Source organism: Mya arenaria, chromosome 8, assembly GCF_026914265.1.
Source record: "Mya arenaria isolate MELC-2E11 chromosome 8, ASM2691426v1".
In the NCBI taxonomy this organism is placed as follows: Eukaryota; Metazoa; Mollusca; class Bivalvia; order Myida; family Myidae; genus Mya; species Mya arenaria.
This window is the reverse complement of record NC_069129.1, coordinates 67912250-68046413: the sequence shown is the minus strand read 5'-3', so window position 1 is coordinate 68046413 and position 134164 is coordinate 67912250. Positions and strand designations below refer to the sequence as shown.

Here is a 134164-nt window from a genome sequence, read left to right as displayed (position 1 = left end):
ACTGTTTAGTTTACGTGTAATAAAATTCTGTTCTGTTCTGTTCTATTAAGTACACGTGCACATATTTGACCTACTTTTATAGTGTGCGACTGCTCATATTGGAATAGTTTTATTATGCGCACCTGTTCATAAAGTAAACTACTAGAACATAAAATTGCTTTGACATATCGTACCAATATTCGTTCTCACTGAAAGTTTGTCCTTTTGGAGTCTGAAAGAAGCGTGATTAAAGGTAATGTCCTGCCAAACACAAGGTCACCAGTTGGAAAAATAATTGTGAACACCATATAGACCACATTTCGTAACGAACTATCATGAAAATTGGCCAGAATGATTGGCTCGATGATATCTACCTCAAGTTTGATTTTGGATGAGGTCTGAAATAAAAAGTAGGTCAATTGTTTAAATATTTGGAAATTCACTCTAACTCTGTTGAATAAATGCCAAATTTTCAACGCAATCTTTAATTGATATGAGTGTTGGCCCTAATGAAATATAGCTCTAATTTGATTATGGTTAAATCAAGGGCCAATTTGTTTATGGATCAAAACAACGTGATACTATGTCAGATGTTCTTATAACCGTGTTAGCTCTCTATATGCCATGTTTTCTACCAAATCATCTCGCAACTTGATTTGAATGTTTTCTTTACAAGTGATGTGAAAGTTGTTTTAAACTATTGTTCTATCTAGATGGCCATCGAGCATGGTCAACATTGTAATTAAAGACCATTGATAGGCTTGATATAAAACGATAGGGTTCTTAGCTACGTGATATAGTGCCTCATGGTTATTTGATCCTTGTATGAATCTGGATTATGCTGGCGTCTCGTATTATGCTGGCGTCTCGTATTCTATCATCTATGTTCTTGTTATACGCAAACAAATAATCTCTGAAGTTTATTCATTTTTTTTTTGTTAAATTTATTTCAGACTAAGGGTAACGTAATTTTTAAATGCAGTTAGTTATGATCTGAGTTAATATGCTGTGTTAGATACTAAATTCTTCTAAATAGTATATTGATATGAATGTGATTCTTTCGACAAGCAATTCAGGTATATAAGTGGTCGTCACTAAATTTAATTAATTCAATTTGTAAAAGACTTTATTAATTATGAGGTATTTATACCTTATCTTTTTTGGAGAAAAAAAAATACGACATTTTAAAAGAATTTGATGAAATATATAATATAGTTGATGGAATGGCGCTGATGTTTGTTTAAAGAGTGAAAGATCCGGTCGTTAATGCAAGGGGGTTGGAGCTGCGCCCAGTCTGTGACATTTCCCGGGAAACATACAGTCGTATAAAAAAACCTCTCCAAGCTGTTTTTACTTGTGATGACTTGTTCACCTCGCTAATGTGCCTGTACTACGGGGTTGAAGGAATCCCCCGACTGTTAAAACAATTGTTTTGTAACATTGAAATTCAATTGTTTTGTAACATTAAAATTAATGTTTTGTAATAAAGGGTAAACGATCAAATAAAATCACTACTCTAGTTCTCGCCATGATAATGTACGAATAAGGTACGGCAACAGGGACAAGCTGTGGCTTATTAATTTATGGCGAAGTCCAAACATTAAACAAATCCTATACTCATTTCGAGTCGAACAAACAAATTATGCTAAGTGCCATCAACCGTTATGTATTGGTGGTCATGGCGATGCCTTGCATACCTCGCATCAAATATAATATCTGTGTCTGCCTCTAAGGGGTCCATCGATTTTGATAAGTTGGACAGAGCTCCTACTTACTTCATCGCTGTCTGATTGTGATATTGCAAGGTCCCTTTAAAGTTTGATATGTACAGGAATTAGACTTGTAAAGCTCTTCGTGTTAGAAAGTACAGATGAAATCAAATAGAACCATTTGGGATGAATTTAAAAAGGCTTAGCAAAGGAGTAGGGATCAGTTTTTAAATTAAGCTGCTCGAGCACGCAAGTGTATCTCTATGTGCTTATCGACCGGCGTTCGTTTTCAACATTTGGGTTGTCGACACCATCAGCAATATTTTCTACCAAACTTTAAACGGCTTTGTCAGATTGTTTTGTTATAAGATATCTTGCACATTTTATTGCAAGTCACCATGGGTAACAAACTCAATCACAAAATCAAATATTGAAAAAAAATACAACATTGTTTAGTACTCTTTAAGATATAATTAATTTACTGTGCATCTCGGGTTAATTGCACTGGTGTCACAGTAGGGGCCAATTTCCTGTGTATCTCTTTATTGACTATGGGCTATTTAGGTTTGATACTTTAAGAGTGTCTCAAAAATACATATAAAATATGCATAGTAAATGTTTTTATTAATTAAACCGATTGGAAATGAATAATAAACAAATAAGAGTAATTCGTTTTTAAGTAGTTATATAACATATATATATTTGAGTACATTTGTTATATCCAAATTGTGAAGCATCCTGGTTAAATCATATCAATTAGCTATTATGTATAATATATCTTTTATTCTTATTTTAAGTTATTGTTATGATATTATTTGAAAAACAGAACTGCTAAAAGACGAGATGATTTGTCAATTCCAATTAAAAAACATACATAACTGTATAGCATGATACTCAGATCGAAGACCTGATAGACAACACAAGGCAATAAAGTTAAAGATCAATAGATAGAAGTTGTGTACTATACACGGCTTTTTTTCGGGGGAGGGGTGGGGGCACTTATAGGAGGCTTAAACTAGGCCTTTCATTCTGACCATCTCGTCTTCAAACATAATATAAATGCCGGTATACGACAGTTTTAAACCCGAAATAGCCAACCCTTTATCAATTATTTTGTCATTGGCCTTTTCGGATATCATTGGCTTTTTTATAGTTATCTTTAACAAGGAAATTCACAGGAAATTCTATTGCCATGAATCCATAAATAAACCATAGACACATCGTCTGTCATCGATTGGGGCAGATATGATATGATTTACATATCAAGTTCAAAATTTAGGACAAATGCTAAAACGATCACAGCAATAACTTTTGTCAGAAATCGCTTTTTTCAAAATAATCTTCAAATCTTAATTTTAGCACTAATGTAGACTTTGTTTTATATGTCTTTTGTTAGCATTGTTAAAGGGACTACACACCAGATGATATTATTGCAAGAAAATATAAACTTGTCAAGAAATTACATAAAATTGATATTTTTGTGTACAGTGCATTGAATTTTACTTGCATCGCTTACGACTAATGTATCTTTCACAGCTTATTTTTCCAATGCGAAATTTACTGTTGTTTTCTACCACGTTAGTCCCGGTAAATCTAAAATTAGCGTCGTTATGTAGCTGTACTCATCACGGGACCTTCACATGTTAAATATACACATTATAAACTGGTTAACCAGTATGCGCTACTTTTAAACGGGTAAACTCAGCTGAGATAGCGATAAATATTATAAAATAATCATGTGAAAATTGTACAATCGGCCTTATACTACTAGTTTTGATACTTCTATGCTAATTTTGAGGAAATGCTGTATTTGCCGATCTTGGGATCAACTGGTGTCTAGTCCCTTTAAAGGAACTCGTTCATGGTTTGTAAATGCCCTTCTCTTAATGCGAAATAAAGTGTGGAAAATCATTAGCAGTGTTACAACTAAGATACTGACCTTTTAGCAAATGTTGATATATGCTCAAATATTGTCTTTGAAGTCCATAATTTGAAATGCATTGCACACGGGATTGAAAACAAAAGGATGTAGCGTGATTGGCTGATTGACATTAACACGCGGTGCTACCAATGTGTTCAATAAAGGTTAAACTATCCATCAGCTTAGTATAAGTCACTGTGGGAGATTGGATACTGGATCGTTTTTGGACGGTGCCCCTCAGGGCCCGTCCTAAGTAGGCACATCAGCCGATCAAGGAATGACGTCACCATTACGTCATATGTACTTCCGTTGTGTTGAAAATTCTCAATAAAAAAATGTTCTTATGATTGATAGACATGTTTTCACATGCTCAATACACTGTCAATCAAAACTATCATTATTCCTGAAACTTTTATACCTTAAGTATCTATTCTTGCTTGATTTATCACTTAGAGTAGAGATTAAAGTATAAACCGCTGCCCTATAGTTGAAAGGTCATTTTGGAAGATCTGTCATGGCGGACGGTGCAATTTTTAGAGTTTGCTTTTCAAGATTTTCTTTAAAATTGTGATATTAATGCACCAGTCAATTGTAACCACGGCCACCCCAGGTCCGGGGATATACGGGGAATAGCCGGTGAAATGGGCCGTGTTTATGCTTTTCAGGTGGCCCCGCATTGCCGGGTGAATGCGGTGGTTTTGTCTTGTTTTAAATATAGCGGGTAATTGGCCTTACCTAGAGTCCCCGGGGTGCAGGGACTTTGGTGGGGATTTTACCAACTGTTTGTCTCCGCATGGCATGGAATTTAGCCGGTGTTGGCTGTACTGAAAGTCCAAGTCCCCGCTATTCCCAAGATCTGGGGGGTGGGCGTGGTTACAATTGACTGACCAGTGCATAATTTGGTTCCCTTTATGCCATGTTGATCTGATTCATACCATAGTAAAATATTTTCTTCAACTGTAACAACACTTCAAAATTAAACACTGCATTGCAAAATAGAAACACGAACGTTTCACATAATTTATCTTGAGCCAATATCATTGTTTAATCACACAAGTGTGTATAATTACACAAGTGTTTCATTAAACACTTAAATTTCGATCAGCTTCTGTCAACATAGCATTGCCATTTTGGAACTATCTAGCTGATGCGCGTCATCTTGAAGCTCAATATACATCAAGTCGAAAATTATAGATGTGTTCACTACGTGACGTGCCATATCAAAAATGGTAAAAAATCATTTAATGTACAGTTACTCGAACTAAATAAACTTAGTGCTTGAAATGTCATTCTTGGCTAGGAGAAAAAGTTGGATGTGGACATGAAGACTCGCCAAAACAAAACTTGTCAAAGACTCTGAAGTTGCTGTTTATTTGGACTAGTCAAGTATTAAACTTTTCAACAAGATAAAGTTACTATTATAAATGTTCCTGGCATTAGGACACGGAACTAGCCTGTCTGTATTATCTGGATGGTGCTAAGCCCCTGGTGAGCCTTAAATGCCTTGATTTGAAATCTGCCACTTATTATTCTCTATCATTGACTACACATTTTTCAGGTAAGTGTAAATTACAGTGTTTTTTTGTATGTTAAAATTAACAATGGTAAAAGAAAATGCATAACTTAATTGTGCATGCTGGGGATATCAATAGTGTATACATGTATATAGCTTTACGGATATTTACAGTGTTAAAATAGCCCAAAAGGGTCTTACTCAATGAAAAAATAAAAAAAAATAAAAATACTAGAATGCAGAGAGGATTTTGACATATTTTGGCAATTAATTAAATTCAAGGGCATAGCCAGGCTGTACTAAATGTGAGAGGCTATGGGATGGGGAATCCCTGTAACCGTAGGAGGTTAAGGGGGGGGGACTGCTCCCCACGGAAAAATGGAACTAACATGTTTAGCATTGATTTGTATTTGTCGGGATTTATAAGTTCGAGGCCGACGACTGTAGTTACCAAGTGATTTTAAGGCTGTGTTAGCTATCTAGCACAAAGAAACAATGCTTTCTATAGCTGATCTTCCCTTTAAGGTTTTATTCTGATGTCAAAACATAGCGTAACCCTCGACTTTGGTGCCATGTTTGGCCATTTTTTTCATTTTTTTTTTAATTTGATGTTACGCATGTGCGTAAGTGTATAACGCTGGCTACGCACCTGAAATTGTTCTGTTGCAATTTTGGGAAAATCATTCTCATTGGTATGCCTATCAAGCATCAAACATGTATGTCTAAAAAAGATCAATAAAAACAAGCCATATTACTGAAATGTTCAAGGCCAACAGATCCCTTCAGAGAAAATCATGCATAACTCTTTTATATATATATATTCTCCCTCCAAACAGAGACCTGGTATGTTAATTTGCATATTTAATCCAGGACATCCACATACTATGAATGCACTTCCCCCTTTGGCAGAATGTTACTTTACCCTTATTCGTTATTTCAATTTATTTCAGAAGACAGCATGAACTTTTATAGAAAAGGAGTGCCAGTAATCATGTCTGACAGCTTGTGATTTTTTTTTCAATCAGAAGGAAATTTTGCAATTTTAACATGGCCATGTTTTGACATGCTTGCACAGTGTGTGCATTGTGATAAAAATTGTGCTTGGTTAATTTTGTGCTAATGCGTATATCTTGGACTTGACATATTTCTTAGTTACCGCATGGCCTAGTTACCGCATGGCCTGTTCCAAAGGGTAAATCATTTGGAAATGTCAGTTCAAACCTGACAAATATGAAATTCTTTTCCTTAATTCAATTTTGATATTTTCAAAACACCCTCTTTTTTAAAAACATGTTTTAATAGATGTTTATGGATAGGAAGACTCTTAATTTGAACATCAACTTGTTAAGACTAAGAAATAATGAGCCCTTAAAGCTGCACTCCCACAGATTGACTATTTTAACAGCTTCTTTTAATTTTTGTTTTGGAAAGAGCAAATTATTGCGTAAATATGTGCAAACCAATAATAAGATATCTGACAAAACATTAGATCTTAGATTTTCATATTTATGTTAAAAAATTGATGCTTAATGGCTTAAACTGATACTAACGGTTAAAGAGAAAATGCATAAAACAATTTTTGAACTTAAGTATAAGAATCTATGAGTATGATCTGTTTTTTGTCAGCAGTCTTATATTACTGTTTTCCATGGAGTTTCGCAAAAAAATGGCTCATTCCAAGACAAAAAATAAAGAAGTTGTCAATACTTTCAATCTGTGTGAGTGCAGCTTTAACAACAAAAATAGAATAAACCTACAATTAAGCAAATGAAATTTCAGATAGGCATAAATGAAGTGCTATCCTTAATCATTAACAATTTCATTCTTCAAGTTTGGTTTTTCCTCAGCCTACTGTCACTCACCTGATGCACAATCCCTGCATAAGATTTTACGTCGACAATGAATTAGACAATGAGGTTGTATTCTAAGTCAATTAAATGACCTAAAGTAACTAGCTTAATGATTAAGAAGGGCTCATTATCATCAATCACTCCACCCATTCTGAATAATGTTTTTTCATAAAGATTTTTTTTCATGTTTTTTTATTTACTTGTATACTTTATATCCAGTTAAATATAAAACACCACTGTTGGTCAAGGACAGGTCACGCGGTGACACTAATTTTTCCATTTTCCAAATTTAAATTACACTAAAATGGTGTCTTTATTCGGATTTGATGAATATTTCAATGAATAAATAAAACATTTAAACAGGGTAACAGGTTGTCAACGTTATACTTACATTACAGGGTTAGTAGGTGACATAGTATTGGAAATATGGGGGGCAAGAATCCATATTTAGGTTCGAGCTTCACTCCACCGCAATATGGTTTCCTTTACATTGAATATCCCATATCGCGGGTTACCTACTGACCATGGAACTTAAAGTATCCTTCCATATGTTTTTAAACAAATTCATAGATAAGAATGTTTTTTTTTTCAAATGACAATTTGTCATTTTGTATTCATTGTGATGAAAAAATGTAAAATTAAATTTCTAACCAATTCTTAAGAGGAAAATGTGATATTTATCTTATCTCCTGATAAAAACTTTCAATCATGTTGGGTACTGAATGGGGTACTATATTGGTTTAAATAGGAAATGACGTCATGAACACATAGTAATCTATGACTTCATCTTACCGGTGACCATTATGATGTCACAATTAAAAAGAGTTAAGTTTTTTGTTGTTATTCCTTTCTGCTGTACTTGATATCACCTTTATATGTATTCTTCGTACAAACATTGTGAGAATGATCGCATGATTCTTTGGTCTGAAATTTTTCCTAATACAATTTTTTTGCAATGCATGCTTGTAGTGCAGAGATTAGCATCGCTTTAATGGTATCCTGTTTTTAGCTTGACTATTCGAAGAATATGGAGAGCTATACTACTCACCCAAGCGTCGGCGTCGGCGTCACACCTTGGTTAAGGTTTTGCATGTAAGCACCTTTAAGTCATTATCTCAGCAAATACATCCTGTATTGCATTGAAACTTTAGATATGTATTCCCAACTATTTAACCTACTAAGTTAGATAACACTTATTTGAATTTAATGCAAATAATGGGCCTTTATTATTTGACTTAGAAATTATGGTTAAGATTTTGCATGTAAGCACACATAGGTTAATATCTCAGCAACTACTTAATGTATTGCATTAAGATTTTATACAATGGTACTCAACCATCCAACCTTCCTAATTAACCAAGTAAGATAACTCTAGTTTGCACTTAATGTAAATAATGACCCTTTATTATTCTACTTAAAAATTCTGGTTAAGGTTTTGCTTTATTATTTGACATATAAATTCAAATACATCATGTATTGCATTCAAACTTTATACACAGGCTCCCAACTATTCAACCTTCTTAATTAATCAGGAAAGATAACTCTATCTTTTATATTTTATCATTTTGCCCCTTTATCATGCAACTTAGAAATACTGGTTAAGGTTTTGCATGTTAGCACACATGGTTAATATCTCAGCAACTACTCATGTATTACATTGAGACTTTATACAATGGTACTCAACCATCCAACCTACTTGAATAACCAAGTTAGATAACAATATTTTGCAAATAACGGCCCATTATTATTGGACTTAAAATTTTCCATGTAACCACATTCATGTTAATATCTCAACAAATACATAATGTATTGCATTGAAATCTAATCTAATTTTACAGTGATCCATGTTTCGCCAAAACTTTTTAATTCCTTACACTGAACAGCGGCGTAATAGTCGAGCGCGCAGTCTCTGTGACAGCTCTTGTTAACTAGAGAAGTAAAACGGGTTAGTTGTTTTTGCTGTCTTTACTTAAAGAATATTTTGATAAAAAGATACTAAGACTCGTTATCATATAATAGACTGTATTATACAACACAAATATGTTAGTAAGATCGACAAAGGCTAAGTTATTTACACATTTCCTGAAGTTGTTGAATATGTTTTTTAAAGCTACATTAATGAAAACTTGACATGTGTACTGTTTTAAAAACAAACATATTTTTATATATGTCGTTCTCGGATGACCCTGACTGGGACCTTTTTGACCATATTATTTTTTAGAGCTATAGCATTTTAGACAGTTTTGAAAACAATATTTAATATTGTCTTTTGATGACCTAGATTGTGGCCTTTTGACACACATATAAATTTGAAGCTTCAGCCATGAAATTAAGACCATTTATTCGAAATCAAAAATCAAAATTGTACTTGGATAACGTTGTCCTTTCGACATACTTTCCTATTTTTAAGCTACTTCTATGAAAGTGTTTTAGTACAGTTTTCAAAACAAAAAGCAATGTTGTGCTTTGATGACATAGAATATGATTTTTTGACATACATTCTATTTCTATTCTAACAGCAAAGAAATTTAGACTATGTGTATAACTTTTAAAACGAATATCAATATTGTACTTGGATAACCTTGATAATTTCCGTTTGACCATCTTTTCTTTTCTAAGGTACTGCAACGAAAGTTCAGTAAATTTTGCAAAACAATTATCAATGTTGTCCTCAGATCTTCTTTACTGTGACCTTTTGACCCTCTTTCATATGTTTACAGATTGGACAAAATGTACTGCTTTAAGAATAATTATAAATGTTGTGTTTGGCTAACCATGATTGTGACATTTTCACTTACTTTTTTATTTTTGTGGCCTCTGCAATAAAATGTTGCTATGTTTGGAAAACAATTTATCATTGTTGTTCTCGGGTTACTTTAAAGGGACTGTACACCAGATTGGCACCATATTTTTTTTCCTGTAACGCAACTCAGGACAATTATTTAATAGAATGTGTTAAGCTTTGAATCATAATTATAGAGAAAGGACCAAAATGGACTCCAAACGGGTGGTATATTTAAGCTATATACCTTGGTAGACATACCCAGTAATATTTTTAATGGAAAAATACAAAATCACTGCTTAGCGAAATAAATTGTAAACTATGTTGTACTTCAGTTAGTAAGATTCAATATATTGTACACATTAATACCAAGTTTATGTCAGTTTTCAACAATTGTTTTTTCTTTCAAATTGATCATCTTGTGAACAGTTGCTTCAGTTAAGGCCTACGTTTTTAATTTTGAGTACACCATTGGACCATGTGTACTGTTAAAAAAATCTGTTAATGTTATGCTTCAGTTATCTTGATTGTGTCCTTTTGGCGTATTTGTTATGCAACTGGAATGAAATTTTGACCATGAAGTAGTTCTGCAAACAAACATTAACGATGATATTGCCAGGTGACCTTTTCATCAACTTTTCAAAGCTACAGCATTAAGATGAATAATTATGTTTGGAAAATAAATATCAAGCTTAGATATTTGGTTTGAAGCATTGTCCAATTGTCCTCACCTAAGAGTGTTTAAATTATGCTTCTATATTCAAGATTAGGTTCCGATGATTTTCTGTGTTTATAAGAGAAAGGTCTTAGTTCTATACTTGCAGCAGACCGAACAATGTCACCGTCCATCAGCACTTTCAGTGCTTTGATTCTATTTTTGCTTGACTGTACCAGCGTAGGTTAGCTTCCCACTTCAACACATCTGCTAACGCACCAGAATTCTGGCAGCTACACATGTTAAAACTTTTTTTGCAAATGCACATACTGGATCTACTTAAAAAGTTCAGTTGGACACATTTAAACTACATGTACTTAGCTGCAAATATTATAACTTATTTTATCAAATGCGAATGCACCTATTTTAACTACTTTAATACTGGCCAGTCGGACATTTAATAACCCTTTTTCACCGTTTGCTGAGCTTTAACAATGTTGCAATATTTAAAAGGCTCATAAATCCAGATCACCCGCCGTTTGTCATAAATGTTTCCACTCTTTTAATTTTCAGTTAAGGCCACAACAAATTGATCATTTGTTCTACGGATTTTGCCAAAAATAAGTAGGAGCGAGCGAGCGAAAAAAAAAACAAAAAACTTTTTTTTCAATTTAAGGCATTTCAGAGGCGAGCGCAAAGCGAAAAATTAAAAAGAAATAAAACAAAAGTTTATTTCTTACCAAATTTATCATACAATTATGTCAAGAAATGCTTTTTAATTGCAAACATAGGTTCTCAGTTATAAATGAAAAGGTTTTGACTGTATCACATGAAAATCTGTCTCAATATTTAACAAATGGCAATAAGATCCAGTGCTTAACTATTAAGTTCAATTTAAACGTGGATATATTGTAAAAACAACATTCCTCATAGTAACGTGCAATTATTCGAAGACAAAACTTTTTGTATTCATTCCGTAACTTACTATCACAAAAAAACATTTTAGACTTGCCAGAGTAATTCAACATTTGAGCATTTCCAAATATTAGGTCAGGTCTAAATTTGAACCTCTTAAAGCACATGATAAGGTTGCAGTGACTTTGACATTGCAGAAGATCGAAAATGTAAATAACACAGAGATCATTTTTTAAAAAAAAGAGACATTGTGGATTAAATTGCGTGACCTTATAATTAAAGCAGCACCAAACAAATCTGCAAATGTTGCACCGGTCATTATATAAGAGCAGGTGGTGGATTTTCCTTTCAAGACCTCGCCTTTGCCATGAACCTGCAGGGTAAAGGTCCGTGCCTTGAAAAAGAATACCATGACGGCCTCCATAGCTTTAATGCCCGTAAGAAACAGGCAACTTCAATCACAGGCCACTTTACTGGACTTTCAGTCCAGCAAACCCCTGGTCATCCAACGCATTCACCCGGATAACCCTGGTATACACCCGGACCCTGGACGGGGGAGGGGAATATTTTTAAAACATTTACAAGTCCTACTATTTTATCTGTTTGTAACAATTATGAGTATATGAAAACTGAGAAATGCATTTTAGAATTTAAAAAATACTCACGAAAACATGTTCAATTGTTGTAAGTCGTGTGTCCGTGCAAAAGTTTTGCACTCAAAATCCGATTAAGTTATTGTTTAACACTAAATTTTGAGTACAAAACAATGAATTACTAAAACACACATACATAATTATTGCCTTCGGCGCTGTGAAACTGTTGTTGTTTACTGAAGACTATGATCCATTGACTATGACACTGATTTTCATTAAAAACTTGATTTTACATTACGAAAACTGAAAGTAACCTGTACTGTATACCTAACCTGTATAATACCGGAAATAAATAACAACGGTGCGTCCTGCAAAACATTCCCGACAAAAAAGACTGTCAACAAATATCGGCTGTTTTGCGGTTACCCGGACCTGATTTTGTCCTGACACGAGGAAATTTTGCTCGCAAAGAATGTAAAGAATGGAAATACCTTCAAAAAAAGGCGAAGTCGACGTTGCAGGTTTAAATTCTATGTAAAAGAACTTCAGAAAGAAGAGGAAATTTAGAAGTAAACAAAAAATAATATGCGCGGCCAAAAAGTATGTGCGGGCGCAAAAACAAGTTTATTTTTTATTTTATTTTTCGTTTTTCGAATTTTAGGTGCGGCAAATCCGACGAACAAATGATCAATTTGTTGTGGCCTAATGGAAATTTGAAATGATGCTAGGTGCGGAATTAAAATAATTTGAATAAAATTGAATGAATTAAAAGTTTTATTCAATATGATAAACAATTTTTAAAATCCCATTATTTTGATTATGGGATGCAAGGTTTAAGATATCTTTTTTTGAGTTCGAAGTTATAAAAAACCCAATAAATGCGAATGTCTTAAGAGCATGTAAATTGTTTCTAAATAAAAATATGATTAATGTGTTCCATATGCATGCGTTCCTCTTAATATTCCATTGATTTATAACAACTCCAACCTCTACGTACAAAACTTATACGCGCATTACAAGTTGTTTATACCTCAAGTCTGTCCAAAACAAGGAGGGAATGAAAGCAGAGACAAAACAGTTAAATCATGAGTTTTATAGCAAAGGCCTTGAATATTTGCAAGTTTTACCATATACATGGATATTTCTTTTAACAAAAGAGGTTGCGTTTTTCGAGTCATACAACCAGAGTGTGTGACGTATACGATGACGTCTTTTTCCCTGCTAATTTAGCGTCACACCTTTAAAATGAATAAACTAACATTCGTTCAAACTCCGCGCAGTGTTACTTCCCTTGCAGTACAGTAATCACTGCCACCACAAGATTTTCATCCAAAATTGGATGAAAACTTTTAATGGCATTTTTTTAAATCATATATATTTATTCTTATATCCTTTCTTAAATAATTACTTTACGCCAGTTGATAGGCATAATATGTTTTATAAAAAAATAACAATTAAATAAAACATTCGGAAATGTTCGGTCTTTTTTCAAATTGAAAGTAGGATTTACAAATTACAATATCAACATGGATGTGTTGTTAGCTATTCAGACATGTATCGAACGTTTTGCATTTTTTCCTTTTATGGAATAAAATCGTTTATTTTCTAAACAAATGAAACATGTTGCTGGAATTTCTTTTAAAGGTGTTCCGTCCATTTTGTAAATTGCAATCACGTGCCGTTTCTATCATCACGTGATATTTGTGAAGGCAGTGATTACTGTACTGCAAGGGAAGTAACACTGCGCGGAGTTTGACATTCGTTGACAATTAATTCATTTTTATGAAAGACTGTACATGTAGAGAAAGGGGGAAGGGTCGATAAAGGGAAGTGAAGGGAGGAATGAAGATAGGGAGCGGTGGGGCTGTGAAAGGGAAATGCAAGGGAGGATTGAAGATAGGGAGCGGGGGGACTGTGACAGGGAAAGGAAAGAACGGAGTAAAGAAAGGGAGCGGGGTGACTGTGAAAGGGAAATGAAAGGGAGGAGTGAAGATAGGGAGCGGAGGGACTGTGAAAGGGAAATGAAAGGGAGGAGTAGAAAGGGGGGGGAAGGGACTGTGAAAGGGAAATGAAAGGCAGGAGTAGAAAGGGAGGGGGAAAAGGGAATGAAAAAAAAAGAATAAAACAGGGGGGGGGGCTGTGAAAGGGAAATGAAAGGGAGGGGTAGAAAGGGAGGGGGTGGGGGCTGTGAAAGGGAAATGAAAGGAATGAGTAGAAAGGGAGGGGGCTTTGAAAGGGAATGGGAAGGAAGGAGTAAAGAAAGGTAGAGGGGGGCTGTGAAAGGAAAGGAAATGGACGAGTAAAGATAAGGAGGGGGTATGTGAAAGGGAAATGAAAGGGAGGAGTAAACAAAGAAGACGGAGAGGGAAAGGCCAGATGAAAAAAGGGAGGGGTACTGTGAAAGGAAAAGGTAAAATAAGAATCATTGGGACGACATTGTAATGGGTTAAGAAAAGGGGCCTTGCAGTAAGCGGGGGGAAGTAGAAATCAGAAAAATTCCCGAGAATGCTTAAGACCGAAATAAAAACTGTCAGAGATAAGTCAAGAAGTGAGATATAAGTCAATAGGTACATGTAAGGCCGATGTGAATAAGTCAGCTGGAAATAGAAAGAATTGATGGTACATACTCTTACATTCAAACACAGACCGAGCTATAAAATGAACAAATATTTTTTTAGGATCTTTCAGACCGGCTAATAGAGAGACTACGGTACGATAACGGTAGCACAGCTTCACATACTTACCTGTCTGCCAGTTTCAGGAAGTTCCATACCGACATGCATACGAGTCTCATTCTGGTTTTCGCATCATAGGCAAGGGCGTGCATGTAGAAAGCTGTGCAGTGAATGGAATACAGTGTTTTGTCAGGAAAATAATGGAATGAATAATTCAAATGTGTGATCTATTTGCTATAGATAATCAACGCATGTCAATTGACGTTAGGCAAAATAAATATTGTTTTTGTTTCGACATAAGTGGTGTGCACAGAAAAGTTTTATCAGTTTGTTAAGTGTTTCTTTTTCTGGACGGAGTTTTGTAATAAAACAAAAGTATTTTTTGTTTACCAAGAAAGCATCGTAAATCGCTATAATATCAACACAGGAAATTCAAGTTCGACTAATTATTTGCCTCTGCTTGGATATTTTTGGAGGATTTTTATGCGAAGTCCACAGGTTTTTATGGGATATCACTAGGAGTTATGTCTTAGAAAACCAGCAGTGAACGGCTTCGGAGATTTCCCAAGAAAAAAAGATAGTTTATACAGTGGAACACGAAGTTATTTGCGATAACTGTTTGTGTGATTATCTCACAAGGGAGCAAGGACGTTCCGCGCTGCCTGAAATCTCTGATTAACAAATAAATCTCGTTTCTAGACAAGTTTCTTCGTTTCTTGAAGTGAGGTTTTTATGTTTATTTTAATAATGTGATTGGTTTCTTTCAAATATTTCGGAATTAAATCCAATTTAATATGTAAGTGAAACTATGACTCTTGTACATACAACGGTGGACTTTAATCAGGGTAATATGGATAGCCGAAGAAACGGGAAGCGCAAGCCCTACCAAGCACACCACCCCCAGGCGCACCATCACCGGCGCATGCGCCCGCAGCAGGAAGAGGTGCCACCGGAACCGGAAATACAAATCGAGGACTGCCTGAGTGCGGAACCCGTAGGCAATCCTAATGACCCGTTTGAGCAACATTTCCTGAAGGCCGCTCTGGCAGCGCCGCCGGAGAAACACGGTCACGAACATGAATATGGACAGAGGCACGCTAAGATCAAATCGTCTTCCTTTAGGAACGACAGACCTAAACCAGTGGTGGAAAGGCGCGAAAACGCTGAGTTATCTTCCTCTGGAAACTATTCAAGTTCGCCGAACCTTCTATTCCCAAAAGAGGAGAATCCTCACCACAGGACCCCAAGTCCACATGGCCCGCGAGGCGAGGACGCGCCTCTTCGCCGAGTACGGTCGTTCAAAACGACGTCCAAAGGAGGTGTTATCAATAGAGGTGATTCTTTTCGTAAAAAAAACAGCTCGCGTAATCTTACGTCAGGCTCGCTAAACGATTCACCGCATCTTGCCAATGCACAGACCCGCCACTCCCAAGCAGAAGTGGATAATATGCGGGTCGACGAGCCGCTGTCCTCATACTTCCGGGTGCAGCTTGTCGGAGCGCCCGGCTGCGGAAAGACGTCCATTACCAACCAGTTCATGTCCTCTGACTATGCGAACGCCTACGACAGCATGAATGGTAAGCCAAACAAGTCTCTTTTTTATTAGTACATTTTTTAATGTTTAAATGTCGTTGCTGGGCAATGTTGTGAAACATGTGTTGTAAATCCAACAAACTCATTGACAAAGTACAATTTTACTATTATATTACTTCTTTGAGAGATATGTTATTTATAAGTATCATAATTAATAGTTTCGTAAGTTCACATGATGTATATTATATTTTAAAAACACAATAAATAGTCGTCAAGAAGGACTAGTGCTGCAGTACTAGCGACAATTTTAAAGGAACATCTATTGGGATGGTCATATATTTTCTAAATTAACGTTGTTTCCTGAATTTGTATTGTGTGTGGTGTCATTGTCAGAAGCGAGTGACAACTTGCCGGTAAATGACGCATATTGGCATCATCAAACTAAATCTGTTTTGTGGCGAGTATCAGACTGTCATCGGAATGATTCATTATCCGGGCATGTGAAAGACACTTTGTGTTGACCGGACAGATCAATCACTCTATGACAATTACCTAAAACGCACGATATTCTCCTAGTTTCTCTGTGCCTCTACTGTGGACGTTGAATAAACGCGGTGTGTCCGTAGAGACTGTATTGTACTGAAACCGCTTACTCGTCAAAACTTTTATATATTGTGGTTATATCCTGCTTTCAGTACAGGAGCTGCGAGAAGCAATCCATATTTCTTACTTACATATCTGTAAGAGGGAACTATATTCAATGCATGTAATACATATTACATATTATGAAATGCTTTATGAGTATGACACGGCATAAATTCAAAAATAATTGTTGCAAAAAATCCCAAAAGGCTTCCGTAGTTTCTTGTTTCAACATTCATCATTTTATTTCTGGTGAATTATTTATAACAAATCGCTACACATGGGATGTTTTCATTTGAAAACTGCAGTTTTGTCTGGCACATACATCAAAGAATAACAGTTGTAATTTTAGAAAGGTGATATTAATTGAAAATGCTCTGCAGATCAATTCTCTAAATCAAAACTAGCGCGGGGAATTCTACCTATGTACCAGCTGTTGGATAAAACAACAATAATATTTACAGAGATGGCCGATACGATGATTTGGTATGCATATTGTTTGCAGCGCGAAGCTGAAGCTATTGGCATAACGAGAGTGATCACTTATCGCATTAAATGAACCGTATTTACCCAGCACGAGCCCTCGTGTATTGATACGAATCGAGCTTCCGGCATTCCTCGTTACCTCCACTTCTTCTGCCACATATCTCAATGTTCAGAGCTTAAGTTGCGTTGGTAGCCATTTGTTAATTATCAATGTTTTCTCAGAGTATGTTACTTACCAGAGACTTAATTACCAACCTTTCAAAAGTTTAACAGCTCGATGTATTGTAAGCGTATTTGATACGGACATAAACAACACATGCTAAAATGAAGAATCGTCATAATGAGTAAATGTTCTGTATTATTGGTATGCTACAAAAGTCAGTTTGATATCACAGTTCCTGGTGAGAAAACATTTAAATCACATACGATACACGAGATCGCTCCATTGTAACTCCATACTGGATTCCCCATGAACAGAAAAACTCCCTTTGGGAGATGGCCGTTCAAATGCTGTTTAAATCTAATAATGTTGCATTGATTATTTCATTGTTATACAATGTACGCAGTGACATATGATTATATTTTAACAGAAACCCCGCGATATACGCGATGTTTGAGGCTCTGACACATATGTTCCCAAGAACATTTCTAGAGTATTATACCGCCGCCTTTGGTACAGTGAACTAGAACATTGCAAACAACTCCAGGAAATATACTCCATGTTGATTTTACACTAAGAAATGGCATCTCTCCTGACTAGTATGAGGTGGACCATACCATGTAACAGGAAATTCCTTTCCTAACTTAAAAACTTTCATATAACCCCTACTGTACAAGATAGGATATTTTTCTTGAAGAAATATTTGCTCTGAAATGTAAACTGTTTTAACGTTCATATACTAGAAGTATCGGTCTGTACACACTTCGTCTTGCCAGAACACCGGGGCAGATTCAACATGAGCGGCGCCAAAGCTCATTATGATTAATTGTAAAACAACACTAATTACAACTGAAAATAGATTGTTCTAACTGTTATCAACCGTTTGTTATCTTTCCGTTTTATTTTTTGTTTGTAAAGCCAAAGCATTTGATTTCTTTATCTGATCACACACTAATATACGTGTCATGAATGAAGCTCCGTTTATATCAGCCATTTCTTGATAATTGTGTTTTAATTGTTTGATTAAATCGACCGTTCACTTTATTGAGGACGCTCCTACAATTTGATTGCTTTCTTTATTGGCCAGTGGTTATGCGATCCACTATTTTCAAAAAAGAATAACATCAGTTTCTTTGAAGTAGTTTGGTTTATGCAGATGAAGGCTATGTTAGAAAAGATGCTTAGGGTATAATTAATAAGTCTGTATTTCGGACCATCCAAAAGGCAAAGCATTTAAAGGGACAATCGTATTTAAATTCTATACATACAAACATAAATTTTGAGTGATAAACCTTTAACTACTTACTAAATAATGCATTAATGGGAAATAATAATTACTGTAGTGATAATGTTCAAGATTGTAAATGTGTATTAAATAGCTGAACACGCATAAATATTTAATGACTGGTGGGGGTTAAAGCACATTTTAAAGATGCACTCTCACTCCACAATAAGATATACCAGAATTAATACAATCGTTTCAATTTGCCGAAAAGGCTGAATAAGTATAGAAGGTTCTTATAAACATTTCCGTGTTTAATTTGAAAGAAATGTGCAGAAACACGGTATTTCTACCTTACGATCACTGTGCGTCGTACGTGTACCATTATTTATCATCCAAGTATCGGGAGGACATCTACCTTCCTTTGCTAAATATCTGCAGCAGTTTTCCCCACTTGAATATACCGTTTAATTGGTTTCAAGATTTGACGCAAATTGTTATTTTATTTAAACATAATGGGTCTCTCGTTTTGATTTTAATTATTGTGGGATGATGTCGGGTAGACTGGCGCCATTGACTTCTGTGTATTGTGGCAAGTGTTTCTTGGCAACATGGTGTGTTAAATGCACAGGTAATGTACAATATAAATTCCTCCCCCGTCATTTTGTCTCTAGACTCGTACGGCTGTAAGCAATCTGGTAGAGTAATGTGTATTACATGTCTGCTGCTATCGTGCTGTTACATACTAACTAACAAGCTGATCAAAAGTTATGGCCGGTTGCTCAATTTTTCTAATAAACCAAGATAATAGGATTGAAAAGACTTATACCTACTGTTAGTCATTTGTGTATAAACCGAGATCGGATAAGAAACAGCCGAGCAACTGGCCTTGAGTGTTATATAATTAAAGAGAAAACAATCACACACAGTGTCTTGATATTACCTTTATATCTCTAAATCGTTAATACAAATGCACATATCTAACAACAACGATAACTATATTCTGATTTGATCTGTGGAATGTTTAGCATTACCTAGTCAAATCTGGTCCTAGATTAAATCAGCGATATGGTCCGTCTTTACTGAGGTATCAAGTCTTTGTTTCAGACTCAGACACAGAAAACTGAATTCTTAAATGTTTTAAGATTGTTATAGTACAATCATGATTGAAGAACAGATCAATTGAAATGCATACATTTCTCTTTTACCGTCTTTGTTCCTACTATTGTATTTTTAAGAAAATTATACTTTAGTAACTGTGTTTTTCTGAGAATGAATTTCAAAGAAAGTGCGTTAGTGAAACCACTTCGTACTGTCTTGGCTGTGGAGGCAGTCAATATACACAGAGTAACATTATATAAGTATGTACTTGTTTTTGTTTGTTTGGCATCACCGCCAAATGTTCACATGTTATTGATCATGAGCATTTTTGTCACATTTACTCTGTTCTGGCGTGTTTATGTGTATGTTCCTGTCCACATAGACTGTATTATGGCGTACCAGGTGTATTCATGTGCACGTGTACACTTGGTGTACCAAGTGTGTTCATGGCCACACGTACTCTGTCATGGCGTAGCAAGTGTGTTCATGGTCACACAAACTTTGTTATGGCGTACCAAGTGTGTTCATGTCAACAGTGTGTTCATGTCCACACGTAATCTTTTATGGCGTACCAGGTGTGTTCATGTCCACACGTACTCTTTTATGGCGTACCAGGTGTGTTCATGTGCACGTATACACGTTGGCGTACGAAGTGTTTTCATGTCCACACTTACTCTTTTATGGCGTACCGTGTGTTTATGTCCACACATACTCTGTTATGGCGTATCGAGAGTGTTCATGGCCACGCGTACTCCGTCAAGGCGAACCAAGTGAGTTCATGGCCACACGTACTCTGTCATGGCGTAGCAAGTGTGTTCATGGTCACACAAACTCTGTTATGGCGTACCAAGTGTGTTCATGTCCACAGTGTGTTCATGGCCACGCTCTGTTTTAGCGTACAGAGTGTGTTCATAGCCACGTGTACTCTGTAATAATGTACGAAGTGTGTTCATGTCCACGTGTACTCTGTTATGGCGTATCGAGTGTGTTCATGGCCACGTGTACTCTGTAATGGCGTATCGAGTGTGTTCATGGCCACATGTACTCTGTTATGGCGTATCGAATGTGTTCATGGCCACACGTACTCTGTTATGGCATACCGAGAGTGTTCATGGCCACATGTACTCTGTTATGGTGTATCAAGTGAGTTCATGACCACACTTACTCTGTCATTGCGTACCGAGTGTGTTCATGGCCACACGTACTCTGTTATAGCATATCCAGTGTGTTCATGGCCACATGTACTCTGTTATGGCATACCAAGTGTGTTCATTTCTACAGTGTGTTCATGGCCACGTGTACTTTGTTATAGCGTACCGAGAGTGTTCATGGCCACGTGTACTCTGTAATAACGTACGAAGTGTGTTCATATCCACGTGGTCACTGTTATGGAGTACCGAGTGTGTTCATGGCCACGTGTACTTTGTTATGGCATACCGAGTATGGTCATGGCCACGTGTACTCTGTAATGGCGTACCGAGTGTGTTCATGGCCACGTGTACTGTGTAATGGTGTACTGAGTATGTTCATGGCCACTTGTTCTCTGTTTTGGCGTTCCGAGCGAGTGTGTTCATGTCCACGTGTACTCTGTTAAGGCGTACCGAGTGTGTTCATGTCCACATGTACTCTGTTACAGCATACCGAGTGTGTTCATGTCCACATGTACTCTGTTTTGGTGTACCAAGTGTTAATGGCCATTTGTAGTCTGTTAAGGCGTACTGAGTGTGTTCATGTCCACGTGTACTCTGTTATGGCGTACCGAGTGTGTTCATGGCCACATCGGTTATGTTATGGCGTCCCAAGTGTGTTCATGGCCACATGTACTCTGTTATGGCGTACCAAGTGTTTTCATGGCCACAGATACTCTGTTATGGCGTACCGGGTGTGTTCATGTCCACGTGTACTCTGTTATGGCGTACCAAGTGTGTTCATGTCCACGTGTACTCTGTTATGGCGTACCAAGTGTGTTCATGTCCACGTGTACTCTGTACTGGCGTACCGAGTTGCTTAAAGGTGAACTATTGACATTAGTTAGAAGGAACATAAATGTACAACTTATCATTTATAGCCAAGTTGTTTATAGTTGTGTTTGAAAATACAGTTTCAGCTGTATATTTATCGTTGTAGTTGTAAAAACTATAAAAATACACCAACAGTCATGAGTTACTGATGTAGCTATATTGAAGGCTGTAGCTTTAGATAAAATAAAACAACAATACTAAATTATGTATATATAGCTACACGCATGGATGTGGCTATAAAATATCTTGTACTTAGTGATGTTAATACTGATTGTTGGCATGTTCCATAATGCTCCTCTGGGACATCAGAACTTTAAAATCAATATGGTAAATACACTATTAAGATAAAGCGAATGGAACCGTTTGAAGGTCAACACCTAAAGGTAACGTCATTACTTACAATCTTGATCAGATAAAGTCACGGACATCTGAAACAAATTAGATCTTACGGGAAGAAAAGAAGCAACTGAAACTGATAGAAAATCTAACCTTTTATTTTTAGTGGCTACAGTTTATCATCTGAGATATCAGAAAGCTATATCCAGAAACTAACGAAGTTAATTATTGCAAATAAAACGATGAAATTTCTCAGTTATTTTTATTTATATATGCGTCAAGAAAGAAACATCAGATCATAACTCGGTTGAATTTAGATAAAATCGATTAATATATATATTCCCAGTATATTAAAATGATAAAATAATTTAATGACCTAGACATATGTCATCGGGACAACAAGATTAAGCAGTTTGATAGGTGATATGAAATGTCCTTGGAGAAATTATTCGAACCTAAGACCTCTTGTGTGAGAGGTTTTCAAGTGGATACCTATAATACCACTAAAGCTGTAAAAGTTATGAATAGATGAATGATAACATCCCGATGTGTGTCGTCTAATGTGGCGATTTCGTTTTATTTTTTTAAATAATCCTATTACTTAAGTTAGTAATTTAAAAAAAATAAGCTAGAACACAGCCATAGTTGACCCTTAAGTGAGTACACAGCCTTGGTTGACCCTTAAATGAGAATACATCCATGGCTGACCCTTGATTGAGAACACAACGTTGGTTGACCCTTAAGTGAAAACACAGCGTTGGTTTACCCTTAAGTGAGAACACAGCCTTGGTTGACCCTTAAGTGAGTGCACGGCCATGGTTGACCCTTAAGTTAGAACACAGCCTTGGTTGACCCTTAAGTGAGTGTACAACCTTGGCTGACCCTTAAGTGAGTACACATCCATGGTTGACCCTTAAGTGAGTACACAGCCATGGTTGACCCTTAAGTGAGTACACATCCATGGTTGACCCTTAAGTGAGTACACAGCCATGGTTGACCCTTAAGTGAGTACACAGCCATGGTTGACCCTTAAGTGAGTACTCATCCATGGTTGACCCTTAAGTAAGAACACAGCCTTGGTTGACCCCTAAGCGACTTTTCGATTTTTTGACTATTTGTCCTCTATCGCTATTAACTTCAGGATTGAAATTTAATAATGGTTAAATTGAAATCCGAAGTAGCCTAGTACTGAAAAGTATACATCTTGTAATGAGTGTGATTCAGAGACAATGTAGACATGAACTTTGTGTGACATGGTTTCTTTCACATGTATTGGGATCTCCTCGGTGAATTTTTGGCTATTTTGACATAACCTTCAAACGATGCTAGACGATTCACACTGGAAAACAGAATTGCCATTCTTCTTTTTACTACATTATAATTTTACGAAGAAGATAAGTTAAAGCCAGGTGAACATATTTAATTGAAAATAAAATAAAATTGATTACGTACATCAGTTTCCAAATACCAAAAGTTAATCAATGACGTATTATCCATGCACACCTGGGCATGCGGGAACCTGCTGGGTGTGTATTTACTTTTAATTATCCTCTCAGACAGAGACGTCTACCAATGTGTTCGCACTTAGTTATGATACTCTAAGAGACGATGAATCCCTTTTTACAGCGCTTATTCACGCGAGACACATCAGGACACTGCCAAAATGCTCATTTCTGTAATTCGTAAAATCTATTGAACAAGGTAGAGGAGAAATGGCTAGACGCATATTAATGTCATACTGCATTGGAAACCAGGGGGACAGGCTCTGTTATACGGTCTAGAAGACTAACTATTGGTCTTGTTTAACGTCACGCGGATTAAATACACTTACTATAAAGTAAGTAAGGACATAAGTAGTGGAATCTTTCGACAAGAGCTGAACGAGGACTATTGCTCTCTCAACCATGGTTCAAGTGTACATTACAACCGCCATTTCCTGTTTGAACCGAATTTTTATACCAGAAATGGCCATCGATACACTAAGATCCGGGTACTAGTTAAAGTTCATGTTCGCATTTTTTGTTGTAATCGGTTTTAATATAATTGAAAGAGTTTAATAATAATAATAATAATAATAATAATAATAATAATAATAATGATAATGATAATGATAATAATAATAATAATAATAATAATAATAATAATAATAATAATAATAATAATAATTAATAATAATAATAATAATAGTGATAATAATAATAATAATAATAAGAATAATAATAATAATAATAATAATAATAATAATAATAATAATAATAATAATAATTAATAAAAATAATAATAATAATAGTGATAATAATAATAATAATAATAATAATAATAATAATAATAATAATAATAATAATAATAATTAATAATAATAATAATAATAATAGTGATAATAATAATAATAATAATAATAATAATAATAATAATAGATGTGATTTGTGATTGGAGTTGGCGGCACGATTCTCATTACAAAGTTACATCAGGTTACACGTGTATTGACACAATCTGCCGTTGCGGATCCTGTCCAGTAACAGTTAATTAAAAGTAATACTCAAACGTCGGTCTTATTTATAGGATAATGTTTTTATCTATTCTCGTGACAAGGGCTAATTAAAGTTTCCATCTATTTCTATGACCACTAAAGCACCGGTACATCGTGTTTGACAGAATCAAACTTATCTTGGAGAGACAGGTTGAAATATGTCGTACTTCTCCTGTAATTGGAAAACCGATTAATCTTTCCAATGTCGGGACTTTTTTTGGATAAAGTAGTATTTTATTGGAGTGATACTCCACGTGAAGCGTTGGTCTTGGAATATTCGGAACCGTAAGCTCGGCAAACCATCGTAGAAAAGATTTAACTGCTGTCCAAACAAGAACATATTCTCAACAGAAGTTTTGCACTGTTGAAAATCTCTCATGAAGACGATAAATATCCTCGGATTCTTGACGATCATTAATGATTATTAGATTCGCATTTTAAATTGGACGAAGTCTGCTATCGCGAATCTTTTACAGTAACATTAATACTAAGAAAATTGGAAGTAAATACCTAACAATCAATCCACAATACTGCGTTATATTGTTTTTATACAAGTGATAAGGCTTCGATCAACATAATGACCACCAAATCACCGATATATATATTTAGAAAACAAATCTACATAAACTCTAACGTTTGAAGAGCTCTTCAAATACTAAAAAACAACTATTCAATTTAAAAGAGATCAAATCGACATAATGATAGCATCAATTATTTGGTAAGTTCTACGATTCAATTGATGCTATCTCTTCAAATAAACAAAAACGGACTCAATGTCAATTAGAGACCGGTGTCATTAAATTGGAGATATCTCTAAATCAGTAGATATAGTGTGTTATGTTTAGCCGAATTTATGCTCTCAGCATTTGTAATAAAGAGCTTATCAATAGAATCTTCAAATTAATTATTGATAAGATAGAATTGGGGCCATCTACAAAGCATTTTTTGCCCTTATTAATTGAATTATAGCTCCCTTCAATTGATTTAAAGATGTCTCTAAGGCAATCAATGAAAACAAACAGTTGAATTGTTGCTAGCAATAATTAAGTACTGATAGCAACACATAATTAGAGATAATTTAAAAAAACAATAGAGACAGCAAATGATTTAAAGATGTCTCTTATAGAAAGCAGAGGTCTCTAATAATTTGGAGAGCTCTTCATTATTTGAGTTTATGTAGATGCGGCGTTCCATAGATGTGAGGTCATTGCAAGGCCGATCGCACAGTGTGTTAACATATTTACCGTTATTCGAAGAATATGTTGTAAGTATGCTGTAGTTAAAAATCGATGTATCTTTGTCTAAATTAGCTTCTTTCATAAGCAGCATCTTGAAGAATATCAGAAAGCTACATTTGGTCTGAGAAGAATTGCATAGATACCATTTGTTATAAGAAATTAGGCTTGAAATACGAGGAATGTTCCAGAATAACATTTTGAATAAAATCAATATTTTTATATCAACGGTATAGTAATATACTTTATTGTGAATCGTTGTCTTTTTACAAAAGATGTACATGATTCTGAGGATAAAATGATAAAAATGGACTAAGAGGTGGAAGTTTAAATCAGCTCAGTGACGCATACCCAGCGCAATCAAATTGTATGGTAAATAAAATGCTTGAACATATTGGAGAACATTTGGATAATTGAAATAGAAATGTTCCATGTTTGTGCAAAAGCACTAACGACCGTGACCGCTTCATTATAATAGTCTACATACTGTTTTAAAATTGTTTCATCAAATGTTGATGAAGTAGATTTTGTTTACTTTTATTTGTTTTATAATCCAGTAAATAAACTCTAAAACAATAAAAGTCGGTTACAGTCCGAGACCAGGTAAACAGGCTGTACAGTAATTACAGCTTTACAAGATAACAGATGCTTTATGATAAACAGAAAAAGAAAACATAAGTGCCCCATCGAGTAAACGCTTGCCTGAGGCTACCAAACAATTCCTATTATTCCTCCGTAGGCTTCAATATTGTTGAAAACGCAACAATAATCTATTGCTATTAATGTTTATAATCGACTAAGTATATGTGGCAACGTTCTTTCCGACAGACGCTCGCTTGAGGCTACCAAACATTTCCTATGTTACCTCTCAGACTTTAATATTGTTAACAACGCAAGAATAATCTACTATTATTAATGTAAGTTTTCGATTAAATACACGTGACAACGTTCTTTATCGTCTTTAAATAACATATACTTTGTATCTAGTCCTGTACGAATTGTTGTAATCAACACAAATGCATGTTAGCTTGATCATGCAAAATCTCAACCCGATCAATGATGCATTTAATATTTGTGTCTCGACTGATGTAATAAAATAAATATTGCATGAACAAATTTAATTTCTTGTTTTATTGAAATAACTAGGCCTACACTATCTGGTAATGCATTGGAATACCATAAACATGAACATTTAAAAGAAGATCTCGTCCAGATTCCGTCTGTTCAGGGCCGGCTTGCTTCTTCTATACAGAGGGAGAAAAAAACATGTTTACATATACGGAAAGGCGGAGTATTATTTCCTACCGTTGATTTGACCGAATAAACATTATCACAAAATCATTTCAGCTTGAATTTTCAAACTTTAGGGTGTCCAATTAACATCAAAAATATATTGTACGAAAACTGATTAAATCTTATTATGCCCTTATTAAAGGCTCCTATGGCGATAAAATTTCGTACCCGGCCTTACTGCACGGTTTGTAGTAACATGTAACGTACGGTATTTTCGCAAACAGAAGAAAGAAACATGTTAAATTGATAGCGTTTCTTGAAATATAGGGCTGCGTTTAACATACACCTTGTGGAAGGTTTGTTCGAGACAGGGGTGAAGAGAAGAAGACCCTTCCTCTACCACGAGTGGAATACGTATGCATATAAAGGAATGTGCAGTGTATTTGTTTATCTCAAACATTCATTTTATTGGCATTCACCAATGCAAAGACTGTAAACAACGCCGGTATTGCGTAATTGCTTACCGCTGTACACTATCGTAAATCATTGAATGAGGCTATAAACAGAAACAAAGGCAGTTATTGGGCGGCCGGTATGCTAGTCGTTAATAATATTTTACAAGGATTTCAAACTCGTGTAAAGTATATGTACTGTTTTAAAAGAATGTCTTATTGGGCTAGTAATGTACAAATATTGCCAGCACAACATTCGATTTTAAATGTCCAATGTCCAATGTCGTGCCAGCACATCATTCGATTTTGAATGTCCAATGTCCAATGTCGTGCCAGCACATCATTCGATTTTAAATGCCCAATGTCCAATGTCGTGCCAGCACCTCATTCGATTTTGAGTGTCCAATGTCCAATGTCGTGCCAGCACAACATTCGATTTTGAATGTCCAATGTCCAATGTCGTGCCAGCACAACATTCGATTTTGAATTTCCAATGTCCAATGTCGTATGTTTACCTTACTTCACACAGCTATTTCTTTTTAGTTTTTACAGAACGACTTACTGATCAGTTAAAATAATCTTGGTACAAGTCGATAAGTTACAGTAGCAATTTCTAATTCCTGACTTATATACACTTTCAAATTCCTCCTTCACCTTTTCGCTTTCCTAAATATCATAACATTTGTCTTTTGTGAATTTACACTTAACTTCCATCTGTCTCAATATCCTTCTTCTTATAATAACAGAACTACGTGTGGACCAGCCTCTGACTGTGAAAACAAAATAATATCATCAGCATACAATACCATAAATAGTTTAAGCACGTCTAAGTCTATACCCTGGTCCCGATTTCTCGAAACTTCTTAAGCTTAACAGGCTTAAGTAGCTTATTTCAATTAGCTAAAATAGATACTTAAATTGAACTTTTATTAAAGGAAAATAGATTATTGAGATAATCATTAATTTAATTCCTATCTAAAGTATAAAAGTTCTTAAAGAAGTTAATATTACGCAAATTATTGAAAAACATAAATTGCGAGCTTAGCTTAATCCTGTTTCACGGGACTTAAAAAAGTTTTTAGAAATTGGGCCGCGGTGATTGTAATCCATGAAATACTCTTCTATATCAATACAAGGAAAATAGAAATATGGATAAGAATTCTCCTTGGCGGACACCTTACAAACATGTAAAACTTTCACTTAATACTCTTCATATTTAACTCTAGACTTAACATTCATGTACATTGAAAGTATAAGGTCTTACATTTTACCTCTTACACCAAGTTTAATAAGTTTATACCATATACTTCCCCGTACAACATTATCAAACGCCTTGGTAAAGCCACAACTGCAGTAAATTACTGTTATTTGTGAAATATTATTAACTGTGCAAACATTATCATTAGTGCCATATTTTTGCTTAAGACAACCTGAGCTTCAATATAGCAATGCCAATTTAAAGCCCTATCTGTAAGTCTTTCATTCAAAAACGTTAAGTAAATAACTTTAGAGTACTCAACAATGCATTACCTGTATAATTGCTACATATCTTTTATTGAAATATAATGTCTTTATTAGGCTGGGAAAAACACTGAATCACGATCATTTAAGGATTTGAAATATTTTACAAACATCAAATTGAATAATTTTCTTTATTTCGCTCATAAAGTCTCCCATTCTAGTTGGCTACCCCTTTTTCAGGAGCAATACATAAACGGAATTAAAAAGTTGTCCTTAAGAGACTCCGCAGTTAAGTGGCAAAAACTTTTTTATGTTTATCCCATTTCTTACAATGTTTTTCGAAAGGGTTAGGTATCCTTTGATACATGTCTGCTGGTTGATATTCGAGTAATGGATTAGTTGTCGTTTGAAGTACATGTCAGCTGGTTGATATTCGAGTAATGGATTAGTTGTCGTTTGAAGTACATGTCTGCTGGTTGATATTCGAGTAATGGATTAGTTGTCGTTTGAAGTACACGTCTGCTGGTTGATATTCGAGGAATGAATTAGTTGTCGTTTGAAGTACATGTCTGCTGGTTGATATTCGAGGAATGAATTAATTGTCGTTTGAAGTACATGTCTGCTGGTTGATATCGAGAAATGAATTAGTTGTCGTTTGAAGTACATGTCTGCTGGTTGATATTCGAGGAATGAATTAGTTGTCGTTTGAAGTACATGTCTGCTGGTTGATATTAGAGTAATGGTGTTCATATTTGAGATCGGTTGTCGTTTGAAGTACATGTCTGCTGGTTGACATTAGAGTAATGGTGATCATATTTGAGATGGGTTGTCGTTTGAAGTACATGACTGCTGGTTGATATTCGAGAAATGGTGTTCATATTTGAGATGGGTTGTCGTTTGAAGTACATGACTGCTGGTTGATATTCGAGAAATGGTATTCATATTTGAGATCGGTTGTCGTTTGAAGAACATGTCTGCTGGTCGATATTCGAGTAATGGTGTTCATATTTATGATGTTTTGTCGTTTGAAGTACATGTCTGCTGGTCGATATTCGAGTAATGGTGTTCATATTTGAGATGGGTTGTCGTTTGAAGTACATGCCTGCTGGTTGATATTCGAGTAATGGTGTTCATATTTGAGATGTTTTGTCGTTTGAAGTACATGTCTGCTGGTTGATATTCGAGTAATGATGTTCATATTTGAGATGGGTTGTCGTTTGAAGTACATGTCTGCTGGTCGATATTCGAGAAATGGTGTTCATATTTGAGATGGGTTGTCGTTTGAAGTACATGTCTGCTGGTCGATATTCGAGTAATGGTGTTCATATTTGAGATGGGTTGTCGTTTGAAGTACATGTCTGCTGGATGATATTCGAGTAATGGTGTTCATATTTTTGGAGTTTTGTCGTTTGAAGTACATGTCTGCTGGTCGATATTCGAGTAATTAAAGTCATATTTGAGATTGGTTGTCGTTTGAAGTACATGACTGCTGGTTGATATTCGAGTAATTAAGGTCCTATTTGAGATGAGTTGTCGTTTGAAGTACATGTGTGCTGGTTGATATTCGAGTAATTAAGGTCATATACGAGATCGGTTGTCGTTTGAAGTACATGTCTGCTGGATGATATTCGAGTAATGGTGTTCATATTTATGATTGGTTGTCGTTTGAAGTACATGTCTGCTGGTTGATATTCGAGTAATTAAGGTCATATTTGAGATGAGTTGTCGTTTGAAGTACATGTCTGCTGGTCGATATTCGAGGAATGATGTTCATATTTGAGATGTGTTGTCGTTTGAAGTACATGTCTGCTGGTCGATATTCGAGGAATGATGTTCATATTTTTGATGTTTTGTCGTTTGAAGTACATGTCTGCTGGTCGATATTCGAGGAATGATGTTCATATTTTTGATGTTTTGTCGTTTGAAGTACATGTGTGCTGGTTGGTATTCGAGTAATGAATTAGTTGTCGTTTGAAGTACATGTCTGCTGGTCGATATTCGAGGAATGATGTTCATATTTTTGATGTTTTGTCGTTTGAAGTACATGTGTGCTGGTTGATATTCGAGTAATGAATTAGTTGTCGTTTGAAGTACATGTCTGCTGGTCGATATTCGAGTAATGATGTTCATATTTGAGATGTTTTGTCGTTTGAAGTACATGTCTGCTGGTCGATATTCGAGTAATGGTGTTCATATTCAAGATGTTTTGTCGTTTGAAGTACATGTCTGCTGGTTGATACTCGAGTAATTAAGGTCATATTTGAGATGTGTTGTCGTTTGAAGTACATATCTGCTGGTCGATATTCGAGTAATGGTGTTCATATTTTTGATGTTTTGTTGTTTGAAGTACATGTCTGCTGGTTGATATTCGAGTAATTAAGGTCATATTTGAAATGTGTTGTCGTTTGAAGTACATGCTTGCTGTTTAATATTTGAATAATAATGGTCATATTTATGATGTTTGTCGTTTGAAGTACATGTCTGCTGTCAGATGTTCAAGTAATTAAGGTCATATTTGAGATGGGTGTCGTTTGAAGAACATTTCTGCTTGTTGATATTAGAGTAATGGTGTTCATATTTGAGATGGTTTGTCGTTTGAAGTACATGTCTGCTGGTCGATATTCGAGTAATGGTGTTCATATTTGAGATCGGTTGTCGTTTGAAGAACATGTCTGCTGGTTGACATTAGAGTAATGGTGATCATATTTGAGATGGGTTGTCGTTTGAAGTACATGACTGCTGGTTGATATTCGAGAAATGGTATTCATATTTGAGATGGGTTGTCGTTTAAAGTACATGTCTGCTGGTTGATATTCGAGTAATGGTGTTCATATTTGAGATGGGTTGTCGTTTGAAGTGAATGTCTGCTGGTCGATATTCGAGTAATGGTGTTCATATTTGAGATGGGTTGTCGTTTGAAGTACATGTCTGCTGGTTGATATTCGAGTAATGGTGTTATTATTTATGATGGGTTGTCGTTTGAAGTACATGTCTGCTGGTTGATATTCGAGTAATTAAGGTCATATTTGAGAGTTGTTGTCGTTTGAAGTACATGTCTGCTGGTCGATATTCGAGGAATGATGTTCATATTTGATATGTGTTGTCGTTTGAAGTACATGTCTGCTGGTCGATATTCAAGGAATGATGTTCATATTTTTGATGTTTTGTCGTTTGAAGTACATGTCTGCTGGTCGATATTCGAGTAATGATGTTCATATTTTTGATGTTTTGTCGTTTGAAGTACATGTCTGCTGGTCGATATTCGAGTAATGATGTTCATATTTTTGATGTTTTGTCGTTTGAAGTACATGTGTGCTGGTCGATATTCGAGTAATGAATTAGTTTTCGTTTGAATAAATGTGTGCTGGTCGATATTCGAGGAATAATGTTCATATTTTTAATGTTTTGTCGTTTGAAGTACATGTGTGCTGGTTGGTATTCGAGTAATGAATTAGTTGTCGTTTGAAGTACATGTCTGCTGGTCGATATTCGAGTAATGATGTTCATATTTGAGATGTTTTGTCGTTTGAAGTACATGTCTGCTGGTCGATATTCGTGTAATGGTGTTCATATTTATGATGTTTTGTCGTTTGAAGTACATGTCTGCTGGTTGATATTCGAGTAATTAAGGTCATATTGGAGATGGGTTGTCGTTTGAAGTACATATCTGCTGGTCGATATTCGAGTAATGGTGTTCATATTTTTGATGTTTTGTTGTTTGAAGTACATGTCTGCTGGTCGATATTCGAGTAATGGTGTTCATATTCAAGATGTTTTGTCGTTTGAAGTACATGTCTGCTGGTTGATACTCGAGTAATTAAGGATATATTTGAGATGTGTTGTCGTTTGAAGTACACGTTTGCTGTTTAATATTTGAATAATAATGGTCATATTTGAGATGGATGTCGTTTGAAGCACATGTCTGCTGTTTGATATTCGAGTAATTAAGGTCATATTTGAGATGGGTTGTCGTTTGAAGTTCATGTTTGCTGGTTGATATTTGAGTAATGGTGTTCATATTTATGATGTTTTGCGTTTGAAGTTCATGTCTGCTGTTAGATATTCAAGTAATTGAGGTCATATTTGAGATGGGTGTCGTTTGAAGTACCTGTCGGCGGATTGATTTTCGGGTATTAGTGTTCATATTTGAGATGGGTTGTCGTTTGAAATACATGTCTGCTGGTTGATTTTTGAATGATGGTGTTCATATTTGAAATGGGTTGTCGTTTGAAGTACATATCTGCTGGTCGATATTTGAGTAATTAAGGTCATATTTGAGATGGGTTGTCGTTTGAAGTACATGTCTGCTGGTTGATTTTCGAGTAATGGTGTTCATATTTGAGATGTTTTGTCGTTTGAAGTACATGTCTGCTGGTTGATATTCGAGTAATGGTGTTCATATTTATGATGGGTTGTCGTTTGAAGTACATGTCTGCTGGTTGATATTCGAGTAATGGTGTTCATATTTATGATGGGTTGTCGTTTGAAGTACATGTCTGCTGGTTGATATTCGAGTAATGGTGTTTATATTTAAGATGGGTTGTCGTTTGAAGTACATGTCTGCTGGTTGATATTCGAGTAATGGTGTTCATATTTATGATGGGTTGTCGTTTGAAGTACATGTCTGCTGGTTGATATTCGAGGAATGATGTTCATATTTGAGATGTGTTGTCGTTTGAAGTACATGTCTGTTAGTCGATATTCGAGGAATGATGTTCATATTTTTGATGTTTTGTCGTTTGAAGTATATGTGTGCTGGTCGATATTCGAGTAATGAATTAGTTGTCGTTTGAAGTACATGTGTGCTGGTCGATATTCGAGGAATAATGTTCATATATTTAATGTTTTGTCGTTTAAAGTACATGTGTGCTGGTTGATATTCCAATAATGAGTTAGTTGTCGTTTGAAGTATATGTCTGCTGGTCGATATTCGAGTAATAATGTTTATATTTGAGATGTTTTGTCGTTTGAAGTACATGTCTGCTGGTCGATATTCGTGTTATGGTGGTCATATTTATGATGTTTTGTCGTTTGAAGTACATGTCTGCTGGTTGATATTCGAGTAATTAAGGTCATATTGGAGATGGGTTGTCGTTTGAAGTACATTTCTGCTGGTCGATATTCGATTAATGGTGTTCATATTTTTGATGTTTTGTTGTTTGAAGTACGATTTTGTGTATATTGAAAATGATTTTTCTTCTGCTTTTTGAACGATTAGTAATTAACAACGCACCTATGCTGTCATAGAAGAAACGTTTAAAAAACACTAAAAAATATTTCGGTTAGGCTGTAACCGGTAAAACGGAAATGGCAAGATGCCGTATTTATGAAGTTTCCCTATAAGTCATTTCCTACTTTAAGTCGATTCTTTAAATTTTCGTAGTCAAATAAAAAAAAATGTATTTTTAACATTAAATTATGTTGTTGTTTTTTTAAAAAAAAAAGATCAACCTAAAATGATGTATTTTATATGTTTTCATATGATATGAAGAAAGAGATACTAAAATTAGGAAAGTGAACGTTTGTTAGGAAATGACTTAAGAAGATTTATGACTATTCCTGACTTTCCGGGCATACAACTTATCTGAATACACAAGTCTTCTCCGGCTCCCCCACCGCCACCGCCGTCGTTAATGCCAGTGTGGTATGTTTCGTATTTTTTCCTTGCCAGGGTTTTACGAGTTAAAAACACTTCGAGAACGCTCTCGCCGAATGGTCTATGACCGATAATTTACATTCAGTATTTCGATTTGATAGACTAAAGGGCGCTTGGTTTTCGATCAGTGCAAGGTTATGCTTGTTTAAGCTGGTGCGGTAAATTCTAAGTGCATTGTTATCATTATGGCGAGCGATTAAAGATGAAGCTCGATTCATATGCAGGTGATTTACAGTTTATATTCATTCCCCGTATGTTTGGCTTTGGAGTCAAGAGACTGTTTGCACAATAGTAAAACTGTACATCTACATACTACATGAACTCAATAGTTATAGATATACATGTGCATCCGATAAATATCTAACGAATACAAACAATTAAATGACAAATGTAGACAAGTTTGTGTTTAACATCATAGCTAATTATCTTAATAAGAACTATTGTTCTGATGCAGGACATAGTCGATACCCACGGTTCACATTTCGACTGCACGTTCAAGTACATTGGCATAGGACGCTGACTATGCTCATTTAACGAATGAATACATTTCAATACCTGGAATTTATAAACAAAAATGTTTTCGTAAAGCTGATGAAGACGTTTTCTTCGGAGATAATGAGACAAGCACGTCGATTTATTTAGATCTTTCTTTTCAGTACACGAAAACTTACAGTTCCATTTATCTAAAATATACCAGATTATCAGTTGATTGCTTTTTATCCTTGTCTTTAAAAAAATATATGTTCATTTCACCTTGATGTAAAAAAGTTAACATATGTTATTTTCGATGACGTTATGAATCCGAGAAAATACTGCTAACTACACGAAGCAACTTTACCTATAAGTTTAGTATTATTTGTTATATTGTTAAGTTTCCTCAAGTTAATGCATACTTTGATAAGATTTACCTTTTGCGTTTTTTCTTTATTTATGATTGTTGGGATAGGAGTGAGGTTTGTGCACTTAAACTGGTTTAACCCCCCCCCCCCAGTAAATTAACATTTTACTGACCGTTCCAAGGTGGTACCTAAAAATCCTTGATGAACACACCCAGTTTTTTATATATATAGTATGAATGCACTGTGCTGTTTGTGGAGTTTTGTGCTGTTCTTCCATGTTTCTTGTTTGTGATCTTATGTTCTATGTCTTTGGCGTTTACCCAGTGCCATAAAACCGGGTTTATGTTTAAACTTTTTGCTGCTGAGCTTGTTTCTGTAGCTTTTCGCATAACATATTTACCTCATCACATTAGTAACACTATGTATAGCAATGCTCTTGAATGGATTTGGTAATAGGTTTTGGACACAGGGTAAAAACAATATTCGTTGACTTGCTTTGAGATCAGTTTAGAATACGATGGTATTGTCCCTTTATGTTTTCAATAAGTTTATCAATATGTAGCTAATGCAATCTCCTGGATATCCATTCTCCAACAAGGAAAGTCGCGTTTGCAATATTGGTACATTCGGATATCACGTGTCTTGTCTGTTTGTTTGTCACTTCTTGTGGCTGATCCTAAACATGATGTTAGATGCCGAACGTTTTTTTCAAATCATTTTAAAGAGGTATAAATATTTTGTAATCTTAAATATATTATATTGTGTTTTAATTCACGTGACAAGGTTTAATTAAGCAAACTTTCCGACTTTATTGTATAATGATCACTAAAGCTGCAATATGTGGGCATTTACACAAAGGCCGCAGAGTGTGCTTGACGAATGAGTTTGGGAAGACCGGTCGAGAAATACGTCGTATTTATCCTATAGTTTGAAAACCGATTTATTATGGTGACAGTTAGCTTCATTCCAATACTGGAACTTCTTTAAAGAACATAAAAAGAAAGATCTTGTCTGAGTAATATTCCATGCGTAGTATGGTAATAGGAAAATGGGTTTCGGTACAGTATCCAAGAACCAGGCAAAACGTTCTAGAACAGATAATGCTATACAACATAACAGATTCACGTTTATATAAACATAAAAAGATGAATGATTACATCATTGAGCAGATGAACTCTCTTGATGCTACAAAGCAATGCATGTGTTACAATCCAGGCTTTGATATTTTTGAAAACAGAAATATACTGTTATATGTATGTTATTGAATGACTGGCAACGTTCTTTATTATATTCCAATGACACACGACATGATATGTATAGATACTCTTATATCCAGCCGTGCAGGATATGTGTTCTCCCCAGTTAGTTATCCTTTTTTATGCTCTCTGTATGTTGGTTTGTTGTTGTTGTTTTTAATGTGATTGTTTCTATTTAATTTTTGTTGTTGTTTGTTTTTCTTGTTGTTTTTTTTTTTTGGGGGGGGGGGGGGTAGGGGGCGGGGATGGGGGTGGGTGGGGTATGTGTGATTTCTTAGATGCAAGAATATAAGCAATGTCGGTAATGCATTATTACATCGTTTTTATTCCTTAGAGATGCTTCACTCCAGTCCAGAGCGGTTGGGTTGGCTTGTGAAATACTTGATAATGAATGATGCTTGTTTTCGTTTTGGGGCTGTGATGTTATGCGTTTTGTTTTTGTCCTAGATTTCAGATTTGTTTACATAAGATCAAGGTCATGGACACAAATACAATTAAAGTTTGATTTTGATTAATCTCGAAGCTGTCGACTTAATGACATACGATACATCATTGAAGCGTTTGTGCGCTTAGTTAAATAGTATTTTAAGCCTCCGCTTGCCTGAAGCTGATTTAATTGCGTTGCCGCTACTAAAACGTTTTGACTTTGAGAGGGCATTAGTGTTTTACCGGTAGCACTTTGAGTGAATAGATTATGCACGCAATCCAGTACTATGTGGGCGGTTGAATTATGCAGATGCATCATCATATCGTCCTGTAACCCAAAATGATCGTAATATTTTGATATATACAGAAGGTCTTACATCAAAATACCTGGAAACATAGCTTATTCTCCTGAGCATGATTGCATCGGTTTGTTATCATTGTATTGTTTCATGGAACACATTTTTCTTCTTTAGAAATACGTTTTGGTGATTAAGCAACAGAATAATAGTGAAAAATAGTGTTCAAGCAAATCATTTTTTGAAAATATATACGTCGTTACACAATTGCACCTACCATCGGTATTTTAAACAAAGATCTACACTATGTAACAACCTGTATTTACCTTTGAGTAGTCGATTAGTAATCAGGCTATTTGCATTTATTGTATTTATAAACACACATAGCTTGATTTCTAAAGCGATGTAATCCATGATATAGAGCAGTGATGTAATTAAGAAGCAAATAGCTTTGTAATCAAGAGGTTGTTGTCACCGTAATGCACTTTATTTATTTAATCATTATTATACAAAATGTACATATGTTATATTTATGAATAGTTAAGAAATCAAAATAATGTATTAAGTAATAGTTTTGATCTGAAATCAATTTTGATAACGTTAATAAGAAATAGGGTCTGATGCAGGACCGTCTACACTCATGGTACACATTCCGGTAACACAGCACAAGTTCCGTGGGCTAGTCAACTGGCAAAGCTTCGTGTTTGTGTAAATGATGTTTTACAAATGTTGTTTTGGTGAGACAAGACGAAACAAGGTTAAGCATGTCTGTCTCAATAGTTTTCATGTTCATGTGAAGTAAATTTGCTATGGCAGTTGACATGAGCCGATGAGAGCTTCAATACCTTTTTTCTGGGCCTAATTCCAGATAGTGTCAGAATGATCGGACAAGCTCATATCTACAATAATATTTCGATAAAACAAACATCGATCTGAACATGCATGCGACGTATACAGTTGTTTTATTGTTTTATTCTTGTAGATCTCAGCTCGTTTCCATACATATGTCTCGATCTAAAATCTGCTAACTTTCATGACTTACCAAGTAACTGTGGGTGAGAAAGGTTTTCAGGTAACATACTGGACATGTTTGTTTACAAAGAAACATTCATATTTTGTCATGTTCGGTGTTTTGAAATAGGAAATCTTTATTTAATTAAAACGTCCGAATGTTACAGAATTCTGCCGTGTTAAAATGATTAGTTCTTTTAAAAGATTATGCACTTTCCCGTAAGAAGAACGTGCGATTTAATAAAAACTGTCAGAACAACATTAACGCATGCTGCTGACGTCTCTATACTTCTTTCTTTTTGTATTATTGTATTAGCTGATTACTTTATATCACAATCTCTCAATAATACTATCGGTTCAACCACCTCGATGTAAATGCTGATGATAATTCCATGAGACTAATATAGGCTAATCGATACACATATCCAGAAAGTTTGTAATAAGTTAGACTTAAAAATGTTTGGCTGCCACTTTACCTCACCGGGTCCAGTGTATCCTTGTTTGGTTGACCGTTATAATGATGTGTTATTTTGTGACGATGTGTGCCTCTCGTTTAGAATCTGGCCTTGTCCTTGTAATTTCCATTGTATTATTGACATTCTTACCCGCATTCTGGATCCGAGATCTTTCGGAAAGTTATATTATATGTAATATAATATTAATTATAAACAGAACAGTGCGGTCTTATATACTGCATAATCTAAAGAATGGCCACCAATTAAGACATCTATGTCATTAATGAAACAAATAAAGAACGCAAATGAACAAACATGAAGACATCGTATAGCATGTTGGATAACTTACAAAACTCCCGAACATCTCAAACAAATTAGACCAAATGTCGAGAATAAATGCAACATTAGCTAACAACTTAATCATCCATCTTATTTGCAGCAGCATAATCATTGCATATTTTAGAAAGGTAGTGGATAATGTGATAAGGTAATCATGAACAGAAACATGAGTAGTTAATTATTACACACTAAACGATGACAAATCTCAATCACATTGAAAACACAGCAAAAGCCTAGTTTCCCTTAATCGTGTACTAAGAGTTAACATTACGAAACACATTAAGCTTTTTTCCCCTTGTACTCTAACATATATTAACTTTCTATGAGAATATTTGCTATAGAGGTAACGGTACTTGCATACATACCAGATATGATTGCGATTTTTGGATACACAGGGCAGAATGTATTTGTCTATATGTCGGTTTTAATCTTTGATATAACAAACTATCCATTAGAAAAGATCATTATAAAGTGTTGGCCATAAGTATTATATATTTATAGTTTAGAGTGCGATACAAATACAGCCTAAGATATCACCAAGATTGGCAGCTATGTCTGCGATATCAAGAGATTTACATGAACATTGGTGATCGGATGAATACATACTAGCATACATTAAGGCCTAATCGTCTATACGAAAGCCATAACAAATACGCAGACTTTCTTTATAACTTATATAAGATTTTGACACTTTGTCATAATATTTGGTTGGCATATAAACAAAGGTAGAATAATAAAACAGAAATGCCAGACCACGATACAAAATGCATTTACTTTTTTTGTATTTTGAGGATTGTTTTTGCAATAAGATGCTACCACGGATTATTTATACTTTGTAATATTTTAGATTTTGAATTCTTTGGCTGCCACTATACGTCTATATGGTAACAAATGGGTCGTATGTAAATCAATATGGGTTTAACATAAATGCATGCGTATTATTCTACCAAACTTAAAGACTTACTGCACTTAATGTGTTAATTCTAAAATGCAAGAATATTCAACATATTTGAACAAAACTTCCTGAAAATCAGGCCTTTATTTTCGAAGTGAATGATAATAACAAATGAGGTCGAAATATTGAACACAATTTGTATTTACATTTCTGTAGACCGTTGACATATAAGTATTGATATTTACAGTACAGTGGAAGCTGTAATAAGTCACCCCGCAATGTTGTCATTATTTCCAGTTTTACAGAGACTGAAAACGGTAGTCTTTAGTTTACATAATTTTAGCCTTGTTGGTACTATGTCTTTGACGTTCACCATATGCCATTAAACTTTTGGCTACTGACTTTGTTTCTGTAGTAACATCACTTCTAAAAAATAAAGAAATTTTAAGTTTTAAGGTGAACTATGGTATAATTGTACATTCGAAAACAACGTCGTTTGACGTTAGTGTGGTGCGGAGCGGTCATGGGTCCGTATACATAAAGCATTTTAAGAAACTTCTAAAATTACCTCGATTTCTTAGAAAGTCAAATTAAAAGACATGGATACGTGTTATACATTAAATAATGCTTTTTTAAATACGGTCAGTGAAAATAATGTATTTTAGAAATTCTCTAATTCTTATATGATTTAACCAGAGATACTGAAAATAGGAAAGTGACAGAAGTTAGGAAATGGCTTCAGAAGTGTTATGAATATCGACTTTGCCCTCTTTCATATGTTTTGAAATATATATGTATATTGAATGTTAAGACGAAACCCGATATTTTTCTCGCCCAACTCGGAAACAATTGCTGTTTACAGTGTATGTATCTTCTTTTAATTTAAACAAGAAAATATCGTTTGAATAGTACGGTGTATAATGGTGGGATAGGTCCTGAATTTCTGTATTAATAATATTTTTGGTCGTAATTCTGAAATGCACATCGCATTAATTCTGATAACGCTAATCTGAAAGTGAAGTATTATGAAGAACGCCGTACCTTTTCACACATGCGGTTAAAAAGGAAGTGAATGATTAAGTCCAACTCTTCGACAAGGGAATAAAAGGACTGCTCCTGTCTCTGGTACACGTATAAAAACTGACATTTCCAATTATAGCATCCTCTGCATAATTACATTGGCCATCAATGTACTGAGATCCCAATCAATTTATCGCCCATACTTATAATAAAAGGAACCATGCCACGCCGAGTTCACAGTTGTTCCAGGTAAATGATAAAAGCAAGGTATGAGATCAAATGAAATAGCTGAAAATCAACAAAATGGATTTCATTGAACATATTACACATGTTCTTGTGAATGCTTAAATTGGGCACGATACAAATATGTTAAATATATTATGTGCATTTTACCATTGCGACAAAATATTTCTAGTACAGAAGTTTCAGGATCTAGCCCAATACTACACAGTACTATTAAAAAAATGTGCTTGTTTAAATTGATTGTATGGGTCAACTGTTTCCGGTTTCGATGAGGACAATAAAGGGCTACGTCTTCAGATAGGCAATCATTAAGTACTTGGCTGAAAAATTTCAACTTTCTGGGATGTTTAAGGTCCTTCTACTGCCACTCATTTGATACACACTCCTTGCGTCAAATTGATAAAGTTTGACATTCAAACATTGTCTGAGATATGCTTACTTTCCCGTTTCAATTTAGTATTTAAATATTTTGATTTATTGTGAAGTTTGCGGAAGCTTTATTAAAACCTCAACTTCAACGAAGGAACTGTAATCGAATTTGTATTTGGTATATATTAATCAGCAAGAAGTGTTTTTCTGGGTCTAATTACAACGATTTATTTTTTATGTACACACATGACCTACTATTCGCCTTTAGTTTTTCCATAAATCCTTATGGCTGTAGAAAACACATAGTCGCACCAGGATTCATTTATTTTTTATCTACAGGCGTGAGACCACAGTTATTTTTACTATATGTTTCATATAGACACTAACCTGGCTTTTGACTTTATACACACCCCAATTGAAAAACAAGGACATGGCATCTCTAGAACAATTCAAGACACAAAATATAATCACAAGAAAACACCATGTTAACCATTGACCCGACTGTCAAAATTGAGTTCAAATACATAACCCTTCCGCCAGGGAGTCAATCGGCTACAAACAACTAATTTTCAGACTTCCACAAGCTATGATTTTTCCAATATTTACATTGAAAACTATCAATTTCTGCAATAGAGTGTCAACTTCAGTCAAGTTCTCTGCAAAAAGAACATTTTTTGCTTCTTTTTCATTCAATTTTAATAAAATATTGATACTTGAACACAAGCACTCTTTGTTTCTGTATTCACATCCGGATCTTGGTCAACGGGGGGCAGATAACTGTGGTCTTGAGCCTATTTAAGCAACATTTTTTCAGAAACAGACTTCAAATCTCCTATAGTTCAGCTTCAGGCTATATGCAACACATACTGAAAGTTTGGCAATGATATATCAAACACTAAATGAATGAGACAAGTATTAGCACCTGTGGTATTTTCATAAAAAGCAGAAACAGCCATTTCCCTCAAATGTTAAGCCGCAAACCTTTGAAGAGTCCATTATTTCCTTATGCATTGGAATAATTTGACCAAGTAAAGTTTTCCTTGTAGCTTTTAATGGTGTCTATAGAACAGCACCACAAAACTGGCCTGCCTACTCTTTTAAGATTTTTTCTAAGCAAAATAAGGTTTTTCCACTTCATCGGCTTAGTGTTTTATATAAAAAATGACATAGAGCCCAACTGAAATGCCTCAACTTGTCAAAATTTTGCTTTTCTGGTCCACTTATATACAAAGGTAACAGAACTGTTCAGTTTAACACAAGAAATTTAGTGATAATGTGTTAATAGACAGTCTAAACAACACTATATGCCAAATTGTTGGCTTCCGGGACAAATGGCGCAACAAAGGAAATGGCAAAAAACACACCAAAACTTAAAGATTCATGACAACTGCTAGTGTTTTCATGTATGAGGTGGCTACATGATGTAGAAAATGCAGAGATAGCATTATTATGCCCATTTTTAAAAAAAATTTACTTTAAGAATCTGTTTTGAAGGCTAGATTTGGCATTAAATTCAGAGTACAGCACTTCACTATTGTCTATAAGATGCTTATTTACACCTGATTTGCTATAAATCTCACTCATTGGAATCATTTACACACAAACAAGCACTACAGAGTTGACTAACATCTTCATTCTTCTGAAATATTGGATTCAGAGCTGCATCTCCTGGATTCAGATTGCAGGACTACCGCCTGGGGAAAAGGCCGCAGCTAACTGGAGCTTATTGGCACATCATGATCTGCAAGCAAGACACAAAAGCAATGTTTTACACAAATAAAACTATCTGCCACTACTGTTAAAGTTTGAAAAAGGCCTGTAAACACTCATTTGAGGCATACACAACCTTTAATATAGTCATAAATGTGATAAATATGCAGAAAAGTTCATGAATTCAAAGATTTTCAGGACAAATTTAATAGAATATATAGTCTTTTGGACATTTTGCAATCAGTTTTTAACAACTCAAAGGTAAACCTCATCTTATTGAGTACCCAGATACATTTTGCAAGCATTCAAACCAGACATGCTTAGAATTTCTTCTTACTTGGAGATGGTATTCCTTTCTTGAAAATCCTTGCCGAGAGCCGGTATGGAAAACCACAGAGACCACAGTTTTACCAGCACTGGTTCTTGTCCTTGAAAATTCCTCTGTGGCTACAGCAACCAGGCTGGCTATTAAAATAAGCAATAAATTAGGGTTTTTAAAACATTTATACTGTATTAAGGTTGTGTTTTTTAATGCATTAAGGGAAAAGGCTCTATTCTTTATGAAAGCTGCTCACTTTTTATTTATTTTGCCTTGAGAAATGTCAAGTTTTTCAATGAATAAATTGAATAAATGAATGAATTAATGAATATATATGAATGATTGATAGAATGAATTAATGAATTAATGAAAGGTGGCATTATTTCTTTAAAATTGGGATCTCATTGTGTTGCTGTGATTGTTAAAGTATATGTTTTCTTGTCCATAAGCTGAAAATCATATGCACACTAAATAAAACATCATTCTGCATCCTATGTGCAGTAAGTTTTGTTTAATTGCTTATAGAATTTGCAATTATTGTAATGTTTGCTTAAAAGAGCAAACAAAATGTGTGAATAGATGCACAATACAGACCAAAGACTGATACAAGTCAGCAGTTTCATTAGAAAATAATATTATTATTAAAGCCACACCAGAAATGATTGACAACATGAAAGAAATTCATTTAGGAATGGAACAAACAGTCTCAATGGGCTTTTATGACCAAACTGTCTCACTTTGTACTTCAGTTTGGATACCATTTTCTAATATATTATATTGAAGTACTTACAAATTACAGCATGTTGGCAAACACCAAGTACAGCTTGGCCTCTGGTGGGCAGCTTGGTGGGGGGGGGGGGGTCTTCAACAGACAGTTCCTCCTGGGTCTGCTTCCTATGTTAAAAAAATCCCTCCATTTATACTTTGGAATTGAAAGTGAGGCTTTCATTCATTAGTTACCATCATTTGGAACTATTTCCAAACATTAAATTGAAAGTGAAAGTAGTTTTTTTTAAAAATGTCAAAAATATATAAGAAAATTATATATTATTAATTTATATTATGTAATATAAGATTTTCACATTTCATACTCAAACACCAATATTCTATGGCTAAGCACTGTCGACTGGCCAAATTTCAACCAGATAGCTGTATAAATTAAGAATTTATAACAATTTAAAATAGGCCACCCCTCCAAAAGCTTCCTCTATATCAGGCGTGAGACCACAGTTATTTTTACTATATGTTTCATATAGACACTAACCTGGCTTTTGACTTTATACACACCCCAATTGAAAAACAAGGACATGGCATCTCTAGAACAATTCAAGACACAAAATATAATCACAAGAAAACACCATGTTAACCATTGACCCGACTGTCAAAATTGAGTTCAAATACATAACCCTTCCGCCAGGGAGTCAATCGGCTACAAACAACTAATTTTCAGACTTCCACAAGCTATGATTTTTCCAATATTTACATTGAAAACTATCAATTTCTGCAATAGAGTGTCAACTTCAGTCAAGTTCTCTGCAAAAAGAACATTTTTTGCTTCTTTTTCATTCAATTTTAATAAAATATTGATACTTGAACACAAGCACTCTTTGTTTCTGTATTCACATCCGGATCTTGGTCAACGGGGGGCAGATAACTGTGGTCTTGAGCCTACAGGATAAATTTCTTGTCTCGACCAGTGTAATCGGTATCACATTCAAACGGGCCGTGAGACCATTCTTTAACTGGCTTTATAGTGGTGCTTTGGTGGCCATTATAAATGAGATAGAAATACAGTCGAGATAAGGCCACGACCAATGACTACATAATATAATTGAACCTTTCAGTATTGACTATATGGCGGAACCCCAAATTATGTAAAAGATTGCACGTAAAATGTATTGTTCTTTTGCCATTTGTCGTAATTGATTGTGAAATCTCCGTTTTAGATCATGTGATCAAAAACATAGAATATAAATCTCCGAAAACTGGTTAAATCCCAAATTGAACTGATAATTAATTGACCCTTGAATTGAGACCTTGTGAGTGCATGATGCTTCCTTGTGGCTGTATTACCTTCATGGTTGTGTATTTTCCAATTAATGGCTTCTCTTTACTATGCTAGGTTAATACAAATTATGGGGCATCGATGATCAATGGTGATATGGAGACAATGGCATCATACGAGGTAGCAGTTCCAAATGTTTTGCACGTTGTTTAATGTCTACTATCAATTTTGCTGTATATCAAGAGCATCTTTCGGCTCATTGCCGATATGTTATTATACTGTTATTAATACCTTTATCTAATAAAAAACAAGATAGCGATATTAATCACGCCTCTGTCTGAGGGATAATTGAAAGTAAATACACAATCTGCAGATGTCCGCCTTGTCAGATGCGAAGGGAAATTCCTCGCTGATTACCTGTTTGGAATATGCTGTCTGCAATACGTATCTATTTATTTCAAACGTATTTTCTTGATGTATTTAAATAGGGATGCAAACGAATGGCAAAATTGATATTCGAATATTCGGTAATTCTTTCGATCGAATATTCGATTACCGAAATACATATTTAAGAAGATATAGCAAACTATTATTATTATTATTCGCTAAAGTAATAGCCGATGCATTATAACACCACTTTGTCGTAGCCAGTACACGGTGCGGACCATGATTTCACAAAATGAGCTTTTGAAACTCTCAATTTTCAGGAAGACAAAAGCAATACATTATCAACAGACAAACAACAAAATCGAATTATTCAAAATTCCGCTGCCTTTATATTTGTAAACAATTTGAAATTAGATGGATTCCTAGTCAAATAGCGTTTTGCGCCAATGGAGGGTCTGTCCTCAAGAGATTGACTTCTAAATTGACTAAATATACCAGAAACGGGAACTAGTAAAATAATAAAACGAAAACATATGTGGATTTGATTCATGCACTGTACAACAATAGAGGAAATATATATTATAAAACGCTTTACTATACATCTACAATTTAAAGCACGAATATTGTATCGAAACATGGAAAACAGTTTTAAGCACATATATGTAACAACATAATTATAGCACATGGCATTCATATCATCACGGTGATTTACATAGCACAGTTTAATTTGCAACTTAGCCAACACATATGTGTTAAAGCCGATTCCAAGCCAGTTATTTTAAAGTAGGGGAACTTTTTATAGCACCCGGCGATATGTCCCTGATATATGACGAGTGTAAAGTGTATTATCATCAAATTCACACCTCTGGCATTTGGGGAAGTAAAAACAAGACAAACGAACTTTATAAACAACAGTGTAGGCAAAAGTTTTTTATTCTCTTTATTGTTTTTTTTTCGAATATCCGAATACCGATTTTGACCTTCGAATACCAAATATTTGATCGAATATTCGATTATTCGTTTGCATCCCTAATTTTAAATATCATTTAAATTTCAAGTATGTTCATATGATTTTTGAATAAGACGCTAACAATGTTATATATACGTATGGTCTTAGGTTTAATAACACGAGACTCACTAAACAAAAAATCCTAGTTGTGGATACAAGATTTCAATGACCATTCCAATAAGGTATTCCCATATTAAATCGTTATTTGAATGAGTGAGTGGTTTGTTTGTATCTGTTAATGTGGTGTTTATACGTTTGAGTCTCTAATTAATTGACTTGTCCCTGTATTTGTAAATGTATAATCATAATGGCAACTAAAAACCAACAGTCTAACCATGAACGATGAACTTGCTAAGAGGCATAAAAGCCTAACAGAGAGACACACAACATCACAATATGATAAAGGGATATCACAAATACATTAAAACATCATATCAGTATATTTTTGGGTAGCCCATATGAACGATCAGCGATACAGAAGCTCACTTGGGGTTAAAGTAGTTAATTATTACTTAACTATGACTGTCTCCTTAGAAGTTTGGGTTAAACATTCAGGAGATATCCTAAACTTAGCATACTGTATGGTTATTATGCATTTGAATCTATAAAAGAACAATGCCAGCGACAGAAACGAAGTATGATTGTATTTATTGATATAAAATTAATAAAGTAAGCCGAGCAAAAGATAAGTTTAGTTCCTTCGCAGTGTGTCACAAACAATATTAAAGTTGATGTTCGTATTTACCATTAGTAGAACGAATTTTCATGTAACGTTATTTTCTTGTAAAACTCCATACAGTATGTACCAAATAGGCAACAATTCACAAAGTTTAATCGTTGTATGAAATTTGGAAATGTACCACTGAATACTATTGGAGGAGATATAACGAGTTAACCTTGCTATATTAGGGAATGACTGCTTGCAGTTTGAACAAAATGTAGGACTGAAAACCACGTCCAGTATCAGGTCGACTAATAACATTTCAGGTTAAGCACTCTAAGCAATATCTCATCATGCAATAGAAATGCCTTTGTACATTCAGCTCATCCATAATAAACAATAACAAAAAAATCCAAAAAAAACCATTCACTTGTTTCCGATGCCGATGCCGATGATGCACCACTTTGACCAAAAGGAGGACTCGTAATATGCAGAAAAGAAAATTGACAAGTTACAAGCATGTGTTCCTGGATGGTTTAGTGCCGCAGATGAACGATTAGTTTTCAAAGGCAAACATCACTTGTTTTAAAGGCGATGATGAACGACATTGAAAGGAGAACATGTAATATACCGATTACAAATGGAGAAGTTCAACAGCATATGTGTGCATCATATGACTGCTTAGATAATTAGCGAAGAAATTGTTTTTAAATCGTTACAAAACATTTCACCTTAACATACGAAAGGCGAGCATGATATAAAAATAAGTAATTAGGCAACACAGGTTTTAACTTATTATCTTTAAAATAAATGAAGTTATGACATACCAAAAACCATTTTGACAATTGTTATACATGTTTGTAAGTCGAATGTTTTGAATAGAAAGATGATAAAACTTGACTGTGTACTTTTAATACTTGAAGCAGATTCAATTTTCCCTACAAAAAATAAAACGATAGCTTTTAACAATTACGTCATAGGGTCGAGTTTATCCTTAACCATAGAATTTGTTTTCAGTATTTGCGGAAACGTTCTTCGTATCTATGCACTTCGAGGTAATATGTGGCTAGTAAATTTCTTGAACACTGAAGGTTAGTTGAACACGTGGTGAAAACGATATAAAATGCATTATTGTCATATCTATATATACCTGAATATGTTCTTTTATTATCACGATTAATTTAATTGTCGATACGGTCGATGTTAATACGTACATTACGAACGTGAAACAAAGTTTTTGGCATGAATGCACTTTATCATTTAACTTTTCAGTTTTATGGAGGCATCATAAGTTGCCAATGATTGATAAACAACAATCCATTATGTCTGAATAAGATACCAATTAACGGATGTTTACATGTTTTCGGGGCCAGTCGAGGACCTAAAGTTAAGAACATACTCAAACATTTACATGTAGGGTCATTTCCTGGCGCCAAACAAAACAAGAAACACAAACTGACATTATGGTGGTGGTTGGGGAGGCGGTGTTTGATAAATCAGGTTTGATTGACCCCGATTATATATATGGCTAATTATTTTTAAATATTATTGGATACCACCGCGGAAATTCGAACTAGTCATTAAGCGTTTGAATACTTTATGCCGAAAAAAACATTTCCTGTCTTTTTGTTCGATCACTTACATTCTAGCAACAAACAGCCTCGTGGAAACAGGTTTTCTAGAAGTTCGTAATATCGTGAAATGAAAATAATCATACAGTTGTCGTTTTATTCAGAAGATTAGACTAAAATGGCATAAAATTTGAAAAACATAGGTCTGATGTTCAGCTCATGTCCTTAATTAGTAAAAAGAAACTAGGGCAACTGCAGGCACACGTTGCCGTTTTTATTTTCTTTCTATTACCTAAATCCTCAACTGCTCTTTATGTTCAATCACAGATATTCTTAGGGGTTAAATGAAATTAATGTATATTAATATAATAGACATCCTCACACATGATATGTTTATGGTATTGATTAAGCGTATGAGGTTTTATCTTTGGAGGAGAAATATGTAAAACCTTTACCTCAAACAAAACATGTACCAATTCATATAAATAGACAGTGCAAAACAACAGGATGTAAAATGATGTAATATTGTTCAAGTGCACTAGATATATAGAGGATATTTTTGGATAGAAAAAACGGCCCATCCTATCAAAGTCAAAAGTCGTAGTATTTTCGATATCGCAAGTGGTAAATAACTTAGCCAGAAGCATCCTTCGCCATAGTAACTGTGCTTAAATCGTTGCCAAATCATCAACAGTAAAAGACAACAACGCACAGGCCTTAAAGAACCAAGCTCAGCAGAAGTTAGCTACCATAAAAGGCCCATACATAGCATAAGTATTGTGACCATAAGCAAGAATAAAATCAAACCGGATTTGCACGTTGTAAACACTGCTGATGTATCCGAAGTATAGTGATATTGTTCTCTATGATATAAGAGCATATCTTTCATACTAAAATAACTCTAAGTATGCACATGCCTTTAAACGTCGAAAAGCTCTTGAAAATTTTAGAATAATAACATTTAAGATTAATTTACCTTTTATTCTAAAATCATTTCAAAGTATGCACATGCCTTCAAACGTCAATACACTCATGGAAATCTAAGAAGAAGAATTGCATTTTAAGGTATATATACCATTGTAGTCTTAATCTAAGATAATGTTACATTGCAAAATTCATATGTCAATTTATGAACGTCAACCATAACATCTTCTGTAGAATACAATGTATTGCCTTTTTTTAAATGGTAATTTTGTTACGTTTTTCTGGTTGAGACAATAAAACGCCACTTAACAAAGGTTGCACGTGTGATGTAACTTTCAAAGTGTTTCTGACATCACATCCTCATTGGTTAGATGTTTATTAGAATTATGGCCATTTTATATGTCATTCTCAAAATACACAACAAAAACTCCAAAACTTAATAAGAGGATATCTAGGGCCCTAACTACAAACTGCAACAATTGCAATGTTGGGTGCGGTTGTAGTGCAGAAACTTGGAGATAATAATTCCAGATCGGTCAAAGTATTTGATATTCTTTAATCGGTTCCAAGTTCCAGAATTATTGTCATTTCTTGTTTAAGGGTGCGTTATTTCTGGCAACGACATGAGCTTTATTAGATATCAATACACATATTATTTTTGGTTATGTTTTTTGAGTTACAGCGGACCTCATCAAGAGCACTATGACGATTCAGAAAGGATATGCTTATCATGATAGTTTTAGGTTTTTGTACATTGTTTCCTTTATCTAATTTTGATGTTTACAGCGGCTGCCATTGAAGCCGACGACACCAAACGCTCATAGCTTTGTTTCTATTTACAGTCGATGAAGAACAGACGGAGACGATCCAGCCAGACGAGAAAAGTCACAATTTGTGGGTTCTCCCAAACATATCTATATCTATTGGTAAATAACAATTTTCTTTCAAGTATACACTCAACCTGCGTACTTGCATGCAAAGAAATGAGCACAATTTTATATTTATATTTTCCCCGTTTTACAGCCAAGGAGATCGAAAGGGCGGTGACGATTGATCTGGAGGTGGAAGAGTTCTCAATGTAATTAATTGATGTCCTGCGAACATACACACCAATATGTATACGTCTGTGTTTTACTTTAAAAATATTTCTCTTGTGTTACAGCTGATGATATCGAGCGAACGGTGACAATCCAGCTGGATGGGGAGGAGTTTACCATGGAATTTTTAGACGCCTTGCCCTGGGACGTACGTATTCACTTATTATACTTACTGGTCACACATGATATCCAAGCTAAGCAAAGATGATTAGTTCTTAAATTGGCGTTTCATTACATATAGAAACATTGGCCAGTTCAGTTACTAAATAATTAATGTTGTGATTATGTGATACGTTTTTCCGTTGCCGAAATAAAACCTATGTAATAAGATATAATCTAGTCCTCTAGTCAGCCAATTGTAAAAAATAAAACTGGTTAAGTTTTTAGTTTGGCCAAAGTAAGGCGAAATGTTCATTGATTGGTCAATTCTTAGCAAAAAACGACTGTTGACCAATTAGCATTTGCAAACTTATTAAAAGATAACCTGCGGATGAGCCATCCAGCTTTTAAAAAATGGAACCAAATAGACAGGCCGACAGACAGAAAGATAGACGTATTGGTTAATGTGACCTGTACAATGTACATCGTCAACAAATATTAACGAATATTAATTTTCGTCTAGTACGTAACCAAAGGTGCTATCAACTGTGTACTTTCAGGACGAGGTCGATCACGACATTGACGTAACAGCGGACGCGTACGTTGTGGTATACTCAGTTATTGATCGAGTGACGTTTGACGCGGCGGTACAGAGCCTCTACAAGCTCCGTCACGGCCTCGGCACTGACCGACCCATCATCCTCGTCGGTAACAAGATTGACCTTGTCCGGAAACGCAAGGTTAAAAAAGAAGGTAATATTGTTTTCCAATGTTCTTTTATTTGTATTTGTTCGTAGAATTACTTTCTTGTGTAGAAAGTGTTTCAAAAAAATGACCCGTCTAGGAAAAAGAGTAGATGACGGTTTGCCCAACTATTAGTTTGCCTTTCTCCGCCTCGTTGTCCTACCCGACATGTTACCATAGAAATTCAAACTGAATACGAAAATGGTCCGGAATAAATAAACAACAACATTGATAGATAGATAAGCAAATCATTTTATTTTGCATCTTAAATTTGATCTTTTGAAGTAAAAACAACAACTCATTGTTGCCTTCCATTGTCACAAGTCTAAATGAGTACGCAAATATAATAGTATTCATGATGAAAACCGGTTGTTCCAACGTCATATAGGTGTTTGCTGTCTTGTTTAACCAACATAAATTGACAGTTAAAACATTAATATGGTAGTTATGTTAAATAAAAATATAATTGGAAACACACTTATCTCTTTAACCATTTCTCGGAATGAACTTCATTTGAACGTCAATTAATCAATACCTATTTTCAAACAAACACTTTCTGTTTTTCATCGTAGGTAAATTGTACAGGTGTGTTACTACTATGTGAAGACGCAATCAATTATACACGTATAAGAACATGCAGTTTTCTATTGGAGCTTCTGTTTTCAATGAATAGTAACCCAAGTCATAGTGGCCAACGTGGTCAAATTGAAATGACTACTATTTTTTTCACTGCAGCATCTATCACCGGCAGAGAATCATTATACTTCGAAATAAACAACTAAATCAAAATATCACAATCCACAACCTCTTTTTTGGAAATACCAATACAAACCGATTATGTTCACAGATTCAAATCCATCACAAAGAGATTTGTTTTTTGCGAAGCCTAGTTTGAATTCCCTTGATACCGAGAAAGGACGAGTACTACCATTGATAACTAATATTATTTTTATTTCGTCGTTCATACCAACTAAGATGGTCTTAAGATTTATTCTCGTTTCCTACTTATCTATTTAACAATATCGAAACCGAGGCAATTACCTTTTCTAATGTATCATTATAAACATAAGCTTAAATATTTACAATAAGAATGACACTAAATTATTAGATTTCTGCAATGCCATTTTCAATTTTGTTAAAATTAAAATTTTACTTTAACGATATGTACTGCATCATTTTAGAAAAGGAGAGAGGTAATACGATTTTCAGTCAGCTTACCCACCAACTAAACGATTTTGTTTCAATGTATTGTTATGAAATAAATAGTGCATAAACTAATGGCAAATAAAAATATAAATGCAATCCTTTGTTTCAGACGTGAACTCCATCTCCAGGACGTACGACTGTCTCCAGTTGGAGACGTCGGCCGCCCTCAACCACCACGTGGACGAACTGCTGGTCGCCATAGTTAAGCAGATCCGCCACAAGCTCAACCCGGACGTTCACCCGTCCCCCGAGGGGTACACCGAGCCTGAGATGCGAAAACGCGACTCAAAGGGCGCCACGGGCTTCTTTGTCAGGCTTTATCGGCGATTAAGCCGGAAGGGCCGGCCGAAGGGAAAATGAGGTGGATCTGTTATCAAACGGAGTTGATTAAATGTGATGTAGAATTAATATTTACTTGTGAACTGTGCCCTTTCTGATGGAATATCCATTATGTGATCGTTTAAGTTCAATCAATATAACTGTGCTTACTATATTCATACATTTTCGTGTCGCCATTACCATGTTTGTGATCTGTGAGACGTCTGTGCTGGAAGTGTATACAAGGCCTGTTGTGGAATTGTCCAATATTCAACAAAAAGTGCGCTCATCAGCGTCACGTGTTCCCGTCCGCTGCTTATGATCGCCCATATATGTTTATTACTATGATTATATAATATGCGTTTTTTTTTGTGTTAAGGACTGTAAAGCGACTTGAAACAAAACCTGTGCTCTGCCGTTTATGGCGACGATAGTACGAAAGGAACAAAATTTACAACACTATGGACGTGTTTTAACCTTCAATCAGATCTAATACTTCAAAACCAGTACTTGTAAAGTGTAAAAAATAATTCGTTTATCGTAATTATTCGTTTATCGTTTCGTAAGCCTATAATAGATACTTCCCATAACGACACAATAATGTTAATGCAGGTGCTTCCATTTGAAGATAATGAATAAATAAAGAACATCGATGAACTTTGTCTCCCTACATGTATGATCATTGTACAAATTAATATATATTATGGTCATCTTTTAACGCTTGCCAAACTCGATCTGACCTCATATGAATTGCACAAATATTTGCATTTAAATGCTGGAAGAAAAGGTGACGCTCATTTTGGCCTCGTCAGCAGTGTGTTAATTGTTGACAGTTTACTGGATCTTATTGTTGAAGTATAACATCGGACTTATGCACAATTATTGTACCAGGTGATACACGTATAGAAAAGAGTTATATAATAACAGTTTCCTTTATATAATGACAGGTGTGGGTCCCGAACCTCTGACTGGCGGATTACTTATAATACGTGCTTTTTATTGTAATATCATATGGATATGTTAATCTTAAACAAACTACAATCTTGCCATTTACAAAAATGACACCGAAAGAAGCATTATTCACTTATATTTACGGCGAGCGGTTCCCGATTAAAAATGCAGTTCTACGCAAAGCTTGTTTCATGAACAGGTGATGCCCAATTTATATTCGTTTCTCGTTTTGCCTTGGAATGAAGGAACTTCTTGTACCGAAATGCACTGAATACCTGCATTTGCACTCAACACTTGATAAACATGCGCATTTTTAATAGTTAAGTGCATGTAACCTTCTCTTTTATAATTACATCTTTGTAAATGATCTTTACTGATGCAGGCTATAGTCGAAACCCGTGATACACACTCTGTTAACACTGCACAGGTATCGGGGGTAATCGACCGGCAAGGCTTTGTTAAAAGTATGAATGTTCGTCAGTAAATAAGGTTTATCCAATTCTGGCAGTTTTGGCGAGACTCCCCTGTTGTGGATATATTCATGACTGTTAAAAAATTGTCGCTACGGCGTAAATTGAGTTATTTTTCTGAACCTAAATACGAGCTGAGGAAATATCATTATTCAATGTATTAGCTGAAATACAGTATCCTTCAGATTTTCAGCTGATTACATTATATCCCAATATCTTTCTTACATACTCAGTTTACCTTGATGTAAATGGATATAATTATCCAAGGAGTTTCCGTCCACAGCAAATTAACACGTTAGCCGCTGCACAATATCAATTAGGAACTAACTATGGAGTGATTCTACAGAACTCTCCTTTCCTATAGTAAATGTTCTGTTTGTGTAATCGCCTGAGTCATTATTATATTGATGCCTTATCGTCAGCATTGTATACATGTTCTATGGCTGCTTTATATAACTGTTGAATCTTAAATGTTGTACTGGCTCAAAGTATTGCCGTCAATATCCATCCGTTTTACCTTTTCTTGCATTCTGTATAGTATTTAATACATCTATCTGTCCGTTGTCTGTTTTGTTGGTTTGGTCGTACAACCGACGTGCAATTGGCCATCGCCATCGTGCCACTATGACAAAAGCTTCAATCGGACGAGTTTTGCGTCAACTACAGGAATGTTTGAAATGGATATATGTATTTCTAGAATGTTATGATTTATATACAATGTCAGACCATTATTTATTAAACATTTAAACAAATTACTTAGCCTATTACAAATCTGACCTTAAGAGTCAAACAAACCGTACTACGCTATGATACCAATTGTACTTGGAAAAGTAAAGAGACAAAAAAATCGTTCTGGAAATTTGGCCGGTACTATGCAATTGTTTTGCCAACCATTATTTGTCAACATACCCATCTTTGTTTTAAATTAAAAATGTTGACATATTTCAATTCGTACAACGGAATTGGCCATATCATGATTTTTGTTTGCATGTGTACGAACTTTGATGTGATGGCTGTTACCTCCAATTTTAATTTATCGGGAAGGTTAAATACGTATTTACAGATATAAACTCAGTAGCAAAACTTTTAAACACAAACACGGTTTAATGGCACTGGGTAAACGCCAAAGACATAGAACACAAAAATAAAAAAATCACAAACAAGAAACATGGAAGAGCAGCACACAACTCCACAAACAGCACAGTGCATACAGTTTTTAATAACCTTTGCATGTATTTATATGTAAACAAAATAGTTTGACTGTTAATGGAATGCGATTCATCATACCGAGCATTGCAGCAATTAATCAGCGAAAAGCTCTCTAAACAACAAAATGCATCCATAACTTACAACACAACACGAAGGACAACGCGTTATATCACATTTAATAGTCAATGATATCATAGCCTAGAAGTTTCTTGTATTTATAAAATTATTTATCTCCTTCTTTTTTAAACAATTAGTAATTAAAACGTTGAAAAAATCACTCAAAAATGTTTTGGCTAATCTGAAACCGAAGAAAGAATGGCAAGGTGCCGTTAAATAGTTTCTTAAGTAATTTCCTACTTTAAGTCGATTCTAAAAATTGTCATAGTCAAATTAAAAGCAATGCATCAGTGTTCTTATATTAAACTATGTTGTTTTTTTCCAATAAGATCAGCTTAAAATAATATTTTTATTTTGCAAATCATATGAAGAAAGATATACTAAAATTAGGAAAGTGAGCGTTAGCTAGGAAATGACTTAAAAAGAATTACAAAAACCGACCTAAGACTATTCCTGACTTTACGGGTCATCCACCTTGTATATCCTAGTGTCCGTAATATAACTTCTAGTATCTCAATACACAAGTCTACTAATGGTCCCCACCGCCACCACCATCGTTAATGTCAGTGTGGAATGTTTCGTATTTATTTCTTCGCACGGTGCCAGGGTTTTATTTTGATAAAAAAACTTTGAGAACGTTCTCGTCGAAAGATCTATGACCGATCATTTACATTCTGTAATTTGATTTATTTAGACATAATGGACGCTTGTTTTTCAAACAGTGCAAGGTTATGCTTGATTTGAGCTGGTGTAGTACATTATATGTACATTATTATCATTATGACATGCAATTCAAGGTAAAGCTCGATTCATACGCAGGTGATTTACAGTTCATATTCCTTCCCCGTATGTTTTGTTTTTGAGTCAAGAGACTGTTTGCACCATAGAAAAGCTGTACATCTACATTATTATGCACTCAATAATTATGGATATACATGTGCTTCTGATACAGCTATAACGATTAAAGACAATATAATAAATGTAGACATAAGTGTGATTATAACATCATTGCTAATTATCTTAATAAGAACTATTGTTCTGATGCAGGACATAGTCGATACCCAAGGTTTACATTCCGACTACATGTTCAAGGCATGGGAATGAATACATTTTAATACAAGGAATTTATAAAAAAATGTTTTTGTGAAGCTGATGAAGACGTTTCGATCGGATATAATGAGACAAGCACGTCGATTTATTTAGATCTTTCTTTTCAGAACACGAGTGCCAGTTCCATTTATCAGATTATCAGTTGATTACTTTTTATCCCTGCCTTTTTTTATAATATGCTAATTTCACATTGATGTAAAAAATTAACATATATAATTTTCAATGACGTTATGAATGCGAGAAAATACTTCTAACTGAATAGCATAAAAAACCAAAGTTTTGAACATCGGAATGAAATTAGGCGAAGCATTTTTAGCTTAGTACATTAGTAACATTTTTATGTAATCAATACATTGTATGGATTTGATAATAAATTTTGGACACAGGGTGAGAATAATATTCGTTGACCCTCGTCTACTGGACTTGTTTCTGTAGATATTCATATGAATATGGCTTTGAGATCACTTAAGATTACGATGGTATTGTCCCATTATGTTCTCAATAAGTTTATCAATATGTAACTAATGCAATCCCCTGGAGTTCCATTCTCCACCTAGGACAGTCACGTTTGCAATACTGAGACATTCGGATATCACGTGTACGTCTTCTCTATCTGTTTGTCACTCTTGTGGCTGATCCTAAACTTGATGTTAGATGCCGAACGTATTTTTCACATCATTTTAAAGAGGTATCAATATTTTGCAATCTTAAATAATTAATATTGTGTTTAATTCAACTGACAAGTTTTAATTAAGCAAAGTTTCCGACTATATTGTATAATTACCACTAAACCTCCGATATGTGGGCAGTTAAACGAAGGCTTCAGAGTTTGTTTGACGAATGAGTATGGAAAGACCGGTCGAGAAATACGTCGTATTTATTCTATGGTTAGAAAAACGATTTATCATGGTGACAGTTAGCTTCGTTCCAATACTGGAACTTCTTCGTAGAATATAAATTGTAAGATCTTGTCTGAGTATAATTCCATGCGTAGTATGGTAATAAGATAATGGGTTTTGGTACAGTAAAGAACCAGGCAAAACGTTCTAGAACAGATAATATTATACAACATAACAGATTCATGTTAATATAAACAGAAACTGATAAATGATAACATCATTGAACGTATGAACTCTCTTAATGCTACAAAGCAAGCCTGTGTTACCATCCAGACTTTGATATTTTTGAAAAAAGAAATATACTGTTATATGTTTGTAATTGATTGACAGGCAACGTTATTTATGATCTTCCAATGACGCACGATATATATACATACTCTTAAATCTAGCCGTTCAGGATAGGTGTTCTCTCCAGTTAGTTAGCCTTTTGATGTTGTCTGTGTATTGTTTTGTTGTTGTGCTTTATTGTTTTGTTCTTTTTGTATTTTTTTGTATTTTTGTGTGTTTTTTAGGGCTTTCATAGATGCAAAAATATAAGAAATGTCGGTAATGCATTATTACATCATTCTTATTCCTTAGAGATGTTTTTGTCCTAGATTTCAGATTTGTTTACATAAGATCAAGGTCATGACACAAATACAATTAAAGTTTGATTTTGATTGATCTCGAAGTTGTCGATTAATGACGTACGATACATCATTGAACCGTTTGAGCGTTTAGTTATATAGTATTTTAGGTCTCCGCTTGCCTGAAGTTGATTTTATTGTGATGCCGCAATTTAAACTTTTTGACTTTGAGATGGCATTAGTGTTTTACCGGTAGCAATGGGAGGGAATAGATTATGCACGCAATCCAGTACTGTGTGGGCGGTTGAATTATGCAGATGCATCATCATATCGCCCTGTAACCCAAAATGATCGCAATATTTTGATATATACAGAAGTTCTTACATCAAAAAACGTAGATACATACCTTATTCTCCTGAGCATGATTGCATCGGTTTGTTAACATTGTATTGTTTCATGGAACATATATTCCTTCTTTAGAAATTCCTTTTGGTGATAATTCAACATATTTAAAGAATAGTGAAAAACACTGTTAAAATAGGGTTCAAACAAATCATTTTATGAATATATATAGTCGTTGTTGCACACATGCATCTACTATCATTTACTATCGGTATTTAAAATAAAGATCTACACTATGTAACAATCTGTATTTACCTTTAAGTAGTCGATTAGTAATCAGGCTATAGCCTTATTTCTAAAGCAATGCAATCCATTATATGAAGTAGTGATGTAATTAAAAAGCAAATAGCTTTGTAATCAAGAGGTTGTTGTCAACGTAATGTACTTTATTTATTATGTATATGAAATATAATTAAACTTGTACATGTGTACTATAGTAAATACAACAAGATAATGAAGATTTTTGTTATTTAATCCTAAATCGTTTTTGACAATCGTATTAGGAAATAGTGTCTGATGCAGGACCGTCGGCACTCATGATACACATTCCGGTAACACTGCACAAGTTCTTTGGGCTAGTCAACTGGCAAAGTGTCGTTATTGTGTGCATGCTATTTGTTTTGGTGAGTTTAAGCATGTGAAACGCAAATGAACAAAAATGTAGACATCGTATAGCATGTTGGATAACTTACAAACTCCCGAACATCTCAAACAAATTAGTAAAATGACGAGAATAGATGCAACTTAATCCTCCATCTTAATTGCAGCAGCATAATCATTGCATTTTTAGAAAGGAAGTGGATAATGTGATTAGGTAATAATTAACAGAAACATATGTAGTTAGATATTACACACTAAACGATGACAAATCTCAATTATTTTGAGAACACAGCAAAAGCCTAGTTTCCGTTTATCGTGTATTAAGAGTTTACATTACGAAACACAAAATGCTTATCTTCCCTTTGTACTCTAACATATATTAACTTTCTATGAGAAGATCTGTGTTAGTGGTAACGGTATTTGCATACATTGGCAAACACCAGGTAGGATTGTGATTTTTGGATACACGTTTTTTTTTTATCTTTGATCTATCAAAATATCCATTAGGGAAGATCATTATAAAGTTTTGGCCACAAGAGTGATCTATTTATAGTAGAGTGCGATACAATCACAGCCTCTGATATCTCCAAGATTGGCAGCTACGTCTGCGATATCAAGAGATTCACATTGGTGATTAAATGAAGACATTCTAGCATACATTATGGCCTAATTGTCTATACGAAAGCCATAACAATTACGCAGACTTTCTTTATAACTTCTATGAGAATTTGACAACTTGTCGGAATATTTGGTTGGCATATAAACAAAGGTAGAATAATAAAAAAAACTGCAAGGTTAGGGTCACTATACAAAATACATTTACTTTTTTGGTATTTTGATGATTGGTTTTACAAAAAGATGCTACCACGGATTATTTATACTTTGTAATATTACAGATTTTGAAAACTTTTGCCTGCTATATGGTATAAAATGGGTCGCATGTAAATCTTTAAGTTGTTTAACATAAATTCATGCGTATTATGCTTCCAAACTTATAGACTTAATGCACTAATGTGTTATGACTGAAATGCAAAAATGATAAACAAATCTGAACAAAACTTTCTGAAAATCAATCAGTGAGTGAGTGATTTTAACAAATGACGTCGAAATATTGAACATAAGTTGTATTCACATTTCTGTAGACCTTCAAAACTGCCAAAAATAATAATTGCAAACAGATGCTGCAGAAATAACACCTATATATTGTTGTTTTGTTCAAACTTGATGCTATCATGAACAATAATAAATACTATTTTACATCAGCAAAACAACACGCCCAACTGCAAATTGAAAAAAAACACATAAAATATAACGTTATAAAAGTGTCCTGTGCTTAATATGCTAACATGTTAAACGGAACTGTACTTTTGATGTACTTTCCAACGGTTATGTATTAAACCCGATACTTTTCTCGCCCAACCCGGAAAAAATTGCCCCTTACAGTGTATCTATCTTCTTTTAATTTAAAGAAGAAAATATCATTAGAATAGTACGGTGTAGTATGGTGGGATAGATCCTGAATTTCTGTATCTATACTATTTTTTGGTCTTTAGTCTGAAATGCACATTGCATTAATTCCGATAACGCTTATCCGAAAGTGAAGGATTAAGAAGAACGTCCTACGTTTTCACACATGCGGTTAAAAAGGAAGTGAATGATTTTAAGTCCAACTCTTCGACAAGGTAAGAACAAGGACTACTCATGTCTCTTGTACACTAATAAAAACTGACATTTCCAATTACAGCACCCTCTCCACATCAACATTTGCCATCAATGTACTGAGATCTCAATCAATTTATCGCCCATACTTATAATAAAAGGAACCATGCCACACAGAGTTCACAGTTGTTCCAGGTAAATAATAAAAGCAAGTTTTGAGATAAAATGAAATAGCTGAAAATCAACAAAATGGATTTCAATGAGCATATTATACATGTTCTTGTCGATGTATATAATGTGCATTTCACAGCTGCGATAAAATATTTCTAGTACAGAAGTTTCTAGATCTAGCCCACCAAACTACACGGAACTATTTAATAAATGTGCTTGTTTAGATTAATTGTATGGGTCAACTGTTTCCGGTTTGGATGAGAAAAATATAGGCTTCGTCGTAATAGTTGTTAGAATCCAATCTACAATTTCAGCCAATGGAATTTTAGATAGGCAATCATCAGAAGTTAACTTAATAATTTTAACTTTCGTGGATGTTTAAAGGTCCGTCTACTGTCACTAATCCGATACACACTCCTTGCGTCAAATTGATAAAGTTTGACATTCAAAGATTGTCTGAGATATGCTTACTTTCCCGTATTAGTTAACTAGTTCTATGTCATGAGCGTTGGCATATTTGAAGTGACATTTGTTGTTTCTATAAAACGTGCAATGAATATCAAGAAATTTAATGTGAACATAAAAACACTGCAAGTTTTAGTAGATATATCTTTGTCATTCCATTTAAATTTTAAATATTATGATTTAATTGGAAGGTTGTGGAAGCTTCAAGAAAACATTCATTTCAACGAAGAAATTGTATCTTCAGTTGATATTGGTACTTGCAGAGTTTATATATTTTGTATATAATAATCTGCAAGAAGTGTTTTCATTGGTCTAATAACAACGGTTTCTTTTTTTTATATACACACATGACCTACTTACTATTCGCCTTCAGTTTATCCACAAAGCCTTATGGCTGTAGAAAAACACATAGTCGCACCAGGAGTCATTTATATCCTATCTACAGGATAAATTTCTTGTCTCGACCAGTGTCATCAAGATACCGGTATCACTGTCAAACAGAACGTGAGACCATTCTTTAACTGTGTTTATAGTGGTGCTTTGGTGGCCATTATTAAATGGAGATTGAAATACAGTCGAGATGAGGCCATGATCTATCACTACATAACATGATATTAACCTTTCAGTATTGACTATATGGCGGAATCCATATATATATGTAAAATATACCATGTAAAATGTATTGTCTCCCTTGTGTCTATATTACCTTCATGGTTGTGTATGTATACAGATAATGGGGCATCGATGATCAATGGTGATATTGAGACAATGGCATCATGGGAAATAGCAGTTCCTAATGCCTTGCACGTTGTATTATGTCTACTATCAATTTTATTGTATATTAAGAGCATCTCTCGGCTCATTGCCGATATGTTATTATACTGTTATTAATACCTTTATCTGATGAAAAACAAGATAGCGATATTAATCACACCTCTGTCTGATGGATAATTGAAAGTAAATACACATCCTGAAGATGTCCGCCTTTTCAGGTTCGAAGGGAAATTCCTCGCGGATTACCTGTTTGGCATATGCTGTCTACAATACGTATCTATTTATTTCAAACGTATTTTCTTGATGTATTTTAAATCTCATTAAATTTCAAGTGTGTTCATATGATCTATGAATAAGACGCTAACAATGGTATATATACGTACCGTCTTAGGTAAGATAACACGGGGCTCATGAAACAAGAAATCCTAGTGGATACAAGACTTCAATGACCGTTCCAATTAGGTATTCCCACAATATATCGTTATTTAAATGATTGAGTGGTTTGTTTGTATCTGTGAATGTGGTGTTTATACGTCTGAGTCTCTAGTTAATTGACTTGTCCATGTGTTTTAAGTGTATTATTATAATGGCAACTAAAAACCAACAGTCTAACAATGAACGATGAACTCAACCAGACACACAGCATCACAATATGATAGAAGACATACACATTAAAACATCATGTCAGTATATTTTTGGATACTGCATATTAACGGTCAGCGATACATGATCTCACTTGGGGTTGAAGTAGTTATTATTACTTAACTATGACTGTCTACTTGGTAGTTCCGGGCATATCCACAATGTAGCAAACTCTATTGTTATAATATGAACAATGCCAGTGCTAAACGAAGTATGATTGTCTTTAATGATATCAAATGAATAAAGTAAGCCGAACAAAAGGTAAGTTTAGTTCCTTCTCAAACAATAGTAAAGTGTTTGTTCGTATTTACCATAAGTAGAAATAACTTTCATGTAACGTTAATTTCTTGTAAAATTATATACATTCTATACCAAATAGGCAACAATTCACGAAGTTTAATCGCGGGACGTGATGAAATTTGGAAATGTACCACTACATTCTATTTGAGGAGTTACAACGAGTTAACCTTGTTGTATAAGGAAAGAACTGCTTGCAGTTTTAATAAAATGTATGACTGTAAACCACGTCCAGTATCAGGTCGATTAGTAACATTTAAGGTTAAGCACTCTAAGCAATATTTAATCATGCAATATAAATGCTTTTGTACGTTCCGCTCATCCAAAAAACAACAACAATAACAAAAAAAAAACACAAAAAAAACATTCACTTGTTTCCGATGCCGATTATGCACCACTTTGACAAAAAAATGTACACGTTATATGTAGAAAAGAAAATTGACAAGTTCCAAGCTTGTGTTCCTGGATGGTTTTGTGCCGCAGATAAACGCTTAGTTTTCAAAGGCAAACGTCATTTGTTTTAAAGGCGATGATGAACGACATTGAAAAGAGAACATATATAATACCGATTACATATGGAGAAGTTGAACAGCATGTGTGTGCCTCATATGACGGCTTTGATTATTAGCGAAGAACACTTTTTTAATCGTTACAAAACATTTCACCTTAACATACGAAAAGGCGAGCATGATATAAAATAAGTATTTAGGCAACAAAGGTATTAACTTATTATCTTTAAAATAAATGTTATGACATACGAAAAAAACATTTTGACAGTTGTTATACATGTTTTTAAGTCGAATGTTCTGATAAGAAAGATGATAATACCTGACTGTGTGATTTTAATACTTGAAGCAGATTTAATTTGCCTTACGAAAAATAAAACGATTACGTCGTAGGGTCGAGTTTTATCCTTAACTATATAAAAAAAAAATAGTATTTGCGAAAACGTTTTTTTGTATTTATGCACTTCGAGGTAATATGTGGCTATTAAATTTCTTGAGCACTAAAGGTTAATTGTCATATCTATATATACCTGAAAATGTGTTGTTTTTATAACGATTAACTTAAGTGTCGATACGGTCGATGTTAATATGTACATCACGAATAAAAGTTTTTGCCAGGAATGCATTTCATCATTTAACTCTTCAGATTTATGGAGGCATCACGAGTTCCAACGATTAATAAACAACAGCCCATTATGTCTGAATAAGATACCAATTAACGGATGTCTACATGTTTTCGGGGCCAGAACATACTCAAACATTTACATGTTAGGTCATTGCCTGGAGCCAAACAAAACTAGAAACACAAACTGACATTATGGTGGTGGTTGGGGAGCGGTGTTGAATAAATCAGGTTTGATTGACCCCGGTTATATATATATGGCTAATTATTTTTATTTCTTATTGGATACCACCGCGGAAATTCGAACTAGTCATTAAGTGGTTAGATACTTTTTGCCAAAAAGATATTTTCTGTCTTTTTTCCGATCACTAACAATCTAGCATGACAAACAGCCTCGTGGAAATAGGTTTTCATAATATTATGAAATGAATATATCATGTAGTTGTCTTTTTATTCAGAAGATAAGATTAGTATCAAGATGCATTTGCAAAGAATGTACTTAATTTATGGCATCAAATCCGAATAACAAAGGTCTGATGTGCAGCTCATGTCCCTAATTAGTAAAAAGAAACCAAGGCAGCTGCATGATCACATTGCCGTTAGCATTTCTTTCTGTTACCTTAATCCTCAACTGCTCTTTATGTTCAATCACAGATATTCTTAGGGCTTAAATGAGATTAATGTATTTTAATACAATAGACATCCTCACACATGGTATATTCATGGTGTTGATTCAGCGTATGAGGTTTTATTTTTGAAAGAGCAATATGTATTACCTTAACCTCCAACAAAAAAAACCCTTATCAATTCATATAAATAGGCAATGTGAAACAATATGATGTTAATAAATGATGCAATATTGTTTAAGTGGACTAGATACATAGAGGCATTTTGCATAGAAACCTCTGGATACCGAGCTGTTTGTGTTAACAAACCTCTTCGTATAATGTCAGTGCATCTGAACTATTCAACTGTATCAATTCCAATCAGATGGTGTAAAACGCCCATAACCATATCAAAGTCAAAACGTAGAATTTTCTATAGCGCAAGTGGTAATATAAGCAATAAGCCCCCTTCGCCATAGTTACTGAGCTTAAATCGTAGCCAAGTCATACACAGTAAAGGAAAAAAACACACAAGCCTTAAAAAACAAGCAAAAGTTAGATACCATTAACGACCCATATATAGCAAAATTATTGTGACCATAAGCAAGAATTATAACAAATCGGATTTACAAGTTATAAAGACAGCGATATTGTTCTCTTCGATATAAAAGCAAATCGTTTATACTTAATATGACTCTTAAGTATACACATTTCTTCAAACGTCAAAAAGCTCTTGAAAATCGTAGAATAATAACATTCAAGTTCATTTTACCTTTTATTCTAAAATCACTCCAAAGAATGCACATGCGCCTTAAATCGCCAATACACTCATGAAAATCTAAGAAGAAGAATCTTAAAGTTAATTTTACCTTCAATTAACTGCATTTCAAGGTATATATACAATTGCAGTCTTTATTAAACAAACCCTGTTAGTTGATAATCTAGAATACATTGCAATATTGATATGTCAATCCATCAAAGTCAACCATAACTTCGTCTTTAGAATAGAATGTATTGTCTTTTTTTTAAAAATGGCAACTTAGTTACGCTTTTGTTGTTGAGACAATAAAATGCCACTAAAGAAAGGTTTCACGTATGATGTAACTTAAAAAGTGTTCTGACATCACATCCTCATTGGCTAGAGATTAGAATTATGGCCATTTTATATAAGTCACAACAAAAACTCAATCAAAAAGAGGCTATCTAGGGTCCTGACTACAAACTGCAACAATTGTAATGTTGGGTGCGGTTGTAGTGCAGCAAACTTGGAGATTATAATTCCAGATCGGTCGATTTTTTTAATTCGGTTCGAAGTGCCATCGAGATTTTCATTCTCGTTTAAGGGTGCCGTGCTTCTGACAACGACATTAACTTTATTAGATATCAATAATATATTATGTTTGTTTATATTTGTTGTGTTACAGCAGACCTCATCAAGAGCACTGTAACGATTCAGAAAGGCTGATGATAGTTTAAGTGTTTTTGAACATTGTTTTCCTTTATATTATTTTGATTTTTACAGCGGCTGCCAATGAAGCTGACGACACCAAACGCTCATGGCTTTGTTTCTATTTACAGTTGATGAAGAACAGGCGGGGATGATCCAGCCAGACGAGAAAAGTCACAATTTGTGGGTTCTCCCAAACATACCTTTATCCATTGGTAAATAACAATTGTTTTTCAAGTATACACTCATCCTGCGTACTTGCATGCAAAGAAATAAGCATAATTTTATATTTATATTTCTCAGCTAACGAGATCGAGAGGCGGTGACGATTGATCTGGATGTAGAGGAGTTTACAATGTAATTAATTGACGTCCTTCGTACATACACACCAATATGCATACTTTTGTATTTTACTTTAAACATACATCTCTTGTGTTACAGCTGACGACATCGAGCGAATGGTGACTATCCAGCTGGATTGGGAGGAGTTAACCATGGAATTTTTAGATGCCTTGCCCTGGGACGTACGTATTCACCAATTACACTCACTGGTCACACATCGTATTCAAGCTAAACAAAGATGACTAGTTCTTAAATTAGCGTTTCATTACATGAAGGCACATTGGCCAGTTCAGTCCCTAAATAATTAGTGTTGTGAATTATGTGATACGTTTTTCCGTTGCTGAAATAAAACCTATATAAAAGATATAATGCAGTCTTTTGCAGCTAATTATAAAGATCCGGTTAAGCCTTTTGTTTGGTCAAATATAGGCGAAACCTTCATTGATTGGTCAATTCTTAGCAAAAAATGTCTGTTGACCAATTAGCATTTGCAAACTTATGAAAAGAGAACCTGCGGATGAGCCATCCAGCTTTTAAATGGACCTCAATAGACAGGCCGACAGACAGAAAGATCGACGTGTTGGTTTTATGTACAATATACATCGTCAACAACACAATTCTTATAACATATGAACATGTAAAACAACGGTGTTCCTCAACGGAAATAATCGACTTCAATCTACTCATAATTGGAGTGATTTATTAATAACATGTTCCAATTAAATTCATTATATAATATTTTTGTCTAGAATGTATCTCAACTGCGTACTTTAAGGACGAGGTCGATCACGACAATGACGTAACAGCGGACGCGTATGTTGTGGTGTACTCGGTTATAGATCGGGTGACGTTTGACGCGGCGGTACAGAGCCTCTACAAGCTCCGTCACGGCCTCGGCACTGACCGACCCATCATCCTCGTCGGTAACAAGATTGACCTTGTCCGGAAACGCAAGGTGAAGAAAGAAGGTAATATGTTTTTAAATGTTCTTAAATTTGTATTTGTTCGTAATATTAAGTTATATCCCCAAAATGCTCCGTCTAGGAAAAAGAGTAGATGGCGGTATGCACATACACTTATATGCCTTTCTCCGCCTCGTTGAACTACCAGACATGTTGCCCTACCATAGAAATTCAAACTGAATACGAGAATGATCCGGAATAAAACAAATCATTGTTAAAGAGATAGATAAGTAAATAATTTTATTTTGCGTTTTAAATTTGATCTTTTGAAGAAAAACAACAACTCATTGTAGCCTTCCATTGTCACAAGTCTAAATGATTCCGCAAATAGAATAATATTCATAATGAAAACCGGTTGTTCCAACGTAATATAGGTTTTGCTGTCTTGATTAACCAAAACTAAATTGACAGTTAAAACTTTAATATGGTTGTTATCTTAAATAAAAGTATAATTGCAAACACACTCATCTCTTTAACCATTTCTCGGAATGAACTTCATTTGAACGTCAATTAATCAATACCTAGTTTCAAACAAACACTTTCTTTATTTCATCGTAGGTAAATTGTACAGGTGTGTTACTATTATGTGAAGACGCAATCAATTATACACGTATAAGAACAGATTGTATTTTTCTATTGGAGCTTCCGTTTTCAATGAATAGTAACCCAAGTCATAGTGGCCAACGTGGTCAAATTGAAATATCACAATCCACAACCGCTTTTTTGGAAATACCAATACAAACCGATCTTGTTCACAGATTCAAATTCATCACAAGGAGATTTGTTTTTTGCGAAGCCTAATTTACATTCCCTTGATACCGAGAAAGGACGAGTTCACTCATTGATAACTTATATTATTTTTCTTTCGTCGTTCATACCAACTAAGATGTTCTTAAAATGTATTCTCGTTTCCTACCTGTCTACTAAACAATATCGAAATCGAGGCAATTACCTTTTCTAATGTATCATTATAAACATAAGCTTAAATATTTACAAAAAGAATGACACTGAATTATTTGATTTCTGCAATGCCATTTTCAATTTGTTGAAATTATATTTTTATGTAAAACGCTATGTACTGTATCATTTTAGAAAAGGAGAGAGGTAATTCGATTATCATTCAGCTAACCCACCAACTAAACGATGTTGTTTCAATGTATTGTTATGAAAAAGATGCATAAACTAATTAAACTATTCTTTGTTTTGAACATTTGGTGCAATTTATGCTTCTTGGAAAGTATAAAACTATATAATGCTTGGTCAAGTGTCATTTAGTGTGTTGGCTCTGTTGAAGGAACATTTGTTCTCAATTGTCAGTAACTTAGGGTTTTGAAATTTGTTAGGAACAAATGAACCACACTCTCGCTAACAATTTCAAGGTTAAAATCCAAGCATTTATAAGTAAACATGTTTAAATGCATGCGTGGACTGGCTGCGTTGTTTGTGATGGTGTGTCTCTCGTTAAGTGTCAGTAAAGCCTTTACAATGTGCTTTTAAACAGGGTCTTCGTTTACATTGCTGGCTACTTGGGCAGTCCCTGTAGATTCTAATTTATTTGAAGCACACAACCAAGAAGTAAAGAGTATGATACGAGCGGTGTAATCCCATATTAAAGGTCACTAATTGCCAGCAACTAAGAAATATATGACATGAATGTAATCAATAAATAACAGAATTAAACAAGTTTGATGAACAGCATGTAGCAAGTGCGGATACACTTCTTAACTTCCAAATATCTGAAACAAAATAGGTGAAATGGGAGAAAACGATGCAACATTAGCTCGTTATTTCCACCTCCATTTTGCTTGCAGCAGCATACATATCGTAATTATTGGAAATATATTGGATAGGGTGAGTATTTCATAAAAAACCTGGAACGTTTCTAGTAAATATTTGGACATAACACGATGAAAATATTTTTTTTATTAAAACACAGTAAATGTCAAATTGTCAAAGACTTTGGAGGGCAGTTTAAACATAACGAAACATATGAAATATTGTCCACGATCATCAACAAAATATTGGCGTTTTATTAGAATTATTACAATTAGAATAAATAAAAAAATCACATATTTTTAATATAATGAGACAACATGCAATATCGACGTACACAAATACCTAGTTTTTTTTAAATGGTCTTTTGATAAATGCCTTCCATTTGATATTCGAGTTAGATGTTTATATTTTTGATAGGTCACATATGACTTCATATTCTGTTTTAAAGCCGCAGTGTGCCAGTGGTTGATGTTTTTGTGTTGCTGCAAGTGTTATGTTCTGGCTTTGAGAAGGCGTGAGTTTTTACCCGGATAACGCTTGATACGATTACACTCTGCCAGAATTCACGTACGGTTTTGCAGATGCATCATCATATCATCCTTTTGCGCCAATTGTTCGTTATAAATTGCTATGTATCAAGGTCGTGTCATGTAAGAACGCCTGTTAATCTAGTTCTCTTGGGCAATTGCATAATATTTGAAAAGTGCATTGTTTTCATGAACACTATGGTTTTCCCTATAAACAGCTGGACTTACCATATCTTGCAGGTGGAAGGAAACGAAAGGTTGCAAAACTCTCAATTAACTTAAATTAACATGACTCTAGGCGTCATTTAACAATTGAGTGATGTTACAAAGGAGTTATATTTTTCAATAAATGATAACACAAGGTTGCATATACAACTATTTAAGTGTTGTTTACCAGTGACTAGGATGAGTGAGGTCCGTACACGCGACATATCTGTTAACACTTATCACAACACAGAAATGAAGACATTGCGTTATTGGCATTGCCATTGGTAGATCATATTTATATCATAGTTAAAGAAACACCATAGAAATATTTTTAAGAAAAGAGATGATAAATAAAAACCTTATATGAACTTAATTGTGTATGTCATTGTTTTTGCAATATTGCATCAACTTTTGTTATTCAACGCAAAGCTAACGTATGTATGTAACTATTTCCAGCATTTTTTAAAAATCTTTGCTTGTAATTATATGTAAACAAAATAGTCTGACTGTTAATGGAATGTGATTCATCATATCGAGCATTGCAGTAATTAATCAGCAAAAAGCTCTGTTAACAACAAAATGCATACGTAACTTAAAACACAACACCAAGGACCACGCGTTAATTTACATTTGATAGCCAATGCTATGATCGCATGGAATTAGAACATTTTGTGTATGTTGAAAACTATTTTTCTTCTCTTTTTTGAACGATTAGTAATTAACAGCGCAATAATACTCTCATAGAACAAACGTTTAAAAAACACTAGCAATAGTTCGGCTCGGCTGAAACCGAAAAAATGAAATGGGAAGATGCCGTATTTATGAAGTTTCCTTAGTCATTTCCTAACTTAAGACGATTCTTTAAATTTTCGTTGTCAAATAAAAGAATGTACAAGTGTTTTTAACATTAATGTATGTTGTTTTTTAAAAAAAGATCAACTTAAAATGATGTATTTTATTAGTTTGCATCTCAAATGAAGAAAGAGATACTTAAATTAGGAAAGTGAACGTTTCTTATGAAATGACTTAAAATTTATGAATATCACTCCAGGCTAGGCCGAACTTTCCGGGCATACAACTTGCACATCCTAGTTTCCGTAATAGAACTGATTTAACTTCTAGAACCTGAATACACAAGTCTTCTCCGGCTCCCCCACCACCGCCACCACCATCGTTAATGCCTGTGTAGTATGTTTTGTAATTATATTCCTTGCACAGTGCCAGGGTTTACGAGATACACAAACTTGGAGAACATTCTCGTCGAAAGATCTATGACCGATCATTTATATTCAGTATTTCGATTTATTTACACTGAAGGGCGCTTGTTTTTCCATCAGCGCAAGGTTATGCTTGATTTAAGCTGGTGCGGTAAATTCTAAGTGCATTATTATCATTATGACAAGCGAATCAAGGTGAAGCTCGATTCATTCGCAGATGATTTACAATTTATATTAATTCCCCGTATGTTTGGTTTTGGAGTCAAGAGACTGTTTGCACAATAGTAAAACTGTACATCTACATAATTATGAACTTTATAATTATAGATATACATGTGCATCTGATGAAGCAATAACGATTAAAGAAAATATAATAAAAAAATGTAGACATAAGTTTGTTTATAACATAATTGCTAATTATATTAAGAATTATTGTTCTGATGCAGGTCATAGTCAATATCCACGGTTTACATTCCGACTGCACCTTCAATAACATTGGCATAGGACGCTGACTATGCTCGTTTAAAGAATGAAAACGTTTCAATACCTGGAATTTAATAAACAATGTTTTCGTGAAACTGATGAAGACGTTTCCATCGGAGATAATAAGACAAGCACGGCGATTTATTTAGTTCTTTCTTTTCAGAACACGAAAACTTACAGTTCCATTGATCAACAATATATCAGATTATCAGTTGATTTTTTTTTATCCCAGTCTTTTTTTTTAAATGTGCTCATTTCACATTGATGTATATGGTTAACATATATAATTTTCAATGACGTTATAAATATTGAATTTAGATCACATAAGATAACGATGGTATTGTCCCTTTATAGTTTCAATAAGTTTATCAATATGTAACAAAAATGCAATCCTCTGGAATTCCATTCCCCGACAAGGACAGTCACGTTTTCAATATTGAGACATTAGGATATCACGTGTACGTCTTGTCTGTTTTTTTGGCTGATCCTTAACTTGATGTTAGATGCAGAACGTATTTTTCACATCATTTTAAAGAGGTTTCAATATTTTGAATTAAGTAATATATAATATTATGTTTTAGTTCACGTGACAAGGTTTAATTAACAAAATGTCCGACTATATTGTATAATGACCAATAAAACTCCGCTATGTGGGCATTTACACGAAGGCCGCCGAGTTTGTTTGGCAAATGAGTATGGAAAGACCGGTCGAGAAATACGTCGTATTTATCCTATAGTTAGTAAAAGAGTTTATCTTGGTGACAGTTAGCTTCGTTCCAATACTGGAACTTCTATATTGAAGAATATAAAAAGTAAGATCTTGTCTGAGTAATATTCCATGCGTAGTATGGTTATAAGAGAATGGGTTTTGGTACAGTATCCAAGAACCAGGCAAAACGTTCTAGAACAGATAATGCTATACAATATAACAGATTCATGTTAATATAAATAGAAAAGGATAAATGATTACATCATTGAGCAGATGAACTCTCTTGATGCTACAAAGCAAGCCTGTGTTACTATCCAGGCTTTGATATTTTTGAAAACAGAAATATACTGTTATATGTTTGTAATTGATTGACTGGCACCGTTCTTTATTATCTTCCAATGACGCACGATATATATACATATTCTTATACCCAGCCGTGCAGGATATGTTTTCTCTCCAGTTAGTAATTCTTTTGTTTTGTTGATTGTGTGTTGTTTTGTTGTTGTTTTTTATTGTTTGTTTTTTCGTACTTTTTTTTGGGGGGGGCATTTCAAAGATGCAGAATATAAGCAATGTCGATAATGCATAATTGCATCGTTTTTATTCCTTCGAGTTGCTTCACTCCAGTTAAGAGCAGTTTGGTTGGCTTGTGAATTACATGTTTACTGAATAATGAATGATGATTGTTTTCGTTTTTGAGCTGTGATGTTATGCATATGTTTTGTTGTTGTCCTAGATTTCAGATTTGTTTACATAACATCAAGGTCATGGACACAAAAACAATTAAAGTTTGAATTTGATTAATCTCGAAGTTGTCGATTTAATGACATACGATAATCATTGAAGCGTGTGTACGATTAGTTAAATAGTATTTCAAGCCTCCGCTGGCCTGAAGCTGATTTAATTGCGATGACGCAACTAAAACATTTTGACTCAAAGAGGGCATTAGTGTTTTACCGGTAGCACTTTGAGTGAATAGATTATGCACGCAATCAAGTACTATGTGGGCGGTTGAATTATGCAGATGGATCATCATATCGTCCTGTAACCCAAAATGATCGTAATATTTTGATATATACAGAAGGTCTTACATAAAAAAAAACGTAGATACATACCTTATTCTCCTGAGCATGATTGCATCGGTTTGTTAACATTGTATTGTTTCATGGAACACATGTTCCTTCTTTATAAATAAGTTTTGGTGATAAAGGAAGATGTTTAAAAAATAGTGAAAGAAACTGATAAAATAGTGTTCAAACAAATCATTTTTGAAAATATTTATACATGCATTTACTATCATCTACTATCGGTATTTAAAGCAAAGATCTACACTATGTAACAATTTGTATTAACCTTTAAGTAGTCGATTAGTATTCAAGCTATGTGTTTATAAATACAATGTAAATACATATAAATACACACATAGCTTGATTTCTACAGCGATGCAATCCATCATACAGAGTTGTGATGTAATTAAGAAGTAAATACCTTTGTAATCAAGAGGCTGTTGTCATCGTAATGCACTTTAATTTTAATTATTTAATCATTATTATACAAAATGTACATGTGTTAAACGTTTATATATTTATGAATAGTTAAAATTTTTTTAATGAATTAAGTTATAGTTTTGATCTAAAATCATTTTTGATAACCTTAATAGGAAATAGTGTCTGATTCAGGACCGTCTACACTCATGGTACACATTCCTGTTAAACAGCAGTTCCGTGGGCTAGTCAACTGGCAAAGCTTCGTTTTGTGTAAATGGTATCTTAAAAATGTTGTTTTGGTGAGACAAAAGGAAACAAGGTTAAGCATGTCTCATTAGTTTTCATGTTCGTGTTAAGTAAATTTGCTATGGCAGTTGACATGAGCCGCTGAGTGCTTCAAGATTTTTCTTCAGGGCAAGTGCCTTATTTCGGATACTGCCGGAATGATCGGACACCGGATTAAGAAATAACACAGCAACATTTATAACGAAATAACTTTTCAACAGAAGCCATTGTTAGAAATGACAAACTGTATCAAACTTTGTTCAGCTAGATTTAAGAAGGGCATTCCTATGTCAAGTGACATAAAGAAATTATGAAATAAGTAACAACGATCGTTTGGATTCATGCTTGTTAGTTTAACATGAACGCTCGTAGGTATTCTTTTAAAAGATTAGGCACTTGTCCAGTAACAAGAACGTGCGATTTATTAAAAACTGCCAGAACAACCTTAACGCATGCTGCTGAAATCTCTTTACTTCATGTTTTGTATAATGGTATTAGTTGATTACTTTATATCATAATCTCTTAATAATACGATCGGTTCAACCACCTCGATGTAAATAAGGATGATAATTCAATGAGGCTAATAAAGGCTAATCGATAAACATGTACAAAATGTTTGTAATAAGTTAGACTTAAAATGTTTAGCTGCCACTTTACCTCACCGGGTCCAGTTTACCCTTGTTTGGTAATGATGTGTTATTTTGTGACAATGTGTGCCTCTCCTTTAGAATCTTGGCTTGTCCATGTAGTTTCCATTATATCATTGACATTCTTACCTACATTCTGTGCCCGATATCCTTAGGAAAGTTATATTAATTATAAACAGAACAGTGCGGTCTTATATACTGCTTATTCTAAAGAATGGCCAACAATTAAGACATCTATGTCATTAATAAAATAAATTAAGAACACAAATGAACATTAATGAAGACATCTTAATGCATGTTGGACAACTTACAAAACTCCCGAACATCTGAAACAAAAAAGACCAAATGACGAGAATAGATGCAACATTAGCTCGTACAACTTAATCCGCCATCTTATTTGCAGCAGCATAATCATTGCATATTTTGAAAGGAAGAGGATAATGTGATTAGGTAATTATTAACAGAAACATATGTAGTTAATTATTACACACTAAACGATGATAAATCTCAATCATTTTGAATACACAGCAAAAGCCTAGTTTCCCTTGATCGTGTATTAAGAGTTAACATTACGAAACACATTATGCTTTTTGCCCTTGTAATGTAACATGTATTACCTTTATTAATATTTGTTATAGTGGTTACGGTTATTGCATACATACCAGGTATGATTGCGATTTTTGAATACACAGGGAAGAATGTGTTTGTCTATATGTCGGTTTTTATCTTTGATATATCAAAATATCCATTAGGGAAGATCATTATAAAGTGTTGGCCACAAGTATTATCTTATTATAGTTTAGAGAGCCTCTGATATCACCAAGATTGGCAGTTACGTCTGAGATATCAAGAGATTCACATGAACATTGTTAATCGAATGAAGACCTACTAGCATAATTTATGGCATAATCTTCTATACGAAAGCCATAACAAATACGCAGACTTTCTTTACAAATTATACAAGATTTTGACAACTTGTCATAATATTTGGCTGGCATATAAACAAAGGTAGAATAACAAAACAAAACTGCAAGAACACGATACAAAATGCATTTACTTTTTGGTATTTTGATGATTGTTTTTGCATTAAGATGCTACCAAGGATTATTTATACTTTGTAAGATTTTAGATTTTGAATTTTTTGGCTGCCACTATACGTCTACATGGTATAAAATGTGTCGTATGTAAATGTTTTAGTGGTTTAACATAAATGGATGCGTATTATTCTACCAAACTTAAAAACTTAATGCACTTAATGTGCTAATTCTAAAATGCAAGAATATTCAACAAATCTGAACAAAACTTCCTGAGAATCAGGCCGTTATTTTTGAAGTGAGTTATATTAACAAATGACGTCGTAACATTGAACACAATTTGTTTTTACATTTCTGTAGATCGTTGACTTCAAAACTGCATTTAAATTACAAGCAGATGCAGAAATAATACTTATATATTGGTTTTATGTTAAAATTTGAAGCTATTATAAACAATTACAATTAATATTTTACATCAGTGAAGCAACACGCCCAACTGCAAATTGAAAAACGTAAAATATCGACGTTATGTCAGCTTGCTGTGCTTAATATGCAAACATGTTAAACGGAACTTTACTTTTGGTGTACTTTTGCAACGGTTATGTTCTTATGGCTACTGAACTTGTTTCTGTAGTTTTTGGACTAGGGCACTTGTGGCCTAGTTCATAGCCGTAAACGCCGCATCTGAGGGTTCACTGACGTAATGTATTCATACGCTGTATTTTGATTGGATTACCGTTAGCGAATTTGAATAATCAAAGTAGTACCAGAACTGATTACAATGAAAACATCCAATAAAAATAGTTCTCCTAACATTTCAAGCTAACTGTATGTTCTTTTAATGAAGCACAAGAAATGCATGTACGTAGCGAGTGAGTTAATCGGGTTAACTACATGAATGTTCTTGCATCGGTCAGATTATATGCAATAAGAATATGAACATATTGGAAAAGTACGCATCGAAATTTTTCCGTTCAATGCTCTGTATTGATAGACTGGTACCCTCTTTCTCTTTTATCCGAAAAGAAACCAGTATCAGCTAACCGCGGTGCCCGTCGCGCATTCAAATGTCTTGTGAATTCATACGTATTAAAAGCGAATAAAGCGTGCGGTCTAAGTAGAAAACAACCAGGAAAAGTGGTTTAAAAAATAGTGTTATCCTTTGTATACAACGTTGGTATTCCGAAGTCGGTCCCTGATCTTTTTTTCGACATAATTTGCATGTTTCCGTGATATTTTCTTTTCGATACAAAGTTTTTTTAACTAATCATCGCATGGCACTTAGCACTTTTTTTTTAAATACAACATGAATTTTGGTATTTATTGTTCAAATACTATTAATGTTAACTAAAAACCATATGCCCCGTACTTGTATAACTTTATATTTTTGAGGAAAAGTAAATCAGGGTACCAATCTACTTATTGACCTCAAAATTTACTCTGATCAGAGCGGCCGAATGATTCAGACATGTATGTTATCACTACTTCCGGATGCTGATGATGTGAATTTCATAGTGTTTTATTGAGGAAATTTATCAATAAAGCCGCCATTGAATGATAACCACCATCAAACGGATTTATTTTCATCTTAACGTGGGTAGCATTTTTGATTTGACACGTTAATTTTCAAAAAAACATTCATTTGAAAAAATCATGTGATTTCAATTTTGCAAAATGGAGATAAAAAAATATCAAATATGCGCATACTTATTTATGAAGTTTCATTCTAAATGAAGCCAAATGTATGAATATGTGCACAGCATCTGTCGGTTAGATGACTGTTTACCTATTCGCATAGAAATATCTTGGAGCCACTCTCAGTGTAAGTACATGACATTGTGATAAACCATCGCCATTGATAAAACAATCTTGCGTGCTCAATTTTGATTTCCTCTTTTATATAATGCACCAGTCAATTGTTACCACGGCCCCCTCTCGGGAATATACCAGGGAAAAGGGCTGTGTTTTTACCTTCCAGGTGTCCTCGTAGCTAAAGAACTTCAGCGAACACATTATATATTACGTTTTTGGACGTGTTGTAAACATCAAAAAAATTAATATCAACATTACAGTTATGGAAGCCAGAACTAGTGTCCTCGCAATGCCGGGTGATTGTGGTGGTTTTGTCTTTCCTCAAAATATATCAGGAAATTGCTCTTACCTTAGATCCCCGGGGTGTGGGGCTATACACGGGATTTTACCACCAGTTCGTTTTCGCAGGGCAGGGATTTTACCGGGGATTGGCTGGATGGAAATCCGTGGGGGGCATGATCACAAGTGACTGGTGCATATTTTACAAGATCTTTTTCTGAAGACGCTTTGTGCTCACTTTTAGTTATCTAGCCAAGAATGAAATCCAAAAATCAGTCAGAGATACAGTATGGTGATGCATTGTTGTTGATACATCAATATAAATTTGTGAAATATTTGAGGGAAAGGTATTTGGTTAAATAATTTACAAGTGTAACTTTTGAGTTTTATTTAACAATGCAGTGCCGAAAATTGTGGAGATAGAATTGAATTTGTATTAATTAATCTGTTGACTTGTGGCGTTTAGGGAACAAAATCAAAATATTCAATAAAGATCCCTTATCATCCAATGTTGTGGAATAGTAAAGTAATGAAGATTTAATCTCACAACAGTCTTTCTCAAATCCTGTCAAGGCTTCTTTATGCTTTAAAATATTTAACCTCGCCATGTCAGACCAGAAATCATCTTGGCATGAGATTGGATCACTATGTATCATTATGCACCAGTCAATTGTAACCACGGCTCCCACATCCGGGGGTATACCGGGGATAGCCGGCGAAATGGGCCATGTTTTTTACCTTTCAGATGGCCCCGCAGTGCCAGGTCTTCCCGGAAAATACAGTGTGGATCCGATGGCTTAACCTGTCCCTTGAGTGCGGGGCATTTGGTGGGGACTTTACCATCAGATTATCTCCGCAGGTCGGGGATTTTACCTGGGGTTGGCTGGACCGAAAGTAAAAGTCCCCGCTATTCCGGGACTGGGGGGCGGGGGGCATGGTTACAATTGACTGATTAGCTTGTGTATTTAGATAAAGTTAGGAATATATATTTATTTATATAAGCTATACTTTGTAATCTAAATAAAAAAATTGAAAATGGTATACTTTATCAATAAATGCAAGTATACATAAATGACTGTACAAATCTTTATGTATCATCCAGATATGAGTACCTTGCGGGGTGAATGTTATTTGTAAAAATTATACTAAGTGAGTTTTCAAGATTACCTTTCCAATCGCATACACAATGCAGTTTGAAACCTGACTAATTAAAACAAATCTTGGTTGCTATTAAATATTTGATAAGTCACAGACATTATAAGGTACAGTTTAAAGGGGCTGTACTCAGTTAATGATGAAAAAGCAAAAATTAAAGAAAATTGTAGAAAATTGACATAAACTTGGTATCGATGTGTACAATTAATGCATTGAAACTTACTAACTAACTGATGATCCCCATAGTTTACAAATGATTTATTTATAGCAGTTATTTCATGTTTTTCCATTAAAAAAGATTACTAGGTATTGTCGTTCCAAAACAAAAAATAAAAAAGTTGTCAAAATGAGAGTGCAGCTTTAAACTCATAATAAAATGTCAATGCACTTCATTTGACATAATTTTAAACAGATGGAAAATGTTATTTTTAAAAAGCACAATATATCCTTTATGTAACCTTACATTATAATGAATTTATTCAGATCAGTGACTTTTCTTGCACTTAAATGTGAACAAGAAAGCTTGGGATTGAACACTAAATGAAACAAGAATGAAATTAAATGAATCACAAAATATCATCAAAATTATACACACAAATGTTCTTTGATATACCAAAATATGAAACCTTTTAGACTTTCAAAAATTTAACATTTACTAAATACGGTTATATAAAATGATGAATACATTTGTAGGATTTGATATCCTACTAGATGTAACTCGGCTTCGTTCATTTTCTAAACTTTCCCTCAGTGATGAGGAATAAATTTTATTCACTGCAATTGTTTTCTAAGTTTATGAAAATAAGAACAAATGAAACAATTCATTAACTACTGTTGATCAGTGCAGATTGTGGGAGGTGATGGTTGATTTCAATGAACCACCAATAAGCCCTGCCAAAATTGGATAATGATTGGTCAGTCAGGTGCTTTTGGTAGGCATGATTAGCATGAATGTTAATTTTAACCATCATTTATGAATGTTTACACAATCATTGAATATTGAAATAACAAGCGAAATGTTAGTTTGAATGATGAAAGCCATGAAATATGTGAAGTATTCAAAAAGAGACCATTTTTTCAGCTTGTGTAAAAAATGAAAAAAAATGTTAAGTAAAATTATTTATTGTTTATCAGGAAAATGTTGAAATCTCATGTTTAGACCTATAGTGATCATACTTGATTGCTATGTTATTGGCACTTATTGCAATATGTTTTATTCATTGCAATATTTATGTAAAACATTAATTATTATGTTGACTTAAGTTTGTAGATAAGTGCTAATGGTATAGGTGATGTGAGAATGATCTCATAAGTCTTTAAAACCCCTTTTGGTATTGTGAGTTTTTTTGCTCAAGTCTTGTTCAGTTTAGCTTTTGAAGATTTTCAAAGTAACTGCAAAACAAGTCCAGCTGTCTAGAAAGACTATGTCAAACACTGACCAGATATAATTTCTTGTCTTTTCAAATTACCAACTTGGCAATGGTTTTATCATAACATAGAATATTGGTTTGAACATGTTAGTGTTTTTTTTATGTGGAATGAAATATCATAAATGGCACTAAATTGAACATAATTTATAGTTCTCATTGATATTACACATAGCCCCAAGTACATGTTGATCTAAGATTTAAGGCTTGGATGGAGTCAGGGCAAGAAAAATGCATGTTAATACATTGTACTTTCCAACACAAGAACTGTTTGTTTATTCAAGTAAATAAAGCAATCCCAACACCAAAGAACTGCAGTATTGCATAACCAGCTTAATTGACATTATGAGTTGGAGTTCAAATTGCTGCAATTAAAGGCACATCTAGTTTTCAGAATTATTAAAACTCTGATTTAGCAACCTTAATTTAGTTATATGAACTACTTTTGCGAAATGAAAGCTTTTTTAGATTTACAAGGACAGGTGAAAAGTATTTGCCAAATGTACTGCAAGACCTGATACCTGTTGCCTAGGAATCCAACAAATTCTTGGCACTCCAAATGTTACAGTACTATTCAATTTGGAGTGCCTGAAAAGAAAGCTTCTTGATTCTACATTCAACATCTTCTTTCTGTATGACATATTGGACCAGGAGAATAATGAACCTACAACCTTTTGCATCTATTGAGATAGGACAGTGACAGAGGACAATATAAGAATGGCCAACTGCTACATTTATTGAGTTATCTAATGCATACAAATTAAGACGGAGAAAATAATTCTAATTTTTTCAAAACTTCTTCCTTAAGCATATTGTACATGTATGTAGTTGTCTTTTACAATGATTGTTCAAAGTTACAATGGCCCTGTGGGTTAAAGATGCTCTGTCCACGGGGTAACAGGTTTTGTACATAATAGGGGTATAAGTACTGCGTTTTGATCCAGGAGGTTGTATTCGACTCAAGTAGAAATTTGTAGATTCGGACACCACAAGGCACAAGCCGAGTAAAATCAAAATCTACAAAAAACTACCAGAATCAAATATGACAATCCGCCATATCCAGATCAAAACGCAGTACTAATAACCCTTTTATTATATACATTACTGATTAGATGACATAGAAGCCACAGCTTTGCATAATAAAGTTCATTTTAAGGATGCACTCATTGGTTTAATGACGTCAAATTAATATTGCGCAACATACTTGTTATGGCGTTACGTCACAAGAGTGGTATATGGCCGTATTGAACTGGAGCGGAATATGGGTTAAAGTATTTTGTGATATGTATTGCATGTGGATTGATGATGGGTATAAAATAAAGAATAAAATTATGTTTGGTATTTCATTCTCACTAGCAGTGTGATGAACTGCTGACACCATGTTATGAAATTTGATGGTCAAAGTATTTAAAAGACATTTCAATATTTCATACTTAAAAACGATATTCATCTCATCTTAGTCTACTCAACTTGCTTTGCTATGTACAAAAGTCTGCAGCAATTATATGAATAGCATTAGACAGAAGGCAGTGCCTAATATTTATCAACAGCACTAAGTTATCATGGTAACATGTTATATGAATTGAATACCAAGCACAAATTAAGAGGGAGAAAATAATTCTTCACTTTTTTTAAATAAAAACTACTTCCTTATAGCATTGTGTATGCAGTCTGACATAGGTGTACAATGTAGATGTCTTTTACAAAGATTTTTCAAAGTAATTGGCCCTGTGGTTTAAAGCTCCCCTGAAAAAGAGGTGACAGGTTTTCTACATAGTATATAATTACATCATTGAAAATCTTCTTTGAAACTGCAAATAGCAGTCCTTTGATATAAAAGGAATTGATCAAATTAAAGAAGTATGTGTGCCAACCACGTAAATTAATTTGAACAAATCTGATTTAACGACTTTGAGAAATACAAAAGAACTATGACTTCATCTGATTTAACGCTTTAGCCCCTCCCAACCCCTCTCACTATACACACACTTAACTAGATTTTTCAAATTTCCTTTGCAGCTTGCAAGCAGTTTACGTCTAAAGTTTAGGCTAGCCCATTAAACAGTGACCCCTTGTGATGTGAGCCGTTTTTTTCAATGCTTAGAACATGGTTGTCAACATTCCCCTGAATGAAGCCCTAGTCCATCAGTGCTTTCAGCACTTTGATTCATATAAGTAAGGTGAATTATAATATAATTGTACATTCGAAAACAACGTCGTTTGACGTCATTGTGTTGCGGTCATAGATCCGTATACATAAAGCATTTAAAGTAACTTCCCAAGTTACGTAAATTTCTTAAAAAGTCAAATCAAAAGACAGGGATACGTGTTTTAACATTAAATAATGCTTTGTTTAAAAACAGTCATTGAAATTAATGTATTTTAGAAACTCTCTAATTCTTTTATGATATAACCAAAGAGATACTTAAATCAGGTGACTGAAGTTTGGAAATAATTTAAGAGGTTTCATTAAAAACACCTCTGCTCTGTTTCACCTGTTTTGAAATATGTATATAAGAACATCAATCAGTGTATAATAAAGGATAATATAAAAATAAAATGTAATTAAATATAAAATTAAATTATTACACTATTTATTTATATGATTCATCTCATTGGAGTTTTGGTATAAATCGTACACGTGGGATTTATCGATACACATGGACTGTGTGTAGTGAGATTTATTTACTTTACACGAAACATGGTTATATATACCTTTATGCGTACGCCTAAGATGATAAAAACAAGGTAGAGTTTAACGAAGTCACTTGAAAATAGATGGTTGAAATAAATGAAATAAGTTATGTATATCAAATGTTAAGACGAAACCCGATATTTTCCTCCTCCAACCCGGAAACAAATACCCTTAACAATGTATGTATCTTCTTTTAATTTAAACAAGAAAATATCATTTCAAAAGTACGGTGTAGTTTCGTAAGATAGCTCCTGAAATTCTGTATTCATAACATAGTTTGGTCGCAAGGCAGAAATGCACATCGCATTAATTATGATTACGCTAATCTGGAAGTGAAGGATCAAGAAGAGGGCCGTACGTTTTCACATATGCGGTGAAGAAGTAAGGGAATGATTAAGTCCAACTCTTTGACAAGGGAATAACAAGGACTACTCATATCTCCGGTACACTAATATAAACTGACATTTCCAATTACAGCACTCTCTCCGTATCAACATTGGCCATCAATGTACCGAGATCCCAAAGAATTTATCGCACATACTAATAAAAGGAACCATGCCACTCAGAGTTCACAGTTGTTCCAGGTAATAAATAAAAGCAATTTTTGAGATAAAATAAAATAGCTGAAAATCAACAAAATGGATTTCATTTAACATATTCCATATGTGCATATGAATGCTTAGTTTGGGCACAATACAAATATGTTTTATATATAATGTGCATTTCAGCGACAAAATACTCCAAATACAGAAGTTGCATGATCTATCCCACCAAACTACACCGAACTATTAAATGTGCTTGTTTAAATTGATTGTATGGGTCAACTGTTTCCGGTTTGAATGAGGAAAATATAGGGCAACTATATTAAATGTTATTATTTAAATGGAAGTTTGCGGAAGCTTTACGAAAATATTCATTTCAACGAAGGAACTATATATTCAGTTTATATTGGTACTTACTTACTTATTTTATATCTGGTCTAATGTTCTACTCCAAGAAGTGTTTTCTGGGGTAATTATGACGGTTTCTATTTTATATACCCACATGCCCTACTATTCGCCTTCAATTTTTTCATAAAGCTTTATGGTTGTAGGAAAACATATAATCGCACCAGGATTCATTTATTTTCTATCTACAGGATAAATTTCTTGTCTCGGCCAGTGTCATCAAGATAACGGTATCACTGTCAAACACACCGTGAGACCATTCTTTAACTGGCTTTATAGTGGTGCTTTGGTGGCCATTATTTAATGGAGATAGAAATACAGTCGAGATAAGGCCATGATCTATCACTACATAACATGATATTAACCTTTTAGTATTGACTATATGGCGGAACCCCTTTTTATGTAAAAGATAGGATGTAAAATTTATTGTTCTGTTGTCATTTGTCGTAATTGCTTGTGAAATCTCCGTTTTAAATCATGTGATCTGAAACACAGAAAATAGATCCCCGATAAATGGTGATATCCCAAATTGTACTCGTGTTTAATTGACCCTTGAATTAAGACCTTGTATGCGCTTCCTTGTGTCTATATTACCTTCATGGTTGTGTTTTTTTCCATTTAATAGCTTCTCTTTGATATGTTATTATTTTGTTATTAATACTTTTATCTAATGGAAAACAAGATAGTCATATTAATCACGCCTCTGAGGGATAATTGAAAGTAAATACACAATCTGCAGATGTCTGCCTTGTCAGGTGCGAAGGGAAATTCCTCGCTGATTACCTTTTTGGCATATGCTGTCTGCAATACGTATCTATTAATTTCAAACGTATTTTCTTGATGTATTTTAAATCTCGTTACATTTCAATTGTGTTCATATGATCTATGAATAAGACGCTGACAATGTTATATATACGTACGGTCTCACATACTAAAACAAGAGCTGTCACAGTATGTGACGAATGCCCCCGAATGTGACATTGACCTATAAACAAGGTCAGTGACATGAAAAGTTGATCTTGCCTTTATATGTCAAATACATATGGCAGGTCATTTTAAATTGCCCCTGAACATAAAAAATACCACCCATATTTGACAACCTACACTCTTATGACCTTATATTCAGCATTCCATTGTGAATAAACACCAAGTGTATCTTTCACCTTAGAGGTAGGGACATGGGTCTTGCACGCGACACGTCGTCTTGGTATGTTGAACACATGTGGCAAGTTATTTTAAAATATGTCCATACAAGAAAAAGTAACAGCCCGGACAAGACAACCTATACTCTATGTGCTTATATGCAGCATTGTGAATAAACACCTTAGTGTGACCTTGACCTTAGAGGTAAGAACACGGGTCTTGCATGCGACACGTCGTCTTGGTATGTGGAACACATGTGGCAAGTTATTTTAAAATATGTCCATACAAGAAAAAGTTACAGCCCGTACAAGACAACCTATACTCTATGTGCTTATATGCAGCATTGTGAATAAACACCTTAGTGTGACCTTGACCTTAGAGGTAAGAACACGGGTCTTGCATGCGACACGTCGTCTTGGTATGTGGAACACATGTGGCAATCATTTTAAAATCTGTCCATACAAGGGAAAGTAACAGCCCAGACACGACAACCTATACTCTATGTCCTTATATATGCAGCATTCCATTGTGAATAACACAAAGTGTGACCTTAGAGATAAGGACACGGGACTTACACGCGACACGTCCTCTTGATATGTTGAACACATATTTTAAAATATGTCCATACAAGAGAACGTTACAGCCCAGATCAGACAACCTATACTCTATGTCCATATACCCAGCATTTCATTGTAAATAAACACCTAAGTGTGACCTTGACCTTAGAGGGAGGGACACGGGTCTTGCACACGACACGTCATCTTGGTATGTCAAACACATGTGGTAAGTTATTTTAGAATATGTCCATACAAGAGAAAGTTACAGCCCGGACACGACAATCTATACTCTATGTCTATATACCCAGCATTTCATTGTGAATAAACACCTAAGTGTGAGCTTTACCTTAGAGGGAGGGACACGGGTCTTGCACGCAACACGTGGTCTTGGTATGTGGAACACATGTGGCAAGTTATTTTAAAATCTGTCAATACAAGAGAAAGTTACAGCCCGGACGCGACAACTTATACTCCATATCCTTATATACATCAGTCCATTGTGAATAAACAGCTAAGTGTGACCTTGACCTTAGAGGTGGGAACATTGGTCTTTCACGTGACACGTCGTCTTGGTATGTGGGACACATGTGGCAAGTTATTTTAAAATATGTCCATACAAGGGAAAGTTACAGCCCGGACACGACAACCTATACTCTATGTGCTTATATGCAGCATTGTGAATAAACACCTTAGTGTGACCTTGACCTTAGAGATAAGGACACGGGTCTTTCATGCGACACATCGTCTTGGTATGTGGAACACATGTGGCAAGTTATTTTAAAATCTGTCCATACAAGGGAAAGTTACAGCCCGGACACGACAACCTATGAACTATGTCCTTATATGCAGCACTCCATTGTGAATAAACACTAAGTGTGACCTTGACCTTAGAGGTAGGAACACGGGTCTTGCACACGACACGTCGTCTTGGTATGTGGAACACATGTGGCAAGGTATTTTAAAATATGTCCATACAAGGGGAAGTTACCGCCCGGACACGACAACCTATCCTCAATTGTGAATATACACTAAGTGTGACCTTGACCTTAGGGGTATGAACACGGGTCTTGCACGCGACACGTCGTCTTGGTATGTGGAACACATGTTGCAAGGTATTTTAAAATCTGTCCATACAAGGGAAAGTTACAGCCCGGACACGAGTTATTTAGCCGGACACACGGACGGACGGACGGACAAACGGACGGACGGTGCGATTTTAATATGCCCACCTTCGGGGGCATAAAAACTGTACATTAAGAACAAATGAAACGTCAGGGACATTTCAGTGAAAGCCATGGGCCAAACCTCAATGTTATTCTCTTTAATTGCACAATCTAGCCCCGCGACGAACAATTAATACGGCCCTTCTTAATTTAACAAAAAAGCCAAGCTGCAAAACCCCCTGCGGTCCAAACACAAGGATAAGTCATGCGGCAAAAACGCATTGCGGTCCAACCACAAGGACAAGGCTAGTGACCAAAAATCATTGCGGTTCAACCACAAGAACAAGTACAGCGGCCAACTCTCCCTGCGGTTCAACCACAATTAAAAGCCATTGGCTAAACCTCACTGCGGTCCAACAACAAGAACAAGTACAGCGGCCAACACTCCCTGCGGTTCAACCAAAAGTACAAGTCCAGCGGCTAAACCTCACTGCGGTCCAACCACAAGTACAAGTACAGCGGCCAACACTCCCTGCGGTTCAACCACAAGTACAAGTCCAGCGGCTAAACCTCACTGCTGTCCAACAACAAGAACAAGTACAGCGGCCAACACTCCCTGCGGTTCAACCACAAGTACAAGTCCAGCGGCTAAACCTCACTGCGGTCCAACCACAAGTACAAGTACAGCGGCCAACACTCCCTGCGGTTCAACCACAAGTACAAGTCCAGCGGCTAAACCTCACTGCGGTCAAACCACAAGTACAAGTCCAGCGGCCAACACTCCCTGCGGTTCAACCAAAAGTACAAGTCCAGCGGTTAAATCTCACTGCGGTCCAACCACAAGAACAAGTACAGCAGCCAACAATCCCTGCGGTTCAACCAAAAGTACAAGTCCAGCGGTTAAACCTCACTGCGGTCCAACCACAAGTACAAGTCCAGCGGCAAAACCTCACTGCGGTTTTAACACAAATTCAAGCCGCCCAGCGGATATAACTCACTGCGGTTCAAACACAATGACAAGCCTTGCGGCCCAAAATTCTGCGGTTCTGTTGAATTATACAATGATCACAGGCAAAAACCATACATAAACTTAACAAGAAAAACACACGACAATAGGTAGATATAAATATTAAATATTGCTTTCTGGGAGTATATAGCCGATAACAAAGTTATATAATTGCACAAAAAGACGACTTTCAGATAATATTTATAAAACAAAGAATAATATTAACGACAAACAAACGAACATAACTACTACGTTTTAATCTAATTAACTACCTACAATTTAAAATGAAGTTACAAAATCTCACAGCCAAAAGAATCGAAACTCCCAGGATTCCTCAAACTCGATAATCGGCACTACAACAGTAATTTAGTTTAACAAACATGTAGCGAATCTCAGTGATGTGTTGGTGCCTGATTTTGTGCAACAGTAACTTTTTTACGAATTGAAACTCCTGTAATTTATATTTTCTTTCTGTTTTAAAATATAACTATCCATGAAGTTGAACCAAATACTATAAAAAATAGTAATCAGAGCCTGGTGAACTGTATTTAAGATAAATTGGGCTAAAAAAATAAGAGTAAATTCTACACAGTTTATACTAAATAGGCAACAATTCACAAAGTGTAATCGCTTGACCTGATACAATTTGAAAATGTACTACTGTATACTATCGCGGAAGTTATCAGGAGATAATCTTGTTGTATTAGGGAAGAACTGTTTACACTTTAAAAAATGTTAGACTGTAGACCAGTATCATGTCAACTAATAACATTTCTGGTTAAGCACTCTAAGCAGTTTTCAATCATGGACTAGGATTGTTACTGTCCTTTTCGATCAGCAAAAACATCACAACAACAAAAAAAAAACATATACACACTTCTATGCCTTTCGCCGCCTCGTTGTCCTACCCGACCTTTTGCTCAACCATAGAAATTCAAACTGAATTTGAGAATGATCCGGAAATCATTGTGAAAGAGATAGATAAGCAAACTCATTTTTTTTTTTAATTCGATCTTTTGAAGAAAAAAAATGTAGCCTCCATTGTCACTATTCTAAAAGAGTACGCAAATAGAATAGTATTCATAATGAAAACGGTTGTTCCAACGTAATATGGTCTTATTGTCTTCTTTAACAAAAATAAATTGACAGTTAAAACATAAATATGGCAGTTATCTTAAATAAAAAAAATAAAATTACAAACACACTCATCCGTTTAACCATTTCTCGTTGGAATGAACTTCATTTGAATGTTAATGAATCTGTACATATTTTCAAACAAAAACATTCTTCTTTTCATCGTAGCTAAATTGTACAGGTTTATTACTACTATGTGAAGACGCAATCAATCATACACGTATAAGAACAGATTGTAGTTTCCTACTGGGACAACTGCTTTTAATGAATTGTTATCCAAGTCAATGTGGTCAACGTGGTCAAATTGAAATGACCACTATTTCTTACACTGCAGCATCTATCACCGGCAGAGACGCATCATTTTTCGAATTAAACAACTAATCAAGATATCACAATCCACAACCTATTATACAAATACAAATACAAACCGAACATGTTCACAGATTTAAATCCTTCACAAAGAGATCCTTTTTTTGCGAAGCCTAGTTTGAATTCCCTTGATATGGAGAAAGGACGAGTTCACACATTATTAACTTCTAATATTTTTCTTTCGTCATTTATACCAACTAAGATTGTCTTAAAATGTCTTCTCTTTTCATACCTATCTACTAAACAACATCGAAGCCGAGGCAATTACCCTTTCTGATGTATCATTATAACCATAAGCTTAAATATTCACAATAAGAATGAAACTAAATTATTTGATTTCTGCAATGCCATTTTCTATTTGTTAAAATTATAATTTTACTTTAAACACTATGTACTGCATCACTTAGAAATGGAGAGAGGTAATATGATTTCCAGTCAGCCTACCCATCAACTAAACGGTATGGTTTCAATGTATTTTAATGAAATAAATAGTGTTTAAACTAAAAGCAAATAAAATAATAAATGCAATCCTTTGTTTCAGACGTGAACTCCATCTCCAGGACGTACGACTGCCTCCAGTTGGAGACGTCCGCCGCCCTCAACCACCACGTGGACGAACTACTGGTCGCCATAGTTAAACAGATCCGCCACAAGCTCAACCCGGACGTTCACCCGTCCCCCGAGGGGTACACCGAGCCCGAGATGCGGAAACGCGACTAAAAGGGCGCCACGGGCTTCTTTGTCAGGCTTTACCGGCGATTAAGCCGGAAGGGCCGGCCGAAGGGAAAATGAGGTGGATTTGTTATCAAACGGAGTTGATTAAATGTGATGTAGAATTTATATTTACTTGTGAACTGTGCCCTTTCTGATGGAATATCCATTTTGTGATCGTTTAAGTTCAATCAATATAACTGTGCTTACTATATTCATACATTTTCGTGTCGCCTTTACCATGTTTGTGATCTGTGAGACGTCTGTGGTGGAAGTGTATACAAGGCCTGTTGTGGAATTGTCCAATATTCAACAAGAAGTGCGCTCATCAGCGTCACGTGTTCCCGTCCGCTGCTTATGATCGCCCATATATGTTTATTACTATGATTATATAATATGCGTTGTTTTTTGTGTAAAGGACTGTAAAGCGACTTGATACAAAACCTGTGCGCTGCCGTTTATGTCGACGATAGCGCGAAAGCAACACAATTTACAACACTCTGGACGTGTTTTAACCTTCAATCAGATCTAATATTTAAAACCAGTACTTGTTAAGTGTAACAAATTAATCGTTTATCATTTCGCTAGCCTAAAATAGATACTTCCCATAACGACACAATTATGTTAATGCAGGTGCTTCCATTTGAAGATAATGAATAAATAAAGAACATCGATGAACTTTGTCTCCCTACATGTATGACCATTGCACAAATTAATATATATTACGTGTCATCTTATAACGCTTGCGAAACTCACTCTAACCTCATATGCATTGCACACATATTTGCATTTAAATGCTAGAAGAAAAAGTGACGTTCATTTTGGCCTCGTCAGCAGTGTGTTAATTGTTGACAGTTTACTGGATCTTATTGTTGAAGTATAACATCGGACTTATGCACAATTATTGTACCAGATGATACACGTATAGAAATTAGTTATGTAATAACAGTTTCCTTTATATAATGACAGGTGTGGGTCCCGAACCTCTGACTGGCGGATCACTTATAATACGCGCTTTTTATTGTAATATAATATGGATATGTTAATCTTAAACAAACTACAATCTTGCCATTTAAAAAATGACACCGAAAGAATGATTATTTACTTATATTTACGGCGAGCGGCTGCCGATTAAAAATGCAGTTCTACGCAAAGCTTGTTTCATGAACAGGTGATGCCCAATTTATATTCGTTCCTCGTTTTGCCTTGGAATGAAGGAACTTCTTGTACCGAAATGCACTGAATACCTGCATTTGCACTCAACACTTGATAAACATGCGCATATGAAATAGTTAAGTGCATGTAACCTTCACGTTTATAATTACATCATTGTAAATGATCTTTACTGTTACTGATGCAGGCTATAGTCGAAACCCGTGATACACACTCTGTTAACACTGCACAGGTATCGGGGGTAATCGACCGGCAAGGCTTTGTTAAAAGTATGAATGTTCGTCAGTAAATAAGGTTTTACCAATTCTGGCAGTTTTGGGGAGACTCCCCTGTTGTGGATATAGTCATGACTGTTAAAAAATTGTCCTTACGGCGTAAATTGAGTTATTTTTCTGAACGTAAATACGAGCTGAGGAAATATCATTCAATGTACTAGCTGAAATACAGTATCCTTTAGATTTTCAGCTGATTACATTATATCCCAATATCTTTCTAACATGCTCAGTTTACCTTGATGTAAATGGATATAATTATCCAAGTAGTTTCCGTCCACAGCAAATTAACACGTTAGGCGCTGCACAATATCAATTAGGAACATACTATGGAGTGATGCTATTTAATACATCTATCTGTCCGTTGTCTGTTTTGTTGGTTGGTCGTACAACCAACGTGCAATTGCACATCGCAATCTTGCCACTATGACAAAAGCTTCAATCAGACGAGTTCTTGCGTCAACTTCAGGAATGTTTGAAATGGATATATGTATTTTTAGAATGTTATGATTTATATACAATGTCAGACCATTATATTTATTACACATTTATACAAATTACTTAGCCTATTACAAATCTTACCGTAAAAGTCAAACAAACCCTATTACGCTATGATACCAATTGTACTTGGAAAAGCAAAGAGACAAAAAAAGTCGTTCTGGAAATTTGGCCGGTACTATGCGATTGTTTTGCCTACCATTATTTGTCAGCGTACCCATCTTTGTTTTAAATAAGAATGATGGCATATTTCAATTCGTACAACGGAATTGGCCATATGATGATTTTTGTTTGCATTTGTACGAACTTTGATGTGATGGTTGTTACCTCTTATCTTGATTTGTCGGGTAAAGTAAAAATACATAACTACAGAAATAAGCTCGGTAGCAAAACACGCGGTTTAGTGGCACTGGGTAAACTCCAAAGACATAGAACACAAAAACAAAAAATCACAAACAAGAAACATGGAAGAACAGCACACAACTCCACAAACAGCACAGTGCATACCTACTATATATATTTGAAAACTAGGTATGTTTATCAAGGATTCTTAAGTACCGCCTTGAAACGGTCACTTAAATGTAAATTACTCGGGTTTTAAACCAGTTTACGTGCACAAACCTCACTCTTATCCCAACAATACTAAATAAAGAAAAAATGTAAATGGTAAATCTTATCAAAGTATGCATTAATTTGATGAAACTTAATAATAAAACAAATAATAATAAACTTATAGGCAAATCCCAGGTACTTCTATGTACTAAAACCGAACTATTGCTAATAGAAAAACGATTATTATCTGATATTTCATGTGTTTACTGCCAAGTATTCGCTTTGCTTTATTTTACATGTTATGATGTATTTGGTGCATTTTATGCTTCTTGGGAAGTATAAAACTATATAATGCTTGGTCAAGTGTCATTTAGTTTGTTGGCTCTGTTGAAGGAACATTTGTTCTCAATTGCCAGTAACTTAGGGTTTTGGAATTTGTTTGAAACAAATAAACCACACTCTCGCTAACAATATCAAGGTTAAAAAACCAGCATTTATAAGTAAACATGTTTGAATGCATACGTGGACTGGCTGCGTTGTTTGTGATGGTGTGTCTCTCGTTAAGTGTCAGTAAAGCCTTGACAATGTGCCTTTAAACAGGGTCTTCGTTTACATTGCTGGCTACTTGGGCAGTCCCTGTAGATTCTAATTGATTTGAAGCACACAAACCAAGAAGTAAAGAGTATGATACGAGCGGTGTTATCCCATATTAAAGGTCACCAATTGCCAGCAATTAAGAAATATATGACATGAATGTAATCAATAAATAACAGAAATAAACAAGTTTGATGAACAGCACGTGGCAAGGTCGGATACACTTCTTAACTTCCAAACATCTGAAACAAATTAGGTGAAATGGGAGAAAACGATGCAGCATTAGCTCGTTATTTCCACTTTCATTTTGCGTGCAGCAGCATACATATCGTAATTATTGGAAAGATATAATAGCTTGATTATTTCATCAAAAACCAGGAACGTTTCTAGTAAATATTTGAGACATAACAGGATGAAAGTATTTTTTTTTATGAAAACACAGTAAATGTCAAATTGAAAAAGACATTGGAGGGCAGTTTAAACATAACGAAACATATGAAATATAGTGCACGATCTTCAACAACATAATGGCGTTTTATTAGAATTATTATGTATATCCTTGTTGTTGCAATATTATATCCTTGTTGTTATGGGATGCGATTCATCATACCGAGCATTGCAGTAATTGACCAGCAAAAAGCTCTCTTAACATCCAAATCCATACATAACTTTCAACACAACACCAAGGACCACAAGTTAATTCACATTTGATAGCCAATGCTATGATCGCATAGAATTAGAACATTTTGTGTATGTTGAAAATGATTTTTCTCCTGCTTTTTGAACGATTAGTAAATAACAACGCACCAATGCTATCATAGAAGGAACGTTTAAAAAACACTAATACAAAAATCGGCTAGGCTGTAACCGGGTAAACGGAAATGCCAAGATGCCGTATTTATGAAGTTTCCTTAGTCATTTCCTACCTTAAGTCGATTCTTTAAATTTTCGTAGTAAAATATAAATAAATGTATAAGTATTTTTAACATTAAAATATGTTTTTTCCAAAAAGATCAACTTAAAATGATGTATTTTATTAGTTTGCAAATCATATGAAGAAAGAGATACTAAAATTAGGAAAGTGAACGTTTGTTAGGAAATGACTTAAGAAGATTTATGAATATCACTCCAGGACTATTCCTGACTTTCCGAGCATACAACTTGCACATCCTAGTGTCCGTAATAGAACTGATCTGACTTCTAGAACCTGAATACACAAGTCTTCTCCGGCTCCCCCACCACCGCCACCACCATCGTTAATGCCTGTGTAGTATGTTTTGTAATTATATTCCTTGCACAGTGCCAGGGTTTACGAGATACACAAACTTGGAGAACGTTCTCGCCGAAAGGTCTATGACCGATCATTTATATTCAGTATTTCGATTTATTTAGTCTTAAGGGCGCTTGTTTTTCCATCAGCGCAAGGTTATGCTTGATTTAAGCTGATGCGGTAAATTCTAAGTGCATTTTTATCATTATGACGAGCGATTCAAGATGAAGCTCGATTAATACGCAGGTTTTTGACAATTATATTCTTTCCCCATATGTTTGCACAATAGTAATACTGTACATCTACAAAAATATGAACTTGATAATTATACTTATACACATGCATTTGATAAAGCAATAACGAATAAAGGCAATAAAAAACCCAAATGTAGACATCAGTTTGATTTTAACATCATTGCTAATTAGTGTTCTAATGCAGGACATTGTCGATACCCACGGTTCACATTCCGACTGCACGTTCAAGCTCATTGGCATAGGACACTGACTATGCTGTTTTAAAAAATGAATACATTTCAATACCTGTAATTTATAAAAAAAAATGTTTTCTTAAAGCTGATGAAGACGTTTCCATCGGAGATAATGAGACAAGCACGTCGATTTGGATCTTTCTTTTCAGAACACGAGATCCATTTATCTAAAATATACCAGATGATCAGTTGATTGCTTTTTATCCCTGTCTGTTTAAAAAAAAGAGTTAACATATGTTATTTTAAATGACGTTATGAATACGAGAAAATACTGCTTACTACACGAAGCAACTTTACCTATAAGTTTATTATTATTTGTTTTATTGTTAAGTTTCCTCAAGTTAATACATACTTTGATAAGATTTACCTTTTGCGGTTTTTCTTTATTTAGGATTGTTGGGAAACGAGTGAGGTTTGTGCACTTATACTGGTTTAACCCCCAGTAAAATTATATTTTACTGACCGTTCCAAGGTGGTACCTAACAATCCTTGATAAACATACCCAGTTTTTTATATATAGTATGAATGCATTGTGCTGTTTGTGGAGTTTTGTGCTGTTCTTCCATGTTTCTTGTTTGTGATCTTATGTTCTATGTCTTTGGCGTTTACCCAGTGCCATTAAACCGGTTTTATGTTTAAACGTTTTGCGGCTGAGCTTGTTTCTGTAGCTTTTCGCATAAATATTTAGCTCATTACATTAGTAACACTATGTATAGCAATGCAATGAATGGATTTGGTAATAATTTTTAGACACAGGGTAAAAACAATATTTGTTGACTTGCTTTGAGATCAGTTTAGAATACGATGGTATTGTCCTTTAAAGTTTATGATTTCAATAAGTTTATCAATATGAAGCTATTGCAATCTGCTGGAATTCGATTCTCCAACGAAAACAGTCACGTTTGCAATATTGGTACATTCGGATATCACGTGTCTTGTCTGTCTGTTTGTCACTTCTTGTGGCTGATCCTAAACATGATGTTAGATGCCGAACGTATTTTTCAAATCATTTTAAAGAGGTATAAATATTTTGCAATCTTAAATACATAATATTGTGTTTTAATTCACGTGACAAGGTTTAATTAAACAAACTTTCCGACTATATTGTATAATGACCACTAAAGCTGCGATATGTTGGCATTTACACGAAGGCTTCAGAGTGTGCTTGACGAATGAGTTTGGGAAGACCGGTCGAGAAATACGTCGTATTTATCCTATAGTTTGAAAACCGATTTATTATGGTGACAGTTAGCTTCGTTCCAATACTGGAACTGCTTTTAAGAACATAAAAAGAAAGATCTTGTTTGGGTAATATTCCATGCGTAGTATGGTAATAAGAGAATGGGTTTCGGTACAGTATCCAAGAACCAGGCAAAACGTTCTAGAACAGATAATGCTATACATCATAACAGATTCATGTTTATATAAACAGAAAAAGATAAATGATTACATCATTGAACAGATGACCTCTCCTTATGCTACTAAGCAATGCCTGTGTTACCATTCAGGCTTTGATATTTTTGAAAACAGAAATATACTGTTATATGTATGTAATTGATTGACTGGCAACGTTCTTTATTATATTCCAATGAAGCACGATATGATATGTATACATACTCTTATATCCAGCCGTGCAGGATATGTGTTCTCCCCAGTTAGTTATCCTATTTTATGCTGTCTGTATTTTGTTTTGTTGTTGTTGTTTTTATTGTGATTGTTTTTATTTGTTGTTTTTTTGTTGTTTTTTTTTCTTCTTTTTTTGGGATACATCATTGAAGCGTGTGTGCGCTTAGTTAAATAGTATTGTAAACCTCCGCTTTCCTGAAGCTGATTTAATTGCGATGCCGCAACTATAACCTTTTGACTTTGAGCGGGAATTAGTGTTTTACCGGTAGCACTTGGAGTGAATAGATTATGCACGCAATCAAGTACTGTGTGGGCGGTTGAATTATGCAGATGCATCATCATATCGTCCTGTAACCCAAAATGATCGTAATATTTTGATATATACAGAAGGTCTAACATCAAAATTTATACCTGGAAAATAGCTTATTCTCCTGAGCATGATTGCATCGGTTTGACAACATTGTATTGTTTCATGGAACACATTTTCCTTCTAAATAAATACGTTTTGGTGATAAAGCAACAGAATAATAGTAAAAAAACTGATAAAAATAGTTTTCAAGCAAATCATTTTTTGAAAATATATACGTTGTTGCACACATGCACCTACTATCATCTACTATCGGTATTTAAAACAAAGATCTACACTATGTAACAATCTGTATTAACCTTTGAGTAGTCGATTAGTAATCAGGCTATTTGCGTTTACAAAAACATTGTAGTTAAAAACACACATAGCTTGATTTCTTAAGCGATGCAATTCATTATACGGAGCAGTGATGTAATTAAGAAGCAAATAGCTTTGTAATTAAGAGGTTGTTGTCACCGTAATGCACTTTATTTATTTAATCATTATTATACAAAATGTACATGTGTTATATTTATGAATGGTTAATAAAACAAGATAATGTATTAAGTAATAGTTTTGATCTGAAATCAATTTTGATAACCTTAATAGGAAATAGGGTCTAATGCAGGACCGTATACACTCATGGTACACATTCCAGTAACACAGCAGAAGTTTCTTGGGCTAGTTCACTAACAAAGCTTCGATTTAGTGTAAACGATATTTTACAAATGATGTTTTGACAAAACAAGGTTAAGCATGGCTGTCTCGATAGTTTTCATGTTCCTGTGAAGTAAATTTGGTATGGCAGTTGACATGAGCCGCAGAGTGCTTCAAGACCTTTTTCTGGGCAAGTGTCTAATTCCGAATAGTGTCAGAATAATCGAACACCGGAAAAAGGAATAATACAGCAACATTTATTACGAAATAACGTTAAAACAGAAGCCATCATTAGCAATGACAAACTGTATCAAACTATCTTTATCTAGATTCAAGAAGGGTATTCGTATGACAAGTGACAATGGGGGAATTTGAAGTTGTTTGACATAAAGCAGATTGTTCGTTAAAGCGATGACTAGGTGAGACAGGTTTTCGGGTAACATACTGGACATGTTTGTTTACAAAAAAAACATTTATGTTTTGTCATGTTCGGTGTTTTAAAATAGGAAATCTTTACTTGATTAAAACGTCCGAATGTTACAGAATTCTGCCGTATTAAAATGATTAGTTTTTTTTAAAAGATTAGGCACTTTCCCAGTAAGAAGAACGTGCGATTTATTAAAAACTGTGAGAACAACCTTAACGCATGATGCTGACATATCTTTACTTCATGTTTTTGTATAATTGTATTATATGATTACTTTATATCATATACTCTTAATAATACGATCGGTGCAACAACCTCGATGCAAATGAGGATGGTAATTCAATTAGGCTCATATAGGCTAATCGATACACATGTACAGAAAGTTTGTAATAAGTTAGACTTAAAATGTTTGGCTTCCACTCTACCTCACCCAGTCTAGTGTACCCTTGTTTGGTTGACCGTTTTAATGATGTGTTATTTTGTAACAACGTGTGCCTCTCGTTTAGAATCTGGGCTTGTCCCTGTAGTTTCCATTGTATTATTAACATTCTTACCTACCACTGGGCCCGAGATCCTTCGGAAAGTTATATTAATTATACAGAACAGTGCAGTCTTATATACTGCTTAATCTAAAGAATGGCCACCAATTAAGACATCTATGTCAGTAATGAAATTAATAAAGAACACAAATGAACAAACATGAAGACATCGTAAAGCGTGTTGGATAACTTACAAAACTCCCGAACATCCCAAACAAAATAGACCAAATGACGAGAATAGATGCAACATTAGCTCGTACAACTTAATCCTCCATCTTATTTGCAGCAGCATAATCATTGCATATTTTGATAGGAAGTGGATAATGTGATTAGGTAATTATTAACAGAAACATATCTAGTTAATTATTACACACTAAACGATGACAACTCTCAATCATTTTGAAAACACAGCAAAAGCCTAGTTTTCCTTGATCGTGTATTAAGAATTAACATTACGAAACACATTATGCTTTTTTCCCCTTGTAATCTAACATGTATTAACATTCTATGAGAATATTTGATATAGTGGTAACAGTACTTGCATGCATACCAGGTATGATTGCGATTTTTGAATACACAGGGAAGAATGTGTTTGTCTATATGTCGATTTTTATCTTTGATATACCAAAATATCCATAAGGGAAGATCATTAAAAAGTGTTGGCCACAAGTATTATCTATTTATAGTTTAGAAAGTCTCTGATATCACCAAGATTGGCAGCTACGTCTGCGATATCAAGAGATTCACATGAACATTGTTAATCGAATGAATACCTACTAGCATAATTTATGGCATAATCCTTATACGAAAGCCATAACAAATACGCAGACTTTCTTTACAAATTATACAAGATTTTGACAACTTGTCATAATATTTGGTTGGCATATAAACAAAGGTAGAATAACAAAAGAAAACTGCAAGAACACGATACAAAATGTATTTACTTTTTGGTATTTTGAAGATTGTTTTTGCAATAAGATGCTACCACGGATTATTTATACGTTGTAATATTTTAGATTTTGAATTCTTTGGCTGCCACTATACGTCTACATGGTATAAAATGTGTCGTATGCAAATGTTTTAGTGATTTAACATAAATGCATGCGTATTATTCTACCAAACTTAAAGACTTAATGCACTAATTCTTAAGTGCAAGAATATTCAACAAATCTGAACAAAACATCCTGAAAATCAGGCCGTTATTTTCGAAGTGAGTTATATTAACAAATGACGTCGAAATATTGAACACAATTGGTATTTACATTTCTGTAGATCGTTGACTTCAAAACTGCATTTAAATTACAAGCAGATGCAGAAATAACACTTATATATTGGTTTTATGTTAAAATTTGAAGCTATTATAAACAATTACAATTAATATTTTACATCAGTAAAGCAACACGCCCAACTGCAAATTGAAAAACATAAAATATCGACGTTATGTCAGCGTGCTGTGCTTAATATGCAAAGATGTTAAACGGAACTTTACTTTTGGTGTACTTTTGCAACGGTTATGTTTTTATGGCTACTGAACTTGTTTCTCTAGTTTTTCATATAAGTTTTGATATTTACAGCAGTTTTGTAGCACCGTGTGGAAGCTGAAATAAGTCGCCCCGCAATGTTCTCAGAATTTCCAGTTTTACAGAGACTGAGAACGGTATTCTTTAATTAACATAATCTTAGCCTTGTTGGTTCTAAGTCTTTGACGTTCACCCTGTCTCATTAAACGGGGTTTATGTTTAAACATTCGGCTACTGAGCTTGTTTCTGTAGTTTTTGGACGGTGCCCGCTGAGGGCAGCGTTCATAGTAGGGGCAATCGGCTGAAAAGTTACAAACCGATTTACCGCCTGTCTCTGTCGAAGAAAGAGTGCGTTTTTTCAATGCTTAAAACACCAGTAATATTCAATAGCTTACAAGAACATTAATAATTATGCAATAAATCTATAATTCTAAAGCATAAAGGATATTTTTAAAATACATTACTAAAGAATGCATTATTTATTTATGTTGATTTTTTCCTGCGCGAGCTGACCGTTACATTTAATGACATTGGACTTTTTTTTCTTTTTTTGGCACCAACCAAATTACTTGCTAAAAAAATAAATCCGGACTCAAAGCTTTACTAGAATAAGGGCCAGTTTTATTAAACTTCGTACGAAGTCTGTTTGGCGTATGAACTTCGTACGATATGTATCTCAGGCTGTTTAACCATTTTATTAAGATTTTTCGTATGAACAAGCACCTGTTTCTTCGTAGATCTACGAAAATTTCTACGAAAGCTCTTAGGGTGGCGTACGAACTTCGTAGACTAAAAAATGGCCGCCACAACAACAGAAATATTCTATATTGGCGATCTTTCATTTATTATGGCGTATTTTAACAAAACCAGCTGCCAAATTTCAAGACAGAAGACGACTCGGTGGAATCTGCAACCCGGTGAGTAAATTAACAAATCGTTACGACGCCGTTTTGACTAAATTTTCAGGGGACGCATCCTCGCGCCAACTGTCAAAATGTTTTGAAAAACAAAATGCTCTTATTTAGATGCATTTCAAGAGTTTTGTTGTGATAAAAACACTGGAATATATACTGAAATACTATCCAACCATTAGACTCTTGGTATATGAATTTTACGGTGTTTTGAGTAAAACAAACAAGCTAAAAACAGACTTATTATGTCTCTAATAGTGTTCAGAAATTCTAAATCAACATTGAAGCTTATAAATTTAATAGTTGCCTGGGGGTCAGTGGTCGAAATTAGCCCAAGCCCGCAAGCCCTTCACTGGTAAAATGTCTTCCGGGCTTGCTCAAATTCTGAATTTTATATAGCAGGGCTTGTTAAAAAATATGATTCCATGCAATAGTATGATATTTTGGGCTTGTTCTTCCGAAAGTCTAATTTCGATGCCGGTGGTTGGGGATGCGGGGGGGGGGGCGTTGGGCAAAAAGTTAGTCCACCTAAATGGCCGTCAACGAGTCTTTTGACGATGTTGTTTTACTATGGCAGATTCATGACGTCCACCATCCCAACATAAAGTACCGAACGGTCTTTGCGCAGAGAATCTTCGCGACCACAATTTTAGAATTATCTCCGTTATAAATTCAAATTTCTACGAAAATATTATTGCCTACTTTTAAACACATATTTATTTATGTCACTATGCCAAAAAACATGTTCAGGTATACTGTACATGTGTCGATTTTTTTATCAAGTGTCCCGATATCTATAAATCTGGGGCAAATCTGACAGGTTGTGTACATGTATAACAGTATTCGTGACCAAGAATTTATTTATGTGAAAATAACGACTTTAATGACAAATTAGATTCAGTTTAGATCACTGTCGGGTATGTATTGAACAACTTTGTCATTATTATTCAACATTGATGCATAATATAAATATTTATTCTTTCGCTCAGTGTTAAATGGTAGAGAGTTGTAACGTTACAGGGATACATAAGAAATGTCAAAATAATAAAAAAAAGTATCGTTGATTGCTCATTATTGTAGCTAGTCAAAAAGTATTTTTAAAATATCCAAAGTAGCCAGAAGGTAAGCATAAGCTCTGATGGTCACAGTTGGGAGACTTGTTTGTCCCAAACTACATTTTTTTCCAATTTTCTTGCGGTTCTGAAAACAGTGCAGCTAGTAATTGGACTTGGACAGGGGACTCCCTGTTTGCAAGTTTGTGCTCTATCAACTTGGCTCAAAGGCCCTTAGAACTTAAAATAACTTAAAGCTTGCAGTTGAATTGTTCAACCAGCTCTACAAACTGTTCCTGATAACTTAATTTGCAAACAATCTGATCTGTGTAGGTTAGTACTGGGACACACTCATGAACCGTATAATATTAGTACATTAAACCTGGGTGCAAAAGTGGGACAGGTTCAGATCTTGAACCCCACGACTGATGAATAGTTGAGCTCAAGCAATGGCTTAATTAAAACAGAAACCACCTTGCATTTAAAGAAAAATGTCAACCATATTTTAAGCTTCAGAAAGAAAACAGCCTGTTTATAATTAGTAGATTATTCATTTTTTATTTCAGATCTTGACATGGATCCAAGATGCTGGTAACTAGGCGGGACGGATTGTTTCACAGAACTGCAGGTTTCTGGATGGGTAACTAAATTTCCATATTTCCGGCTTACTTGTGTTATTTATAATCAAGATAAAAGTTAATACACCACAAGAGCAAATCAAGTGAAAATCGTGCATTATGTATGTATTTACAGTCAGTTTGTAGCATTTGTTTTACCAAATCTCAATTTAATACAAACTTTTAAGCTTATCATGCATATAAATTGATGCACATTCTATAATTTTTCAAAAACATTAATTTGCGACAGAAATATGAAAAACTGCGATATAATCCTTTGTCAGCATTCTTGTATCGCTGGTTTTCAGATGTTTACACAAAATTGGCTCATTCCAGGACAAAAGATAAAATATTATCAAAACTGTTAATCTGTAAGAGTGCAGCCTTAAAGAAAACAAAAGAAATAAAAAGGGTTTTAATGATTTCTAGCAGATAAGTCTGTTGTCAAAGAACAAACCTCAAGGTATCATTATAGCTGTCCGTCATGTCAGAGACAATACACTAATGTTATTGTATTATATTTGTATAATGATGTATAGGTCCTAATTATTAGGTCTATAAATCCGGCTTTAAGAGATTTTGAGTTGTGCCCTTTATCTAACTGAGAAAACAACAGATGTTTTATTATACATATTTTACAAGTGGCTCTGTGAAATATTCTGTGACTGTTAAAAGGTGAAAATTTAAAATATCTTGTATATGTACTCAATTTTTTTTTATCATTGTTTTTTTTTTGCTCTTAAATAATTTTTCGTTTCAGAGACTCAGCGCCATGTCACAAATACTTCTGAACCTAGAATGAAAGTTACCGAAAGAGCAATAGACTTTCAAATCTCTACAAAATTCATCTTAACTGTTCTTCAAGGTGATACTTGAGACTACCAAAGACTTTTCAAGGACAGAATTCACAAAACAGTTTATGCCACCATCTCATATCAAAAGATTGTGCTTGAGTTGAACAGCCTTCAAACAGAAACTGTTTCAACACCTTCAATGGATTCATTCTGATTCAGTTTACTCTTGCTGTGATCTGAGCAACTATTTACATCAGTTCAACATTGTAAATTGTTTAAACTTGAAAATTCTGTCTTCTTGCAACTCACTTGAATCTATTTACTGTGGACTTTGATGTTGACTCTATACAGAAAGAAGAGACCATCTTTATACATGCTGGCATATCATTTAAAAAGGAAACAAATTTTATCACCAACATACTGCACTGTTATGTCATCCAAGGACTCAGCTACTGATTCAATTTATAAATACTTCAAAGGAAAAAATGTATCTGTCAATGTAATTGCTGTTGTGCATAATAAGACATTTTTTATTATGCCCCCTTCGAAGAAGAGGGGTATATTACTTTGCACATGTCGGTCGGTCGGTCGGTACCGTCTAACGTCTGTAGACCAAAGCTTGTCCGAGTGATAACTCAACAATGCCTAGACCTATGGTCATCAAACTTGATATGGAAGTTGGGCCTCACCAGTAGATGACCCTATTGTTTTTTTGGGATCATCGAACCAAAGATCAAGGTCACAGTGACCTTGAATGGTAAGAGGTTGTCCAAGTGATAAATCAACAATGCATGCGCCCACGGCCCTCAAACTTGACTCGGAGTTTGGGCCTTACCAGTAGATGACCCCTATTGATGTTAGGGGTCAAAGGTCAAGGTCACAGTGATCTTGAAAGCAAACTCGACAATTCCTGGACCAATGGTCATCAAACTTGACATAAAGGTTGGGCCTGACCAGTAGATGACCCCTCTTAACTTTGAGGGTCATCGAGCCATGGTCAAGGTCACAATAACATTTAATGCAAAAAAGATAACAAATCTTCTCCCAGTGATATCTCAACAATGCCTGAACCTATGATCATCAAACTTGACATGGAAGTTGGGCCTGACAAGGAGATGACGCTTATTGATTTTAGGAGTCATTGGGTCAAAGGTCAAGTTCACAGTGACCTTGAATGCGAAAATGTTTCGAGTGATAACTTGACAATGCCTGTACCCATGGCCCTCAAACCTGACTTGGAGTTGTGTCTGATCTGTAGAGGACCCCTTACCATTTTGGGGGTCATCGGGTCAAACGTCAAGGTCACAGTGACATTGATTGAAAAAAGCTTGTCTGTGTGATAACTTGTCAATGCCTGAACACATGTCCCTCAAACTTGACATTTAGATTTTTGTAGACCAGCTGATGACTCATATGGATTTTGAGGTTATAGAGTCAAAGGTCATGGTCATAACACACTCTATCCTCACACTTTGAATGGTCATAATCTTAAAACTGCCTCAACGGCATCCAATGTCAGTGACTAATCAGCTGTCATTTCGGTCCATGCTTATTTCATTCAATTGTTCATATAATCCTGACAACATGGCGCTCAGGCGGGGGCATAATGTTTGACAAACATCTCTTGTTGATACTTGGCTCATTTCTTACATGTAGCTGTAACATTTTGGGCAACTTCTCAATTATTTTGTTTAAGACATTTCTCATCCAGCTCATCTTAGCCTAAGTTAGTGTTCATGTTAACTTTTATGACTGCCTGTTTATTGTACTTTTTATAAATTATTTTCAATGACTTTTTCTCAAGAACCATTTGGCTAAGTATGTCTCCTCCTGAAATAGACTAATTCTTTTAGCTCGAGTTGTCTGTCTGTCCCTCTGTAACAAATTGTGTCTGCTCCATGTCTCTTTAACCTTTTGAAGGATTTGATATAACTTCCCACAAATGTACACCATATTGAGAGGAAGGGTTTATTATTATAACTGTTGAGCAGTTTCTGAACTTGACTGTATTATATCTTGCATTTACCTCAAGCTGTTAAGTGAACAATATCACATTGACCAATACAAGGAACTAAACCTTCAAGGTCACCATTTTGGAATAAAGTAATACTTAAAGCTCATAGTTCCATAAGAATCTGCTCATATACAGTTTAAATAGCTTATACACGTATATCATTTCAACATAACATCAGATCCTCCACTGTTTTATGTTTGCAACATTTTTGTTTTAAACTCTGATTTATATATCATGACTTTTATGAACAAATACCAAACAGCAACTCACAGATCTATGCTCATTTGGGCAGAATTTTGTAAATCCAAGCATTGTCATTTGATATTCAATGGTTTTTGGCAATTGATGCATTTTCTGTCACATTAAAATCAATATTAACAATAAATCTCCAACTTCAATATTCTTTTATTTTTGTGCCCATTTCTTTGCCAATTATTTGTTTGTCTATTGGTATACATGTTTATTCATACTGTTTGTCAAAATAACGAATAAATAAAATGTTTGAAATATTTTATTTGTTCATAACTTATTTAATATGACAAAAAGATGACTGCATTTTGTTTTATTTCACATCATGATCACTCATAGAGCGAGACTTGAAGAAGTATAGTGATATAGCCACAGGTGTTTGTCTGACTTTCTCCTACCCAAGAGGGCATGTGTTTGAATCCCAAGTTGGAAAACACAGTTGAAAGGTCAGTTGATGTATCCTGATTGCAGGCAAAGAGAAACACTCTATGATGGGCACCTGTAAAATAGAAGATACATAAGTCTTTACTATTATCCATGAAACGTGAAAGTTGTTAGTAAAATAAAAAAGAAATGGTCTACCATTTTTTTCAAATACAATTCTTGATAATATTTCTTGTAAAAGTACACATTTATCTTAAGAGATAAAAAACAACACTACAGTACAAATTTGTTTTGTAAAAGCCATTTCTCAAATTCAAATGAAATGCCTGCCTTGACAGAGATATTTTGTATTATGATTACATATATTGGTAAAAAATCGATATTTTGCAAGAAGCAGTAGCAAGTATTTTCTTATTTTATACTATGTTTTAATGGCAATTGCATCTGTTTTTGAAAGACTGGGTCTAATAACAATAAAAAATCTAATAATAATTCTACTCCCCGATTACTGTTTGCATAGTTTTTGCAATAGTTGGTTTAATCATACGCTAAGATATACAGTCATACCCAATGCTTTTCAGTGATGCAACACTGCATCTCAGATGACTGAGCTTTTCTTTCAAAAGATTGCAATCAACAACACACAAAGAGGATACTGTAATTGACAATAGGTATACCTTTTTGTAATGACAAATGTCATTTGTATACTGGTTAGTATATAGAATTGTATATTAAAACATATTTGAGTGTGTAAACTTACATACCTTAAGACAGTTCAAATAATATTCGCTAACTAAACTCTTTCTTAAATTTGTACTTCCGGGGTTTTCAATCGAATAGAACAAAGAATTAACGAACGTAATAGTACATTTACCTTTTGGGATGTGATTATTTAACATGTTAACGCCATAACAATTATTATACACAGTACAAGCGATAAGAAATGAATATAGTTGGTATCGAAATATGTCATAACCTGAAAACATTGCAATGTGACACAGAAACAGCTGTTTAAACGGGTCAAACCTTGCCGTAGAAACCGTAGCCGACAAAAGGTTACCACCCACTATATTTATTATAATAAATAGTAAATATCTATTTTGATTATTCGAAAAGCGAAGCAGATCAAATCACTATTTGCGAAATATTTTTGGTATACTCACATCTACGGTTTGTTTACATTTTTAGTCCGATTCTTCCCCCTTTTGAAGAGTAATTACGTACGAAAGTGTTAATAAAACGGTCGCAGAAATCATCGTACGCAACTTCGTACGAAGTGATCGCTTGCTTAACATGCATTGATAAAAAATAGTTATGCATGACGAAAGTTGGCTCTTGAAATAACCAAACTGTCAATAGTTGATAACAACGACGATTTTGAAACCAGGCAGCTCTCACTGTATATTTTTCTGCACATACACCAGAGGCACCGTCCCTCAGCACTTTCAGTGTTTTGATTCACATAAGTAATGTAATTTTCAGTAGTAACATCACTTCTTAAGATAAGAAATTTTAAATATGATACAGATTTAAAGTGAATTATGGTATAATTGTACATTCGTGTGACGTCATTGTGCTGCGGTCATGGATCCGTATACATAAAGCATTTAAAGTAACTTCCCAAGTTACGTAAATTTCTTAAAAAGTCAAATCAAAAGACAGGGATACGTGTTTTAACATTAAATAATGCTTTGTTTAAAAACAGTCATTGAAATTAATGTATTTTAGAAACTCTCTAATTCTTTTATGATATAACCAAAGGGATACTTAAATTAGGTGACTGAAGTTTGGAAATAATTTAAGAGGTTTCATTAATACCGCCTCTGCCCTGTTTCACCTGTTTTGAAATATGAATATAAGTACATCAATCAGAGTATAATAAAGGATAATATATATATATACAATTTAATTAAATATAACATTAAATTATTACACTATTTATTTATAAGATTTATCGCATTGGAGTTTTGCTATAAATCGTACACGTGGGATTTATCGATACACATGGACTGTGTGTAGTGAGATTTATTTACTTTACACGAAACATGGTTATATATACCTTTATGCGTACGCCTAAGATGATAAAAACAAGGTAGAGTTTAACGAAGTCACATGAAAAGAGATGGTTGAAATAAATTAAATAAGTTATGTACATTGAATGTTAAGACGAAACCCGATATTTTCCTCCTCCAACCCGGAAACAAATACCCTTTACAATATATGTATCTTCTTTTAATTTAAACAAGAAAATATCATTTCAAAAGTACGGTGTAGTTTGGTAAGATAGCTCCTGAAATTCTGTATTCATAACATAGTTTGGTCGCAAGGTAGAAATGCACATCGCATTAATTATGATTACGCTAATCCGGAAGTGAAGGATCAAGAAGAGGGCCGTACGTTTTCACATATGCGGTTAAAATGGAAGGGAAAGATTAAGTCTAACTCTTCGACAAGGGAATATCAAGGACTACTCATATCTCCGGTACACCAATATAAACTGACATTTCCAATTACAGCACTCTCTCCGTATCAACATTGGCCATCAATGTACCGAGATCCCAAACAATTTATCGCACATACTAATAAAAGGAACCATGCCACTCAGAGTTCACAGTTATTCCAGGTAATAAATCAAGCAATTTTTGAGATAAAATAGCTGAAAAACAAGAAAATGGATTTCATTTAACATATTCCATACGTGCATATATAATGTGCATTTCAGCGACAAAATACTCCAAATACAGAAGTTGCATGATCCATCCCACCAAACTACACCGAACTATTAAAAGAATGTGCTTGTTTAAATTGATTGTATGGGTCAACTGTTTCCGGTTTGAATGAGGAAAATATAGGGCAACGTCTAAATAGCTTTTAGAATACAATCTACAATTAAAGCCAATGCAATTTCAGATAGTCAATCATTAAGTACTTGGCTTAATAATTTCAACTTTCGTTGATGTTTTAAGGTCCGTCTACTTTCATTCATCCGATACACACTGCCTGCGTCAAATTCATAAAATGTGACATTCAAATATTGTCGGAGATATGCTTACTCCCGTATTTAGTGAACTAAATCTACGTCATGAGCGTTGGAATATTTGAAATGACATTTTTTGCTTCCATAAAACGTGCATGGAATATCAAGAAGTTTTTAGTAGATATATCTTTGTAATTCCATTTAACTTTTAAATGTTATTATTTAAATGGAAGTTTGCGGAAGCTTTGCGAAAACATTCATTTCAACGAAGGAACTATATATATTTAGTTTATATTGGTATTTACTTACTTATTTTATATTTGGTCTAATAATCTACTCCAAGAAGTGTTTTCTGGGGTAATTATAACGGTTTCTATTTTATATACCCACATGGCCTACTATTCGCCTTTAGTTTTTTCATAAAGCTTTAAGGTTGTTGGAAAACATATAGTCACACCAGGATTCATTTATTTTCTATCTACAGGGTAAATTTCCTGTCTCGACCAGTGTCATCAAGATAACGGTATCACTGTCAAACACACCGTGAGACCATTGTTTAACTGGCTTTATAGTGGTGCTTTGGTGGCCATTATTTAAGAGATAGAAATACAGTCGAGATAAGGCCATGATCTATGACTACATAACATGATATTAACCTTTCAGTATTGACTTTATGGCGGAACCCCTTTTTATGTAAAAGATAGGATGTAAAATTTATTGTTCTGTTGTCATTTGTCGTAATTGCTTGTGAAATCTCCGTTTTAAATCATGTGATCTGAAACACAGAAAATAGATCCCCGATAAATGGTGATATCCCAAATTGTACTCGTGTTTAATTGACCCTTGAATTGAGACCTTGTATGTGCTTCCTTGTGTCTATATTACCTTTTATGGTTGTGTATTTTCCATTTAATAGTTTCTCTTTACTATGCTAGGTTAACACAGATTAAGGGGCATCGATGATCAATGGTGATATGGCGACAATGGCATCATGCGAAATGACAGTTCGAAATGCTTTGCACGTTGTATAATGTCTACTATAAAATTAACTGTATATTAAGCATCTCTCGGCTCATTGCCGATATGTTATTATTTTGTTATAAATACTTTTATCTTATGAAACACAAGATAGCCATATTAATCACGCCTCTGTCTGAGGAATAATTAAAAGTAAATACACAATCTGCAGATGTCTGCATTGTCAGGTGCGAAGGGAAATTCCTCGCCGATGACCTTTTTGGCATATGCTGTCTGCAATACGTATCTATTTATTTCAAACGTATGTTCTTGATGTATTTTAAATCTCGTTAAATTTCAAGTGTGTTCATATGATCTATGAATAAGACGCTAACAATGGTATATATACGTACCGTCGTAGGTAAGATAACACGGGGAATGTGGTGTTTATACGTCTGAGTTTCTAGTTAATTGACTTGTCCATGGGTTTTAAGTGTATTATTATAATGGCAACTAAAAACCAGCAGTCTAACAATGAACGATGAACTCAACCAGACAAACACCATCACAATATGATAACATATCACAAGTACAATCAAACATCATGTCAGACTATTTTTTAGTATATTAACGGTCAGCGATACAGGATCTTACTTGGGGTTAAACTAGTTTATTATTACTTAACTATGACCAACTTGGTAGTTTGGGTAAAATATTCAGGAGATATCCCAAACGTAGCAAACTGAATGGTTACGATGCATTTGAATCTATTAAAGGACAATGCCAGCGACAGAAACGAAGTACGATTGTATTTAATGATATCAAATGACTAAAGTAAGTCGAGCAAAAGATAAGTATAGTTACTTCTCAGTGTGTCCTATACAATATGGTAGTGTTTGTTTGTTATTACCTTTAGTAGAAATATTTTTCATGCAACGTTAATTTCATGTTGAAGTACTAAATTGATACATGAACGTCCCATTTTTTTCTCGTCATTTTTGGATTCATCTGGCTTTATTAGCTAAGACTGATCCTTTCATAATTTATTTGTATTGTATGTTATCGGACGAGATCTTAAGTTACTGTTTATTTCCTCATTCCAGGACATTTCTTTTAGATGCATATATACGACAAGAGGCTCCTTCATTTATCAAGTATATATTATAAGTGTCTGACGAAAGTTTATTTTGTTCGAATGTGCAATACATAAATGTCAACATCAACGGTAACCACATACTAAAAAAACTGTACATAAAGAGCAAATGAAACCTCAGGGACATTACATTGAAAGCCATTGGCCAAACCTCAATGTTGTTCTCTTTTATTGCACAATCTGGCCCCGCGACGAACAATTAATACGGCCCTTTTTAATTTAACAAAAAAGCCAAGCTGCAAACCCCCCTGCGGTCCACACACAAGGATAAGCCATGCGGCCAAAACGCACTGCGTTCCAACCACAAGGACAAGGCTAGTGGCCAACATTCCCTGCGGTCCAACCACAAGAACAAGTACAGCGGCCAACTTTCCCTGCGGTTCAACCACAATTACAGGTCCAGTGGCTAAACCCACACTGCGGTTTAACCACAAGTACAAGTACAGCAGCAAAAACTCCTTGCGGTTTAACCACAAGTACAAGTCCAGTGGCAAAATCTCACTGCGGTTTTAACACAAGTACAAGTCCAGCGGAAAAAACTCACTGCGGTTTAACCACAAGTACAAGGCCAGCGGCAAAAACTCATTGCGGTTTAACCACAAGTACAAGTCCAGCGGCAAAAACTCACTCCGGTTTAACACAAATTGAAGCCGCCCAGCGGATATAACTCACTGCGGTTCAAACACAATGACAAGCCTTGCGGCCTAAACTTTTCTGCGGTTCTGTTAAATTATCCAATGATTACAGGCAAAAACCATACAGAAATTAAACAAGAAAAACACACGAAAATAGGTAGATATGAATATTAAATATTGCTTTCTGGGAGTATATATCCGATAACAAAGTTATAAAATTGCACAAAAAGACGTTTTTCAGATAATATTTATAAAACAAAGAATAATATTAACGACTAACAAACGAACATAATTAATACGTTTTAATCTAATTAACTACCTACAATTTAAAATGAAGTTACAAAATCTCACAGCCAAAAGAATCGAAACTCCCAGGATTCCTCAAACTCGATAATCGTCACTACAACAGTAATTTAGTTTAACAAATATGTAGCGAATCTCAGCGATGTGTTGGTGCCTGAATTTGTGCAACAGTTACTTTTCTACGAATTGAATATCCTTTGATTTATATTTTCTTCTTTCTGTTTTAAAATATAACTATTTGCATCAAGTTGAACCAAATACTATAAAAAATAGTACTCAGAGCCTGGTGAACTGTATTTAAGATAAATTGGGCTAAAAAAAGAAGATTAAAATTCTACACAGTTTATACTAAATAGGCAACAATTCACAAAGTGTAATCGCTTGACCTGATACAATTTGAAAATGTACCACTGCATACTATCGCGGAAGTTATAAGGAAATAATCTTGTTGTATTAGGGAAGGACTGTTTGCACTTGTTAGACTGTAGACCAGTATCATGTCGACTAATAAGATTTCTGGTTAAGCACTCTAAGCAGTTTTCAATCATGGACTAGGATTGTTTCTGTCCTTTTCGGTCAGCAAAAACAACACAGCAAGAACAGCAACAAAACCATTCAATTGTTTCAGATGCCTATGACCACCTTGACTTAAAGGAGAGCACGTAATATATAGAAAAGAAAAGGAAATGGAAAAAGGTTCTATAGTATGAGTCCCTGGATGATTTTGTGCCGCAGATGAAGGCTTAGTGTTCAACGACAAAACGTCACTTGTTTTTAATGGCGATGATGCACGACATTGGAAGGCGAACATGCAATTTACCGATTACAAATGGAGAAGTTCTAAAGCATGTGTGTGCATCAGATGAAGTTTTTTAGCGAAGAAAACTTTTTTAAATGATCATCATTATTTTAACAGAACTTTCAAAGATACAATAAGGCGAACACGATATCAAAATAAATAATTAGTATTAACTTGTTATCTTTAAAATAAAGGAGATACGAAACTACGTTTTGATATTTTTTATACATGATTTAAAGGCGAATGTTCTGATAAGAAAGATGATAAAACATGACTGTAATTTTAATGCTTGAAGAAGATTTAATTTGTTCCAGGAAAAATAAAACGATAGCTTTTAGAAATTACGTTTTAGTGTCTTGCCTTAACCATGTAATTCGTTTTCGGTATTTGCGAAAACGTGTATCTAAGCACTTCGTCGAGGTAAATTTCTTGAACACAACAGTGTAATTGAACACGCAGTGAAAACGATTTTGGATACATTATTGTCATATCTTTATATACCAGAAAACGTGTTTTTTTTATCACGATTGATTTAAGTGTCGATACGGTCGATGTTAATATGTACATCACGAACGTGAAAAAAGTTTCATATAAATATACAATACGAAACAATTGGATGTTTACAAATGATGCAATATTGTTCAAGTGCACTAGATACATAGAGGCATGTTGGGTAGAAACCTCTTGATACCGAGCTATTTGTGTTAACGGAACTCTTCGTATAATGTCAGTGCATCTGCATTATTCAACTTCAACTGTATCAATTTCAATCAGATGGTGTAAAACCTCCCACCCTATCAAAGGCAAAATGTAGTATTTTTCAATATCACAATTGGTAAAATTAGCATGAAGCCTCTTTCGCCATAGTTACTTAGCTTAAATCTTAGCCAAGTCATAAACATTAAACGACAAAAACGCACAGACCTTAAAGAACAGCAAAAGTTAGATACCATAAACGGCCCATAAATAACTTAATTATTGTGACCATAAGCAAGTCTCAGAGCAAACCGGATTTACACGTTGTAAGCACTGCCGGTGTATTCAAACTATAGTGATATGGTTCTCTACCATAAAAGAGCATATATCTTATACTAAACGAACTCTGCCTTCAAACGTCAAAACGCTCTTCAGAAATCTTACAATAATAACATTTAAGTTCATTTTACCTTTATTCTAAAATCATTCAAAAGTATGCACATGCCTTCAAACGTCAATAAACTCATGAAAATCTAAGAAGAATAACCAAAAAGTTAATTTTACCTTTAATTAACTGCATTTCAAGAATTATATACAATGGTAGTCTTAACTTTACAAACCCTGTTATTTGATAATCTAGAATAAAGTTACATTGCAATATTCATATGTCAATTCATCAAAGTCAACCATAACATCTTCTGTAGAATACAATGTATTGGCTTTTATTTAAAATGGTAATTTTGTTATTGTTTTGTTGTTGAGACAATAGAACACAGTTAAGCAAACGCTGCACGTATGATGTAACTTTCAAAAGTGTTTCTGACATGTTCGATGCTAGAATTATGGCCATTTTATAGAAGTCATAAGCGCTGTCTTAGTGCAGCAAATTTGGAGATTATTATTCCAGATCGGTTGAAGTATTCTATATTCTTAATTCATTTCCAAGTGCCAGAGTGATTTTCTCGTTAAAGGGTGCCGTATTTCTGGCGACGTCATGAAATTTATTAGATATCAATATATATATATTATGTTTGTTTTTGTTTATTTGTGTTACAGCACATATCTTCAAGAGCACTGTGACGATTCAGAAGGGCTGTGCTAATCATGATAGTTTTTTGTACATTGTTTCCTTTATCTAATTTTGATTTTCACAGCGGCTGCCAATGAAGCTGGCGACACCAAACGCTCATAGCTTTGTTTCTATTCGCAGTCGATGAAGAACAGACGGGGACGATCCAGCCAGACGAGAAAAGTCACAATTTGTGGGTTGATCTGGAGGTGGAGGAGTTCTCAATATAATTAATTGACGTCCTGCGAACATACACACCAACATGCATCCTTCAGTGTTTTACTTTAAGCATATATTTCTTGTGTTACAGCTGAATATATCGAGCGAACGGTGACAATCCAGCTGGATGGGGAGGAGTTTACCATGGAATTTTTAGACGCCTTGCCCTGGGACGCACGTATTCACCCATTACACTCACTGGTCACACATCGTATTCAAGCTTAACAAAGATGATTAGTTCTTAAAGTCGTTTCATTACATGTAGGCAAATTGGCAGGTTCAATCACTAAATAATTAGTGATGTGAATAATGTGGTACGTTTTTCCGTTGCTAAAATAAAACCTATGTAAAAAGATATAATGAAGTCCTCTGCAACTAATTGTAAAAATTAAAAATCCGGTTAAGCCTTTTGTTCGGTCAAAGATAGGGGAAACGTTTATTGATTGGTCAAAAAAATGTCTGTTGACCAATTAGCAATTGCAAACTTATGAAAAGAGGACCTGCGGATGAGCCATCCAGTTTTAAGAAAACAATGGACCCAAATAGACAGGCCGACGGACAGAAAGATAGACGTATTGGTCTTATGTGACCTGTACAATAAACATCGTCAACAACACAATTCTTATTATGAACATCTCAAACAACGGTGTTCCTCAACGGAAATAATCGACTTCAATCTACTCATTATGGGAATGATTTGTTGAAAAGATGTTCCAATTAAATTCATTATATACTAATTTTCGTCTAGTATGTAACCATTGCTTTAATCAACTTTGTACTTTTAGGATGTGTTCGATCACAACATTGAAGCGGACGCGTATGTTGTGGTGTTCTCGGTTATAGATCGGGTGACGTTTGACGCGGCGGTACAGAGCCTTTACAAGCTCCGGCACGGTCTCAGCACTGACCGACCAATCATCCTAGTTAGTAACAAGATTGACCTTGGCCGGAAACGCAAGGTGAAGAAAGCAGGTAATATGTTTTTAAATGTTCTTTAATTTGCATTTTTTCGTAAAATTACTTACTTGCGTAGAAGTTATATCCCCAAAATACCCCGTCTAAGAAAATGAGTAGATGACGGTTTGCTTAAACACTTCTATGCCTTTCGCCGCCTTGTTGTCCTACCCGACATGTTGCTCAACCATAGAAATTCAAACTGAATCGAGAATGATCCGGAATAAAACAAATCATTGTGATAGAGATAGATAAGCAAAATCTTTTTTTTTTCATTTTCAATTCGATCTTTTGAAGAAAAAAAAATTGTAGCCTTCCATTGTCACTATTCTAAAAGAGTACGTAAATAGAATAGTATTCATAATGAAAATGGTTGTTCCAACGTCATATAATTGCAAACATTCTCATCCGTTTAACCATTTCTCGTTGGAATGAGCTTCATTTAAATGTTAATGAATCTGTACATATTTTCAAACAAAGACTTTCTTCATTTCATCGTAGGTAAATTGTACATGTGTATTTCTACTATGTGAAGACGCAATCAATCATACACGTATAAGAACAGATTGAAGGTTCCTACTGGGACACCTGCTTTTAATGAAGCAAATGTGGTCAACGTGGTCAAATTAAAATGACCACTATTTCTTACACTGCAGCATCTATCACCGGCAGAGACGCATCATTTTTCGAATTAAACAACTAATCAAGATATCACAATCCACAACCTATTATACAAATACAAATACAAACCGAACAAGTTCACAGATTTAAATCCTTTACAAAGAGAACCTTTTTTTGCGAAGCCTAGTTTGAATTCCCTTGATATGGAGAAAGGACGAGTTCACACATTATTAACTACTATTAATTTTCTTTCGTCATTCATACCAACTAAGATTGTCTTAAAATTTCTTCTCTTTTCATACCTTTCAACTAAACAACATCGAAACCGAGGCAATTACCCTTTCTGATGTATCATAATAACCATAAGCTTAAATATTCACAATAAGAATGAAACTAAATTATTTGATTTCTGCAATGCCATTTTTTATTTGTTAAAGTTATAATTTTACTTTTAACACTATGTACTGCATCACTTAGAAATGGAGAGAGGTAACATGATTTCCAGTCAGCCTACCCATCAACTAAACCGTATGGTTTCAATGTATTTTAATGAAATAAATAGTGCTTAAACTTAAAGCAAATAAAATAATAAATGCAATCCTTTGTTTCAGACGTGAATTCCATCTCTAGGACGTACGACTGCCTCCAGTTGGAGACGTCCGCCGCCCTCAATCACCACGTGGACGAACTACTGGTCGCCATAGTTAAGCACAGATCCGCCACAAGCTCAACCCGGACGTTCACCCGTCCCCCGAGGGGTACACCGAGCCCGAGATGCGGAAACGCGACTCAAAGGGCGCCACGGGCTTCTTTTTCAGGCTTTACCGGTGATTAAGCCGGAAGGGCCGGCCGAAGGCAAAATGAGGTGGATCTGATATCAAACCGAGTTGATTAAATGTGATGTAGAATTTATATTTACTTGTGAACTGTGCCCTTTCTGATGGAATTTCCATTATGTAATTGTTTAAGTTTAAACAATATAACTGTGCTTACTATATTGTCACGTAACGCCACCGCTCACTTAACTTTCGTGATAGTTCGTTCAGTAACCAACCAACAACTGTTCAAGTGTTCTAAGTCTTTATTGTTCCACGTTCTTTCTAAGTATAATAATCAGTATATAATACAGCATGGCATTTAAGGTAATCCCGCATCCTAACTGCCGTCCATTAAGGACCCAAGGCCGGTCTCCTTCCGTGCCTAACAAACTCTCCTAAGCCAACTCTGTTTTCACATCCCAAGTCATCTCTTTTATACTAATTTGTTGTCTACATATGACAGCTTTACAACCACAGGAATACACGTTTTTGTAATTAACATGACCATTTTGTACATTTGTACCAGGTCGGCTGTCAACCATTTTCATATTCAAATGTCAATCAAATATGCCCTACATTACTAAACATACAGTATGTAGACACATATCCATTTAATTAAATCTTAATTATATCTTAAATATAACGTATTACGTCACATTCTATTCTGTTACGTGACATTCGTCCTTTTTTTATCAAGATTTTTAAGAAAATCTTTGCGTCAACCCCAAACAATGGTTATAATTGAATAGATAAATAAAATCGTAAGTAAATATGTTTCTCAACCCCAAACAGGTAAATAATAGAAAAATAAAAAAGTAATTCCGACAAAAAAAAGATACGCCAAATAAAAATAAAAAAGTAATTCCGACAAAAAAAAGATACGCAAAAGAAAATCTGTGCCTAAATCCCAAACAATGATGATCAAGTTGTATTTCCGACAAAAAATACGCAAAAGAAAATCTGTGCCTAAATCCCAAACAATGATATCAAATTGTATAGATACGTATAGATACCGTCCCTTTTTAATGCAAGATTTTCTTTTCGTAAGCAATAGAAAGTAAACTGACACGTTATTTGTCAAAATGTCTGACATAATATAGACTAATTGGTAATTAGCCCTCAGGTAATTAATAAACATAGTTAACAATTAGAAAATAACACTGCAAATTGAGTACAAGTAATTATCACTGACAGTACTGTTGTCAAATTTGGTATTTAGTCAATGTTTTATGTAGCGCTGCTTTTCATGTTATCATTCTGAAGACAGGGAATCATCGTTGTTGTTGTTGCTGCTGCCGTGTTGTTGTAGCTGTAGAGTTTATAGCCAAGGGGTTGTTTGATTGTAGACTGTCCCCACCGACTCGAAATGTTCTGCCATTATACGACTGCTAATTCTTGAAGTGTACTTAGATAGATGTGTGCAAGTGTTCATGTTATTGAAGATGCTAACGATCTCAAGTTGGTGTTGTCCATCACACAGGAATCATCACGGTCCTAAAGACTTGATCATGTGACGTCAAGCCGAGCACAGGTCATACGAGAATGTGTGCTTAGCTCCTCTGGATATTCCGAAGTGTAACCAATTGGTTAGCACATCACATACGCAATACCAGAATATAGTTCGATCCTTTATGAAACACCGATGACCACTTAACACAATATCGCCACTAGGTATATTATCTCGATATCCGCTGAAGAATAATGTTGATATTGACTGTTCGTATCACGTGACATATTACCTGTACTTTTACCTTTCATTGACATAGGTGTTGCTATTACCATGAAATTTTGTGTTGATATTTTCAAGCAGGCTTATATTTTGAAAGTGGCCCCATTTATAATTAATTACTGTATCTGTGCGTAAGTATTCGTATGTTTGATTTTAATGAATGTTTGACCTAAGTTTTTTTTTTGTGAAACGTTTTGTTTTTATGAACAGCATTTTATTTTATTAAGAACCTTTTTATGCAATATTTTACAAAGCTTATATGTTAGCTCATAAGTAGTCCATTATTTTAAGAAAACTAATACATAAGTGATTCAATTAATTTATTAAATAACTCACACCCTAATGTGACTTCACAGGAGTCCAACAATTTTGTTGAAATTCAATATCTTGAACGTATCATCTCCAATCACTTTTAAGAAACCTGGTCTTTCTTGACCACTATCTTTGTTTATCTTTGTACAACTTTGTACATCTTCACAGTTATAAGAAAGCTAAACTCTAGCTTAACATGTTACCATCATGCTTATCATCGGATAACTTACAACTTTATAATTGATTCATTAGTTTTACCAAACTAATCTGTGAGTTACTTAAATAATTTAATTAGATTACTTACTACCTAACAAACAATTTTATTAGTGATTTCGAAATTGAAAATTACTTGCCGTATTCAGGCGATACACTTATATAATGACATCTAAGAAATTACTTTTCGTTTTGCACGCTTTCTCTCTCAGACCTTACTATGATCCAAACAATGATTTATTTATATGATTTTTACAACTTTAAAACCATCACCAATTTACTCAAAATTATATAAAATGATATATTGACAAAATACTACAATTATTTACAAGACTATAAACTTACTTAATTTTAATGATTTCATATCATTAATGTCAAGTTAATGACAGGTAACATTGCACTCATTTACCTATCTGATGTGTTTGACAATTATTTACAGTTACATGACAACTGAAGTAATAAAACCTGCCATTTTTCTCTTTCTTTGACATAAAAACATCACATATTTTAGTATCTTCAGTGTTTGCACTAAACCCTGAGTATAAGTCATTATTTTTTTTTGTATTTATGCAACTTTCATTAATGTTAGACCTGCTAAATAAGTTTACTCAAATTCTTTTAATTACATTTCTTTCCATGTTAATTATTCAATTAATGTCCTTAAATGACTTAGTTTTCTTTTTCATCTAGTTATTCAATAATGTACTTAAATGATTCTTCGTTTGCATTTAACAACGTTTTTTTCACACCTGTTTTACTTTTTTTATCGAATTTCTCAATATTTTTATCTTTGTTACCTTAAATACTCATTCTTTAGTTTATTCTTATTTAAATCAAATGGTTTTATTGTACTTAATAATGTGGAACGTTGTTACGTCAGAAATTAGATTACTTAGGGGTTCTTTCAAAAAAACAGCTTTGCTCTGATTGCATTTATTATCCAAAACTTTAAAATTTTGCCCCGTTAAATATCCCAAAATTATAGCAACACATGTCATATCTAGGCAAGAAATACAAAGTAATAAAACGTCACTAACTTTTGTCCCGTGGCCTGTTCGCGCTGCAATGTCCATAGTCGCTCGAACCGCAGTTGTCATCATGTACCTTTTTCTTTTACGTTTCAAATGTGATCCAATTGTTGTAAGTACTTCGCCGTTGTGTTCCACGTCAACCCTGTTCTTGAATATCTTCGGTCAGCAGGCGCCAAACTTTTACGTGTCACGTAACGCCACCGCTCACTTAACTTTCGTGATAGTTCGTTCAGTAACCAACCAACAACTGTTCAAGTGTTCTAAGTCTTTATTGTTCCACGTTCTTTCTAAGTATAATAATCAGTATATAATACAGCATGGCATTTAAGGTAATCCCGCATCCTAACTGCCGTCCATTAAGGACCCAAGGCCGGTCTCCTTCCGTGCCTAACAAACTCTCCTAAGCCAACTCTGTTTTCACATCCCAAGTCATCTCTTTTATACTAATTTGTTGTCTACATATGACAGCTTTACAACCACAGGAATACACGTTTTTGTAATTAACATGACCATTTTGTACATTTGTACCAGGTCGGCTGTCAACCATTTTCATATTCAAATGTCAATCAAATATGCCCTACATTACTAAACATACAGTATGTAGACACATATCCATTTAATTAAATCTTAATTATATCTTAAATATAACGTATTACGTCACATTCTATTCTGTTACGTGACAATATTCATACATTTTCGTGTCGCCATTACCATGTTTGTGATCTGTAAGACGTCTGTGCTGGAAGTGTATACACGACCTGTTGTGGAATTGTCCATTATTCAACAAGAAGTCAGCTCATTATCGTCACGTGTTCCCGTCCGCTGCTTATGATCGCCCATATATGTTTATAACTATGATTATATAATATGTGTTGTTTTTATGTAAAGGACGGTAAAGCGACTTGATTGTAACAATCCTTGATAAATATACCTAGTTTTTTATATATAATATGTATACACTGTGCTGCTTGTGGAGTTTTGTGCTGTTCTTCCATGTTTCTTGTTTGTGATTTTATGTTCTATGTCTTCGGCGTTTACCCATTGCCATTAAACCAGGTTTATGTTTAAACTTTTTTTAAACGCCTCATCGTAAGCATTGTATACATGGTCTATGGCTACTTAAGAAGAACTGTTGAATCTATAATGTTGCACTGGCTCAAAGTATTGCCGTCAACATCCATCCGTTGTGTGCCTTTGTCCGTCGTACATTTGACCTACAATGTTCCATCAAAATCTGCATTCGCCATCCTGCCAATATGACAAAAACATTGATTAGACGTGTTCTTACGTACCTGACGATACAAATCAAACTGTGACACTAATTGCACTTGGAAAAGCAGAGACATATTTCTTTTTTTAAAAAGGTCGTTTTGGAAATTTGTCAACGTCCATTTTTCTTCCGCTTTGCGGTAACAGATTTCGGTCTCACATGAGCATTGCTTGGCACCGTGCACTAAATTCAGTCTAATGAAATAAACAAAAGTATTTCAACTAGATAACCAATATGATTTGTATGTATAATAACTATTTGAATATTTTTGATTTCAATAATTTTTAAACATGCAACCTCTAGTGTGACAAAGAGTTACGGTGTAATATAACAATTGATGGCTTGCTCCCTGGGTAAATAGAAACTTAATCATTATGCGATATGTTTGCCAACCATTATTTGTCAGTTTAGCCAGCTTTGTTCAAAATAAAAGTGTACACATATTTTAATTCGTGCAACAGATTTGTCTATATCATGTTTTGTTGTTTGCAATTGTACGAACGTTGGTGTAATGACAGTTACACCCAATCTTTATTGACCGGGTCATGTCGGTTACGGAACTATTGCTATTAGACAAACGATTATAATTTAACATTACTTGTGTTTAGCGTCAATAATTTGCTTAGCTTTATTTCACATGTTATGATTTATTTTCTTCGCACCATTAAACAACACTTGGTTTTAAAAATTGGGTGTATTGTATGCTTCTTGGGTACTACCATGTTTGGTCAAGTGTCATTTAGTTTGTAGTTTGTTGGCTCTGTTGATGAAAGATTTGTATTCAATCGCCAGTAACTTGGGTGTTTGAAAACTGTCTGAAACTAGTGAAGTAAACCCTTGTCCAGCTGACAGTTTCAAGGTGGAAATGCCGGCATTTTTTAATAAAGATGTTTTGATGTACATGTAATCTGGCTGCGCTGTCAGAAATTTAAGTCTTAAATAAAGCGTTCCTAAACAGGGTCTTCGTTTAATACCTGGCTTGTCCCTGTATTTTCCATTTTATTTGAAACACACATAACAAGAAGAAATAAAGTATGATGTGAACGGTGTAATCCCCTATTCAACTTCTGTGAAAGCTCAACAATTGCCAGAAATTAAGAAATGTATGACATGAATGTAATCAATAAAGAATAGAAATAAACAGGTTTGATGAACAGCACGTAGCAAGGTCGGATACCCTACAAAACTCCCGAACATCTGAAACAAATTAGGTGAAATGGGAGAAAACGATGCAACTTAAGCTCGTTATTTCAGCCTCGATTTACGTGCAGCAGCATAAGCATCGCAATTATTGGTCAGTTATTGATTAGCGTGATTAATTCATCATTACAAGGAATGTCTCTAGTAAATTGTTGAAAACATAAAGATGAAAGTCCAAAAATATTGAAAACACAGTAAATGACCTTTGAGGCAATCGAAACATTTTGTGAAATATTGACCACGTTCTTCAAAAAGATATTGGTATTTTAAAACAATTAGAATAAAAAAAAGTTTTTCGCATTGGTGATTTAATGTTATGAGATGAGATGCAAGATCGACTTAATAAATTCGCGTACCTGGCATTTATCGCTACATGACTGGTGTTCTTTGTGTAGCGAGTTTAATGTATTTAAGACGTTACATGTTTATATTTCTATTTCTATTTTGTTGTCTTCGCTTCAGATGATAGCAACAAAGTAGAAATTAACGAAGTAGATAATTTGAAGGCAATTGAAAAGAGGTTAAAATGATGTATATCAAATGCCAAGATGAATTCGTGCAATCATAATTAAATTGGCACATGCACTGCGTGTTTCCTCTAATTATTATTTAAAACGGCTACAAAAATGAATGCGCTTTTGACGACAATGCCTCCTTTTAATTTTGCTGCGCAGTCTGGTGAAGTTAATCCCGAGGCGGCATACTTCATCGCGCATGTGGAAAGAAGGGTAAGCGAATGAAGGAGGCCATATTTTCAAGAAAGGCAGAACTAGAACTATTCGTATTGCTTGATCTCTCCTTCATGTTTCAAGTAAACAAGAACTGACATTTTCAATAAGTACATCCTTTTAATATCAACATTTGCCATAAATGCACCAACTGAACAATTTATCGCCTTTCCTAGGATTAAAAGAAAACATGCCACACACTTATTTTTTCAGGTGGATTTGTTTTTCAAATAGCTGTATATTATGGACAATGCTTCATATTCAGCTGAAATCAACAAAATGTTGATATCAAATTCATAAATTGAGCATAATGAAAAGCTATGCTGTTTATTTTTTGTTCATACAATGAACGAACATTAAAATGCCGCTAAATATGTTTCTCAATGAAGTTGCTTTTAAATATCTATTTATAAACATATATCCCTGAAGGGAAGCATGCTTGGAGCGATATTGGCTACGTTGCATATCAAGAGATGTTATTTGTGATTAATATTTATGGTGTGATTTCTTTACCCAGTTTTAAACATAAGGTTAAAACGTTCAAGTGGTGATATATGATTGATGATAATACTCCACAGGGATCACGTAACAATTCTGAAAAGAATTGTGAGAGTAAATACACTGAAGCAAATCTTATATCCAGCATATCCATCATTATCTTTATGTGACAGGGCTTATTTAAATAACGTTTCAAAGTCAGTGTCGATATTCGTAAAACATGTTCTGTCAGTAAAGCTTTGAGCAATTGTTGATTTATGTATTTAAAATTGATACTGCATGAATTAAATAGAGGATTTTTGTTTATTTCAGTGTAAGATCGTATTTTATTTCACGAGTGTCATAGAAAAACATATTTTCAAGAGTGGCGAAGTGATTACTTTCGGAGTTTTATTAGTATTTTAAGTTATTTTCCCAATAACCCCCTTTTTTAGAAAGAGTGTTATTTACGCCGCTACCCGTGAGACGCCCCTTTCGCAAAATTATAGCTGATGACGTAGCTGTCAATTTCCTATTCCTGGTTTCTTGAGAAAAAGTTTTCTGATAATTGGTTTTATTGTTTATTATTCGCTCGTTTTTTAGTGCAAAGATTTTATAAACATTCATCAATGAAGTTTAATTAGTGCATTTATGTTCCAAAAAATAACGAAAGCAATTTAATATTAAACGGGGCATGAATACATGACCAAATTACTACGCCGCCATTTATTGAATGAACATTTGAAAGGTCGAACGTGTTAGCAAAACAATTGAGGGTACTCATTGGATTTAAAACATTTTTCTTAGATTTAGAGTGTGTTTCATAATACATGGGTATTCAGTAATCTCACTGTCAGAGACCAGTTTGTTTCGCTTAAAAACAGGTCGTTATCTTGGTAAATAATGAAGAATGAGCTAGGTTGTTTACACAATTTGAGGCGTGGGTGGGGTAAAAGTATCATCCGTTATTGAGTTAATCTGTAAATTGTTGTGTGAATTTTCCGGGAGGTTCGTTTTACGTATTACAACGACAAACAGGTCAAAATACATTTGAAAGATGAAATAACATTCTATTTATGTTCGAGCACTTGTTTTCGTCTGGAATAAGTTGTTTGTTATTAAAGCATATGTTCGAACAATCAGCTTCAAATATCAAGCGAACGGATGGAAAACGGATTGCCATTTTTTCAATAAACGGTTAGTTAGTTTATTTCCAAATATATCTGTATTTAAATTAAAGTAACATTTTCTTTACATTTCAAATATTGTTTTGGCAACAGTTTCTGTTTTAAAGTCGAGTGTTTTGTTTTTATGATGGGGAAATAGCTAAAAAGGTTTTAAAAAGGTTTTGTCCGGATGGAAAACACATTAAATATTAACAGAGGATACACCTTTGTGTACATAGGGCTGTGCATAACATAAACGTTTGAGCTAAACTGCGAGTTGGAGAGATTGGGGTCTGTTGGGACAATGTGGTCGCGTGGCAGATAACATGAAAAAGACAACAAGAAACTTCCTCTAGCACATACGGAAAAGGCAGGAATGTGTGACATATTTGTGTGAAATATTTGTTTTTAGTTCCATTATTCTTTCCCTGATGAACACTGTTAATGTTCAACGTCCTTATTGCCTTATTGTTTTTTTTTCGATGCAACCGTCTCCCTCCGGAGTTCGTTACTTTCAGATAGCGATTATCATATGTTTGGCTAGATGCAACGTTGCGTTGGTTTTTTTTTAAAACGGCTGTGTTGTCTTGTGAATAACATGCCTGGTGGTTGATGTTCGAGTGATCGTGCCAATATTTTAGATATTGCGCCATGTGTTTTGTGAAGGTCTTTCCTTCAAGATAACATTTTTATTTACATAACTTTAAGAAAGCTTGCCGAAGGTAGAACAAACAATGAAGTGAAACAAATTCGTACAAACAAATCTTAATCGTGTGCTTTATAATGTTGTAAACTCAGTTTAACTTCCTAGTCGTCGACTTAATGAAATGCGTCGTAAAATATTTGTAGCGTGCGTGCGTCTGTTCTATATTATGTTTCAGGTCTCCAGTTGACCTAGGTAATGCTAGGTTGCCGCAAATAAATGATTAATAAATAAATAAAACGATAGTTTTGTAATAGTTGCGACACGAAGTAAAATCTAAATACTTAAGAATTGTCGGAATGAACGAAGCGAACGAGCCTTAGTTATTTCGATATAACTTTATGTCATCTTACTGACTTAGAATACAATTTTATTGGCTGACACATTGTCTACGCAAAATCACAGTGAGTGTGTATCGAGTATTGACATTCCGTACTGTGTGGGTAGGTGAATTATACAGATGCAACGTTATGTCGTCCCATAATCCTATAGTCCTTGGTATTTCGCTGGTGATGTGAGAATATTCGAGTTAAAACAATACCGGTAGGTCTTTAAGGGCTTCTCATTTTATAAGGCATCTATGATCTTTCATCAAAACATTTTATAGGTTGCTAAAATAGATACATGGCAACAATAAAAACTTAAAAGCTTAAGGCAATATGGCCTTGACGGACACTTTCTTTGTCGGACTATTATCAACATCTTAATTTGTTTGGCTAGCATCAACATCTCAAAAAATAGACTTGCAAATCTCAAATAACAGATATATAAATACGTAATATATCAAGAATCTGTAAAAAAATAAACGCTGAAATGATAAAACTGGTATCAATAAAATATAAACTGTTTTAACAAAAGTACGCAATAGCATACGGTATTACTCACCCTCACCCTTTTACAAAACTCTTTATTCCATTAAAAGTCATGTTAATGATGAAATAATGACCGTTTACATCATCACACTATCAACAGTAATCCAGTACCCAAAACATACTGTGAAAAATCAGCACAAATATTGCCATCAAACTACCTTATCTCTTATGCATTTGTATCACTTTGTACTGTATACAATGTTCATCAGATAATCAGAAATGATGCTGGTACTGACCGCAACATTTAGAATTTCCATGAAACTGACCTCACCTCCTTGTTTGGTGCCATGTTTGGTGCCAAGCTGCAGGTCGAGGGTCCTGGGTCGCAGCTTCATGATGAATATGCATGGGAGTTAGTCGGATATCGAAAGCGTTGACTTATTTCCTGGGTAATGTGTGGGTTTTGGTCTCTATTATAGGATCAAGATGGATTCTTTCGATTTCCAGACTATTTATTTCAGTTGTTAAGTCCGTGTTTTCTGCTTGTACATTTCTTATTTTGAGTTCATTGTCAGCAATCGTATCAACATAATCATAACACATAGTTCTAACTTCATTGTGTTCATCTAACAATTCATTGTACGTTTATTAAAGAACAGTATGTAAACATTTAAATTCAAACTTTTGCCTTTTGGACAAAATGTCATTTTGGAGGAGTTTGGTCAAGTTTTAAAGCTTCTCATCTTTACATGTATACATTATGGTTCTACAACGGACATTTTGATATATTATATATATTGCTGCATGAAACCCGTCACTGTGTGATCCTTATAAATTTTGTTTAAACATTTTGCTACTGAGCTTGTTTCTGTAGCTTTTCGCATAGATATTATGTCTGAAGATATTTTCGTGAAAAGATTCTAATTAAAGGGTCAATTTGCTAAAGCATGAATTAATATATGTATATGTATAAAATAGAATTTAACTATAAAATATATACATAGTCTAATACATGTGTCCATATAATGTCTAAGATGGTGTGTGTACAATACGTTTGTGTGTACATTGTGATTTATAGCCATTTTATTTGGACATTTTAATTGTATTTTATGTTTGTATGTGCTTTTCTTCATTTATGCGGATACACTGAATACAGTTAAAAGTTCATAAAACAACACTGACAGATTGCACATACATTAAAACATCTTCACTCATAAATATCTATATTGACGCATTGAACTTTCGGCAAACAGGAGTGACTGGGGTTTAGACAACTCACATGTTTTTTTACTCATCTTAACACAGAATTAAATCCCAAAATATGTCCATGTCAACACGATCTAATATTAAGTGTACATGTTGCATCACTGTCACATTGTCTCAGTGAAGTTTTGGTTAAACATTCAGAGGTTAGGGAGAATCACAAATTGTTTCGTTAAAAAAAATATTTACGCTAATAAGACGTTAACGTCTTGATAATATATGTGGAAAGGTAATGAACGTGTTTAGATATATAATTATGCATCCAAGGTCGTGGGAAATTCGAGCAAAGCATGGTTTCAATAAAATCGAGAATTTCCATCGTTTTATGTCAAATAATTAACAATAATCTTTCCTGATAATGATCATAGAATCACCTTATCTATTAACTATCCAATATATGCGATGCTTTAACCGCTGAAAATAAAAAGGAGGTTTGATCTTAACGAGCTAATGTTTCCTCCTTTCCTCTTGTTAGGTCTAATTTTTTCCAGATGTTCGGGAGTTTGGCCTTACTAACTAAGGTCGATTTTCTCATTATTCATATGTTGTTGTTTTTTGTTCTACCGAATGATTTCACAACCTGAGTGTATGTAACCTTGAATGCAGAATTCACACAGTTATGAAAGCCTCCTGGTTATTTGTTTTATTTCTTGCCCAATCTTCGGTTTAAGCAGAACTCATATATGCCATGAGACGCCTCCATTCAATGAGTATACATATGAAGTGGTTCTGAAAGATCTTTATTCAGAATTTGTGATTCTTAGAATGTCAATATATACGGTAATGACATTCTCAAGTTACTGTACATGGAAAATAAATGGTCAAGAAATAAAACTTCAGGGACTCTGCTTTTGTTGAAAATGTCAAGCAATCCCAGCAGCGGTCCTGTTTCACAGCACAAGGCCAAACACATACTCAACCAGAGGCATACACGACAACACGCACAGTCCATATAAATAATAAACACCGCTTTCTGGAAGTATATACCTGTTGACAGTTAACTATTGTAGCACCAAAAAAGGTAGATAACAACAACAAAAACGAATCACACTCTCGACACACACAAACGAACAAAGTAAGAACATTTTATTCTAATTACGTATCTACAATAAATTGTTAAACCACCAATCTTCGCAACATTTATCATACTAATATTCAATCACGATTCCACGAACACGAACGTCGGTCCAAGGACGGTATTTAAGTTGTCTAGATAATTTTGCATTGTCTAATGCCAAGGAAGCTGCTCTTGACAGTTATATTGCATTCTTGTATGTGTTGTTCAACGATTCTGTGCAGCAATAGGGGGGCGGGGGTACTTTTCTGCAAATTTAGACTCCTTTGATTACATTTTGTTAAATATAACTATTTGTATCAAGTTGAGCCAAGCAAATACTGAAAATATAAAGTCAATGTTTGTATATAGGTAAACATATACATGTTTAGTAGTTAAACAAAGAAAAGACAGCATATAATCAGTTTAAAATCATTCAATCTTAAAAGTAAATAGTCTTCTTATGCCGGACATAGTCGATATACATGGTACACCTTCCGTTATTCATGCACAAGTACCGTGGGATAATAAACTGGCATATTTGTTTATATGTAATTTACCTCAGTGCCAAAAATACCCTCATGCCTCCGAACTAAAAAGTACGGGGAGGAAATTATGTGTGCATCAACTGCATATGAATAAAGCTTTCACCAAGATATGCTTGTCATAATGTACGAATCATTCAATGCATCATTTTAACAAGGCATCATAATTTGCGAATGGTTGCAAAAGAATAGCACATTATGTCAGAGTAAAGTCGCAATAAACATTTGGCATATGTAATTAACCGATATCTACACTTTGCGAGGTCGGTCATAGACATTTCGTCAGGAACGTTATTCAAACAATTACAGGTGCCTTGCCTGCTGGAAATATAGAAATACGTAATAAAATGTCCATACGGAAAATGTGGTGGTGGCGGCGGCGGTTAAGAGAGCTTGTTGAATTTATTACCCTGTAGAGAAAACTGTTAGTTATTGAATTCTAAATCGCAAGTTATAAAAATATCTTTTGTCATCGAAGGTTTAAACGCTCCTGGCCGAAATTTATTTATTTTTGTTTTCACTTACAGGTTATCTAGAATGTGTAGAAATAAACGGCTCAATGTGACGCTAAACTCAATCTTGGTCGAAACGGAAATAGGCCAAATGTTTAATAATTCCTTTTATATATTTTTAAAGTCTAGCCCATCAATATTGAAGCATATTTCTATACGATTTAAATCATATTCTGAAAAAAACAACAACTGCATTAAACCAACTTAGACAAATCGTCAAAAGATGATAACCAGATACTCCAATATAAATATAAATAAGTGTTGATGACATTTTTTTAAAAGAAGGCATGTTTAAAAATCTTAAACCATTTCATAGGAATAATCCGCTTCACCGTTATGCAAATTTTTAAGCACATATTTAATTGAGAATTTCTGGATTTATTTTTAAGTAGAAACACAACAGGAAGTAAACTTTAGCAGCATTGTATTAAGCATATGGAGTCTAAGAACTCTTCTACCTCTTACAATATTTGTTGTACAGTTTGACCGTTATTTAAATGTTGAAAGAAGAATAACACGTATTGGGATAAAACTTAAGTTCAGCACAAAAATACACGCACGGATGATGCTAAATTTACAACAAAACTTATTGTGTTCACCATTTAGTTAAGTTAAAACACCACAGGAGTCGGAGTTGTTTTCTCTACACATTTTGACTATCTATCGCTTGAGTGAATCGTTCGTTTTAATGTTTCTTGTAAGGAATGGTGTACATTGTGTTTTTTTTAATTTAGTTGTGGTTTTATACGGAATATAAATATAAAAGTGCAATATCAAATAAGACATTCGTGTTATGGCATCAAAACTAGGAATAAAAAAGATGTGGTGTGCAGTCCATGACCCTCGCTAGTAAAACGAAAGAAGAGTATTTGCAGCCATGCATTGCCGTTTGTATGTTCTAGAAAGCCATTTGTTTCCTATTCCTTCAGTGCCCTTAAAAGTGAAATACATACGATGATATTTGATGTATATTTGCAACGGACATTCTCACATATGTTATGTACGTGAAATTCTATCCGCGTTTAATTTAATTTTAAGAAGAGCATATTTTGTACCTTTATTTTAAACAAAAGAGATACAAATTCAAGAGATGTTCATTTAAACAATATCCCTTTGTTTAAAGGACCATCTCTTGCATTTTCTATACTGCGACCGTCTACACATATGTGGACCTATTCCAGTCAAGTGAGGTTAAACGCTCGTATCCCCTCAAAACTTATGTGCAAAGTCAAAAAGTTGTATTTTTAATTATGTCAAGAATTTGAATCATCAAACGCTTCAATTGCTTTGATTTGTTTTCATGAACATTGTTGACACTTTCAGTGTATTGTGCTTATATGGTCTAATCTGAGTACTACTAGGAAATCGGACTCAAAACAGCTACGATACGCTAGATTGTTTTCTAAGGCCATGACAGGAGTCCAAGTATATTTTGGACTTAATGCGACTCTTATCAGGTAGGTTGCCGTTTTAGTCTATGGCCTTACATTACCTGTTCTTTTTAATCTACCACGTTCCAATATGTTATCAAGGGACTCATCGAATACATAGTATTTTAATTTGTTGAAAATAGAGAAACGTCTTAACGCACTGGTTGAATTAGCCTATCAAGGTTTGGCTGGTATATTGTTAAACATAAACAACGTGTATATATGACATTTATAGATGACAGTCTAATTGATATTTCACAGAGGAAATCCATAGTAATTACTGCCACTTTAGTTAGAACAGTATTTATCTGTTAACGTTAAGTAATATGTAAAACAATATGTTTTATTACTTCATATATCTTATTAAAACGAGGAACGGTTTAACATTAACATTTATATTGAAGGATTGGGGTTTAAGATAAAATTACATTAGGTATAAGGAACAAAGGAATGTACTTCTGACTGACAGCACACTGTTATATTTCGCTGAGAATCACAGTCGCAGTCCAAGTATAGAATGCATGTGCGATATCACAATGAAAGTGATTAATATGATATCGGAGAGCATACAATTACAAGTCCTTAGAGAAATTTCGCAATCTTCTTTAAACTCAACAGCAAACTTTACTTGTACGCGTAGCTTCAGGTGAAAGTACACGTACACGTCTTGTTTTGCAACCACTTTAATATTTTATTCTCAAGTGGACACCTGCCTTCGTACGTCAAAAAGCTCTTGAAAATATCAGAAGAAAAACCTTAAAGTTTTTAAAACGTTGAGAAAAGGCATTTCACGTTATGACTTTGTAGTCTGCACATTACTCAACTTCTCCTTGGATCATTGAAGATAATATTTTAAACATTAAATTAATTTGGCAATATCAATTTGTTAATAATCATCTAACTTTAAAATATTCTTTAGTATACAAAGTTTTGAATTTAGTACTCAAGCTAGCCTCATTTCAATTAGCTGATTGCTTTAGGGACAATTAAACCCCAATAATAAAAGCTGCATGATTTTTGTAACTATCAAAGTGCATCTGCCTCCACAACCAATCTGTTAGAAAGAGGATCGAATAGAATCATTAAATACA

At 34.5% G+C, this 134164-nt stretch overlaps 3 protein-coding genes across 4 annotated transcripts in view; all 3 read left to right on the top strand.

The window, feature by feature from the left end:
- The first annotated feature begins 14685 nt into the window (after positions 1-14685).
- Positions 14686-54512, top strand: LOC128245090 (uncharacterized). 2 transcript variants are annotated; one of them, XM_052963305.1, is made up of 5 exons: positions 14686-16169; positions 51238-51321; positions 51558-51640; positions 52152-52344; positions 53651-54512. In XM_052963305.1, exons 1-5 carry the CDS (start codon positions 15401-15403, stop codon positions 53899-53901), a joined length of 1380 nt encoding a protein of 459 aa, XP_052819265.1. In that variant the 5' UTR covers positions 14686-15400; the 3' UTR covers positions 53902-54512. The 2 variants fall into 2 exon arrangements, with proteins under 2 accessions (XP_052819265.1, XP_052819266.1); XM_052963306.1 differs by lacking the exon at positions 51238-51321 and having other exon boundaries at positions 14688-16169.
- A 12968-nt stretch (positions 54513-67480) lies between these two features.
- LOC128244512 (GTP-binding protein GEM-like) lies at positions 67481-91994 on the top strand. Its single transcript, XM_052962514.1, has 4 exons — positions 67481-67586; positions 67813-67895; positions 68489-68681; positions 91276-91994. Exons 1-4 carry the CDS (start codon positions 67481-67483, stop codon positions 91452-91454), a joined length of 561 nt encoding a protein of 186 aa, XP_052818474.1. The 3' UTR covers positions 91455-91994.
- A 22923-nt stretch (positions 91995-114917) lies between these two features.
- Positions 114918-134164, top strand: part of LOC128244511 (GTP-binding protein GEM-like) — a 20930-nt gene continuing 1683 nt past the window's right edge. The window contains exons 1-4 of the mRNA XM_052962513.1: positions 114918-114924; positions 116158-116225; positions 117021-117207; positions 118422-118568. Coding sequence (XP_052818473.1) covers positions 114918-114924; positions 116158-116225; positions 117021-117207; positions 118422-118568 — 409 coding nt within the window. The remainder of the gene's footprint in view (positions 114925-116157; positions 116226-117020; positions 117208-118421; positions 118569-134164) is intronic.

What these genes read in the sequence shown, in the direction of transcription:
- LOC128245090 (XM_052963305.1), top strand. Translation starts at nt 15,401, where the DNA reads ATGACTCTTGTACATACAACGGTGGACTTTAATCAGGGTAATATGGAT. An exon ending in CGCCTACGACAGCATGAATG is followed by an intron (nt 16,170 to 51,237) that starts GTAAGCCAAACA and finishes TTCTATTTACAG; the next exon opens with TCGATGAAGAACAGACGGAG. An exon ending in TAGACGCCTTGCCCTGGGAC is followed by an intron (nt 51,641 to 52,151) that starts GTACGTATTCAC and finishes GTGTACTTTCAG; the next exon opens with GACGAGGTCGATCACGACAT.
- LOC128244512 (XM_052962514.1), top strand. Translation starts at nt 67,481, where the DNA reads ATGGCTTTGTTTCTATTTACAGTTGATGAAGAACAGGCGGGGATGATC. An exon ending in AAACATACCTTTATCCATTG is followed by an intron (nt 67,587 to 67,812) that starts GTAAATAACAAT and finishes CTTGTGTTACAG; the next exon opens with CTGACGACATCGAGCGAATG. An exon ending in ACGCAAGGTGAAGAAAGAAG is followed by an intron (nt 68,682 to 91,275) that starts GTAATATGTTTT and finishes CCTTTGTTTCAG; the next exon opens with ACGTGAACTCCATCTCCAGG.